This window comes from Dryas octopetala, chromosome 9 (assembly GCF_963921425.1).
Source record: "Dryas octopetala chromosome 9, drDryOcto1.1, whole genome shotgun sequence".
NCBI lineage: Eukaryota > Viridiplantae > Streptophyta > Magnoliopsida > Rosales > Rosaceae > Dryas > Dryas octopetala.
Genome location: NC_141374.1, coordinates 10445415 through 10588464, shown reverse-complemented (window position 1 = coordinate 10588464; position 143050 = coordinate 10445415). Strand labels below are relative to the sequence as shown.

Genomic DNA, 143050 nt, shown 5'->3' with positions numbered 1-143050 from the left:
TGACTTATTTATCATTGTAACTTTTTAAGTGGATTTGTTTATCATTAAAGATCGTAAAATAAACTTTAGGATAATTTACTTAAATAAAAATAAAAATTAAAGTTTTAATCAAAAAAATAAGAATAGCCTAATTTAAAGAGATTCACCTATCACTAAATCTATAATTAACTATTCATTCGCGTAAGTGTACATGGAAAGTTGAGGACCCAATTTTTATAGTTTGTCTCGGACCTCCAAAATCCCATGACCGGCCTTGATGCAACCAACTTTTTTCTTTGTTTTTTTTTAAAAGAGAACTGAGAAAATTTATTCAAATCAAGAAAACTCAAACAATAATGTCAAAATTCGTAAAATCTATCAATCACTCAAAGTCCAAATTTGAGTACATGAAACACTGTCATTATTTAACATAAAGATTTTGGGAGTGTAGTAAAACTGGATGAATAATTTATAGTGGAGTACAACTATACTCACCAAATTTGTTCACTAGATTTTTTTTTTCTTCCATTGAAAAAAAAAGAGGCTTATTTATTTTTTCAATTTAATAGGGGTAAAGAGGTGTAAAACGGATCATTATTTCTCTTTAATGTTGCTTTAAGACTGAGTTGTGAACTGGATCCAATGGCTTACATTACATTCTGCATTTAATCCGTTAATTAAGTCTCGAGAAAAATTGTAAGTATTTATGTGCAACTGGGCATTAGCTATATGCCTCTGCCAACAACCCCTTTCTGCCGTAAGTTTCAAAGCTCGAGAAACCTACCCCTATCATTAAACTGATATAATTATATAATAAGGTGTATGTCCAAGTATATAATAAAAGTGATACAAAAGAAATTGAGATCTTTATTTGAATTTTTTAATAACAGAGATTGGTCACATTATACTAGCCAAACCTAAGTTCCTAACATCAGAAAGTGTCATTAGTTCCCTTATTTCTTTCGGACTGTTAAGGGCTAGCTAATCAGCACCATCTTTTTCAGAAAACAGATGTTGAAGTGGCAACCAGCAAAGCTACAATCCCAACACTAGTTGAGGCCGATTCACTTTTAGTGAGAGAGAGAGAGAGAGAGAGAGAGAGAGAGAGAGAAAAATAGAGGAAAAAGAGACATAGGGAAAGAAGAATAGAGAGGGAAAAAGGTGTGGGTTCTTCATATATATATATATATATAAACCGGCTGAAATGAGAAACTTAATATAAGGGATAAGTGATGAAAAACAAATTTAATTGTTGGATTTAACATGATTGTAAAATCACTAATTTTTTGAAGTAAATTCAACCTTAAATGTGTCGTCCTTCAGTTATCTCTCATATTAAGTTCCTCATATAAGTCGGCTTGTATATACCCCTTATGTTAAGAAACACTTCAAATAATTTTATTTAAGGGATCTACGATCATAACTGTAACGACTCGATTCAAATTTCTTTGAAAATTTAAAAATTTTTATATAATTTTGTTCATTTAAGAAATTTTATAAGGAAATAAAATTTGAAAGACCTTGGAAGAATTTTTACTAAATTACTTTAGAAAATGTTTTGAGAATTTATTTAGTGTTTTCACTAAAATTGATTTAATGTTGTTCAAAGCTTACCTGTTAAAGGTGTTATGTTTTTAAATTGTGAGACCCTGTATTTTTTCTCAAAGATTTATTTAAATATTTTGATAATTTAATTTGATCATTTTGGAAAATTATTTGGAAAATAAAGAGGTTGTGATTTAATTTTAATTTTTTAATTTCTTTGACCCAAAAGTTGACTTTTAAAGTTAGTAGACTTTTGATTTTGACTTTAGGCACGTTGAATAGGTCTCGAGTTCGTAGATAAGTAGCATGCGTCGATCCAAGATACGGTTTGAGAGATACGAGCTCTTAAAGTGAGGGCAATTTTGTAAATTTACAGAAAAAGGTTTTAAAAACCAAAAATCAGTCTCTCTCTATGATTATTTATTTTTCTCTTTCTTCCCCCCGACTACACTCTCTCTCTCTTGAATCTTCATCCCCGCGCACACGCCCCCTCCCAGCCATCATCGTCTGCCAGCCACCGATGATCTCAACCTCCGGCGAGCACCCCGACGCCGACCACCCTCCCCCCGAGTTCACTCATTCACACACTCTCTTTCTCTCTTTTTCTCCAACACTCTCTCCTCTCTATTCCCCTTTGTGCGCGCAACACCACCACCGGAGGACAGCCTCCGGCCACTGTCCCAGCGGCACGAGGCCACCAGCGTGACCACTATGGGTCGGCCATCCTCCCTCGAGCTCCCCTCCACCGACCGGTGCCCCTTCGAGCAGAAAACAGTCGGAGAAAACTCCCCCAGCTGCCGGCTTCTCTTGTCGATTCCGGCCACCTTCAAGCTCCGATCAAGAAATTGGTAGTAACGGTGGTGGAGGTCGAACAAATCACGTCGAGGAATTTACGTCCATTCCTTCATTCGGACCCTGTAGGCGCCATTTATATTTTGAAAAATTTCTTTCACTTTAATGTAGAATTCTTTGTAACAAAAGTAATGGCTTTGATAACTATACTTAAATTATAAGTTATTTTATATTTGTTGGGTCTGAGACCCCTTCTTGGTTGTGGTAAAGGCGGTTGTTGGTTTTAGAAGTGTCTTACATGTTTATAAATTTTGGGTTAGTCCATTTTCAGGGGAGGTTCTGCCAAATTTTCGGTAGGATTTTCCTTGATTTTGGATTCCCACGGGATCTCTCCGAGAATCATGGTGGAATCCGGGGGCGATCCTGTCAATAATCGTTTATTTTTATATCTTTATTCAAAGGTCATTTATATAAAAAATTAGACAAATCGAAAAATATTTCTAATTTTGTTTGAATAATTAGGATAAAAAATATTTTCAATAAACACTTAAAATTGTGACATTTAATCATACTGTTAAATGATTTTCGATTGATCTAATTTTTTGTATAAATAATCCTTTAATGAAGGTTGTGTTGGAAATATAGCATGAGAATGATCATAATATCATACATTATAGAACGCAGCGGAAAGTAACAATTAAAATTTTTCTTATCAAACTCATAACATAAGATACGATCACATGCAAATATGAAATTCAAAACATGTACAATAATAAAGTCATACATTCTTTTGTTCATCAATGGAGCTATGCTTATCAACGCGTGCGCCCCTCACCGACATAATTATGGCTAGCTTCAAACGCGGACCCATAAGTTGTCGGCGTTGACAGGTTGGATAGGTGGAGGGTATTAGTTGGCTGGATAAAAAGGAAGGCTTCAGACGTAGGACCCACAAGTTGGGATCCTCACTACGACTCCATATCCGATGTTGAAGATAGAGTCATTTGCAAATGAGAAAAGACTTACCTGCAACGCAGGTATGCCACTTGCTATCCCTTTCTCCCTCTCTCTCTCTCTCTATCTCTTTCATTCTCTTTTTCTCACTCTCTTTCTCTTTTTTTGTCTCTCTAATTGGAATAACACATGTCCCTATAACAAGGACATGTAAGTTATTCTCTTTGCAAATACATAAAGGTAGGCCCTCTCGATCAACCATGCAAATAATGCAAAGTTTAAAAACAATTTCAGAATTAGGAAGATAGTAATTGCATATCCATTTGTCTAGGACACCCTGATTGACCCACAACTCATAAAAACAACTAACTGATTGATGTGGATGATTTCCATCAACAAATCTCACCGTTAAAATGTCATTGTTGTTGTTGTTAGACCAATGTTGTTTCATTTATATTGTTGTCATTTAGCTTTATGTGTCATGTTATTGTACTTTCCATGACTTATATTTTGTGAAATTTACCCTTTTTATATATTTCAAAACATTGCAAAATACAAAACAAGTGAAAACAAAATTAATAAAATGGAGACTTAGAGTTTAGTCCATTTTATAAGTCTTTCTTAGACTAAGACCGGTAGTGATTTATGGTTTTTAATTAAGTCATTTTATTTTTCTTTTTTATCGGCTTTATGTTAGGTTTTAACTCCGAGATTTTGGGCGAAGCCTCTACAAAGCCTAAAACCTAACATGCAGCCTCTACAAAGCTCACTCTACACCCTAGGAGGGGAAATACCCTTCAAATTGGGGAATGACTTTATTATGAATTAAAAGGACTTTATTATAAATTAAAAGGATTTTCTTATAAATTTTAAAACACCTCCGGTCTCCATCTAAAAACTATTTTTCTAAAGGACCTAAGTCTAATTAGCTCTTAATAAAATGAGGGGAAGTAAAGAGTTCTTTAATTTATGTATTAAAATAAAACTATTGAAGTATTTAATATTAATCTCCTTTTAAAGATCTAATTTAAATATTTATAATGGTTTACATTTTCACGAATAAGAGGATTTATTAAACATCAACGTTTAATATGATAGTACATTATACTGCAGAATTGAACACATACATTATACTATTTGGTAGTACTTTTTTAATACAACTCAAAAGTTAAAGGTACAAGTTTTGAATACAACTCAAAAGTAGTACTTTTTGGTAAGAACTCAAAAGTAGTACTTGGATTACACTTTATACTATTTTAATATTAAAGTTGCACTTTAATCGCAACTCCCATTTGAGTTGCTCTTTTTTTTTGGGTCAGACACTCAGACGCCAATATAATAATAACCTTGCTCATATAAGGTAACTTAAGTAAGTACGTAATAATTGCCCAAAAAAAAAAAAACAGTAAGTACGTAATAACTAATAAGTTTGGATTTCTTTTTTCTTTTCTTGTTTTTGTCAGAAACACAAGGGAAGTGTGTTACTTATTGGTGTGGTGTAACCGTGTAACCGTATAACGTATACGTAAGCTGTGTACTCGTGTCTTCTTTCCTGCATGCCATGTCTAACATCTTGACGTCTCCCATGTTGCAGCAGACCAAACCGAGAATAAAGGAGTTCTGTTTTGAATGAGTCTGTGTTTGTTTCAAGTAGTTCAATAAGGACCGAGTCTTAAGGTCAAGTAGTGGTTGTTTAGTTGTCCTGTTTTTAAGCATTTTATTTAGACATTACGTGCTCTGTAAAAGGCTATATAAGCCATCAATGGTTCTGCAATAATTAATCAGAGTTTCCAAAATCCAAATTATCTGAGTTCCAAATTACAAATTGGTATCAGAGCTCGAGTTTTGGATATTGTGAGAAAAGAAGCCGCAGCTTCAAACACGAGAGTAAGGAGAGATGGGAGATGATGATAAGATGAAGCTACCTCAATTCGATGGGCATTGGGATCACTGGAGTGAAGTCATGGAGAATTTCTTCCGAGCCAGAGGACTGTGGAGAATGATCGAGACCGGTTTCGAGGAACCACCGGTCACAACGGTGTTGACACAAGAGCAGAGGCAGCAACTTGACGATGCCAAAACCAACGATCACAAGGTCAAACACTATCTCTATCAATCAATCAATAGAGAGACGTTTGAGCAGATTTTGGACCGGAGATCATCTAAAATCATATGGGAGTCGATGAAGAGGAAGTTTGGAGGAAACGATCGAGTAAAGAAATCGTTGCTGCAGAAACTCAGAAGAGATTTCGAAGTACTAGAGATGAAAGAATCTGAAAACATTGAAGATTATTTCAAACGAGTGCTAGCCATCACAAATCAGATGAGAAGCAATGGAGAAGTGATGACTGACACGAAGGTGGTGGAGAAAATTCTCAGAACTTTGACAGAAAGGTTCATGTATGTGGTGGTGTCGATAGAGGAATCAAAAGACATTGAGAGTATTTCTCTGGATGAACTACAAAGCTCATTGTCTGTTCATGAACAGAAATTCAAGAAACCAGAAAGGGTAGACGAACAAGTTCTGAAAGTAACAACCGGAAGAGGATCGGGAACCAGAGGGAGAGGTTCTAATGGAAGAGGAAGAGGACGTGGTCGGGGCAGGACATCGTTCGACAAAAGCACAGTAGAATGCTACAAGTGCCATCAACTTGGTCACTTTCAAAACGAATGCCCAAAGTGGGAAGAAGAAGCGAATTATGCCGATTTCGATGAAAAAGAAGAGATGCTGTTGATGGCTTACATCGAAGACGAAGAGGATGAAGAGACTGCAGAACTGTTGATGATGACATACTCGGATAACCAAGAAATCATGAGAAGGAAAGCTTGGTTTCTCGATTCAGGTTGCTCAAATCACATGAGCGGAGATCGCAACTTGTTCTCAACGATGGATTCGAGTTTCAAACATTCTGTCAAGCTGGGAAATAACAAAAAAATGGAAGTCATTGGAAAAGGGAACGTGAAGCTGATCCTAAATGATGCACCATACGTGATCAGTGATGTCTACTACGTACCGGAACTCAGAAACAATCTCTTGAGTCTCGGACAACTCCAAGAGAAGAAGCTGTCAATTCTGATACAAAAAGGAACCTGCAAAATTTACCATGACGAGAAGGGTTTACTAGCAGAGAGTAAGATGAGCACAAATCGAATGTTCATACTATTTGATGAAACCAGAAAAGAAGCAAGACCACAACAGCAGTGCCTGCAGACAATTTCAGAAAACATGACAAGGTTGTGGCATGAACGGTATGGACATCTCAGTCACAGCGGCATGAGAGCATTGCAGAGCAAAGGCATGGTTCGTGGTCTTCCCAAATTCGACACACAACAGTTCACATGTTCAGATTGTCTAGTGGGAAAGCAAGCGAGGAAACCCATTCCCAAGAAAAGCAAGTGGAGAGCTAAAGAGACTCTAGAGTTGATACACTCTGATATCTGTGGTCCGATCAGTCCCACATCCACCAGTGGAAAGAGGTACATTCTGTGTTTTATAGACGATTATAGCAGGAAAGCTTGGGTGTATTTGCTGAAGGAGAAGTCAGAAGCTTTCAGCAACTTCAAGATATTTAAAACGATGGTGGAAATTGAATCGGGAAAGAGCATCAAAGGGCTGAGAACCGATCGAGGAGGAGAGTTTACCTCTCATGAGTTCTTGAATTACTGCAAAGAACATGGGATACGGAGACAACTGACCACTGCTTACACACCGCAGCAAAACGGCGTTGCAGAGAGAAAGAATCGTACAGTTATGAACATGGTCAGGTCCATGCTTTCAGCAAGGAAGATGCCAAAGATTTTCTGGCCAGAAGCAGTAATCTGGACATTCTATATTCTTAATAGATGTCCCACACTTGCTGTAAAAGACATCACACCGCAAGAGGCATGGAATGGAATCAAACCAACTGTAGAACACTTTCGAGTGTGGGGAAGTCTCGCACACGCTCACATCTCCGACGAGAAACGAGGGAAGCTCGACGACAAAAGTGCAGCATGTGTATTCCTTGGTTTTTCAGAGAAATCCAAAGGGTACAAACTGTACAACCCAAAGACGAAGAAGTTACTGATAAGCAGAGATGTGGTGTTCGAGGAAACAAAAGGATGGAACTGGGAAGAAGATCAAAATCATCACACAGATTCTGTTTTGAGTTGGAACGATGATGATGGAACATGGGAGGAAAGTGACGATGAGCATGATACCGGAGAAGATTCACGTGATGAATCAGAGGAATCGGTTGAAGTCGAAGAAGAAGCTCCAAACGAGCAAATCGTAGAAGTCAGAGAGGGACAAAGAACAAGAAGTGTACCACAATATCTCAGTGACTATGTCACCGGAGATGATATTGATGAAGAAGACGAATTAAACATGGTGGAAATCAATTCCTTTGATCCAGCAACTTTCGAAGAAGCAGAAAAAGTTTCGAAGTGGAGAGAAGCCATGAACAAGGAGATAGAATCCATTGAGAAGAATCAAACATGGAAACTCACAGACTTGCCAATTGGAGCAAAGTGCATCGGAGTGAAATGGATCTATAAGACAAAGTTCAACGAGCAAGGAGATATAAACAAATATAAGGCGAGATTGGTGGCGAAAGGATACTCTCAAGAACATGGAATCGATTACACAGAGGTGTATGCTCCTGTCGCTCGAATGGATACCATTAGAACCATCATCGCTACAGCAGCTCGAGAAGGTTGGGACATCTATCAGCTAGATGTAAAATCTGCTTTTCTTCATGGAGTTCTTGAAGAAGATGTATACATTCAGCAACCTAAAGGGTACGTGGCAGAAGGATATGAAGACAAAGTCTACAAACTCCACAAGGCTTTGTATGGTTTAAAACAAGCTCCAAGGGCCTGGTACAGTCGAATCGAAGATTATTTCATCAGGGAGGGTTTTATGAAATCTCCAAACGAAGAAACCTTGTTTCTTAAAAGCAACAAACAAGGCAAGTTTCTGTTTGTTAGTGTTTATGTGGATGACCTGATTTACACAGGAAATGATGTCTCAATGATGAAAGAATTCAAGTTATCGATGCAAAGGGAGTTCGACATGACCGATCTCGGGAAAATGAGGTATTTTCTGGGAATTGAAGTGTTGCAGACACCGGAGGGAATTCACATATCCCAATCGAAGTATGCCTTAGAAGTTCTGAAGCGATTCGAGATGGAAAATTGCAACTCAGTGCGCAATCCGATGGTCCCTGGGTGCAAACTCGATTTGGATGAAAAGGGAGAGCTAGTCGATGAAACTTTCTACAAGAAGATAATTGGAAGTCTCATGTATATCACCAACACTCGACCTGATCTACAGTTTTCTGTAAGTCTTCTAAGCCGCTACATGTCAAAGCCAACGAAATTACATTCACAAGCAGCTAAGAGAGTCCTAAGGTATCTTAAGGGGACTATGGATTATGGTATTTGGTATAAGAGAGGAGGAATCGGAGGGTTGACTGTTTACACTGACAGTGACTTTGCGGGAGATATCGATAGCCGGAAGAGTACCACAGGTTATGCTTTTCTCTTAGATGATGCAGCTGTTGCTTGGTGTTCCAAGAAACAACCAATCGTTACTCTTTCTACAACCGAAGCGGAGTATGTCGCTGCATCTGTCTGTGCTTGTCAAGCTGTTTGGTTTAAAAGGATCTTGGAAGAGCTGAAGTATGACGTGAGTGGTAGTATTGTCATTCTATGTGACAACACTTCAACAATTAAGCTCTCTAAAAATCCGGTTTTTCATGGGAGGTGCAAGCATATTGGTGTTCGTTTCTATTTCCTTCGAGATTTGGTCAAAGATGGAGTGATTTGTCTTGAACATTGTGAATCAAAGGAACAAGTAGCCGACATTCTTACCAAACCGTTGAAGCTAGAAGTGTTCGAAGATCTGAGGAGCAAGCTTGGAGTTTGTTCTGCTGGAGATAAGCTAAGCTTGTTGCTCCAAGCTTAGTTTAAGGAGGGTTTGTTGCAGCAGACCAAACCGAGAATAAAGGAGTTCTGTTTTGAATGAGTCTGTGTTTGTTTCAAGTAGTTCAATAAGGACCGAGTCTTAAGGTCAAGTAGTGGTTGTTTAGTTGTCCTGTTTTTAAGCATTTTATTTAGACATTACGTGCTCTGTAAAAGGCTATATAAGCCATCAATGGTTCTGCAATAATTAATCAGAGTTTCCAAAATCCAAATTATCTGAGTTCCAAATTACATCCCATGTTTACACAAACATTAACATCTACACTAGATCTCCTAGGTTAGGTCCTACTTAATCTCCAACTTTATAATACATTTTAGGTCATTAATTGTGCAATATAAAATTTATTTGTGCCAAAAAAAATAGAAACAAAAAATGTAAAACTCGGCCTCGTGGGAAAAGAAACAAAAGTTTTGAACAGTCTTTGATGAAAATAAAATTCCAAATAAGAATATAAGATGCATAGTGAAATGAATATTCATGAAAAATAATCCAACAAATAGTTTGTGCTAAAGAAACAACAATCATCGATCAATTTAGCTTTGGATTTGTTTTTTTTTTCTCCTTTTTTTCTCATTTTCTAGTCAAATCGAACGTTTACAAAATTTGGGCATGCAAAGGCTAGACAGAAAAGCTTTATCAGTTATTGGTGAGAAAGCTCATCTCCTCGGTCAATTAAAGAGGGCTAACCGCCTACCTGAGACCTCAGGATTCCTTCCATGTCTTGACTCACTGCATGACTGCCACGTGGATAACCTTTTTATATTCCCCATTTTCCGTTTCAACTTTTTCTGAAGGGTCATAAACTCATAAGTCATAAGACTCATAACTCATTATAGAACCTTTGTCACTTTTCCCACTCCACCTAATCCTGTATAAATATAAATATAAATTTAAATATAAATTTTATATTTTCAATATAATGTTTGCTCTTTGTCATCATAAAAAATATAAATATAAATATCCTCAAAATATTTTTATGAACATTTATTTCAGTTTTTTTATAATTTAAATTTAATGTTTACAATATTGTCCTCTGAGTCTGAGTATCTGATCGACAAATTTGTTTTAATTTATGAATTTTTAGATTCTCTATTATAAAAAAGAAAAGATAAAAAAGTATCTAAAAAGTTATAGACTTGTAGTAAAGTAAAGGAATATAGATTCTCTGTTTTGGTCCACATATAAAATTCACAGAGATTACAGCTGGTATTAGCAAAAAGAGCGTGTGCGAGTAGCAATATCGACGTGAATGTGGGTCCCACATAGGAAAAAAAAATGTGAATGTGGGTCCCTTCCGTTTCAGAGCTAAACTCCCTGGGCCCACTTCGCGTTTAGCCAATCACTGCTAAATCAATGTGTTCACTGTTCAGGAACCCGACATACTTTGACGTCTTTGCCCTTTGACTGTTTTTTAAACCCCGTGTGGCTTACTGACCAAATCAATGATGGTAAAATATTGCAAATAACAAGACTAGATACTCACTCACCAAGTCAATGACGTATTTGCCCTTTCTTCTCTTCTTGTGTAGCAAATAACAATAATACAGAAAATAGCATAATGATAATATATTATTATTTTATATAGATATAATTATTATTACAAAAATCATATTAAAAATCTAGAACATAGGGTGTTTAGAGCAATGCTAATTATGCAGAATTGCAAAGAAGGCATAAAAGAATAAATTGGCAGTTCCGGGAGGTGGTTGTTGACATCGATCATTGTGACGAGCAAACAACTATCATGGCTTACCGCAATACTCTGTTGAGGAACTCTAAGCTCTATGAGTTTGTGGTAAAAAGCGCTCTAGACAATTTTGAGGAGCTAATTCAGAAGACAGAAAAATACACCAGCTTGGAAGAATAAAAGAAGAGCACGTACATATTATTAACTATTCTCTTATATAGTTCAATTTATTCAATACTTCAATTCTAATAAAAAATTAATATGGTCTAATATTATGTGGCAGGTTTCACTTGTTTTGTACTACAGACGATGTGTGTATATGCATTTCCTAAATAGTTAGGTTCTATTTATGTTTTATTATAAGAGATCGGATTAGAAAATATAGTACAAATAATTTCTATATTTAACTATAAACGAAAATTCAATTGTTTAATAAGATTTGATATATTAGCAACAAGGATAAAACTTTGATGTATTCATGGTGCCACATAAAATATCAGTTAGGATTGCAGTTTTAGTTTTAGATGGTAACCCTTCTTGCATAATAATTGTGGTAAGTGAGTTGTTGTTGCCTTTTCGTCTCTAATTAGGACAACACTTTTGCCAAAATTAAATACTCTATAATTGTCAACTCCAGCTAATAGCTGAAAAATAACCTATAATACTATACTAGCTTGAAAATAAAAGTGTTTTTAAATTTCCTCAAATGGTCCAACCTAACAAGGAATGAAATTTAGTTAATGAACCCTAATTCCAGATAAGCATATCTGTCCATTTGTGCAAGTGGTACTAGTGTTGCTATACCTGCCTTGCTCACAAACTGTTTATTATTAAAATATATTGTTTTTAAGTTTTTAGATATTTTCATTTTAATTTGATAAATTGGACATATATTTGTAGATTATAGTTTTATCAAAATTAAAATTCAGTTTTTAACATCAATAAAATAAAATTGAGTTAGCTTAAAGCTAATCCGTTAGTAACTTATTATGGGCCAAGCCATCTAATTATTGTTATTTTTTCTAGACATGTGAATCATGTGATGTATTTTTTATAATTTAAAACTGAATCGGTGACTTTTTAAAAATCCATGTTTATAATATTATATGTGACAATTATTACTTGATTTTCATGTATTTTTATTTGTTTTATGCATATATAAATATAAATGTAAACGGATAAAAAATATTTTCATTCATAGCTATGCTGTCGAGATGTGAAAACTTTTGGATACAAGAAAGATGAATTTGTGTGTGTCTAACACAATAAAAACATGAATATGGATCCCATAGATTTGTCCGTAATGCTTGACACAATGCGATATGCACGTGCAATATAATCTTCAACATGAAAATAAATGACTCTGAAATATATCAACTCTGCACGCAACACATATATAATAAATATTTGACAAATAAGAATATGTTTATCATACGTTACACAATATACTTAACTTTGCATGGTAGAATAAGAATACAGATGAATAACTGTAGAATCATAATATAAATGAATAACGAATCATAACTTGCAAAATTGATTTTTAAGTTGTCGAAACATTTTTAAACAAGGCATTACTTTAACAACTTAAAAGAAAAAGTAATCCATCCCACATGGAAAAAATTATATATGTAGCTCTCCTACTTGTTTTAACATTTATATAATTTTTGTATCATAAATTTAAGAATTACTTTGTATGTTTTAAAATATAATTATTAACCCTAAATTTAATTTTCTGCTTCCTACTCCTACAACTACAAGGAATGACCTTAACAAGTTGTCTTTTTAGGTAATTTCACATGTCCTCTTTTGTCAGCTAGCTTGTACTTTGCTTATAAAAATATAAAGTGGCATGGTCAGTGTGGTAATTTAGAGGGAAACGCTAGGCTTGTTTATCTGACACAAACCAAAGACTCAAAGAGAGAGACCTCTTTCTCGGCCCCGGTCTCCTTCAAGTCCTTCTTGTTCTTGAACTCGGCGTTTGTCTTTTGGTTGGAAGCAGCAAACCGGCGGCGTTGCTCAAAAGTAAGCTTTCTTTCTCTCTTTCACACATAAAACTGCGTCGCTTTATCGGCTTTGTTTCGGTCCTCACTGTATTTGACATAGCCTCCCTTGGCGCCTTTTGAGTTGCAGAGCAAACCATTCATTGGGTCCAGTGTTGGGTACCCTCTGTTTCACTCTGAGCTGCCTCTGCTGAAAAGGCACATTCTTTTCAAGAAAAAGTGAGTGAAATCTTATAGCTTTTTAGAGCTTTGATAATGGTTTATGGGATTGCTGCTCCATGTTTGTTTGTGGATGATCATGTTCTTTTTCACGGTTCTTTCGGGCTAGTTTGTTTGTTTGATATGTTTTATTGATTTGGTGAGATGGGTTTGGTTTTTGTTTTTTCTTTTGGTTATTTTGGTGCCCCAGTGTGCATTTCTACATAATGGTTTATGGGCTTAATGTGTTTTGTGATGTGCATGGGAAATTTACCTTTGGTGTTCTGCATGTTGTGTTTGATCATGGGGGAGGGTTAAAAGAATGGACCTTTGCACAATGTGGGTAGAAATCTTATGTTTTTTGTAAGCTTCCTTGATGGTAATGCTGAATTTTTTGGGTGTCTAAGACAAACGGTGTTTGCTAGTATTTTTTATGTAATTTTGTTTAATTTAAGAACATGTCAGCTGGTGAAAGCAAGGTATTCTGTTTCTGCTATTGTTTATAGGTCAATGAGTATTGGGAAATAATGGTGGTTTGTGGTTAATTTTCTGATCAATTTGTTTTTCTTTTTTTTCTTTTTTTTCCTTTGGGGGATGTTTGGTCAGGTTGTTGGGTTACAATGATTGTTGCCATGCTACAGATTCATGGTTTTGTAACTAAATTTTATCCAAAAATTAAAATCTTGAATGTATATGTTATGTGTCTTTTGATAGACGAACGGCAGTTTGTTTATTAATCAATAAAGGAGGTGTTTTTTGTCGGTTCATTGGTGGTTGCGGTTGTTGACGATTTGTATTGCTACTGACAATCCAAGTTTGCAACTAATTTCCACGTGCATTTCATTGTTTTGAGTGCCTACAATGTGTAGTACTAGATTTGGACATGGCTAGGAGTTAAATTGTCCAGCTACATTGTTTAGTTAGCATCTATGCATTAATATAAGTGAAGAACATGTTAAATGTGCACAGCCCATGAGCCATGAATTCATAGAGCATAGTGATTTTTATTCTGTTATTGACATCAATTTTCTTTAAAAGAATATCTACACATGGCAGCTGTTAGTTATTTTTCTTGTTTGTGTTTTTTCAGCGCATTATGTGGGATTCATTCAATTTCAACCCTGACATGGATGCTTCATTCAATTTAATGTGTCTGTGCAACTTTTTTATGATTGGAATGTGTCCATACAATGCATACTAAGTTATTTATTGATGCTGGCTTGTTACATGTTTTAAGCAGTGGTATAACTTTCCCATGTATAGGTTTCTTACAAGATATTGCCATATTGGATCAGTGCCATCACCAGTTTTCCTAGAACTAGAACTGTATCTTCTCCATTTTTTGCTATATCTTTATATGTCCTAGGTGCAAACAAGTAACTTCGCAAAGCTTGTCTCAATTTTTCACCAAAAAGAAAAGCTTGTCTTAAATTTTGAAATTTTTGTGCTAAGTGATGGCCGCTAAAGCATGTTATGGGCATCAGCTTTGATTTCTCGAAAAGCTCATCTTTTAGTTCTTTATATATGCATACACACACAATTAAAGATGTATATAAATGTATATTACTTTTTCCCTGTTGACCTTAGTTCATCACATAGGATTCTGCTCATTCAATGAACATAGGTCATGCACTCTCTTCAAAATTTGTTAGGTGACTTGGGTGCTATGCATTTTTCCCGCTAAGCCTTTTATTTTCTTATGAACTTTTATGGTTATCTACTCTTCATTGTTTAACACTCTTGGATATCTATGTAGGTTGCTTGATTTGTTTTTGTGAGTATCAAGGTTATCAACCCCCATGGACAATGAATTGTATGAAGAAGAACAAGTGCCATCTGGCCTCCTAACTGGCATACATCTAAGTTTTTTAACTGAGAAAGATATGGTAAGCAGTTTTCCCAAACTTGAGTGCTACTTTAGATATATTTTCTTTTGTTTTGTGTGAAAAGGAAAAATATATAGGAAGGAGATTGATACTAGTTTTATTCTCTTCTCTTTGTTTCCGCTTCTTGTTTGTTTGTCGAGTGTTGTCTCAGCTGATTGGATTTTTCATCTATAAAATGCAAGAGTGAAGTGGCTGTGTTGCTCATTGGCAGCTTTTGTTGTAAATATTAAACTAAATAATGCGAATAGATGTTTGATAAATGCCAGCAAGTGGGGTCAATTGGTTAAGCTTTTGCAAACCATTCCTACAGGGTGGGATAAGATAATTAAAAATGGGACGATGATGGGTTTGAGAATCAGATTTGACTGATTTTATATGACCTTTTTCTTTTTAATTCATACATATTGTTTTAAGATCAAATATGCTCCTTTTTTTTTTTTTTTTTTTTTTGAGGTTTGTATAGTTGTTATGTTCTTTTATAATCTCGGCAATTTGTATTTATACTCTTCTTATTTGATGCCTTCCACCTCTCACTTTCATTTTATGTTGTCCTTTGTTATTCACATTCTTACTGCAAGAATTCTGCTTCTGGAAATATGCATGTGTGTTTTGGACTTTAGCCTGATTGTCATGGGACAATATAATATGACGTTTGCAGTTTGCTACAAGTGTGAGATTTTTTTTTTTTTTTTTTTTTTTTTAATTTATACACCTTTGACTGTTTTACATTTTTTTGGTTCATAAAATATATACTTGGTTTTAAGATTAAATATGTTTGTTTGTTTTGTTAGAACTTAGAGGTTGGTGTAGCTGTTACTCTCATGGTTTCTTAAGTAATTTTTTTTTCTTTCTTTTTACACGAATCATATTCTCCACATATATGTTACTTAGGAACAAGTCTTTCTGAATTATGTTCTTTGTCATCTCATTATGTTGTATTGATACTCTTATATGATGCCATCCACTTTCACTTTTATATTGTTCAGTGTTATTTTTATTTATAGGTGTTCTTAATGTAAGAAATCTGCTAATGGAAATAATACAATATTGATGTGAGCGCACATGCACATGAGTATGTTTTAACTTTTCAGCATGTGACAATATAGTATGTATGGTCAGTATAAGTGAGAAGGGGTTATTAGCTTCATAATTTAAATTAGCACGACGCATTTGCTATACCTGATAAGAATTTCTTAATACTGTAATTCTGTAACAGAAGAAGATGTCCGTGTTATCAATTGATGCAGCCACTCAGGTTACTGATCCTCAGCTGGGACTTCCAAATCCATCTGATGAGTGCTCTACTTGTGGTGCCAAAGAAATTAAATTATGTGAAGGTGTGGATGGGTCTTTAACATAGTTCCTGATGAGGTTATCTTTGCCATGATTACGGAATTGATTATAATGAATTGTTATTTAATTTTTAGGTCATTTTGGAGATATCAAGTTTCCATGCACGATACTCCATCCATATTATCTATCGGAAGTTGTCCAAATTTTAAACAAGATTTGCCCAGGATGTAAATCTATCAGGCAGAGGCTAATAATTAAGGTCAGCTACCACACTCCTCATGTTGATCCTCGAGATCTTTGTATAAATGTGACCTTTAATTTAGCACCATAGAATATATATTCAATATATTTCCCTTTATGGTTAAAGGGTTAAGGGTGATTTGTTTGGTTAATTTTCAAAATCGTTGTGGAATTTGTTGAAATTAATCAAGGTTAAAGGAGATTTCTTGATATTAATGTTAGGTATTGTAGCATGATATGCTTGAAAACCATTCAAAGTGACACAGGGTCATGCTTACAGTCTCATAAATGTTGATACATACTTCTGTTTGTTATGTTGTAATATGAAGTTATATAACTTTATGCTAAATGTGGGAGTACTAGTTACCTGCTTGTTGTTGATAGTGTTATTTAATTAGTTATTTATTATCTTTATTATGCTTTTACCAGGGTGCTGGTCGTAATAAGCGAAAGGGTTGCGATTACTGCGTGAGTTTGTTTGTCCCTTTCAGTTTATTTTCTTTCTTTTTGCACCATTATAGTTTCAAAATCTTGATATTTTCATTAATAGGGAACTTCATACCCAAGAATGAAGTTCAGAGTTTCTTCCAAAGATCTCTTTAAGAGAAGTGCAATAATTGTTGAAGTAAGTGGAAGTGGAACATTACCCAAGGGCTATTGGGATTTCATTCCTGAAGATGCACAAGTACAACAGGACGAAAATTGTATAAAACAAAACAAAAGAGTCCTATCTCATGCCCAGGTAGCTTGGCCTTCTTATATATGCATGTATTAATTGCATGACGTTTTTTTTGTTGTTGCTAATTGCATGACTTTTTAAATTAATATTAATGTGCATCTTTGTATGTTGTTTTAACGAGACAAATCCTTTAAAATTAAACTTGGTTTCTTTTCCTTTGCCAAAAAAAAAAAATACTTGGTTTCTTTTTCATCAATTCATCAATTCATCAAACTAAGAAATCACTCAGATACATGTATATGTACGAACATGTACTTATGCACACCTACATGGATGCTATGGTTGCATGCATGTATGTCTACATCTTTGTTTTTGTTGAGTACATGTTAAAGCATTTAGGTATATAATTGATTAGGGTATAGAGTTAGCAAGTGTTTAAACTTGTTTTTCTTTTTTCTCAGGTTATCTTTCTTAAGTTCTTATTCCTCCAAAGAAACAAAAAAAACCAAGTTCTTTTAGTACCCATTTTTACGAAGTGGTGGTTAAGTACTGATTTTCTCCTTATTGCATATGGAATGCTGGCTAATAATCAGATTGGGAAATCTACATCTTAATTAACTGGTGTAACAGAATTGTTACCATATGAACCACTGAAGTAAAATACCAATCCATCTCTAGATAATTACCTCCAGAATTTATTGTTGGTTCTCTGTTTCCTATTTGTAATGGCAACACTGTTGTTAGTGGTTATTCAATAGTGTATTAAAGTCTTGTTTTCTTATTTTTAATTCTATCAATATGGTCAAGGGTTCATCATTTATATACAGCCACTACAATGGTATATAATTATTCATTTAAGGCTTAAAAGAAAAATTGTGAATCAATTTTCGATTTTACCACATATAAAGAAATCCTGGGAAAAATGATTTTTTTTTCTTTTATTTTATAATGTCAAACTGTTAGTTTTTTTTCTTATCAGTGTAGCTTCAAACCTTCAACAATGCATTTTGATGGTAACAAAGCTTCTATAGTAATTAGTTAAAAGATGCGTGTAATCCAAATTTAGTTTCGCAGTTTTTTGCCTTTTCTCTTCCTTCACTTTCAAACCGTGCTTGTTCAGATTTCTATCTTTTATATACATGATGCGCTCTTTCTGGCTTTCAGGTTCATTATTTGTTGAATGGTGTTGATCCAGATTTCATACAAAAGGTTATAGGGACAAATTCACCTTTTATGAACAGTTTCTTGGTAACTCCAAATTTTCATCGTGTGACAGAATTTGTGCATGCATTTTCTAATGGACAGAAATTAATGTGGGTAAGTCTCTCTCATTGCTATACTTGTCTTGGTAGATATTTGGTTGATAAATTACCTAATAATGCATGGCTTCTGTTTTTCCTTTTCTCTAATGTCTACTTGTATGAATGTTTGTAGGATGAACGAACTAGGGCTTACAAAAAACTTGTTGACTTCAAAGGTGTAGCTAATGAGTTGGGTTCTCGTGTTTTGGACTGCCTGAAACTGTCCAAGGCAAGCTACTCATTTATGTTTTTTGTGTTTGTGTAGATCTTCTAGACATGACAATTTATGCCCATGTTCATATTTCTAACATGCAGCTCAACAAAGAAAATTCAAGCAAAGATTTGATTTCTGGTCAGCATAATAAGATTAAAGATTCTCCTTCTAAAACATCTGGTTTGAGATGGATCAAGGATGTTGTTCTTGGGAAGCGAAGTGACCACTGTTTCCGGATGGTCGTTGTCGGTGATCCCAATATCAAACTTAATGAAATTGGCATTCCTTGCGAGATTGCGGAGAGATTGCAAATTTCTGAGCATCGGAATCAATGGAACTTTAAAAAGTTAGATGCCTATTGCAATCTACGCCTTATGGAGAAAGGAGTGTTACATGTTCACAGAAAAGGGAGCGTGGTTCCGATTTATCGAACCAAGAAATTGGAGATGGGAGACGGTATTTACAGGCCTCTGAGTGATGGAGATATTATCTTGATCAATAGGCCTCCATCAATACATCAACATTCCATTGTAGCTCTATCTGCCAAGATACTTCCAGTAGAATCGGTTGTATCAATAAACCCATTGTGTTGCTCACCTTTTCGTGGTGATTTTGATGGGGATTGCCTTCATGGCTTTGTTCCTCAATCAGTTAATGCAAGAGTTGAGCTTAGAGAGCTTGTTGCTTTAGATAAGCAATTAATTAATGGGCAGAGTGGTGGCAATCTGCTTTCACTTAGTCAAGATAGTTTAATTGCTGCCCATTTGATCATGGAGGATGGTATTCTTCTGAATCTTTTTCAAATGCAACAGTTGGAGGTGTTTTGTGGGCATGCACTGCCATCACCAGCAATTATTAAAGCTCCTTCACTCAATAGCCATGCTTGGACTGGAAAGCAATTATTCAGCATGCTCTTACCTTCAGGTTTTGATTATTCTTTTGCTTCTAATGGCGTATATATTAGTAATGGGGAGTTGATATCTTCTTCTGATGGTTCTTCTTGGCTGCGAGATGCTAGTGGAAATCTTTTCCAAAGTCTTGTTAAACATTGTAACGGTCAGGTACTTGACTTCTTGAATGCTGCTCAAGAAGTTCTTTGTGAGTGGTTGTCAATGAGGGGCTTGAGTGTTTCTCTCTCAGACTTGTACCTTGCTTCTGACTCATGCTCAAGGAAAAACTTGATGGAGGAGATCTTTTGTTCGCTACAAGAAGCAGAGAAGACGTGCATGTTTAGACAATTGATGGTAGATTCTTGTCAGAAATTTCTGATGGGATGTTCTGAAGAAAATCAAAGTCCTGTGACTTTTGATGCAGAACAATTTTGTTATGAGAAGCAGAAATCTGTTGTACTTAGTCAGGCTGCTGTAGATGCTTTCAAGCATGTTTTCCGGGATATTCAAAGTTTAGCATACAAATATGCTGTTAAGGACAACTCTTTGCTGGCGATGTTTAAGGCTGGAAGCAAGGGTAATTTGCTGAAATTAGTTCAGCAGAGCATGTGTCTTGGTTTGCTGCATTCACTGGTTCCATTATCTTTCAGAATTCCCAACCAGCTCTCATGTGCTGCATGGAATAATCAAAAGGCATGCGGGTTAATTCAGGAGGTTGAGGGAACTTCTGAATGTGTTGAGTCCTACATCCCATGTGCTGTAGTTGAAAGTTCTTTCTTGACAGGCTTAAATCCATTAGAATGTTTTGTTCATTCAGTAACAAGTCGAGATAGTTCTTTTAGTAACAATGCTGAGCTTCCTGGGACTTTGACGCGAAAGATTATGTTTTTCATGCGTGATTTGTACACTGGTTATGATGGAACAGTCAGAAATGCATATGGGAACCAGCTTGTTCAGTTCTCCTATAATATTGATAAGGACATATCTACGGCAGATAGCACCACTTACAACAAATATGACAAGAGTAGTACTGCTTGTGATGCGATGGCTGGCCAGCCTGTCGGCTCATTGTCTGCTTGTGCCATCTCTGAAGCTGCATACAGTGCTTTAGATCAGCCAATTAGCTTACTTGAAACATCTCCACTTCTAAATCTGAAGGTGCTCTCTCTCTCTCTCTCTCTCTCTCTCTCTCTCTCTCTCTCTCTTGCAACAGTTTGTTTATCAATTGCTTTCTTGTTGTCCCGAGGAATTACCCAAGGTAGCCAAAACATGGCATTCATATACAATTACATATATTTATAAATTATTTTCAGAACATATGACAATCATGTTAAAAAAAAAGCCACATAATCAACATTATTCCCTGTACTGCCGTTCTGGAAATGCCTGTCTGACTCTTGTGAGCTGATTTAATTGTACAGAACATCTTGGAATGCGGTTCAAGGAAAAATAGTGCCAAGAAAACTGTCTCACTATTTTTATCTGAGAAGCTTGGCAGACGGAGATTTGGTTTTGAGTATGGAGCCTTAGAAGTGAAGAATCATTTGGAGAGGCTGATGCTTTCAGACGTTGTTTCTGCTGTCATGATAATGTTAGTTACCACTCATTTTCTTATCTGCTTTTCTCTTCTCTCTCTCTCTCTCTCTGTGTTTTTTTGGTAGTTACATTATAGTATCTTTTCTTAATTTTTTTAATTGCTGTGTTATGTGGGTATCAGCTTCTCCTCGCAAACTGGTAGTCGTAGTCCTTGGGTTTCCCACTTTCATATATGCAAGGTAGTACAAGCTGTAATGTGTAACTTCTTTCAGTTTATAAAAGCCCCATTCTCTGGTATAAATTTGTTTCCATTCAGGAAATTATAAAGAGAAGAAGGCTGAAGGTGAAATCTATTATTGATTCCCTTAATGCAAGGTGCGAATCTGCCAGGCTGGAATTGAAAATTAGGCCAGAATTGAAAAATATGCTTTGCAATTTGAAGATTACAAGCAAGTAAGCTGTTGATTTTCTTGGTCTTTTACTTACTGTTACAACTGGGTTCAGTTACAATTTTTGTATGGATTCCTTTTTTGTTACTGTTTGGATTTTAGATACTAGGATGCACATGTTTTTTTTTTTGGTAAATATGATGCACATGTTTCCTTAAGATAAATAAGTCCTCATTTAATGGTTGTGTAACTTTTGTACTAATCAATAATCTTCAGATGATGCAAGTCCCTGACAATCCTCTTACTAGACTGGAACCACTAAATTGAAATATGGATGCTTCTGAATTTCAAATTCGTCATTTTCATAACTTAAAATGGTATACATATATGGGTAACTCTTTTTTTTTGTTTTTTCTACTTTAACAACTGTAAATTCATCTGTATTTAAAAGACTTTAGGAAAAGGTGCAATTTGTCAAATACAAGGAAGGAACCCTGTTGAGTATTTGAAAGGTTTTAGTTTTATTTTAATATCGTAAAGCAAAGAAATGTGATACAAGCTCATCCCATTGCATTATTATGTTTTCTTTTATTATTCTTTATGTATATTTATAAATTTTAATTTAAAAACTTGTTTGTGTCAAGTACTGTATAATTGAATGCTATCTTGCTGTTTTACATGTGAAGTGTATGATGTTAAGTGACCTGAACATATGCTGACACTGTTTAGCAGTACTGGAATCTAGAAGGCATTCTTTAGCAATGTGCCCAAATAAAGGCCTTAAAATTTAAAGAAAACTATAATAGAGGTTTAGGATCCTCTCCCCTTGTAAGTCAAATTGAGAGGGTCTACTCTTTGATCACGGCTGTGTAGTCATGATCAGATGGCTTACCATGATGCATGCAAAATATGGAACATCAATTCATGGTGTCCAGGAAGGTGTCCCATCACAATTTATTGGCCATAAGCAACAGGCCCTCTCCATTTGGCTTCATATTAGGTAGGGACCCAGTACTTCTCAAGATACCTAATCTTAGGCAAGATCTTCAATTGTACCAGCCACACCTATTCGCAAAAATCCAAGTGCTATGTTTATGTCTTAAAACTTAATCCATCTCATGGAGCTTTACTGCCCCTTTTTAACTTGGCTCATAAATAGCAGGGGTTGTTCTGCTGAGGAAGATAATAATAGATTTTGCATCACTGTCACTATGGCTCGGGACCCTAAAAATTCTTCTGAACAGCTGGATCAAGCTCGAGACTTGGTGATACCTTTCCTTCTTCGAACAGTTGTCAAAGGTTGGTTGTGCACCAAGGATGCTTTCCATCCTGCTTTACTTTTTGTATTTTCAGGCTTGATGGCTCGTAATGTTGTTATTTTTCTCTGAATGCATCATTTGTAGTCCCAAAATGACAGGAAATGCCTTTGCCTCTGGAATACTATCAGGGGCAGAAAAACAAATCTCAAATCCTTTCTAAAGTTTGGGGCTTTTCTGGACACATGCGTCACTGCTTAAAGCTTGCCTTATATCTGAAACACTCACCTCATCTTTTGAACAGATTAAGCTAACTCCTACTTTAGTTTGTCCATTTGACTTGTCAAAAGTTTTGGCTCTTGACAAAAATAGAAATATATGATTGCATTTATCAAGTCATGAAATATTTTGTTTAGGCACAAAATAAATAAGCACTCATATACTCACTTCTGGAATTCAAATTTTCTAATGAGCAGTTTCTCTGGAATATTTTGTGTAGGCATAAAATAAATAAGTTTTCTGAGTCGTGTATCAAATTGGGGTAGGCCTTTTAAAGCTTATGAAACTCCCATTGGGTTAACTTTTTTAGGCACGACATGATAACACAATTTGAACCCAACACCAAATTAGCAGGTTATGGTTGGATTACTTGACATGAACTTGAAATGACACAGCTTGTAAACATGAAAATAAAAATAAAAGCTTTTCTTTAGCAATTTTGGAGTTTTTACATATCTATATCACAACTGTAATATTTTTTTTTGGTATAATCTAAAGCCTCTCTCTCTCTCTCTCTCTCTCTCTCTCTCTATATATATATATATATATTGTTGAACCTTGTAGAAATTGGTGAGGACAATCTAGAATTTCTAATTTATTATGTACCGACATGCCTCTATGTGGTTGTGCTTACCCTATTTGTTTTTTCCTTAGGATTCCAAGAGGTGCAAAAGGTGGATATTTTGTGGAATGATCGACCAAAAGTATCCAAAGTCGCTCATGGTTCTTCTGGTGAACTCTACTTAAGGGTTTCTATGTCAGGAAACACTGGCAGGGCCAAACTTTGGAATTTGCTAATGAATGACTGTCTCCAGATTATGGACATGATTGATTGGTCACGAAGTCATCCAGATAATGTCCATGATTTATGCACAGCCAATGGAATAGATGCTGGGTGGAAATATTTCCTCAATGTTTGTTCCCTCTGCTTTTTTTTTTTTTTCCCTTTAAAAAGTTTTCTGGGATTTGTTTCATATATTAACTACTTTCATGCATTTCCAAGTGCAGAATTTGGAGTCTGCGGCTATTGATATTGGAAAAAATATACTTCCTGAACATTTGCTTCTTGTAGCAAATTGTCTATCATCCACAGGCGAGTTTGTTGGTTTGAATGCAAAGGGCCTCACACAACAAAAAGAACATGCAAATGTATCATCACCCTTTATGCAAGCAAGCTTCTCTGTAAGTTACCATACTTACTTTTTTTATTGTTTATTTATTTACTATGTATGTTTGTGTTAAAGAAGATTACTTATGGCCATATAATTAATCATTCTGGAATGTGGTGCAGACTCCTGGTCCTTGCTTTATCAAAGCAGCTAAGGCTGGAGTTGTGGATGATCTTCAAGGGAGTGTAGAGGCACTGTCATGGGGAAATACTCCTTCGTTTGGGACTGGTGGACAGTTTGAGCTTTTATTTTCTTGGAAGGTAGATTTTCAACTGATCTTGCTATTTAGATGGGTATAACTAATTCACTAAACAACAAAATATATATTCCTGGTTTGGGTTTAAGAAAAGCAGGATAACATGATAATAACTTTGAGGCATTTATTCCACTGTACAAATAACATCTTGATTTGTGTCTTCCTTAAATCTCAAATCTTGGATTTAAATGATGAGGATGTTAATCTTTGAATTTGTTGACTATAATTCCAATCAGAATCCGTAATCCATACAATTTTATGCTTTTGTAGTGACTCATTTTCAAGTCTTTAGTGTTATGACTTATAAATTACACATTGGTTTTTTGAACTGAATTTATCCAGACCTCCAGAAGTTTAAATGCGGATGAAAATAGGGATTTAAGAAATTTAGTTTGATTTGACCAAAAAAAAAAAAAACAGTTTAGTTTGATCCCTTAATTTTATATCTCCCTGTTGATGTTATGGATCTGCTCTCAAATTTAGCATTTTTTGGACAAATCTAGCAACTTACTATCAAATTTAGCACTTTGTCCTCATATTGCTATGTCAAAATTTTTGTATATTTGGATTATTATCACATTCTTCATATGGATTGTCTTTATAGTTCTCATCCCCTTTCTTTATTATCAGGCGCCCGAGATTTCTGAGCCACTATCTGTTTATGACATGCTGGGCAGCGATATCAGTTCCAATAATCAGAATGTAGTTGAAACATCTAATGCTTGGGACCATTCTTCGGACAAATCTGGTGCTCAATCTCTGTTAAATGCAGAATCCATTGGGCTTAAGAAGTTAGAAAGGCTTTCAAAATCCAAAAGAAAGTTTTTGAGTTACAACGATATTGTTCTGTTGTCTCAAGCATTGAGCTATATATTGCACAATAAGTAAGTTAACCTCAGCATTTCCCTCTCCATTTTCTATGTTGTTTTACATGATACCAGTTGGCATCCTTTGTATAGGTTATATCTTGAGATGTTGCATGATTGTGATGTTGCAATTTGTAGTTTTTATTATCATCATCCACCCCTTTGTTTTGTTAACTCAGAAAAAATACTGTGTTTGCCTTTTTGTATCACACACCACACACATTTGAGCAAGGTACTTGTACATCATATTTATTTATTTTCATACTTTATCTTTTAGTAGCCTACCTTTATTCATACTGATTGTTGACTTTATTGATTAATATCCTATATGGAAAATGCATGTATTGTTTAAAATTGGTAATGAGACATTGAGCACTCCATTATCAAAGACATTTGGAAATGCTGATAGTCTGTCTTGCACACACAACGGTTCTCCATCTTGCAATTTTTAGGAGCCTATCTGATATCAACACTGAACTATATGCTTTGTAGTGCTGCAATAAACGTTAACCTTTACCCTTTGGTAGTTTCTGCAAGACTTTCTTTCTTTCCTTCATTTTAGAAGTTTTCCATCTCTTAAAAGTATTTTAAGAAAACAGAAAAAGAAAAAATGTGGAGTTTCTCACATATATGTTACTTATGTGAATTTAGGTATCCCATCAATGAAATGCTAAATGAAGCGGACAAGAAAGCCTTGGAGGGGGTCTTAAATTTTCATCCTCAAAGAGATCTTAAAATTGGATCTGGAGTTCAAGACATTAAGGTACATTATATTGAAAGAAAGAAAAGTATACTTGATTTGGTATAAACCTTATGTTTGAATTTTGTAGACACTTTTTAAAAATGTGCAAAGTACTTGGTGAAAGAATACTTTTAACTACTTTGAGTATTCAACTTTATCTAGATGTACATTTGTGCTTAATCTCTCAATTAATCCTTTGAAACTCCCACTCACCTCTTCTCTCATAACCTTAATCCTTGGCTTACACACATAAGCTCTCTCTCTCTCTCTCTCTCTCTCTCTCTCTCTCTCTCTCTCTCTCTCTCACACACACACACACACACACGCACACACACATTATCCTTGGCTATAGAAATCAATGCATCTTAAGTGCTAATCAATAAAGACATAAAAGAAGGCAATTTTGGAAGAAACTACTTACCAAATACATGGCCATTGTTATCATTCTTTCCGGGCTATATTGTTCCATGATGCTTTTCTTCCTTATCTTTTGTAGGTTGGTAATCACCCCAAGTACAATGAACGATGTTTCATAGTCGTACGGAAAGATGGGAGTGAAGAAGACTTCTCGTACCACAAATGTATACAAGGTGTGCTTGAGATTGTAGCTCCTGAAAGGGCAAGATGGTACCGGCCATGATGGTTGGATTCTGGTCCCAAGTAGGCGGTTTATTGGTCCAAGAATGTACATTGGCTGTAGATTGGGGGAATAGTTTTGTTGAAGGTTAGGTTGGTGGGCAGCTGACTGATGAAGTTAGTATACATGAATTTTGTTCCTCTAACAATACAATGGTAGTGGTGGCACATCTCAAAGTGACAGTGTTCAGAGTTCTCATACCTTATCAAAGCTGTACAACCTGTGAGGAAGCAGAATACTTAGCGCTTGAAGAGGGCTTGGCAAAGAGTAAGCCATTTTGTTTTGTTTTTAATAAGTGTCCTTTATTTTTTTTGTAGTTTCTCATACATAGGTTACTCTCTTTCCAATGCTTCCTTTTGCTACTTCTACTGGAACTTTGTTTGCCTTCTATTAAAACAGGCAGGCAAGATCTAGTGGAAGTAGCAAAGGGAAGCTTGCAAAGGTTAACCCTCATTTCATGATGTATTGAAAAGAACTAAAACCAATTGTGACAATTGAATCATCTGTAATTCTGTTTTTGAGTTTTCATCATAAATCAATATGGTGATTTTGGTAGATTCTACTGAGCTTTTCTTGCTTTTCATGTCCCATGCAAATGATGTACAAACACATTCCAACAGTTGCTAGGCTCCATGTTGATCCGTAATTGCTTTATATGCATAAATTTGCATAACCATACAAGAGAATCCATTCACATGCATATCGAATCTGAACCACTGAATGCCTTTCTGATCAAAAGAAGACTTATTAAAAGACCAAGAGGTCGACTAAGACACCAAGGTTCCTTTTAAAGACTTTTTTCTGTGTATCCTTTTATGGACATTTTTTTTTTGTGTATCCTTTTTTTAAAGACTTTTGACCATTCTTTTTAAAGCTTTAAAACAATGATGTTAGAATCACCAAATTTACTTGTTACATGATGTGTGTCAGTCTTGTTGTTAAAAATAAATGAGGTTCGAAATAAACTCAAATTTGAATAAGTAAAAAGATCATTTGGTCTCACGAAACTGTTGTGTACCAATACTCTTAAAAATATTACTAAAATTGCGAGTTAGGGAGATGTAGAAATGTTTTAGCATTACAGTCCATTGGAACAGTAGCAGAATGATGAAAAGAATCTATTGCACAATGATTGTTTTACTTTATACCGAGTTTAATTGCAATTCAATTATTGAGAGAACTGGTAACAAAACTCGAGACTTCAAATGTAAAGATAGATATTTTAACCACTAAAGTAATAAGCTCACACAAATTTACTTTTTCTAATTAATTTCATTATAATAAGTCTTGTTAGTCGGTATAGGATATCCTCTACTTATTTTTTATATGTTACGTTTATAAAGGTGTTTAATTTTAAACTCTTTTAGCCATCCCAAAACTTATTATAAACTAAATTACTTTAGGTTTAAAGTTAAACATTTTGAGTTTATAATTTAATATTTCATGTTTATATTGAGAGGATAATTACATGAATGTTAAACGATATAATTTTGAATGTAGGCCCAATAGAAGCTCGAGAAATATTCGTGGAGAATTCGAACGCGTATAGTTTATCAACGGCTACCAAAACAATGGTGGGTTCCTCATCATATACAAGAGATTAAAAAAACATTCTAACAATAATGCGATGACAATAATATTTTGAGGTTAATTGACCCAAAAAAAAATATGTATTTTGAGGTTGACAAGGTGATTGAAAATAATGTTTTGTAACAGGTAAATCAGTGTTGCTAGTCAACAGAAGAACCATTATAACTCGCACCAGTCACGAGTCCTAATTCCAGCAAGTCATACTCATTCTTCACGTGCGATAATACTAAACTTGACCCCAAAAAAAATAAGTCTAATTTTAGTCACCAAATACTGCAACAGCATTGCTAATATTTTACTTGTTCGGAGTAAAAGAAATTCAAATTGGACCAAATATGAATAAATAAATCACACATTATTTAGAATCTAAAATGATGGCTTTAATTGCTTTGTTGTATTAGTACTAGAGTCATTTTAAAACTTATCATAAACAAAGGTCTCACACACACACACACTTACATAAGTTGGGCGTAGCGCATTCAGTACATATAAGAATCTTTCTTAAAACAAAAAATTAGTGGTCCATCCTCCAATTAATGCTAATTAATGTGCAATTATATATATGCTAAGAATAATGGTTAGCTTTTGACTCATGCAGTCATTCTACCTCAGATCTAAAGACAACAAATAAAACAACTTTCATGTGGGTCATAATTAGATCATGTTTGATGCAGGTAAAGGCTTAGCAGCCCATCCTTTATATTTTTTATTATTTATATTAGATTTTTTGTAAAACAACGACATGGCTGCTACTATTTTTCAAGTAGTGGCAGCTTGTTTATTATTATCGAACTAAACTATAGCTAGCATGAAGTCACATATTTTATATATATTGTATTTTTTTGATGTGCAGCAAATCTTGATTATCTTGTGGTGATCTGAAAGTTATATATCTATAACAATGTCTATTAATTAAGCACTTGGTATATATGCATCATCAATATATCTGTCACCACCAAATATTACTGTGATAATCCCTCGCCAACAACCTTCTTCTTGTCACGTACAAAAACTCAGTGGTACAAGGCAAGAGTTAGTGTTTGACCCTATTTATAGTTAAAAGTGTTACAAATCTATTACTATTTTACTTGTATATCTAGTATTTATAATAGACAATTATAATTAAAAATTAAGCAAAAATTAACATATAAAAAATAAATAGATGATCCAGATCCAAAAGAAATATCTTATTTATAATATTCATGGCTAGACATATAAATATAATATAGATACCATGCTGAATTGTATATGCCTACCTCTCCCTTTCCATCTCTACCTTTCTCTATCGATCTCCATGCTGAATTGCATGTACCCTACCAAAATGTATATACATAGTTAGGCACAAGAGCCTACGTCTAGAAAGGTCGGCATTTCACAGCAAAATATATCTTTCTTTGGATAAAATGATTAAATTGGAGTCATGCATAGTCTCATATTGCATGCCTAACTTAGCACATATATGCAATCTATTGGTAGATAAAGAAGTAAACTAGGCACCCTAATGTTAAGGTCTTTTTAGTAAAATTGCAAATTTTTTTTAGTAACGTTGGTGGCTAAATATTGACATGAGTAAAATGTGTGCGGACTTGTGAAAATGTGTAGCGGTCCATTAAGAGTCCAGTGTGGGCAGTTGTCCACTCTCACAATTTTATTTACACATATTTTTTTATTATCTCAACTTGTTTTTTAATACTTTATTTAAATGTAATCGAGAGCAAGATACTTGATAAAGAATTAATTACTCTAAGATACATGACAAACATTTTATTTAACTTCTACTATACCTATTGTTCAAATTTAACAATAAGGTCACATTTGTAAGTTATGATATTAAAAAAATATGTTATTAAAAAAATATGTTGTTTTTTTTTTTTTCTCTCTCTCTCTCTCTCTCTCTCTCTCTCTCTCTCGCGATCCACACTGCTCCACACCGAAGCTTCTTACTCCGGCCTTCCCCCAACGAATGGCGACCACCGGTGTGCTCCCTACACCGGCGCCGACTCAACCCACCCTCCTTGCTGCCGGCTGGCCGCCACCTGCAGCAAATCGATGCAAGAAAGGGGAGTAATGCCACCGACTTCCTCTTTCTTTCTCTCTCTCTCTGTGCATGATCGAAGCCTTCTAATGGATCTGCTCCGAGCTTGATCGAAGCCTTCTAGATCTGCTCTGACCACTTCGACTTCTCCTCGATTGGGCATGATCACAGCTTGTGGTACGTAGACTCCTACTTTGATTTCTTATCAGTAGAAGGTTCCTGTTTTTTTTTTTTAAGTTCAATTTCTGAAACTGCAATTTCTGGAACATTACAAGTGAACTAAAACTGCAGTTTATTGGAGTTGCAGTTACTAACTGCAGTTTCTGAAACTGCAAAATGAGCTGAAACTGCAGTTTATTTGAGTTGCAACTGCAGTTTCAGAAATTGCAAATGAATTGAAACTGCAGTTTCAGAAACTGCAAATGAACTGAAACTGCAGTTTATTTGAGTTGCAAGCTTGCAGTTGCAGTGTAAGTGAAACTGCAGTTTCTGAAACTGCAAGTGAACTGAAACTGCAGTTTATTGGAGCTGCAGTTACTAACTGCAAGTGAAACTGCAGTTTCTGAAACTGCAAAGCGAACTGAAACTGTAGTTTTTTTGGAGTTGCAGGCTTGCAGTTGCAGAACGATGCTTGTGAGTGAAGATGAACAATTGGCGATTTGGTAAAGTTGAAGAAAGAGATCGATTTGGCAAAAAAAAAATATATCAGTTTTGGGCTGTTTGTGTAGTTGGTTTGTTTATGATGCATTTCTTTTGGAAGGTGTCCGCATATTGTATTTTGGGGGGCTGGTAGATAGTGTCCGCAAGTTAATAAAAATAGATTGAGTGGTTTTGGTTAATATTTTGCTTTGTCAGTACCTTATAATTAATGGACTCCTTGATAAAATGTTCCAAAGAAATTAAAGTAAGGGCAGTTGAAAATGTTCGACTATTTTAGAGTTTTTTTCTCTCAAGAAAAAAAAATTTTAATAAAAGTTTTATGGTAAAAATTTCTGAGTCCGGCACTATTCTGACACTACATGTTTGATAAACAAATAGTAGTTGATGTATTTATATACATTTATACATTCAGCCAAAACACTCTCCAAGTGAGACCTTTGCACAAAAATTAAGATCACCTCTGTCTTGTTTGTTAAAGAACAAAAACTTCAAAGTCTGAAAGCGTTCGTTGATAATTATCAGAAACCCTCATAATGACAATACTTTTGAGAGTCCTTTTTTTTTAGAGGGAATACTTTTGACTTTTTGAGAGTCTTAAAGAGCAACCTTCTAGATTTTAAGGATGTACATCATGTACCAACTTATATAAAGATCTGAAAATATAATAGTAGGAAACTAGGAACAATAACTCTAGGAACAGTGTGCCATACTGCTACAGTGCTAGTCATTATTTAAAAATCATATGGCTGTAATAGTGGAAAGTTAAGATGTGGATTCAAAGTAGAGTTATTATAATTTTTATATAATTTGTGTGAAGAAATTTAGGCATTTATTTCAAAATTATTTGACAATATAATAAGCAATTTAAGACCTTTATAAGTTATTATGCAATGTTATAATTTTTTAATGTGAGACAATATTTCACATTCTTATATATTCCCGCACATGTAAATCATGTGACATCATTTTAAGACAAACACGTGGATAACTCATACTTATATTGGGTGACGTGAAGTACGTGTGACCACATAACCTAACATAGTAACATACGTGAATGAAACTGATCTGATACCGTGAATGGATTTAGACATTGAGAAAGGGAGAGTGATGAAAAAATAGACATTAGGTGTTTGGCAATTACAGGGGATGTTTTTCTTGTAGTTGACATAAACCGAGGGATATTCTTTCGATTGAAGATGGGGATATCTGCCATTCTGCCCCTGCAGGCCTTTCGCTGTCTTGTAAATCCCTTTGCTTTGCAAGGGTCTCCATGACAGCATTGTAAGATGGGTGTTTGATTTATTTATTTTTTTAATTACGAAATTTTTAAGTATGTCTTTTTAAGAAAAAATTTTAGGAAATGACAAAATTGTAGTAGAAATTAATTTAAGAAGTGGGCGGGAAAATAGGAAAGACGGATGAGAATAGTAACACTATTAAAATATTGGGTGACAATTTGGATACTAATTTTGCACATTTGTTCTCTCTCTTTATTTTTATACTTTTAATAATTGAATCAATGAAAGCATACAAAAAAAAAAAAATGAATGAGTGCAAATGAACAAAATTGAAATGTGAAAATCGCTATTCAAAAATATTTAAAAAACTACATACTATTATAGTTTCATTTTTTTGTGCACGTATATTTAAGAAACTATATACATGGTAAGATCTTGTAATTTTAGTGTTAAACTTAAGATTAAAAAGTGTTTACCCGTACACTCCAAGCCATGTGTTTGTTTTAATATTTAGGGATCGCTACATGTACGGTTGTGACGTTGTAGATTTCCATATTTCCACAAGGAAATTCCAAATTTTTTAATTTTCATGTGTCAAGTATTTTACTTGTGTAATTTGAACAAAAAAATTTCTTTACTAGTGAGTAGTGAATATCATTAATATCTTTTTTATTTATTAATATATTGCATGCCATATATTGGAGAGCACGTGGTGAAGTGGATGAGTAGGCGGTAGGCCTATTAACTATTAAGGCAGGAGGCGTTGTCGTTTTGCCATAGTGGTTCGACTTTCACGTGATTCTTTTGCTACTTGCGCTTCCACTGTACACTACCACTACTACACATCATGACCTCACCCCCATGATGTGTGACTTAAGCGTGTAGGAAATAATTGGTGGGGATGTGTGCAAAAGAATGGATTTGGCTCTAAATAATAAATTATAAATTCAATATACTTATATTGTATTGATAATTATACATAATATAATGTGAATTCTTAGTTTCGACCAAGGAATAAAATTTCGAGTTTCGAGGAAATTTCGATGGAAATTTCGATGGAAATTTCGACGGAAATTTCGAAGATTTTTAAATTTCGACAGAAATTAGATAGAAATGACGGAAATTACTATCAAAATACAGAAATTTTGAATGAAACTTTACCATATGTTTATTTAACATATTATCTACTTAATTGATAAAAAACATTGAAGAAATCAAATTATATAGTAGGTTTCATGTAATATAAGGTGAATATAATGCGCGCTGGAGCAAATAATGTTAAATAAAATTAGTATAATGAATAAGCAAAATTAGTATATTTTTAATTTATACTGTATAATTTAATTATACACTAAAATCTAAACCCTAATACTCTATATATTCTATATACCCTAATACTCTATAATCTATACATTAAATCCTATATACTCTATATTTTTTAGGATCTTAGGTTTTAAGCCTTTTAGGATACTTTTAATTATTTTTTTATATAGAAATGTATTAAAGTTTAAGATTTAAAATAACTAAAAGAAATCTCAAACCTTTTTTTCTTCTTTCCAATTGCCCAAAGGCCCCAAACCCCCCCCCCCTTTTTTTTATTTTTTATTTTTTATTTCCTTACCTTTTTTTCCCCGTGCCTCTCTCTTTAGTCTTTTTTTTAATTTTTTTCTTTCCTTCCTTTTTTCCCGTGTCTCTTACTTAGCCAAGCTTTGTCTTCACTAAGTGTAACAACCCAAATTTTGGCTTATGGTAATTTTGTTACTCAAATTTTTCAAATTTGTTTTAACGTTTGTTTAAAGGAATTAGAAATTTCTTTAAATTTATTTTAACTAACTTAGACCTTTGGTTGTGGTTCTAGAGCTTAGTGGTGTGGAAATGAATTTTAGAAAATGAAAATTCAAGAATTTGACGATTATTATTTTTTTCAAAATTAAATTATAAGAGTAGGATTTTTCATAATTTTTTTGAAAGCAATTTGACTATTTTGAGGTTATAGGAAATTAGTACTCATCAATACGAGTTCATAGAATTTTTCGGTGAATTATTTGGAGTCTCGAGCTATTTTTGGTGAATTTTTGAAGTTGGAGAAAATGGAAAATATGAAAATTTCGATAAATTTCGATAAATTTCGATAAATTTCGATGAATTTCGGTAAATTTCGGTAAATTTCGATAAATTTCGGTGAAATTTCGATAAATTTCGGCGAAATTTTCTCGAAAAATTATTAAACATGTGTTTCGATTTCGACACCCTAAAGAAACGAAATTTTCGGCGAAATTTCGCCGAAAATTTAGAAATTTAATTTCTTGGTTTCGACATTGTTAAAAGAACAGTGCTAAAAATTTTAAATTTGTATCCTAAATTTAAAATTTAAATAATATATTAATATTTTATTAATTTGTATATGATTTACTTTAAAAATTATTTCTTTCACAACAACTAAAATATTAACATTTGTAAGCACACACCATTTAGAATCCAAATATAAAATATAAATTTAGGATCCATCAAATGTAGTGATAAGGGTTGGAGTTTTTACGATTTATAAAATATAATAACTCCAACCTTTATCTCAACAATTAAATTATTAAAAGAATGTATTTTATTACATCTTAAATTATTATAGTCATCCGCCGTAAAAAAATATTAATATAGTCATTCTAACAAAAAAATTATCGTAATTACTTAATTAATTTGTTAATATATTAACTAATTTGATATAATAGTATTTCGACAATATTAAAGGAGTCTCAAATTAAAATTTCTGTATCCAGATAGAAATAAAAATAAATTATCGATATATTAAATAAATAAATACCTGGAATCAGTGTCCTGGTACATAGGTGATAGCTCAATTCAAATGAAGCATTATAATTTATATCTCTGTTGATTGGAAAAAATATAGTATAAAAATATGATTAGTAATAATGATTCCTAAGTAGATTTGGGCCACACATTTAATTACTTCACGTCAAAAAAGAACAATGAGTATCCAGAATCCAGATTCAAGAAAAAAGGAAAAAAGTACAATGAGTACATCCAAATTCAACCCTGTCCAGTCACTTATTCTTTTCATTTTCCACAATTGCCCAACTCAATTCTCAAAATTCCAGCTCCGTCCCAAAGCTTTAATAAAAGATCCGATTTTTTTGTGAACCAACACGACTCCTCTTGTGCCGATCCAACTCCAAGTATATCTCTCTCTCCTCCACAGCTTTTCGTTCCGAGCTTTCTCCATCTTCTACTTTGGCTTTCCTTATTCGTATCTCTGCGATTTCGAAGCATTCGAAACCATTTTCGTTGCTCTGTAAATCCACGTTTTCGCTTTTCCTTGTCAAGAACATGCGGTGCTAGCCTTCTCGCTTTCTTCTGTTTGAGGTGGTGTTCGTTGATGGTCATCTAAGTTTCCTCTGCAAGCGGCGATCGAAATTTACTTCGATAATTCGGATTTTTGGTAATATATGTTATATGAATGCGTGTATATATATGTAGGTGTGTGTATACGTATATATATATATATATATCTTTTTTTATTCTTGGACTCGTGCTTTGTTTGGTTGCTGCTGAGAATCTGGAAGAAAATAGGACTGGAATGAGATTCAGAGTCCTGTGTTATAGGTCTCCCAGTTGAGTAGCTTTTCTTTAGTTTTCGTCGGAGCCTGGAAGCTGAGATTGTATGAGTTGAGCTCGAATTTTTTATTCGTTTTCGTTTTCGTTTCCGAGTTTTTCTAGGCAGCCAAACAGAGCATTATCTAATTACTTAATTAATTATCTATTTACTTATTTATCCTGATAAGATGAGCTTAGTTGGTGATATCTGTATAAGCTGACCTTGGGATACTACAACTCGGCTCTAGGCTTGTTTGTGTTGACTTGGTCAAAGTGGGTGGTTTATGAGACTATGGTGATTTTGAGGATGGTACAATCTAGGCCAAAGTCAATGAAAATTTCTTAAAGATCCCAAGTGAGTTAGGTATATTATATCTAGGCGGCTTATATATACACCTTATCAAAGGGATAAGCTGACTGATTACTCTAATATGTGGTTGAAAAAGGGGACAGATAATTGAAAAAATATAAAAAGAATGAGAAGAGCACTATGACAAATCTATACTTCATGGAACATACCTTTTCTTGACTTATATATTGACCTGAGCTGAGTTTAGTTGCTTTAATGCATTCAGAATATATGTGACAATGACACTATGATGAAAAAAAAAAAAAATCGGTTATTTTGTTTTGAAATGATGTACATAAGCTATTGTTTTATCACTTGGGTTGGAGTCAGAAGAATTAATTTAGAATCCTCATCAACATTGCTCAGGCTCGGAGAAGAACTGCTGGTTTTATAGGCAACTTTTCTGGTGGACAGCGAATAACTATAATTGTCAGCATTTTTATGTTCCTTGTTTCCTTTACAATGGAACAACTTGTGTTATTATTGGATACAAAGAAATTTTATTCTTTCTCCTTTCTGTGTTGCTTGGCTTTTCACTTCATTTTCTTCTTTTGCTAATGTGAACTTCTTTTAATTTGTAGTGAGAAATGGTTGCCTTTGGGAAAAAGTTGAAGGAAAGACAAATTCAAGAATGGGAGGGGTATGTTTGATCTATTCTCACTTATTCAAGTATGATTCACCTAATATTAGAGGCATTGTGACAGACATCTTGAACCTTTCCTCTTGTAGAAGGGTAAAAGAATAGAAGGGCTTAAATGATGGAATTCTTTGATGACAAACATGTTGTGTGTTAACCCTGAATCTTAATGGAAATGCCTTTGGTGTTGTCAAATAAATGTTGACATATCATATGGTATTTGCTAATGGATTTTCTTGTCATTAGAACAATAGACTATCTAGTCTTATAACCAATGGTGTACAAAATATATAATTTTTTTGGGGTAATCTATGTGAGCATTTAAATTCTTTTTTGTTGACATACAAACATGAAAACACAATGTGTGTCACTGATATAATTAAATTACTCAGAGAGCACTGGGATATTTTTTTGGATGGTATCACATATTACCCAACTCAATGCCCAGAGCTTATAGTTAGTGTGTATGTGTGTAATCTGTGCATGTTAGTAAAGAAAGAGAAGGGAAAGGGTCCATATTAACATGCTCATGTATAGTTGATATGCCTATCATGTCGATGTCATCGTACAATATTTCCTTAGTTCTCTATTTAAATTTCCATTGTGTGCTCATACTTTATTTTCTTCCAGGTATTACATCAACTATAAACTTATGAAGAAAAAAGTAAAATACTATACTCACCAAATTAAAGTTGGAGCACAGGACAAGCAGCATGTCCTAAAGGATTTTTCAAGAATGCTGGATAATCAGGTATGAACCATGTACATGCTTGTTCATGAATTATATAAGAGAATTTTAGATGATAAATTATGTATCTTGGTATATACACTTGATTGTTCTGCCTACACATTTATTTCTTTTGTCATCTGCCATATGGTGTTTAAATCAAGTATGAAATTGAGTGTGAATTGAATTTCTATAAGATGTCAAATATTTAAATATTATTCATTTGTGGGAGGTTTTCATGGGAGTTTGAATAATTCATTTATTAATAACGGGTCTGGTTTTCTTTTCCTTTATCCCCTTTTGTATCCTCTTTGTAGAAGGTATGGGAAAAGCTAGTGATATCCTCATGGGGGAGTATCATAATTGAATTGGGGTAAAGTTGCTCTGGTCTGCGTGCATATATATTTCGACCTGTGTCTGCACATAAGCACTCACACCCGCATATCTGTGTTTTTTTCTTTTTGGATAAGTAGTATCTGTCTCTGTGTGCATCCGTATCCTTTTTTTTTTTTTTTTGGGGGTGCTATATTATTTATATATGTGTGTGTGTCGCCAGGAAGTTCATTGCATAATATGGTTTTTCACTTTTTTCAGTTTTTATTCTGGAAAAGCTGAGTTATGCTGTTATTCATGAAAGACAGAAAACAAATGTGCTTTCCTCACTTGTTTGTTATTACAATATCAGATAGAGAAGATTGTCCTTTTCCTGTTGGAACAACAAGGGCTACTTGCAAGCAGGATAGCCAAGCTTGGAGAACAGCATGATGCTCTTCAGCAGCAACCTGAAATATCCCAAATATCTGAACTACGAGAAGCTTATAGAGAAGTGGGGCGCGATCTTTTGAAGCTTCTCTTTTTTGTTGAAGTGAATGCTATTGGTCTGCGAAAGATACTGAAGAAGTTTGATAAACGCTTTGGCTATAGATTCACTGACTATTACGTCAAAACTCGTGCTAATCATCCATACTCACAGCTGCAGCAAGTGTTTAAGCATGTGGTAATATGTTTATTCAGAGGCCTTTTTCTCCCCTTTGTCCTTTTAAGCATTTCAAAACTTGAATAGGCTTCTAGATGCAGTTTTTCCATTTCCACTTTTTGTATGTTATCAGGCGCAGTTCTAAAATATTGGGGCATGAAAGAATGTATAAAGTAGCTCTAAAAACTTATTGTCATACGCTTAGAAACTGCAAACTTATGGTATCAGTGTAAATGATCTCTCCCAACTAATAATCTTGCAGGGGGTAGGGGCTGTTGTGGGAGCTGTATCTCGAAATCTTCATGAACTTCAAGACCGACAGGGAAGCTACTTATCAATATATGATCAACCTGCTCTTCCCCTCCAGGTTTCATTAAGAATTGATGCCTTAAGCTTTTTTGTTTCTTTCTTAATGTTTTCTTGGATGAACTGTGATGTTATTGTTTGAGTGGGAAGCAGTCAAAATTTTGGTAATATATAGAAATATTTATTAGGGTTCACGTGCAGGATTCTGTCATTGATTCAATAAAAGCAGCGGTAGACAGGTTAACCTACTCAACAAACTTCCTTAACTTTTTGGGACAACATGCACTCATTTTGCAAGAAGATCAGCTACCTTCTCCTGCTGAGGAACAAGTTGTTGATCAGAAATACCATTTTATGTCACTTCTCTTAAACTTAGCGAACACATTTCTTTATATGGTCAATACATATATCATAGTCCCTACAGCAGATGACTACTCCATGAGCCTTGGAGCTGCAGCAACAGTTTGTGGTGTTGTGATTGGAGCAATGGCTGTTGCACAGGTGTTTTCTTCAGTGTATTTTAGTGCCTGGTCAAATAAATCTTACTTCAAGCCTCTTGTATTTAGCAGCATTGTTCTTTTTGTGGGAAATGTCTTGTATGCTCTGGCTTATGATCTTCATTCAATATGGGTACTTTTGATTGGTCGTCTTTTCTGTGGGTACGTAATTCTTTTACTTTTTCCTCTGATTCTTCTTTCAGATTTGGCAATATATATCATCAAAAGTGGCGGGTTAGGAAATTTTGAGTCTTCTCAGCTTTGATTGAAATCTGAACTTAAAACTCCTCTGCTTATTTTCTACTCTAGAAATTGACACTAGCTGCCTCACTGACAATTGTCACGAACCATGGTCTAAACTATTTTAGCACCATCTTATAATTTCTTCTAGCTCTGCTCTTTTGACACATAAGTTTTAATGCTTTAATGGTCTCTGCTCTGGCTTTTTGGGCACTTGTGGGAAAATTGATGTATTCCATCTTTGGATTCAAAATCAAAGTAGACTTTTCAGGAAACATTTGCAAAGTCTAAAAATCTGTTATATGTTACAAGAGCTTGGGGAACAACATTAACTAATGAGATGTCTGGTGGGATAGCTTTCACCTTTTCAACACTTTGCACAGAGTTGGATTACTAAACAAACTACAGCTGATTTCTTCTTGTTATCTTACACACTTTTTAATGTATAGCTGTATAAGAGACCTGAAGCTCATTTCTATCATAGGAAGGTTAAATATGAGAGATCATTATGTTATGATTTCAGGACCGAGATTAAAGTTTGAGCTAGGAATAGTGTAATGCAATAAGATTTTGAAGCTTGTTCCTTAGTGCCTCATCAGATAAATTGACAAATTTCTGCTTTCTATATTTCAGATTGGGTTCTGCTAGAGCTGTTAACAGGCGTTATATTAGTGATTGTGTACCACTAAGAATCCGCATGCAGGCATCAGCGGGTTTCGTTAGCGCTAGTGCCCTTGGAATGGCTTGTGGTCCTGCTCTTGCTGGCTTACTTCAAACTAATTTCAAAATTTACAAGCTTACATGCAATCAGGACACTTTGCCTGGCTGGGTTATGGCTGCAGCTTGGCTTATATACTTAGTATGGTTGTGCATCTCATTCAAAGAACCTTCTCGTGAAGATGAAGAGAATCATACTCAAAAGGAATCGAATGTTGGTATGTTGACTCATGTCAGTAGTTGAATGATCTCTTGAACATTGCTGTTGTTTGTCTTTTCCATAAATCTTAGGCTTCTAATGAGGCATTAGATTGAATTTAATTTGACCGTAATAACTCTTATTTATTGTTGTGAACATTGTTTAGTTGTATTGAGAATTTAAATTACATCCTTAAACACACCATCAATTGTCATTCTTAGTGCCCATTTCTTTTTTACTCTCGTCTAATTAAGATCAAACTACTCTTTTGACAATAAGAATTCTAATGAATGAGGCTTTTTTTTTTTTTTTTTTTTGGAAAAACATTTTATAAAATGAAGATATAGGTGCTTTTGACTGTTGAGAGAAGCTTTGGAGTTTCGAAGTCATCATATTACAATTACAAACTACTCTTTGGGTTAATCTCATGGATTTACATTACAATTGTCAACATGCTTGGCGTGTTCAGAACAAGAAAAAAAAAATACTTGACATGTTAGTTAAGCTTGGTGTTGAGATAGTCCTTGGCATTTACTTTGGAAATTGTGATGTTAACATACATAATTCTGAAACATTATTGTGCTGTTAATATACAAAATGAGCACTTCTTTAAATCCATTATTGTAGCTGAAACAATTGGTAATTGGTATTGGACTTTAGACCTCATTCAAAAAGTGCGTCCTTTGAACTCAAGTTAGTTGATTTCGTATCCAGATTAATGGTGGTTCAATGAGACTTTGAATAGTAATTTTATTGGGACATAAGTTTTAAGTTTTAACTGTTAAGTGATGCACAAATTTTGGAATTTGTAACAACATGAGGGTCTAGTCCCCAATGGTTCTGAATTATGCTGTATAGGTGTAGTGTTGACTGTTGTGCCATTTCCTGCTGCATCTCCCCAACGATATAGTTGCCCTGGGAGGGAGCTAATAATTATCAAAAGCTAATCTTGTAATTGACAGGAACAGCAGAAAACGATGCACTCGAGAAAGGTCTTAAACAACCATTGCTCATTAGTTCTGAAGACAAGAAAGAAGATGATGAAGATGGTGAGCAAGATGAAAGTGAAGAAGCTCCTGAGGACTCTCGCCGACCAGCCACTTCGATTCGATCAGCATATCGACTACTTACACCCTCTGTGAAGGTATCACACTGATTTTGAATTTCATATGAGCTTCACAAATCAATTGTTTCATTAAAAGTATGTGCCTTTGATGTCAGTGTTAACTGAAAATGTTTAAAGGTCTGCAAATGTGAAAAAGACAGGTATTTTATTTATTTATTTGTTTTCTTAAGAATTGACAATGGGAAAGATGAGGGAAAAATACTTAATTACTGAAACATATCTATCCCTTTGGATCACAGTGTGTAAATAAATGTACTAGCTCCGTGACAAATGTTTTTCAGTGAACCCATTTCTCCACCAATAATTGGACAAAGTAGTATTGTTATATGCTCCATAATGGTTACCTATACAATGCTGAATGTTATAACACTTGCTCTGTGGCAAGAAACAAAGAATCTTTATACCTTGACTATGTAATGTCGTATTTATCAACTTTATGCCCTGTGATTTTCTGATTGTTACCCTGTATTTTGTTATTTTGATACAGTGGACTTTAATGCTAAATCTTTGAAATTCTTTATCTCCACATCTGTCTTCATCTCATTAGCAAATTATCTACCAGTAATTTCCATTTGGGACTTTAACTCTCTCCACTTCTATATGATTCATCAGGTTCAATTGTTGATATATTTCATGCTCAAGTATGCAATGGAGATTTTACTTTCAGAATCTAGTGTCGTTACCACCTACTATTTCGGCTGGTCTACTAGCAAAGTGGCAATTTTTCTTGCATGTCTTGGGCTTACCGTTCTTCCTGTAAATATTTTAGTTGGGAGCTACATTAGCAACATGTTTGAAGACAGGTAATTTTTTAACAGGAAGGATACTTTCAATCTTTCTTCACGTATGATGATTATTTATATTTGCTAGTTGAAAGTTCCATAAAATATTCGTCCTGCTCACTGATGGATTTGTTTTTGTTGACCTGATTGCAGGCAAATTTTATTAGCATCTGAACTACTGGTTTTCATAGGCATAGTTCTGAGCTTCCATATAGTAACTACATACTCTGTGATACAATATGTCACCTCAGGACTTATCATGTTTGTTTCTGCCGAAGTACTTGAAGGTGAGATTTTTTTATTCAAATCAATTACTTTTGGTTTATAACTGTGAAGACAAGACTCAACAATGAAATCGTTTTAATTTTTTATTTTAAAATTCATTCTATCTATTCTCTTTACCTTTAAAAAAAAAAAAAAAAAAAAAACAGAAACAAAAATATTACCAAACGAGCTTTTGGTAATTGAAGTATATATCAACATATTATCAAGGAAACACATATATGATTCTTTCTGTTCTCATTTTGGAGAAATATTGCCGAATAATATCACCGATTTAGTAACCACAAAATTCAGCTGTTGTCTTATTATCAGGCAATATCATTAGGCACCTGTTAAGGAGATTAATCCTGGTCTCTTTTTCTATCTGAGATTTATACGAAGTATGATTTCCCTGGGAAGTCAGGAACCATTCTTTCTGACAAGTGATTACTACCTTAGAAACGTGTAAAAGTAGTGTCAAATGTACAAATTTCATCAATTCAATCTTTTTGTCGAAAATGGTTTATGCAGCATATCAGGGAGTCCTGTATTATTATAAACTGGACACCATATGACCATAGAATTATAATTAGATAATGGTAACAAGTATTTCTTTGTCATACATTATTACCATAGTTTTGATGAATTAACATGAAGCTAAAATTTTCTAGTTATAAAGGAATAGTGACCTTTGGAAAAGCTTCACAGTTTTGTTTATTTATTTTTTTAATTGGACATTTGTCTTTTTAGTCTTTACTGAAGCTACACATGGAATAAATCTAATAGGAAATGGAACTGTATCTCACCACATAGTAAAGATCACTACAGTGTCCCTGATATATCTTCTGCATCGTACCTAACAGTATGGTGCGGCTTTCATATAATGTGCTATAGGTTAAAATAGTTGTTTGCTTGAATTGCATCCAAATGTCTTGTAGAGCTACTAGAACTCTTGTATGAATTGATTAGTAAGATGATTTGATTAGTATGAATTGCATCCAAATGTCTTTAAACTATCATTTGTGCAGGTGTCAACTTGTCACTTCTCTCTAGGGTCATGTCATCGAGGCTTTCCCGTGGAACTTACAATGGTGGATTACTTTCAACGGAAGCTGGGACACTCGCTCGAGTAGTTGCAGATAGCACCATAACCCTTGCTGGATACTTGGGGGAGAGTAGGCTCTTGAACATCACCTTACTTCCTTCCCTCTTCATTTGCATGACTTCCATTATTGCCACCTGCTATACCTACAACTCTCTCTATTGATTTTTTTTTTTCCATTTGTATTATTTTAGTCGCTATATTAGTGATATATATTGTTAGAAAACTAGGCCATTGTTTGTCATCCCCAATCTGATTTATATAAAAAGTCTCATCAAACCCAACCATTCTTAGTAATGATTTTAATTTTTGGGTAACAAGGAAAATTCCTATGACCCACTCTCTTATCGATACAAAGTTTCAAGTGCAAATTATAGATGCGTGCAATTACTTATGAAATGCTTACATAATACATATATGATGCTCTCATTGCTGACCAGAAAAAGATTGAAAGGGAAATGCTTAATAATGAAAGAAAAGGGTTACAAATGAAAACAGGCTTGGGAAACATCCCTTGTATGCGAGAATAAAACTCCAGTTTATTCACGATTAGTTTGGTTCATTTAACAGCACTAGTAACTCCCTTTTTTTAAATAGTAAATTGCTAATTAGTTCAGTAAGGCCCACAGAGATGATGTGTCAAAAATGTATAAAGAATTCCCATAAAAAAAAATGGATAAAGAAAGTAGTTGCCGTTTTATTGCCGTACTCATCTTTAAAATGAAAATAACTCCGTTCTTTTCACATAAAGAGTAGGAAAAAGGATCGAGTTGTACAATATTTCTCCATCTAAATATGGACTCTCTTTCTTCTTTTTTGTCGCTCATCTGTAGTGACTAGTGAACAGTACACTGCTAATGAATCACCAAAATAGCAGGGTTAGAGATTTCAAATTTGTATCTTAAATTTAAATTTCAAATAATGTGTTAGTATTTTTTTGATTCATACATAACCCACATTAAGAATTATTTATTTCATAATAAGTAAAACATTGAAATCAAATTTGAAATCCATAACATATCGAACTAGATAACTAAAAGTAACCTTAAAACAAGGTGGTTCCATTTGAACCCATATGAATTTTTGTACTTCAGCATAAATTATTGTACTAATGTGGTGTGGTGTGCTAACATTTAATGAGACATTGAAACTCAACTACCTGTGTGTAAAAGTAGTTCAGCTTCTTTAAAAGTCTCACGGCCGGCAGCTAAGCCCATTAATCCCTTAACGTTTTTAGACCCTCCAGCATTTTAAGTCATTCCATTATGTAATATTCTGGGTCTATTAATGGAAACAAAAGAGGTTGGCCAGTAAAAGTGTAAAACTGACCTTTCCCCAACAATTTCTTATAACCAAATTTTATTGGTAATGAGTTATTTATTTAGTGGTATTTTTCTCTATTTTATTGGAATAGATCCCAAATTTGAAGTTTGAACTCCTTTTCAGATAAGAAAAAAATATTGAGGATTTAAAAAAATTACTTTAACTTATCATTTGGAAACATATCATTGATAAACGTAGCATTTGGTGAGTATATCAGTGCTGTACGTTTTCTATTTATTACATGATCAAAAAAGTCGGTAATTAATGATCCTTCTCTATTAATCCACCCACCCAAATAGGCCCCAGAAGTGAGGCCATTGGCAGTTATTTGGTGAAATAAACAAAACCCAACTGCCCGGCCCGTTCGCCCTTCGCCCTGCTCTGTCTCTCTCTCTCTCTCTCTCTCTCTCTCTCTCTCTCCCCAAAAACACTGCATACATCTAGCTAGCAAACACATTTGCTGAAACCAAGAAGCACATATATAAACAAACCAAAATTTAGCCAAATAACATGCTCAGTGCGTAGTGCATATATACCACGTTATAACATAGTTCACATTATTTTTGGGGTCTGTAAGTTATTGCTAGGCGAGCTAAACGGTAGCTTATGCATCACATCTTGTGCATTTCTTGAATCCTTTGGTACGTATTTTTCTCTACACATAATTAGCTTCCTGATCGAGCTTGCTTCAGTACTCAAATTTTGTTATATATAAGGAAGAATATGCAGTAAAGGTTAATTTGTAGAGAGCAAGAAGCACATACCATAAATATATATCATTGGAGGAGCTAGCTCTCTTTCTGGAGGAGTTGTTTGAAAGTGGGATATATATATATTTATAGATAATGGGTATTGGGTGCTGGAGATCATTGTTTGGTGCTGCTCTCGCTGCAATTCTCTTCCTTCATGGCTTTTCTGAGGCTGACAAAGGTACGTATAACTTTAATTAATTTCTTTCTTATACGTTATATATTTATATATATAGTGTCTTTTTATGAATTTGCATGAAATGAGAGCAGTGATGTGATCTCGTAGCTTGAAGACTGTGATACTGCATCATACCAAAATAGCACTATTCCATCCATCACTAAATTTTGTTCTCCAAATTTAGTGAGTGTATTTCTGTATATTTTTCCAGGTCTGTGAAATTAGGCATTTCATACATATATTTGTTCAAATTAATCTGTGCAATATTTATAGCAAGTTAGATAGTGGCTGACATTAATACACACATAAATAAAACATGTGAATGACAAGATCAAACAGTGATCATCGTAATGTATAGGGTCCACCTATGTTGAGCAAAAACAAGGGCAAGAACCTAAAAAAGTTGCCTGCATTAATTGCTTAATTATAGAGTACCTATGGCCTATGGGGCGAGAGAGATAGAGCCAGTTTTTTCTTCTTGACTTGTCAAACTTTTACTTGCTAAATATTGCACATGGCATAATAATTTCTTATTTATTACAAATAAATGAGATTCAAAATTGGTCCAGATATAAACAAATAAATATGGTCACGTTAGTTGAGTTTTTAATTATCAAATTAAATGCGTGCCCTAATCATTAGAATAGTTGTAGTACTAGATCTTAATTAATTAACACTCAATATTAATTATTAGATAATATGCATACCCCAATATACATATCTTGATTATTATTAACACTCAATCTTTTGCTCTGTTTAATTACATGCAGCTCCAAACTTCAGGTTCATGCATAATGCAACCGCAGCTCCAGCCATATCATACTACGACTACATTATAGTAGGCGGTGGCACCGCGGGCTGCCCCTTAGCCGCCACTCTTTCCCAAAACTACAGCGTTTTGCTACTTGAACGTGGCGGATCACCCTATGGCAATCCCAACATTACAAACTTGTCAGCCTTCGGCGCTGCCCTCTCCGACCTCTCCCCCACCTCCCCCTCCCAGCGCTTCATCTCTGAGGATGGCGTTATTAACTCCCGGGCCCGTGTTTTAGGCGGCGGGACCTGTCTAAATGCCGGTTTTTATACACGTGCCGCTAGTGACTACGTGAGGTACATATACATGCATAATATCCATGTAAATTCGAAATATATAAGTTTAATTTATAGTATACAAAGGTATGCAAATGTAAATAGGATTTGGATCCTCTACTAATCCTTATCAGATATATATTTGCTTGTCTTCACATAAATGGTTGTACATATATAACAGTTAATAATCATTTAATAAAGAAAAAAACCATAATAATCATTTGGATTTGTGACATAAAACTCATATTTAAAGTCAAGTAATACATGCTGATAATTCTAATAAAAGTCTTAATTTCAATAATTTGGAATTATAATTATCTTATACTCTAATACAAATTTAAAATTTTTAAATAAACTACATGCTTGTGCAACCATCGATCGATGGTTGGTCATTTTAAATTTCTTTTATACTTTGGAAAAAAGGAAAGAATACTGGACGATGAAATTGTTGAGTAATTGCGTACAATAGCTCTAATGCACTTATTATAAGACACAAATTGTGACAATTTTCCCAATTTTAATTAACATTGACATGATAGCACATGTATATTCAACATATATGATGTTACGTATGTTTAAGAATTCTGATTTTGCTATTAGGGAAGCCGGATGGGACAGTCGATTAGTGAACGAATCATACCAATGGGTAGAGCGGCGCGTGGCATTTCAGCCACCAATTCAGGGGTGGCAGTCGGCTGTACGCGACGGTTTGCTGGAAATAGGGGTGGTCCCAAACAACGGGTTCACTTATGATCATATCTACGGTACTAAAGTTGGAGGGACCATATTTGATGTTGAGGGACATAGACATACTGCTGCGGATTTATTAGAATACGCTAATCCCAATGGACTTACCGTGCTCTTGCACGCCTCCGTGCATCAGATTTTGTTCAGAATAAAAGGTTCATGATTTTTTTTTTTTTTTTAATAGAGAAAGTAGGAGAGTTGAACTCTTTTTTATATTTTATTTTTCAACATTTAAACAGGGAAATTAAGGCCACTGGCCCACGGGGTGGTATTTAGAGACGCATTTGGGACCAGTCACAGAGCTTACCTAAAGAATGGGTCCAAGAGCGAGGTCATTATATCAGCTGGTGCAGTTGGAAGCCCACAGCTTTTAATGTTGAGTGGGGTGGGCCCAGCAGATCATCTCAAGGCCCACAACATCACTGTGGTGTTGGACCAGCCCATGGTTGGCCAAGGCATGTCGGACAACCCCATGAATTCCATTTTCGTCCCCTCGCCAATTCCCGTGGAGGTGTCGCTCATCCAAGTCGTCGGCATCACCCACTTCGGAAGCTACATCGAAGCCGCCAGTGGTGAAAACTTTGCTGGTGGTTCTTCTGCTCCGAGGGACTATGGCATGTTCTCTCCCAAGGTATGTATAGATTCAATTGGGCCATGCCAAGCCCATGTTCTCATATGCATGAATTTAGAATGTTGCTAAGTATACCCAAATATTTGATCACTAAACCCAACACTTGAAAATTTGTAAGGAAATTCCAACTTTTCCCTTTAAATATAGAGAAAAAAAGAAAATAAGTCAGAGATGGGGTCAACCTCCCTCTCGAATCAGACTGTATCTTTTTTATTTTGTAAATTTGTCATGTGTTTAGGTGCAGTGATAAATTGTTGGTGTACATAGCAGCTGTCTAAATGTATCCATTCAGCTTGCTTATAATAGTTGCATATTATTTTGGTTCATATATATTTGCAGATTGGTCAGCTCTCCACAGTGCCACCAAAGCAAAGGACCCCAGAAGCCCTAGCCAAAGCTGTGGAATTCATGAACAGTCTTGATGAGCCAGCCTTCAGAGGAGGATTCATTCTTGAGAAAGTCCAAGGCCCAATATCCACAGGCCACTTGGAGCTCCGAACCCGCAACCCGAATGACAACCCATCAGTGACCTTCAACTATTTCAAAGACCCCCAAGACCTACAAAGATGTGTCCAAGGCATGGAAACCATTGAGAGAATAATTGAGTCCAAGGCCTTCTCCAAATTCAGATATGAGGACCTTTCAATACCAACACTGCTCAACATGACTGCAGGTGCCCCAGTGAACTTGCTGCCCAGACACTCCAATTCCTCAATGTCTTTGGAGCAGTTCTGCAAGGACACTGTCATGACCATTTGGCACTACCATGGAGGTTGCCAAGTTGGGAGGGTTGTGGATGCTGATTACAAGGTTCTTGGTGTTGATGCCCTAAGAGTCATCGATGGCTCCACTTTTATTTACTCCCCTGGCACTAATCCTCAAGCCACTGTGATGATGCTTGGAAGGTAATTAATTAACTTTGAATACTGCTTAATCATTTATAATTAAAAGTTAATGTTCTCTTGTTAGATAATCCGATTGATAAGAAATTTCTGTCATACAATTACTATATGACATACAATCATTTTCGGACCCTTAGATGACAATGAGTTCACTTTCTACTTAAATATGATTGTACACTATACACCCACTATACCAAAGACAAACTCTAATGACAATTTAATTAAGATACCTATATATATATGTTATTACATTGTGAATCTGAGCTACACATTTAAACAAGAATAAACATAAATATTTAATGTTGTCATACCATAGACTCTTTGACAAAATAATATTTTCATATAATTAGAGTACTCGTTTTTACTTTTTTATATCATGGATTTTATGTTGATGCAAGGTGTGTTCTGATTTGCCATGGTGCAGGTACATGGGAGAAAAAATAGTGAGTGAGAGACTTGTCAGCGATGAATCAAAGTAAAATATCATTGTTTGACCCCGGAGATAAGGTCTCTCTCTCTCTATATATATATATATATATATATATGTTTATGTGTAACTATAAAACAAGAGGGACTCCCAAACATAGTAGAAATATATATATGTATGTGTACAATTCGGTCGATCGATTATCTTAAGAAATATGGTGAAAAATCCTGCAGAGAAAAATGAAGGTGATGGTGGCTTCATTGTTGTGGAAGTTTACATTTAAATCTTGGGTTTTAGGTGAAATGTCGGCTCAAATGAAAACCATTAAAAAAAAATAACTCTCTTTAATTGTATGCACGTACAAGAGGGATAGTTTTCATATTAAATTATTTCACTATAAATTTTATGAGTTTAATTTCATTCACACGTTCGTGATGTTATATTATAATTGAAATAGAATAATAATAATTACAATAAAATTCTTACCGTGAATAAAAAAAATGAGTATCTATCACTTTAGCTAGAAGCCTTATAAAGTGTGGCAATTAATTAAAGAAAAAAGATAGCATAAGACGTTACGCATAAAAGTCCATGTCAATTATCGGATAACATAAGTTAATTACTAGGAATTATTCTCTTGGACTAACACCCAATTTCGATTTATGAGTTTCTCTTTTCAAACAAAAAAAATTGAGAAAGAAAATGAAAATATAAGAAGAGAATATGACATGGAATATACCTCTCTGAGGAGTGAGGACCAGGTTTTGGTGCCGCTTGGCCTTACACCTACTGACGCAAAAAAGAAAACAAAGGCATCTCCATCTTCTTTCTTGGCCCTTTTCCCTCCTTCATTCCTCTCCTCATTCATCTCCAAACATGAAATAATGGAGAGAAAGAGAAGAATCTAAAAAACATTTGTAAGCCTTTTAATTTGGATAGCAATATTGCATGGGAATGTGTAGAAAGTAGGCAGTGGAGGATATCCATGGCATATGCTATTTTTGTACCTCTTATTCCATAGCCAGAGCCTGCTATAAAAAGCATTTGGGGCCTTGCCTCCATCGTCAGAAAATGAAAACCAAATGACAACAATGAGCGAACCAGTTGTAGGGCTTCTCTCCTTTGGCAGGCAATGGTGGTCAATCGATCATGGATAATTTGTGCTCTAAATTCTAATTGATTATGACCCGCCAAAGGAGAGTTGCCCTCCGACTGCTTCTGCTTAATGTCATCTCGATCTGACTGTCCAGATGTACAAAAGGTATGATCAGGAAACAGAGAATGTACAGTACTGTACTATATATGTGATTGAACTATGTTTTCTTTACTGTTTATCAAAATTCTTTGCCATTTATCTGTGTTCCTATTGTAAGTGCATGCATGTGATGTGAGTTATCTAAGTTGTCACAATTGATTTATTATATGCGCGCTTCATCAAAAGGGGTAGCAGATAAATTGGGTGAACAACCTAATTTAAACAAATTGTGTGAGATCGATCACAAGGAGAAAATTAATGACATTGTCAAAGAATAATCTGGAATGCCAACTTTGAAACTTCTTAAACATAACATGTAATTAGTTTAAATTATTTACACATAAGTTTGTCCACTGGCTCCTCTTGTAAAATTGTAATGGTTTCTGCTATTTGCCAGTGAAGAAGATCAGTTAGGAATTCTGAACATAAAGAGGCTTGATGTGGGTATTCCATGTAGCCCGGCCCCAATAATATTATAGCATCCCATATCTTACATCCACCACAAGAGTTCAATTTCATCAAAGAAGAGTTTTGATATTCATACATCTAAATAGTTAGAGGGGTAATCATGTAAGAGTGCAACATAAAATTACGTACAACGATTAATGATTGTGTATGAGTGCCATATAAGTTGGAAAAGAATGAAATTTAGAGCAAAACACGTCTTCCTGAATATGACATATGGGCTTCAGAAATTCTAATTTATGTATTCCGCTAATGGAATTCAGATCCGCTTTTTCTCTATTGTTTAGGGATGGGTCGGTTTTTCCTAAAAACCAATCGAAACCGACGTCACCGAATCGAAAAAAAGACCATCTGACGATTGTTTGAAGAGTTGGTGTTGGTGCACCTATCAAACTGAAGGTGGCGGTTTGGAAATCACAAACCGTCAGTTTACCGATACCGAACCGACGGTTTCTTCTTCTTCTTCTCCTCCTCCTCTTTTCTAGTCTCTCTTCTTCTTCTTCTCTAGTTTCTCTTCTTCCTCTTCTTTGGTTTCTCCTCGTGAGCATCCCACAACCACCAAGAACCACCACCATCCCGAAGGTGGACGGTGAGCTTGGGCTTGGCAGCGGAGAAGCTCTAGGGAGTGGGTGCGACGGTGGCACATGTGAGGTGAGCTGCATGTGGTGGTGGGTTGTAGGCGAAGCTTTGGGGCTAAGTGGTCGGACCGGCGCCATGCAGAGGCTGGAGTTGGAGTTGCAACAGGTGACTAGGCGTTGGAGTTGGAGTTGAAGCAGGTGACTGGCGTTGGAGTTGGAGTTGCAGAGCGAGAAAGTGAAGTCCCAGCCACCGAAATCGACCTTGTCGACAGCGGTGGCGGTTCCGAAGCTAGCCATACCACCAATGGACGGTTTGTGAGTTTTGGTTCGGTTATCGAACCGAACCGAGCCCTACTACTGTTTATGATTAACTTTTAATTAGTCTTGTATTTATTACCTAAGGTATGAAGCAAAAAATGAGATTGATTGATAGCACTTTTTGGGTGTGAATGGTATAAACCCTTCGATTTATGTTACACAAACGAAGTTAAACAAACAAAAACAAGATAAACAGAAAATCCAAATCTCCACTAATAATATGTACACTATGATGAAATTGATGTCAAAGATCAAATTATATATATGTATTCCAATATTTAATGAGACAGCATACAAGTTATGTAAATAATACTATTAATGATTAACATAGAAAGAAACTCCCTCTCATTCCATGCATAATTAACATAGAAAGAAACTATTAATGATGCACAAGCCATAGTATTTCGACTTCGGGTGGTGGGAGAAGTTTTGGCTCCTGATGGGCATCTCTTGGATAATGTTAAGGAAGTTTTGCAGTTGTTTTCTTCGGTTAAATGTTGTTGTATTCCACGTTCTTATGATAGCGTTGCTCATGTTTTGGCTCGATTTGCTTTGTAGCTAGCAATGTTTGTACCTGAAATGTTGAGGTGCCTCCTTGGCTAATTTCTCATCTTCTAGCAGATGATGTAACTCATGATCCCAATGGATCATCAATGACAGCTTTGCTTCTCAAAAAAAAAAAAAAAAAAGTCACTTTACCAAACATATAATATAACATTTTCGCGCACATGGTTCTCTTAAGAAACTTTTGCGTGCCAGGCTATAATTTTAGCGTTTTGATAATGCATGACTAGCTAGCCATTCAATTCAAGTGTCTCTTATACTTTTGGTACATTGTACCTCATAGTTGATGGATCAAAATGATGCTTCTACTTGCAAATGGTGTTTAAACATTATTTCTGTTGGGCACTTGGGCATATACCAAGGATTGGTGAGGCCCAATAAACTCAACACGTGTAAACTTTTATCACAAAAAATCAGAATGGTATTTGTACGTAGTAAATTGATCACCTAATTTATATATTGTAGATTGTTGTATCTCCTTTAGATATGAGATTAATTATCCACACTCATAACTCCTAATTTCTTAGTTGATGTTGTCCAGTTGATCACGTACTATTAGTTGATATTTCTTAGTTTCACTCTTTAGTCTTTGCAGTCTATATTTTTGGTAGGTAGGTTTCTCAAACCGTCCCAAGCCCCTCTGGTAGGTGTACAAAGAATTGCCAATCCCACAAAAATGTAACACTGTTTTGCATTACATGCAGTTTTAACAATTTGGGTCCAAATCTTATTATGCAGGAGCTGATGATATCTAGCTAAGCTAGCAGCATCCATTGGACTTAGAGACAGGTCACATCAGCAGATTACATGAGCAGTAGATAAAGTACTCTTGCATATAAAATTTGTTTCAGATATAGACGTTTTCAATCTTATTAGGCAGTTTAATAAGTAATTAATAACGCACTGCCCTCAACTCCACGCAATCCAACAATGCCTCTGAAACCTTTCACATCCCCATCAATCGCTTTTAATCTGTTTACAATAATATAGAGTAGTTTGTTTAATTTCCATTGTTCTTTCTATCAAAGTTTGATCTGAAAATCTAGTGACCCATGACATCATAAGAGTGAATAGTCTTTAATTTGTTCTTAAGCAAATACACACTATAATATTTCATCCATACGTTCTATATTATCCTTTTATTTTGTGAGAAATTCTTACATATAAATATATAATGGACATTTCCGACATCTCTCTCATCATGCAAGCATCATGTAATGAATGTATATAAGAAAAGTGTTGTATACACTTATTAGTATGCAAGAGTTTTTCTGAACAATTCAGCCTAGTCTCAAAGGATAAAATTCAGCCAAAGTTTTTCCTATTTCAATAGCCTTATGGGGGATTACCAAAAGTTTAGCATACCCTAAAAGTTATCTGATTTTTTCTTTCAGAAATTTCAGAGAAGATTCTCAAATTGACCCAAAAATTTAATTTGCAAAGACTTTGAAAAGAGAGTCGTCACAATCGTCCACTAATGGAACAGATTGACAATTTGACATGTTGGCGGGTCCATAAGGCTGCCTGCACTAGAAAATGACTTGCGCAATTGTATGGCACAATATGGAAAATATCACACTAGTTAAGAAGGTACAGCTACTTGTGTTGGTTATAAGAAAAATTGATAACCTATTATTTGGTCACACAGAACAATTCAAAATTCAAAGCAGGTTTTGGCCTGCAACAGTTTCAGCCACTACTGAAAACCCCCATCTTACCCTTTTCTGTTTGTTGCTTTCCATTTCAGAATCTTAGGACAAAAGTTTCAAGGATGACAAGAAAGCTCATTATCTCTTAGGGAACAACCACAGCCACTTCATTCTTTGTTGGGAGAGACCTCAAATTTTAGGCTCATCATGGAAAACAAAAAGGGCTTCAGAATTGGAGATTCAACACAACACCAACTCAAACCAATTATTTGAAATGGTATTGACAATTGAGTGATTGTGATTAATGAATCAGCTCCCACTATTAATGCAACTGAATAGGTGATCAACATGGAAGACAAGGCCAGAAAAGTGAGAAGCATATGAATGACAGAGTCAATTCAATACATTGACTTGTTCATGGAATGCCCTTTAAGACACTACCTGTCCCCGGCCCCTCAATGATATTCAGCAAGACTTTTTTACATTTATGCACTGAGAATACCCAATAAAAGAAAAAAAAAATTGGAGAACCAGAAGCAAATAATTTCAAGTGTAGGGAAGAAAAAAAAGAGAAATGCAATCACCTTGCATTAGAGAAGCCTCAGAAGCCTGCTTACATGGTTGTTGTGCAGCACCTTTTCTTCATAATCAAGGGTCCTATGCTTCAACTCCAAAGTCTACAAACAAAGTCACCATATGCAGGTATGACTTCACTCTTGCAACAGCTTCCTCTCTCTACCCAAACACCCAATTCACCAATCATGAGTCCCTCCCTTCATTGCATGAATCATATTCCTATTTCAAGAAAGCATACCCCCAATACTCACAAACTGATCAGGCAGACAACATCAGAGCCCAAGAATATCACCATCTCACCCTCTCCAATCATGTATGTCTTGATTACATTGGACATGGCCTCTTCTCTTATTCTCAGCAACAGAAGCATTATCAAACACCTTCAGTTGCTTCAACATCATCTTCTCCTCCTCCTCCATTATTGCATTCCCCTGAACTATCCTTTTTCGATATTTCATACAAGTCCATAAACTTGCATACCCATGTACTGTATGGGGGACAAGAATCAGAATTGGAGATCAAAATGAGGAAAAGAATCATGGGTTATATGAACATATCAGAAGGTGATTACACCATGGTATTCACTGCCAATCAGTCATCAGCTTTCAAACTTGTAGCAGACTCTTATCCCTTTCGGAACAATCCGAGTCTTCTGACTGTTTATGACTACAAGAGTGAGGCAGTGGATGTGATGACAGAGATCTCTAAGAAAAGGGGAGGACGAGTCATGTCCGCCGAATTCTCTTGGCCTAATATGAGAATTCAGTCAAGAAAATTAAGAAGAAGGATAGTTAGTAAGAGGAAGACGAGGAAGAAGAAGGGGCTGTTTGTTTTCCCGCTTCAGTCAAGAATGACCGGAGCTCGGTATTCATATCTGTGGATGAGCATAGCACAAGAAAATGGGTGGCATGTGTTGCTTGATGCATGTTCATTGGGACCTAAGGACATGGACACTTTAGGCCTCTCTCTGTTTAAGCCTGACTTTCTCATTTGCTCTTTCTTCAAAGTTTTTGGGGAGAACCCATCTGGGTTTGGTTGCTTGTTTGTCAAGAAATCCATTGCTTCAGTATTAAAGGATTCAACCAATGCTACAAGCTTAGGAATTGTGAGCCTTGTCCCAGCATCAAGACCATCTCAGTTCCCAGAAGAGCCAACTGCTATGGGCCTTGAAATTGATCAAAAACAATCTAAGTTTGGGTTACAAGAGCACATTGGAGAAGTATCCATAAAGAAAAAGACACAAACATTTTCAGAAATTCTTGAACTAGAGAAACACTCTGAGTCTAGCCAATCCAAACTCCAACATTCAATCTCCAAGCTCCAGAACTCGGAGATCGAATGTAGGGGTTTGGATCATGCAGATTCATTAGGCCTAGTAGTGATTAGCAGGAGAGCCAGGTACTTGATCAACTGGTTAGTGAATGCATTGATGAGTCTTCAACATCCACACTCAGAAAATGGGCATCAATTGGTCAAAATCTATGGTCCAAAGATCAAATTTGACAGAGGACCAAACCTGGCATTCAATGTGTTTGACTGGAAAGGAGAAAAGATTGATCCAGCAATTGTGCAGAAGCTAGCTGATAGAAACAACATTTCACTGAGCTATGGTGTTTTGCACCACATTTGGTTCTCAGACAAGAAAGAGGAAGAGAGGGAAACAAAGTTGGAGACATGTATAAGTGAAGTGGAAGCAAGTGTTGTCTTGAACAACAAGAAAAAAGATGAATGCCATTCTGGGGTTTCTGTGGTCACAGCTGCGTTGGGGTTCCTGACTAACTTTGAAGACATTTACAGGGTTTGGGCATTTGTTTCAAGGTTCTTGGATGCAGACTTTGTGGAGAAGGAGAGGTGGAGATACATGGCACTCAATCAAAGGACTGTTGAGGTTTGAAGTAGATTTAAATTCTTTCATTCGTTCATATTATGAGGAACAATAATAACATGTATTATCAATAGAATTGAAGTGCATCCAATTATACACAAGCAAAATACACAAAATTGTAGAGGATTTAGATCGCTTCACATGTTATACTATCATAATGTTAATCTGAACTACTGATTAAGTGAATTTTTATTTGACAAGGGAGTTGACTATATAGAATTTCAACATTGTCTAACAAGAGAACGTACATAACCATAATTATATTCCACGTAATTGACACTATTAATGATCTTTATGTAAACTCCTATGAATTGAAATATTATTTTTGGGAAGTTTTTTTGACAATATATATCGATCGTACTTTCATGCTCTAATGTTCTAATGATTAAGAGTATTTACCTACTCATCGCTGCATATTAGATAAGTCTCTTGCCCTTTAATTCTCTTTCACAGTTAGCCTAACAGGGAGGCTACAATAATTGCATTGGGCCAGAGTTATTGGAGGGACCTCACAAAAGCTACATATATTGATATATAGTAGTACATGTAGGATCAAATGCCAACTCAAGAAGGATTTACTTGGACCCACAGATAATATAAAGTTCATACCCATATACTGTGCAGCCAAGCATAGATAAGGTGTATCAGGCTCATCATAATGATGACAATCTTTCGGATTAAATCATTAAATCTGTTAACTTTTGATCCAATAACTATTACTCTAGTGATATTTTTCTCCGTAATGTTATAGAGGTCCTAAATTTAGATTCCTCATCCTCAATTAAAAAAACAATAAAAGAGAAAGAGTCAAAAAACACTCAACCCAATTCATAATCCAAATATTCATGCAAAGCAAAACCCAAATTCAAATTGGAATATAATGCTCAAGCATCATATGATGAAGTTGGAGAAACAAGAAGAGACTAGGAGCATGAAGCCAGACACGGTTGAAATGGATCGGGAGATATATGTACTTGGATTGAATTTATAAAAAACTACTGGGCCTAGGCTCTTGATGACTGCACAGTTGGACCCAAAGGCCCAAATTCAGGAAGGGCTATGTCTTTTCACTAGAAAATTGATCTTCTCCACAGAAAGACCTGAGAAACATTCTTTTTCGAGTTGAGTGGCCTTAGCTCAGCCCAAAAGAATATTTTCTTTTTGATCATGATGGAGTGGAATTCGACTCTCAAATCTCCTCCAACTAAGGGAGAAAAATATCTTTAAATAAATAATTAATAGTTAGTCTAAATATTTATTATGCAAGGCCTTTCTCTCAATACACAAACTCATGTGTGGCGTTATAAGTCCAACACATAGACAACTTATATTGAGTTACGTGAAGATTTGGCCCATTATGTGTATTGCCTCTTCAAATATGATGAAAACAAAATTATAGTATCCAACGAACTCAAAAGCAATTAAGAGTAGATAAACTATTATGCAAGGTCTTATATTCGAGATTTATCTGTCAACAAATCTTTCTATTTCCAATTCTTAGAAAAAATTTCTAATCTATAAGTTTGTGGCTACTCTTCACTTGGACTTTTAAGTTTAATCATGATGAACTCTTGTTAACTTCCCTCCACACCTAATCTCAGGAAAGGGCCATTTAAAAAAGAAAAAATTATAGATTGAGTCTAGTTATTTTATACCTAGTTCAATTTTGGTCCACAATCTTTTTTAAGTTCTGTTTTGGTCCACTAATTGTTTCACTTGTTCAATAAAAGGTCCAGATTTATTTTCTCAAATTTGGTCTACCTTTTATCCTATCAAATCTCACCCAAATTCAGTAAACATATACTTGTTATAAGATTAAAGATAATTGACCCCAAAGTAGAGTACCCGAAACTGCCAATTTTTAAAACTTCACCTAATCTCAATTCTCTTAGATTATAATACTCAAAATTTGTTTTTATGACTAAGAAATGATGAAATATAACTTATACTTCAAACGCCGACTCTTTCTTTATTTGCCACTACCTTCTCATCTCTTTTCATATCTAGTCATCTGCAACACATCTCTCTTAAACCTAAATGTTCATTTGAGATTCAAACAATGGAAAACTAAAGAATAATTTAATCTAAGATTTCTCTTTCCATTTAGACTTTTGATGAATTAATGAAGATTAAAATCTCTTAAGAGTTTTTTCTTCATCTAATTAACCCATGTTGAAGTGGGTGTGCTAACATTAAAAACTGAAAAATCATAACCTGATAAAGAACCCAGTTTTATAGGTTAAAGTTTTTTTCCCCAATCTTTTTCAACATCTCTTGCAGTGCTTCAGCCACCTCCTCAAGTTCTTAGCTTTTTTTTTTTTTTTTTTAATATTTCTTTTGGGTTACAACTCTCTATTTCCATCAATAACATTTCATTAAATTAATTTAGGCTTGTACTGATGAGTGACAGTCCCGCACCATTCATTGTCCATCATATTCCTCCCTTTCTTGCTTGACAAATCATATATTGAAAGACTAAATGTTAGAATTTATAAAATAGAGAGAGGTCAAAGGACTTTGCATAAGATTAAAGGAGAGAGAACTGAAGAGGAGAGAGTCAAGAGAGAAAGAGTGAGTTAACTATGGCAGCCATGGTTCTATACAGGGGACGGAATCATGGGGAAAAAAGGAAGTCTCATAGCCATTTTTTTTTTTTTCAAGTTATACAAGTTAAATGAGAGACAAATGCCTAATTTCATTGTGAATCATAGGATTTTATAATGGACACATAAAACTTTATAATTAAAAATTTAGCTAGGTTAGGAGGCTGTAGTTTATAGTGTATGGCTGGCTTTGACTTTAATGTTATTATTTGCTTGATTTGAATAGTTGGAATAGGTTTAGCACTTTAGCCGTTTAGGAATCATATACAGGGTTAGGTGGGAATAAACAAAAAGAAAAAACATATAATAATGTTCATAAAATTAATTACTGTTAATTTAATTTATATAACTTTCACAGCTATCTATTTACCCAAAAACAAACTTTCATAGATAGTCGTTTCCATGTCCAACAACACTAAAATATCTGTAATCTGGATTATTGATTAGATAAGTTTTTATTAAATGTATAGTTGGGAGCAATAGTTTATTGGCACGTATAACATGTTATATGATGCATAATGTTCTCTAACAGAGCAATAATGTAATATAAACATATATGTTGTCCAATAAGAAATTCAGATCACACATTCAAATAAGAATCAACATAATCAATAATTTAAATTTATAGTCTTAACTATATAAACACCTTTTATTACAAATTGTTACAATCATATAATATACATACATTATTTCTTTAAATCTTTAAATAAAGTCTTAAAATGTAATTTTTGTTCCTTTAACTGTTTACTCATAAATAAACATTTCTTTTGGTGGAGATAAATAAACAATTTGGATACACAGTGAATACATATCTCCATTGTCAAAGATTATTGAAGCACTCCAACAAATATCATTTTGATAAAGTCGGCTGGATTACTCACTGAGTCGGTAGCTTAGCCTCCATTGTTTACCCTTCAAGGTTCAAGCATGATATCACACTGATGAAGTCAAAGTATCTCAAACGTGCAAGTTTTCAAATTTTATTCTTTAAGCCTGACACAAAAATACACTGGGATTCTTTATTTATTCCCAAGCATCAAAGAATTGAAGAAAACTAAGTAATAAGTTGCCTTCATTTATGCCCACTTGATCATATTGCAAATTACTCAATACATAAATAAATTTGATGTTAGAAATCAATTTCATGCACATAAATACAACAGTCTATGCCCTCTCCCAAAAAAAGAAGAAGGAAAATACAGCAGTCTATTGGGTTTCATTTTTTATTTTTATGGAAAGTCTATGTTGGTGCTTAACTAAATCTTAAAGATTACACTCTTGGGGTCTATTCTAAAATGTGACCAATCCTGTAATTCGATTTAACTGTCCATTTTTCAAGACTGCAAATTACTTTTATAAAAAACTATCAGTCAAACTTGATTGTTGAAAGTAACACATAATCTACAATAAATAAGTTTGGTAATACACTACTAATACTAATAATGAGACTTATTAAAATAAAAACCCTACACATATTGCCCCTTCCAAATGACTAAATTGAAAACAATATGAGTACAATTTAAGAAACTGAATGAGATCCCCAATATAGATAATTATTTCTTAATATCATTTAATAAAAAAGGATTAATAAATATAGTGGGTCCGGAATACGTGGCATCAACTTCGTAAAGGCCGCACTTTTGTTCCCACATCATTTTCTAAATTTTGAATGTGTTATCTCTTAATTATCCATCATATTTTGTATATCATATTAATCGAAGGCTCATCTTGAATGGCATAGTAGTGTACACTAATGCTTGCAAGTTTGGACTTGCTGCTCTCGTGCTTTACCAACCAAGTCACCGAGTCAGGCCCGCCTTGAGTTTTCGTCAAAGTCGTCGCTCATTTTTAATGCTTGAGAAAATAAATTAATTAGAAGTGGCAGGTGTATGTGTGTATTTGAAACACTCAGCAGCTTCAATCTGACTTACGTTGTTTTTCTCCTCACCCACCAACTTTGATAGAAACGTCATTTTTGGTTCCTAGGGAAAGATGTCGATTTTTGTTATCATTTGATCAACATTGGCATGCTACTTATATGAACATGATGATGAGAGTGAAGTATATCCTCCACTTATTTAAATACAATATATATTCATCAAATTAAATTTATATATATATGGGTTTTCAATTATCTAAATATGGTTGAAAAAGAGCATATTGGTGCTAGTGCGTCCAAATTGATTAATGCAAAATTTGTAGGACCCAAGTACCCAACTAAATTGTTATATATGTGGAAAAAATTAATAATAAAGAAGCCTACATGTTATAAATGTTGATATCATGTAAGTTAAAAAGATCATGATCATAAAGTTTGTAAGAAAAGGGTTTATAAATGATTGGTGATTTATATTACCTTTCTAGTTTCTATAATATATATATATATATATACATGCTCCTTCTATTGAGGTATATCTCAATTTATTTATGTTGAGGTATATCCTGTTATGGCCCACATGAATCGTTTTGTGTCGATCCGAACTGTTTAATTTTTACATCTCCATAGATAGATCATCTTTATAAAAAATTAGCCAAATCGGAAATCATTTGCCTATCTAACTTTGATCAAATAAATGGACGAACCAAATATTTTCGATGAAACCGTCCATTTGTTTTATCAAAGTTAGCTAGGCAAATAATTTCCGATTTGGCTAATTTTTTTGTAAGAATGATCTATCTATGGAGATGTAAAAATTGAACGGTTCGGATCGATACAAAATGACTCGTGTGGGCCCCAACAAGGTCATACCTCAACAGAATGAGCCTATATATATATATAAGTTGAAGAGTTTTACTAAATACAACCGTTTATGCAAACATAAATGATTGTAAACTGTTAATTGGTATGAGATTCAATAAAAAATTTACGTTAATTGTAAAAAAATAATGATGTGCATAATCGGTGTAAACATAGTCGATTATAGTAAAAAAAAAAATGAGACAATGCATACAATGTAGCAAGCTTTTTGAGTTAGCAAACAAATAAGTATGTGTTTCATGTACCATGGTACGTAGTATAGATATATGGGGTCTCGTAAAAGCATTTTACATGGATTGTATTCAGTCCACCATTCATGACCATATGTTGGTGGTGATAGCTTTTTCTGATTTTCAAGCAACCCAATGGTAGTTATAGACTTATAGTTATAGTTCTTTTCTTCTATTTTTTTTTTTCCCTTTGGAATCTCTTTTTTTTTTTTTTGGAATCTTATTAGCTGCAACTCATTACTGGTTGAATATAAAGCCTCCACCTAAAGAAAGGGAGAGAAGAAATAAAAAGAAGTGGTTGTTCCACATTGACAATTTGAGCAAATGATGGTATGAACTTTCCAAGCAGTGTTACAAATTAAGTATTTTTAATGTCCAAAAAGTCTACATATGTCCCTTTATCATTTATAAAGGTCGTTATGATTTTAATTTTTTTCAATCAAGTCTCTCTAATTAGCTGTTGTTAGCAATAAAGTCATTATCTAAGAGCAACTCTAACCATTTTTCTATATTTCCTTCAAATTTGGGTAAATTTGAGAAAAAAAAGTTTAAATTTGGGGAACGGCTCTCTAATACTAAAGTTGAAATTTCCCCAAAATCCAAACCATATAAAATTTAACTGTCGGAAGTTTTGGGAGAGTTTATGAAAACTTTTAGAGAAATCTCAAATTTGAAAAAATTTTAGAGAAGGGTTAGAGCTATATTTATGCCTATTTTCTTCAAATTTAAATTTGGAGAGATGTTTAGGAAATTGCTGGAGATACTCCAAGGAATCACATGACTCTTACATACAACATCAATTTATTTTTATAAGAATCCTAATTGAAAAATAAAAGAGGTGAAAATGAAACATACTTGTATTAGTAGACTCCACTTCGATTAGAGATATACACATATTATACCCAAAATATGGTATTACAAAGATCATCTTACCATTAATCACATGCAAGATTCTGTCTAACTAATTGAAGAGTTCTTTAGCCAGAAATTTAATTGCTAATTACAATGTCCTAATTGAAAAGATCAAAACTGTAGAGGCCAAATTGAGAAATACCATAACTACAAGGATTATAGTCATTTTCCCAAAATATGGTTATATTAGTGTAAATTTCGTAACTGCTGCAGCACTGCACTACACATGTTACATGTACAGCACAAAGAGTAAAACGACATCCACTTTGCGCACCCACGTCACCACGTGGCCTGATACCCCAGTCTCCAACTAAATTATTCAGCTCATAATTTGACTCCTCCAACTTGAACTACTTTTTTTGGTCAATCTTATTTATTTATTTATTTACTTTTACTTTAACTCCTTCAACTGCATCTTTATTTTTAGGTGAGTACCGCGAAATAAATAGATACCTCAGTCTGTCACATATGCGGTATGCCCATCTCTATTCATTAATTTTCTCCAATTTTTCACATATTTAACTTGAGTTTCATAGAAAATAAATAAATTTAAGGACGAATAGGTCCACTCTGAGTTAAATATATTCCCAGTCTTCTAAGAAATTTTCATCTGTTGATTATTTACTTTTTCTTTTTTCCTCCAAAAATCATTGCTATTTTCCTTTGTGTTTTCCCTTTCAGAGTAGCTCAAATTGATTTGAACAGACTTCAGAGATCTCAAGCATTTAACTTGATTTTAGAATATTTTATTGCCAGGATAAGGATTTGATGAGACACAAATTGGATACAAATAAAAGTGCCTCTATTATTTAAAAAAAAAAAAAAAACCCTGTCATTTCTCTCACATATATGTATATTAGTTCAGAAAATCATATATAATCGTCACATATTATAATTTTCTATTTATTACAATTTTATATCCAACTTATGATTTAATATAAATTTTGTACGTCGAATGTATTTGTTGCAGACAAATGACCCAAATTGCAAAGTCTGTTTACTTGTTGATTCTCTATTCTTGTTATAGTGGCAAAAAACAAAAAATGAAAAGGGCACGTTGAAATTGGCAAAGCCCTCCCTCTTAGACTATTATAATTTATACATCGATTAAGATTTATGATGGACTTCAGAAGCAGTCAAATTTGGTTGTCTAACCAAACATATTGTTTATTGCACCAAGGCGCAGTAGGCCCTACCTCAGATATTAACATGTCAACAATCAATAATAAAACAAATCAACCGAAAAAACTTTAATAATTAGCTACCTACATACACGGCCTGAAAATACAATAATACTCCAAAAATTTTGAAAATTTCTCTATTTTTCTGTAATATTAGAAATAATTGAACTCTATATTTATCATATAAGGAGAGAGAACTTGCATCAGTATCTCAATTTTAATTAATTTTTTAGTAGGGCAGTCGTGACACGTGTTTTGTACGATTTTATCACATACTTACATGTGTTCTAATTTTAAATTAAGTTATAATTTTTAAAATAAACAGTACATATAACGGTGATCATACCATATACGTGGTCAAACAGTCCTACTTAAGAATTTCTATCATGTAACTCACTACCCCATCTTTCATCACCACGGGTATTGATATTGAATACAATATTTTTTGTATTTTCTCTTAGTACAATATCACCTAAAATATATATATATATTTTTATTTTTAATATGATATTTAATACTTTAATTATCGAGAGTTAAATTATGCATTGATGCATGTTGGGGAATCATAATTCATAAAACATAATCGGACGGTGTTGGGAATCCACAAGGGGGTAGTTGGGACTTGGGAGTGTGTCTCTGTCACCAGATCTCCTAGTCACAAGTGGCATGTCTGGCTGGCTGTTAGGTTATATTATTAAATCTCAGCCTATTTTCATGGCCAAAAAAATCTCAGCCTATTTTCTTTTTATTTTTTGTTTTTGTAAGATACATATGAGGCTATGAGCCAATGAAATATATACACATATGAAGGGTAAAACTGTCACCATGAATCCACCAGAGACCAAAATATCCATTATTTCTTAGTTTTTGAATTCCAAAACATGTTATACTCTTTTGTTTGTTTTGTTGACACAACAATAACAATATATTTACCTTTTAGAAATTAGTAAAGTTTAAAGTAAGGTTAAATAACAAGTTCGCCTATGCTACAATGGTTGTATGGTAGAAAATCATATATGATGAGAGAAAATCTATATTCTCATAATGAAAGGAAAATTTCTCAAGAGATTTAAGGATTAAAAATGTGATTATATATCTTCGTGATTGTATGACAAAGTTTTCCTCCAGTAACAACTATTCCTTGGGCTTCTTTCTTTTTTATGCAAACAAAATGATTTACCATATTCTTTGAGTGCTGCTATTTGCACACCCTGTTTTTTCTTTTTGCACACCCTTTTGTAAAAAAAAAATCAAAACTAAAAAAAAAAGACACACTTACCCCTCACCCAACACACCCTAACTCAATTTTTTCTCTTTTGCACACCTCATCAACAAACAAAAAAAAACACACACACCCCCTTCATCTCCCTCACCCGACCACACCCACCGGCCACCCACGCAGCACCCACCTCCTCCCTCCCCTCCACGAAGCCCAGCCCCGTCGCACCCTCCCTCCAGCCCCGACCCAGCCCACCACCTTCCCCTCCACCTTCCCTTTTCTCTCTCTGCCACTGGCTGCTACAATCTCCTCTGCTCAGGCTTTATTCAAATCAACAGTGAAATAGCAATGGGTGCAAGCATCTCTCCTGTGTTATTGGGAAAAATGAAGCTGATACACTGCTAAGGGTTATTGGCCTTCTTTCCTATTCTCGTACTTGGCGGACAGTGCTTCGATGATTGAGTGGGGAGGTGAGGTTGTAAATTCAGAGCCTGATGGGCAGCACACCTCAACCCAAATGGGGTGGGAGGGGATGTGATGGGGCCGGGGCTGGGTGGAGGGGAGGGAGGAAGTCGGGCTGGGTGGAGGGGAAGGAGGTGGTCGGGCTGGGCTTGGTGGAGGGGAGGGAGGAGGTGGGTGCTGCGTGGGTGGCCGGTGGGTGTGGTCGGGTGAGGGAGATGAAGGGGGTGTGTGTGTTTTTTTTTGTTTGTTGATGAGGTGTGCAAAAGAGAAAAAATTGAGTTAGGGTGTGTTGGGTGAGGGGTAAGTGTGTCTTTTTTTTTTAGTTTTGATTTTTTTTGTATAAAAGGGTGTGCAAAAAGAAAAAACAGGGTGTGCAAATAGCAGCACTCTATTCTTTTGGGGTTAAACTCCTTTATCATAATTAAGAGTGATGTTTTGATTCAAGTAATAAGAGCACCGCTGCAGGTTTTGGGGAGCCCAATCCATTTAATTTGATTTGGAGAAATTTTTAAGAAAATCTCAAATTTAGAGAAATTTTAAAAAATGATTGGAGTTGTGTTTTATGTCATTTTTCTTCAAATTTTAATTTAGAAATAAATTTAAGGAAGGACAGTAAATGCTCTAACTAGTTGGCCAAACAAAACTTGTCAAAAAATGTTATATTAAATATCAACATTATTTCTCAATATTTCTTAGGCATTTCGAGTAACCATAATAATATTATGGTATTTTTATTTACAGTATTCTTTATTGATATCAATATTATGTATTCTCATACCTTGATTATGCTACACATTAACATAGGACAAATGATACAAAGAACTTTATGAATTAAGCGACACACACAACCTAGAAAAAAAGTGATTGCTTGATAAACACTCCACTTATCCATTCAATTTTTCTTTTGGTAAGTAATACTTCTCCATTCATTGCCAATTTTGCAACACTAGCATGCTTTAAATGCTTTAATGAGTAGCTTTAAAGTTTAAACACACATTGACAAAAAAAAAAGGTTTACACACACAAAAACAAAGCTATGCCACCTGCTGATCTTATATGTGCTTTTAATTAGCCTCCATTAGGCTGAGGCCAGGTCATGACAACTATTAAGCAATAGCTTGGGACCCTTGTGTCTCCATCTTGTATTAACAAATTTTTAATTTAGTCAACTGGTAAAATTTGTTAGGGAAGTTGCCTAACTTATTGTTTCCTAAAAGTCTTTTTATCACAAATTTTTTTTTTAATTTGAAAAAAATATCAATTTGGTTCTTAAAATGCATTTTCATTCAATATGATCCTCCATATTTACCACTGCACATTAATGTTGCTATTCTGTTCAATTCCATTTGAATTACCGTTAAAAATGGTCAAGCAGCATGAAACCTTTTTTTAAGGGTAAAAATGTCTTAACACACCCTCTCATTAAGACTTGGGTTGGGGATCATTTTTTTCTTTTATTTTTTTAATTATTTTATTTTTAATCTTTTTTAAGTGTAAACTTGGAATTAAAGAATTTTTAGAGTCTTTTAGGATGGTTATGGGACGTGTGAAGACCATTTTGGCCCTCAGAAAAGGTCATGTGCACTGAACATGACAAATTTTGACGCAAATTCAGATGAAATACAACAAAAGGACAACATTTATGTGCGGCAGTAAAGATGGAGGACCACATTGAGTGAAAATGCACTTTAAGGACCAAATTGATATTTTGGTCAAGGTTGAGGGACAATTTATGATAAAAAAACCTTCCTAAAATTATATACTTAGCTATATTAAGGTGATAGGGTTTATAACTTCAATGACAGCGTACCTCCTCCATTTTCAATGTAAGAGTCTGATTCTCACCCATTCTTTAAAGGGTTAATTATAATTTATTTTCCTAAATTATTGGGGAATGCATTTGTTCTCTAAAATAATTTTGTTTAACAGTTAATTAATATCCTATATTATGTTCCGTCAAATAGAAGATTCCTAATTTGTTAAAAAAATTGTATTCTCTATCAGTTTTGCACACGTGGTGTTCGAAGAGAGTGCCATGTGTGCTCATTTGATATTTTTTTTACAAAAAAGAATTATGTGTTTGACAAAACATAATATGAGGGTAAAATGTCTAAAAATTTAATTTGGAAGACAAAGTTCCAATCTCGGTGGACAAATTATAATTAACCTTTTTTGAATAATAAAAATGGAGACTTTCATTTAGGTCCTTTAGTTTTATAATATACAGACTAAAGTTTTATGACTTTTAAAATTTTAACTAAAGTCTAATAATATTATAACTATTCTATGTTACATAATATTTGTGCATTAGTTTATATTTTTTTCACACATAACAGGCACCGAGTGTTCAGCGGCTATTTTCGAGTGTTCGGTAATGCATTTTTACTTATTTCTCAAGCCCTAGTTTGTTGGCTTTATATTAGGTTTTTAACTCTGAGATTTTGGTCTCCGTCCAAAATCTCAGAGTTAAAACCTAATATGCAGGTTCCACAAACCTTATTCTATACCCTAAGAAGATATGAGGTGAACTCATATCATATACCCTAAAAAAAAAACATTTATTTGACAAGACAATAATCAAAGAGTTTTATTTAGAAAAAATAAAAACTTTATTTAAAACAAAAATGATAAAAAAATGATAAATTTTTTTTTTCAAATAATAAATATTAAAAGAACTAAACTCTAATTTTTCCTAATAAGAAGTCAATTCTCGCTGTTTTACGAAGTTACAGGTAAAACCGTAAAAACAGAAAGAAGAAACGCATGCGGTGAAAAATGATACGAACACCCTGTGAGTTTAGCAAAAATCCAAAATAAGCAGAGCAGTAAAAAAACAGAAAAAGCCAATTGGGATGCCGTTTGCCATCGTGACATGAAGGCAGGGGGGGTAAATTTGGGGAAAGTTAGCGGTCAAAGATAGAAGGCGCCCTCCATCCCATCATATTTGCACGAAGCTCACGAAGTCTGCATTTTCGCACTGTGAAAGAGGCTTGCCTTCTCTCTCTATATATACCCAGCGAGGCCTCCCAAATGTGAGCACCTCCACACCTCTCTCTAGCTCGTTGCGAATTTCGTGGACTCTGTGTGAGTGAGAATCCCATTCCCCTCTCTCTCTCTCTCTCTGACCTCTGCGAAGAAGAGCAGGAGCTGTACGAACAGAGAGAGCGGAAAGCTTTTCTGGTGCTGCTATTTGGATCGCTCTGTTAGATTGTTTGCTGAGGGATCGATCGTTCAAGTCAGAAAAAGAAGCAGAGCGAAAATGGCCAAAAACGTCGGAATTCTCGCCGTCGACATCTACTTCCCTCCTACCTGTATTCAGCAGGTGACGATCTCTCACTCACTCTCTCTGTTTGTTTGTTTGTTTTTTTTTTTTTTTTTTCCATTTTTTTTTTTTTTGGGTTCGCTCACATCACATCCTTGTGTGTCTGCGTGGTTGGAGTTTCTTTTCCGTTGCTGCGAGAAGTAGAAACGATGCTTGATTTTTTGGATTCGTTGTTCGCTTGCTTATTTTTGTTAAATCAGAAAAAAAAAAAAGGAGAAAAGAGCTCAGCTAATTAATTAGTTGATTTTTTTTAAAAAAATTATGAACTACTTGAAAATATGAGAATCCTGTTAGCGTCAACTCCAAAGTGTTCTTGACGTTTTTCCTGTAATGTGTGAATTAGTATTATTATTGTTAGTAGCCATTTTGATCTGGAATTAGATGAAAAAAAAATAAAAAAAATTATTAATTTAACTTTATATTAACTTTTTTAAAAATTTCTTGTGCATTTTTACTTCGTTTGTTGTTCAGAATTTTAACTTCGCACGTAGTGTGACTATAATTTTATAAAAAAAAAAAAAAAAGTGAGATAAATTTTTTATTTTTTAAATTTCCAGAAATAATTTTAATATTTTATGTTTTTACAATTGCAATAACATACACACAAAAAAGGAGTATTGGTGGTGTTAAAAGCTAATGTTGCTCAGAGCTACAATTCCCTGCAGTGTTGAATTGATATGTTTACCATGAAGTCTTGTCAGCCAAATCACTTGGATATGCATCAACTAATGAACTTTTTCATTGTTTATGCAACAGGAAGCCTTGGAGGCTCATGATGGTGCCAGTAAAGGGAAATACACCATTGGACTTGGACAGGATTGCATGGCATTTTGTTCAGAGGTGGAAGATGTCATCTCTATGAGGTACTAGTTCTACATTCATTCCTTGATATTTTTATAACTTAACACATTGTATTACTTCCCTCATTGCGATTGCATTTAGTATTAATTAGTTTTAAGAGCACAAGGACACCAAAAGTGTCTGACTTAAACACTGGAAAACTGATGATTCAGAATGAAAACCTGCATAGAAAATGGGACCTTCTAATCCAGTTTGGACATGATAACCGTAATTGTTGGGAAAAAGATCTTGTAAAGGAGAAAATATTAAATAAATTTTCAGATGCCATAGTATGGTCTCATTTTCTTCCAGCACATTTCTATTCTGTTGTGTATATTAGTCCTAAAATGAGTTATGGTTTTTCTGAATCACTTTAGAAACTGTGCATTATCGTCACCTTCTACATTTAATTGTATATTTATTAATTCCAGCATCTCGTTGAGAGCTAATCATTAACCTACTCTTTTTGGATTTTCAGTTTGACAGTGGTTACCACCCTTCTTGAGAAATATGGGATTGATCCAAAACAAATTGGTCGGCTGGAAGTAGGCAGCGAGACTGTGATAGACAAAAGCAAATCGATTAAGACCTTCCTGATGCAAATTTTTGAGGTATTGCCTCAGTGATTTTAGATACATTTTGTCTTGATTCTGTTTTTTGGTTGATGGGGTATGATCAGTCAAAGTGAAATATGTTATAGGATTAGAATGTCAGATGAGGTACAAATGAGAAACATTATTTAAACAGAAAATGTTGGCTCAAAATAATGTCTACCCTTTGGTTATATAGAAACTTTGATCTACTTGTAAAAGCCAAAAATTGGGTTTATCAAGTGGTGAAAGACATAATTGACTAAATGAACTAGCTTGGGTTATTTTGGCTCTTGGGTTCAAATCACAACTCTTGCTTATTTTCACTGTGTTTGGAAGTTCATTGAGCTTTTCCTTTTTAGTTTTACCTGTATGCTCTGCCATTAATTTCCTTTTAATAAGATTTGTTCGGTATGCTTTTTTATGCCCTATCTTATGCTAAGTCCATCAAAACATTTTAACACTGATTCTCTCTGATGTTAATGCAGAAGCATGGAAATACTGACATTGAAGGTGTTGACTCAACTAATGCTTGCTATGGAGGAACTGCAGCTTTATTCAACTGTGTCAATTGGGTAGAGAGTAGCTCGTGGGATGGACGCTATGGGCTTGTCGTGTGCACTGACAGTGCGGTAATGACCATACACATTTCCCTGGGCTGATGTCTTTTTTCTTTTCCTGTCCATGATATTAGATATTAAATACACATTTCCCTGGGCTAATGTCTTCCTAGGCAACAATGTTTGGATGTGAAAATTATTTTTTATTTTGTTTGTTTTTTCTTTTGGGGGTGGGGCAGGGGAAAGGGGCATTTATTGGGGTGTAATTCACCACATAATATTATGTCACTTGACAGCATAAAATTACAAGGTCATGGCAGCAAATACTTATGAACTCTGAGATGCATTTATATTTTTTCATTTTGTTTGTTGTATCCAGTGCTGTATGTGCATACACATCAAGATACTGATTCACTCAATGTTAGAGCTAGACAGCTTTTTATTTCAGTATTTTTAATCTCTTTATCTCCTCTGTCAGGTCTACGCAGAAGGACCAGCACGGCCAACTGGTGGAGCAGCTGCTATTGCCTTGCTAATTGGACCTGATGCTCCTCTTGCTTTTGAAAGCAAAATTAGGGGGAGTCATATGTCTCATGTCTATGATTTTTACAAGCCCGACCTTGCTAGTGAATATCCGGTAATTCTTCCCACTGTTTCTGATATGTACATGTTTCAGACAAAAGGAGTCATATCTACTATTTAATGATCAAATTGTCAGTTTTGGAGATTCTATAATTTAACGGCTATCTTTGTAGGTGGTTGATGGGAAACTTTCTCAAACATGTTATCTGATGGCTCTTGATTCTTGCTATAAGCAAATGTGTAAAAAGTGAGTTCCTATAAAAAAACCGAAATCATTCTACTTTGTTCTTGTTTTATTTTTGCTATAGTTGTGCCTCTGTAAATGCCTAATTGGTTTTTTTTTTTTTCTGCCCACTATAGGTATGAGAAAATCGAAGGCAAACAATTCTCTCTCTCTGATGCTGAGTACTTTGTATTTCATTCTCCATACAACAAGGTATATTCTTAGCACTTATGATCTTGCAACCGATCACTCTTTCTGTTTTTCAATCGAAATATTAAAATGTTTTTTTCCTTTTAAAATAATTTTTATTTGGAATTATTGCAGCTCGTACAAAAAAGCTTTGCTCGTTTGGTGTTCCAGGACTTCACAAGGAATGCCAGGTTCTTGTCTTTCCTTCATCCCTCTAAGAATCATAATGGCTACTTGTGGATATTTATTCTTAATATACATGTACTTTGGTGATTTATTATATTTGCTTCCATATGCAGTTCCATTGATGAGGCTGCTAAAGAAAAGCTGGCACCTTTTTCGAGCCTATCTGGTGACGAGAGCTACCAAAGCCGGGATCTTGAAAAGGTATAGTTAAAACCCTCGAATGATGGGGGTGTTGATGTTAATTCTAATTTATCCCAGTTGGTCTAAATTATTTAATTGCTAACTTAGTTTTAACTTAATATATTTAACTACAGGTATCTCAGCAAGTTGCAAAGCCCCTATATGATGCTATGGTGCAACCAACAACTTTGGTCCCAAAGCAAGTTGGAAACATGTACACTGCATCTCTTTATGCAGCATTTGCATCCCTCCTTCATAACAAAAACAGCGCATTGGTAAATGCCCTAAATTTATAATGTAAAAGGCTTGCCTTCACTTGAAAATTTGAAATGTTTGTTCTAATAAATTGTCTTTGATAACAGGATGGCAAGCGTGTGATACTGTTCTCTTATGGAAGTGGCTCAACTGCCACTATGTTCTCATTGCAAATCCGTGCTGGTCAACATCCATTTAGCTTGGAAAACATTGCAGCCGTGATGAATGTTGGAGAGAAGTTGAAAGCAAGACACGAGGTACTTGTTTTTTTTCTTCATTTTCCCATAAAGCATAATTTCATGGAATATCAGTCAGCTATGAAAATTAGAACCTTATGCTATTGCTACTGGATGGGAAGTCTGGAGAATCCATAATTGTTTGATATAAAGGTGCTCTGTTGTGGAATTTATTTATTGTACATGTTTCTTTAATGCAGTTCCCTCCAGAGAAGTTTATTGAAGTGATGAAGATCATGGAGCACAGGTATGGAGGCAAAGACTTTGTGACGAACAAGGACATTAGCCTTCTACTTCCAGGCACGTACTATCTCACCGAAGTCGACTCTAAGTATCGTAGATTCTATGCTCAGAAGGATGGGGACTGTACCGCTGCCGCCCCCGGCAAGAATGGTGTGGTTGCCAATGGTCACTAAATGGTGAACATAACCAAGTCTGTAATGCCATGAAGTTGGCATTTATGTTCTTAGATGTCAGTTGTAATTTGTAAGGAGAAAGAATATCCTTGGCTTCCATAAGTTTGTATGTTAAAGCAAATAGTTTGTTTGGCAGCAAGTGTTGTCAGTTTAATTTTTTTTTTTCTCTTTAATAAATTGTTACAACAATAGTTCACCTTGTTAAAACCTAAAAAGGCTTGTGATACTGAGCCTCCCATGATGATGATGATATTGTACCAGAGTCGAAGTCCTTGACATGGAACCCATGCTTGAGACCTCGTTGTACTTGTACTGTAAAGCTCTCTTTTCATGAACTAATTGATGAATCTTGAAAAAAGGGAATGGGTTGACTGTCTGATGAAAAATGTATTATTATGCTTATGATCGATGCCATTATGGTATTTGGGTTCATGGTATCTGGTAACTGGTTGGCTTGGTGCCTTGTTGATGTAATGGTAAAGACTTTTATATTCAAAAAGAGCAATGTAAGAGTTCGATTAAGCTCTCTTAATTTAAGTGGTGAGGGTGGGTAGGGCATCCAAGTGGTGTGGGGGGGTGGGTTGGGTACTGGTTAGAATTAGAGTAAGTCTAGGATTTGATATCCTTTACTGTGACAAAAATTAAAGTCAAAATTTGATTATCATTTATTTTTTTGGTACATACTAAGTGGGAGAGACCAAAACTAGCCAAGAATTTGCAACAGAGTTCTTAACAAAGTCGAACTCTTAGCAAAGATGTGGAGCGAAACTATTCTATTTCTGGAAAGCTATGCATGAGTAAAATGGACGGGCTGAGAAAGAAGAGAAAAGAAAAGTTTGGCGCGAGATGAAAAGACAAATATGACCCTGATTAGACCAGTCAAAGCCTGCCATTGTAGTCAAAATATCAGTGTGATATTAAAACATATAAAATAGAGTTTGATGTCAAATGGGACGATAGAACCCAATTTTGAGGTGGGTGAGTCAGCCACGAATATCCTGTAGAATCTGGATAATGATACTTACATTAATTGATTTGGGCACAAAATCAGATTTTTGATTTTGGGGCACTCGTTATGAAGTTTGGGATGTATTTAGGGCATGCACAATGGTGGGGTGTGTTGAGGGCATGAAGGAATTTCCGAATTTGCATACTAAAGACTTGAAAACAATGTCAAACTACCTACTGCTAAAACGCTGGGGGACAAAAAATTTGGTTGCTGCTTATGAGTTGGGAGAGAGCTCATAAACTTGACTCTAGCCGACAAGTCAACAAAATTCACTTGTAAAAACAGATACAATATATAATCAAAGTCCCTCTTTTGGCTTCACCCATTGGACCATTCGAGCTTGTCAAAACTTAAGTCTTTAACATATTTTGTAACCCAAATAAGAATGTTGAATGGAATAAGAATTTGCCCAAGCTCCATCCCACCATTTTAGGTTTGAGTAATGCCACAGAAATTACATTTTCTGATAACATTATATAGTATACATTAACACCATTCAACAGAGTTTGGACGCTATCACAAAGAGCTCGAGCACCACTAAGAGATTATATTTTTAAACTCTAAGAAAATGATTAAATATTTTCAAAAAGTCTAAATTTTTTCTAATTTTTCAAATTTGCCTTGCTATATATTAATTATTATGTTCAATACGCACATAGACCACCAAATGATATGAAATTGATACGATTAGGAAATGCCTTCTTTTTTAAGGTTTTCAAACGGGGCATGTCGTGTCCATAATGCCCCATTTAATAATCATGTCGTGCTTGTATTGACTCAAATAGTTATATATGTTTCGTACTATTCTATTAGGAATTACGATCCGTTTCGTACTTGTATTGTGTCATATTCGTTTTAATCATACTATGTTTGTCGTATCATGCCAACCTAACATGTTTGATGCCTCTAATTTTTAGCATCGGTAGAGATTCTTCTATCATTCTATGATATTTGGTTGATATCAATACTAGGATAATTAACTCTCAGAAATTGTGTTTACACACATACAAAAAGTGTTACAAATTCACAACTCTTTTTACCTAGTTAGGTCTTCTACAATGCAGTCTAAATTTGATCTCCAAACCCATTTTTTGGGTATAAAATGGGTATAGTCCAGCCACAATGGGTCATAATGTGATTCCCATAATTTTTTGAGACTCAAAAGCTGTCCTTAGTTTTTGGTATAAACTATACCCAAAACCAAATTAAATGGATGATCCACCAACAAATAAAAGCTATTAAATGGCTGACCCACCAATAAATAAATGAGTTAAATATTAATATCCTCATATTTGGGCCTCAATACCATTGTCTTGGTAATTCCCAAAATCTATATTTTTACACTTTTTGATACTTAAAATTAATTTGAATATTGGGTATTTAGGGATCACCATCCTAGAAAGCCTTAGGCACCCAATATCATAAATATCCATCACACTAAAATGATTAGTTATTAAACATTGGTTAGGCTAAAAAAGAAAATTTTGAAAAGGTAATAAAGACTTTATAGCTTTGTGTTGGATGGACCACAGTAGTAGATAGGTTATGCCTCTGCCATGCCAATTGCCAAGTGCCAACCAATCCCCAATGAAACAATCCATTTACACACCCACAAAACAAAACGCAGAAAAAGCATTTTTCCAGACCTTTCTGACGGACTCCACTCTCCACCCTCTCAGCCCCTCCTCCTCAGTGGTCCACCGATTGGGACACATGATAAATAAAACTCAGGCCCACCGGCCCACTCAAGTGGGGCCCTTACACGTGGCACACTCCACCACCCCAGGATCCCAAACCCCCACCTTCCGATCTTTAGACCAGTGGGGTCCACCCAAATTTTCCTCCAATTTCTTTTAATTAATTCTCTCCTTTTCCGTTATATTACTATTTTACAGTTCCATACTTGAATGTCCTATGGCTGTAGAGACACAGAGAAGAGAAAGAAAGAGAGACCTTCACTTCATTTCATTCCATTTCTCCAAAAACCAAAACCGAACTTCACACAAAAAGGTTAAACCCCCAATAATTTTCCCGCAGATTCTCTCGAGAAACAAACGGTCCGTAGCCTCTGAAAACCCAAAAGCTATCTGGGTCTCTTGCATACTTTCCATTTCTCCCTCCTATTTTGGTGCCAAAAATGACGTCGTATTTAGAGGATCACAACGACGACGACGGAGGAGGCACCTCCGATCTTAGCACCAGCACCGGAGACCCCCAAGACAACAACAACACAAGCGACAGAAATGGGAGGCCACCCAATTTGGACGAGACGGCGGCGTTTCAGGCTTTGCCGCTGAAGGTGGAGCCCATTGACTCTGACCCACCGCCAGACGACGCGGACAAGCGGACCCACTACCAACCGCCGCCGCATGTTCAGCCAATCGGAATGGTCCCCGTGGCGGCGATGCAGATGCAGATGCAAATGCAAATGCCCATGCCCGTCTCCACCGCCGCCACCAGACGCTCCTCCACCAAAGACCGCCACACCAAGGTGGAAGGCCGCGGCCGCAGGATCCGAATACCCGCCACGTGCGCCGCCCGGATCTTCCAGCTGACCCGGGAACTGGGCCACAAGTCCGACGGTGAAACCGTCCGGTGGCTCCTAGAACATGCCGAGCCAGCCATCATCGAGGCCACCGGCACCGGGACCGTCCCGGCCATCGCCGTCTCTGTCGGTGGGACCCTCAAGATCCCCACCACGTCCAGCAACAACCCCGCCGAAGACTCGTCACCATCCTCCACAACAAAGAAGCGGAAACGACCGTCGAACAGCGAGTTCGTGGACGTAAGCGACGCCGTTTCGCAGTCTTCCGGTTTAGCTCCGGTGGGGCCCGCCACGCCGGCCGCCGTCCCTCAGGGTCTGGTCCCACTCTGGGCGGTGGGAAACGCCGGCATGATGGTCCCGGCCAATGCGTTCTGGATGATTCCGCCGACCGCAGCCGCGACGGGTCAGGTCGGGTCCGGTGCGGGCCCGTCGGGTCAGCAGCCGCAGATATGGGCGCTGTCGCCGACGGTGACGCCGGTGTTCAACATGGCGAACATGGCGGCGGCGAGGCCTATATCGTCGTTCGTGGCGAATAGCGGCTGTGGCGTGGAGGTTCGGGGGCCGTCGCCGGCGCTATCGAACTCGGCGGTGAGCACGAGCACGGTGGGGGCGAAGGCGGCAAAGAGGTCGTCGACGACGATGGCGCCGAGCGTGAGCTCGAGTAGTGCTAGCGGTAACAACAACAACAACAGGAACAGTGGTAGCTGTAGTGGTGGCGCGAAGCCTCAGATGCTTAGGGATTTTTCTTTGGAGATTTACGATAAGCAGGAGTTGCAGTTCATGAGCCGTCCCGCAGGGAATCATCAAACGCAGTGAACAAGAAGATGAAGAAAGAGCGAAAGAGATGGAGTGTGAGTGGTTTAATAGTGTTCATGCTAAAACCGCTGCAAATAATAAAAAATAAAAAACAATATTATTGGGGTTTTTATCGTTTGCTTGTGTTAATTGTTTGATTCTGATTTCAATCTCAGCTCAAATTCAGTTCACCATTTAACGACATCTAGTAGTTTTAATTTTTTAAGTTTGAAGAAAAAAAATCAAATAACTAAAATTTGAAACATTCAAATGGCGTTTGTAAGCAGTGGCAGAACAGCAGGGTTTGGGAGCTGAGAGCTCAGTTAACTTTTGACCTTTTTTTTTGTGAGTATTATGGATATGGATTATGGACCGTACACACACGTTTAGGAACGATCACACGTGTTGCATGGACGGAGAAGTAGGCGGAGTTCGTTGAGGTGGTGGGGCTGGTGTGGGTGCGCTAGTAGTGTGGTCCCACCTGTAAATGGTGGGTCAACTAGGCCCAAATCGGACATTATCCGAACCCCACTCTCGTTTCAAGGGACGGGTCCAGTACTTTCTTCGTCAACGTCTTTCTGTTTCGAAAGTGCGTGACACGCTCCTAGTGCGCGTGTGTAATAGGAGGATGTGTTGCCCCGTGGAGTGTGGGCCTCCGTTGGAGCTGTCAATGAGTGTGGGGTGATGAGGTCGCGTGCACGGGGGATGGTGTTGGGCCCGTCGCTTGGGACTTGATATGTCATGGGCCCACATTTGCAGTCTCCAAGTTGGTTTGGTTGATCAGATCGAGATGGAAGCACAAGAGATTGGGCTCCACCCCTTTCCTTCATCAACCACACTCATGTGGGCCCCTGTCGACTGTGGCCGGCTGCCATGTCTGCTTGCTGGTCCATCCAAATTTTCTATTTATTTTGGTGCCCTTATACTTGTATTAGGGCTGATAATCAAGTCGTATTGTGTTCAAGATCCAATCCAATTCACACAAATCAACTCATTTAATCTAATCCAATCTGTTCAAACGAACCGTTCCATTCTAATCTAATTTCATTGGGTTCGAAGATTTTGGCTTACTGGATTTGATGTATAAATTAACAAACCATTGGATTGGTTGAAATGATTGGATTGAATTAGCTTATTGCAATGAAATACAATTCATCCAATCCAATATTGTTTGGTTTCATACTTCTTTGGTCTGGTAGACATTTAAAACTATTAACATAACAAGTCATTTTAATTTTTGACAAAATTTTGTTTGATATAGACTATAGTACATCTCAAAACACTTCACGTATAATTCTATTGAAATTTGTCATTATATTTGATTTCATGATAAATTTTGTAAGTTTTTCCCTTCATCAAAAAGCTGATTATCCAATCCAATTCAATCTAATGTTGAATGGATTTTAACTTCATACTGAATGGATTGAAAGCAATATAATCCAATTTATATTAAATCGAATGCACATTTATTAAAACTTAACGGACGAACCCCTCTAATTTTGATCATGGTAATTCGAAGTTACTCTTAATCCAAAACTTTTTTATTAATTATGTCATGCATGTTCGGGCATGATACACATATCTCGTTGACTATAAATTCAAGATTAGAATAGTAAAATGAAGAGATAAAGAATAATTCTAAATTCATATAATACTGTATCAAAAAGAGAAAAAAAAAAGAAAAGAAAAAAAGAAGGGGTTTTTCATACAAAACTAGTTAAATAGTTTATCGTGTAAAAAACATTGTATAATTTAAATACTCACCTACTTACATGTTCATCTCCAAAAACATTGAATGTGAACTAGAATTTAAAGTTTTAAAGAATTTTTTTTTTCAATTACATATCTTCATTTCCAAATAAAGAAAATGAAATAATAGTCTACAATCATCAAGGTGTTAAATTGCCGAAATTTTCAATTTTATGGGGTGTCGAAATCGAAACTCATATTTGCTAACTTTTCGGAATAATTTCGTTGAAATTATCGAAATTTCGAAAAAAATTTCGGCCGGTGACTGGGTGAGATTGAGGGAGCAAGAGAGGTTGGTTTTGGGTTTTGGAAGGCTTGGTTTTTGAAGAGTAGGCTGGGTTTTGGGAGAAAAAGATGGTTCTGGCAGCAAGCTAGGAGATTGAGAGGGCGTCGGCAGGGGGCGATAGGGGGGAGATGAGGAAGAAAGAGGTGAGGCTGGATTAGTGATGAAGATGCACAGAGAGAGAGAGAGACAGAGAGAGAGAAAGAGAGAGAGAGAGAGAGAGAGAGAGAGAGAGAGAGAAACTGAGGATGAAAAGGAAGAGAATAAAAAAGAACTGGAGAGTGCTGTGGAAACTAACAGGGGAAAAGAAAGGAAAGCAGAGGAAAAAGCCAAAAAGGAAGAAAAGAAAGGAAGACAAAAAGAAAAGAAAAGAAAAAAAGAAAAGAAAAGAAAAAAGGAAAAAAAAAAAAAGAGAAAAAAGTTAAAAGTAAGGAAAAAAAAGGGAAAAAAAAAAGGTTTAGAGTTGATTGGGATTTGAGGCTTTTGGGCAATTGTAAAAAAAAAAAAATGGTTTGGCGTTTCATTTGGCCGTTTTTGAGTTTCGTTTAGTTATTTTTAAACCATAAACCAGCAAACTCTAATATATTTATATATAAAAAATAATTAAAAATACTCTAAAGGGTCTAAACCCTAATTTCATATATCAGATCCTAAATAATATAGAGTATCGATTATAAAATATATATGGTTTAGTGTATAGATTATAAAGTATAAATAATATACTAATTTTATTTATTTATTATACTAATTTTATTTAACAGTATTTGTCATTCATCTTAGATCACATGAAACCTACTATATAATTTGGTTTCTTCAATATTTTTTATCAATTTAGTAAATAATATGTTAAATAAACATATGGTTCAAAATTTCCGTATTTTGATAGCAATTTTTATCGTTTCTGTCTATTTTTTATCGAAATTTAAAAATCTTTAAAAATTTTCATCGAAATTTCCTCAAAACCTGAAATTTTATTCCTTGACAATAATCCAAAGCAGTTAAATTTGTTTTTATTTAATTATTGTGTATCTTCTTGAGAGTACGTTGTCATATTTGTACTCAATTGATCATGAAATTAGGGGTGGGCATTGGTCAGGTGGGTCGGGTTGGGATTCAATCAGCCAGGTGCACCGAGAAGGTCGATTTGCGGTGCTGTCGGTCCGTAACCGCCCAATTTCTTTTTTGTCAGCTCAGTTTCGATTTCAGTCATGTTGCGGGTACAATAGATTGGTTTTAGTTTAAGGTCGACGAGTGGATGTTGAGATCATAGAAAGGAAATGAGAGTTAGAGAGAGGAGGGCCGAGTCGCCGATTTGCGAGAAAGAGAGATGTACGCCCGATCTAAAAGAGGAAGTCACGATAAGAGAGAAGGATAGAGAGAGAAGAAGGCCGAAGAGAGGATTGAAGAGGGAGAGAGGAGGTAGCGCAATGGTGGGCTGTGATCGACACCTCGACAATGGGCTATAATCGTCGCCTTGACGGTGGCCTGTGATTGACACCTCGACAATGGGCTATAATCGTCGCCTTGACGGTGGCCTACCCACCAGTGAAATGGAGTCGGAGTCTCGAAGAAGATAACTCTATGATTGTGAGGAGAAAACTGGAGAGGGGGAGGCGACTGTGAGTGAAAATTAGAAATTAGGTTATAATATAAATATAAACTCAATCAGGGGGGCCGAGTTATTATTGGCGGTAGAAAGCCCAAATCGAAACCTACCTATTAAATGTCAGGCTCAACTGAGATAATGGGCCGATTTCTTTTCTGTGACGTGGGCCCGAGCCACCCTAGTCAGTTTTGTGGGCCGGTCGATTTTGTGCCCAGGCCTATGAAAGACTATCTTTAAATACATAGTGAATCATCTTAAAAAACAAAAAATATTAGAGTGAGTTAGTGACTCAGTGAGAAATTTGCACTTGCCCCTTCCACTTGCAAGTTAAATACATCATGGAAACTTCGTAAACTAATATACGTTTTTTGTTACATTAGAGAGTATCCAATTTGGATTTATCCTAATCGTAACTTGTTACTCCACTTACCCTCACTACTTAGACTAACCCCAAAATTCGTAAAATTTAGTCTATTTTAATAAGGCACTTATATAAACTGGACAATCTCTTCAACGGACTCAACCAGCTTGACTTTAATTTCAACATTCTAGACTATTTTTCTTTTATAATTCTATAAAGTCAAACTGTCTTGATAAAAAAGAAAGTCAAAATTGTCATTTGTCATTTGTCATTTTTTTTTTTTTTGTCAAAATTGTCATTTGTCAATTTGAAACATAAATCAAATTATCAAAATGTACCATAGACTTCTCATGAAAATAAGTTACTTTAGAGAATTTCTCAATATCTCAATATATTAAGGCATACTGTTACGTACTGTTCGGAGTAACCCTAGGTACCAATAATACTTTCCCTCTTCAATGGTGGAAGGGATCCCCTTCCCACATAAGAAAAAAAATATATAACAAAGGCAAACTAATTTAAAGTTGAAATTTATTAATTTTCACTCTTTCAAAGGAGCAGTTCTTCTCTAGAGAGAACGCCCGCAATTTTATTTTTTTTCACATATTTCTAGTGTCGAGCGCTCGATAGGGCCATTTTCTTCTTCTCTTAAGCGCTCCGCTAAAAATTTCAAAATTAAAACCTAACATACAATTTTCACAAATCTCATTTTACACTATAGGACTGTATGGGATGGACGTAAAGCTATTAATTGTGAGCTGGGCCGGATGACTAGGGTTATAAACTATTTAACTTTCATAATTCAAAAAATAAATAAAAAAGAAACAAAAGCAAAAGGAAGACACTCTCATCTTCTTTTTCTTCATTGTTATTGTCATGGTGGGACATGAATAAAGGATGATAAGGAATATTCTTGTATTCTAAAACCTACTATTACGTACGTCATTAACCTTCTTAGAATGAATGAAGGTCAGCTCACAAAATGTAAAAATTATTATGTGTAATTGTAATGCATATTGACATTATGTTACAAATCAATTTAAATTGTAATATGTGCATAATTATTAATATGTAAAATTATAAATTATAAATAATAATCTTAAACATAATAATTTTTTTCAGAATATGAACAATACAAGAGTACAAAACTTATTATGTGTACTATCCACTGATTGCAGGCGATGGACGGTCAATATATGTATTAACCAACTATCAAGCATCAAGAAAACATTCTTACAAATTAGAGACGAAATGAAAACTATGACGTGATAATAACAAGGAAAACATGAGAGAGAGAGAGAGAGAGAGAGAGAGAGAGAGAGAGAGAGAGAGAGAGAGAGAGCACCAAAACCTCTTTCCATTCTGGGGTAGGCATTTAGTTTTCATATTTTATTATCAAGTGACAACAATATATTGTAATAGTATAGTGTGGTATTTTGATATGTCATTTGATGGCAATAATAATTGATGTAATTAATAAGGATATGTCTCTCACATTTCCTATAATTTGATCAATTTAATGGTTAGAAAATATGGTTCAATTTTGTTGATTTTGCACATTTTCTTTTAAATAAAGTAATATATAAAATTAATTTTATTAATTTATAATCACATTGTTAATCATATTTTTTACATATATGAAATTCACGCGTAACTCAATATATTATATATATTAGTGAGTCTTTCTTTTTTAAGAAATGTAGTTAACAAATTAAATAATGTGGTATAGGTAGTATTACTTTTAACAATGTTGTTGTATGACAGAAATAAATAAATAAGGTCTATCGAATTGGCTTTTATTTTATTTTATTTTTTTATTTTCAACCAATTGGTTCCCTCTCAAAGAGTGTTTTTAACCGTTATTTGGCGGCAATTACAAACCAGAAGCAAACAAGGACCGGCCTAAGCCAGTTGATCTGTACAAGGCAATTTGCAGTCTGCGGACATACCATTCTTCCAATTTTGTGCTTATATAAATTCCCAATTGGCTCTAATTATATCAAACATATCAACTTGTACACTTAAACTGAGTTGGTACCAATGGCCAAGGCAAGCCTGCATTTTCTTCCACATGCATTAGTGCTTGCAGCATTTGTGCTAGCTTGCCATGGCCAAGAGAGGAAGGTATAACAAAGTCTTTTTTTATGTGCAAAGTGGAACTGTGTATTAAGTTATTAATCAATTTACTGATGAAATTATTCCATTTGTGTATAGGTTCATATTGTATACATGGGAGAGAGGCCTCAGGGAGGATTTTCTGTTCAATCCACACACCATTCAATGCTAGAAAGTGTACTTGGAAGGTTAATGTTGCTATTTAAGACTAGTAGAATAGCTAGTATTATTGAACGTTTTTATGACCATTGGCACACTGTGGAATGAGAAAAATTATAGTATACGACAAGTGTATACAAGACCCCTCTCACAACATCTCCTCATGTATTGGTTACATGAAACAATTATTGTGAGAGTGGTATTATATGCACCTGTTGTATGTAAGAATTTGTCGTTGAATGTGTGGACAATGGCTAGAAAAAGAAAAATGCTCTATATCATAGCTAGAGGCACTTGTCATACATTCTGAAATATCACAAGCATTTTTTATTCCCCAATTGCAGCACTTCATCAGCCAAAGAGTCACTGATCTATAGTTATGGGAAGAGCTTTAATGGATTTGCAGCAAAACTATCAGATGAAGAAGTTGCAAAGTTGTCAGGTGAGATTGACAAACCAAGTGGCTACCAAAGGAATACAAATGTGTTGCAAAGTTGAAAGTTCTCAAACATTTATTTACTTATTCTAAATACACTTCAAAGCTAAAAGTAAGAAAATATGGGTTGCAGAAATGGAAGGTATAGTTTCAGTGTTTCCAAACCACAAGCTAAAGCTTCACACAACAAGGTCATGGGACTTCATGGGTTTCAGCAAAGGCAAACTTGGAGGATCTGTGGAAGGAGAAGTTGTTATTGGGCTTCTAGACACAGGTAACACTAGAAAACCAAAAAAGAGAAATTAAGAAACTCACTATTATCTCCTTTTGGAAAATTTCAAAAGGTTCTAAATGTCTTTGGCTTCATAGGAGTCTGACCAGAATCTGATAGCTTCAATGATGATGGCTTTGGCTCTCCACCTGCCAAATGGAAGGGTAAATGCCAAGGTGCCAACTTCACCTGCAACAAGTGAGCTCTCTTTCTCCCCAGAAGATTTATTTTTTATTTATTTTAGTGCATGGAACTGCTATAACTTTCTATTGCAAAGTAGGAAACTACAAAACTATAAACATAATGCACTGTTGTGTGCATTTTTGGGTCACCTTACACTAATGGAACATTGACATCACAGCAAACTCATTGGAGCCCGCTACTACAACAGTGAAGGCGACTATGACAGCAGTGACTTCCACTCCCCAAGAGACTCCGAGGGACATGGAACACACACTGCTTCGACTGCTGCAGGCCGGGAGGTGCCAGCAAGTTACTTTGGGCTAGCTTCTGGAACTGCAAGAGGTGGAGTCCCCAATGCTAGGATTGCTGTGTACAAAGTTTGCTGGTATGGTGAATGTTCCACTGCAGATATCCTTGCAGCATTTGATGATGCAATAGCAGATGGAGTTGATATTATATCCACATCACTTGGCTCTGACTATCCATATGAATACAAAGAAGACCCCATTGCTATTGGGTCTTTCCATGCCATAAAATATGGTATATTGACCTCAAGTTCTGCTGGAAACTCTGGACCTTTTCCAGCAACAGTTGCTAACTATGCACCTTGGATTCTGACCGTCGCTGCCAGCACCATTGACAGAAGATTTGTTGCTAAAGCAGTTCTTGGAAATGGAGAAGTTTACTCTGTGAGTTTTAAACTACATTACATTACTGTATGTCCAGCTGTATGATTCATTACAAGTAATCTTACTAATTCCATATAATTTTTGTTTGAAATTTGTAATGAATTGAAGGGACTTTCCATTAACAGTTTTGACTTTAATGGGAAGTCATATCCCTTAATTTGGGGAGGAGATGCTGCAAACGTCTCTGCAGGTTTTAACTCGGAGATTGCACGCAATTGTCTAACAAATACATTGAATTCATACAAAGTCACGGGAAAGATAGTTTTCTGTGAAACCTTGTGGGATGGTTCTGGCGTTCTAGTAGCTGATGGTGTTGGCACAATCATGGCTGATTCGACCGTCACTGATATGGCATTCAATTTCCCATTATCAGCAACAGTGGTCTCCGGCAAAGATGGGCAGAGAATTTTGAACTACATCAGATCGACAGAGTAAGTATATCTCTTATATAATTCTCAATAAACATAGTCACAGATAGCATAAGTCTTTTTTCTGCATCATTTTAATGAATGAAAACTAACCTGTTTCAGGAATCCAATTGCAACAATTCTGGTTGGTGAGACGGAGAGGGACATCATGGCACCATACATTGCATCATTTTCTTCTAGAGGACCAAACCCCATAACCCCAGATATTCTCAAGGTGACAAAAATCTGAATGTCATGAACCTCAACATCATTTTCCTTTTAATATGTTTTTCAAGACTTCATATATGCTGACAACGACATTGTGGATAAATAATGTACAGCCCGATCTTACTGCCCCTGGTGTTGATATACTTGCTGCTTGGTCTCCTGTGGGAGCACCTTCCAGTGACTTTGACGACAGGAGTGTCGAATATAACATTATCTCCGGGACATCCATGTCCTGCCCTCATGTTAGTGGCGCTGCTGCCTATGTGAAGGCGCGCTGCCCATCCAAACTGGTCTGCTGCTGCAATCAAATCTGCCCTCATGACCACAGGTATGCAAAATTCAATCCAGATGAATGATAGTAACTGATAATGCATCTCATCCCTCTATTAATTACCATTTTCCCACATGAATAGCTCATGTCATGGACCCAAAGAAGCTGTGGCAGTCTTCTGATTTGGCTTGAACACATACTTGATGAGAGACTCCTTGATGGACAAGAGTTCGGGGAATTCCTTATTCAATTTCGAGGCATCTAGCTCGTTGTTGCTCCTGGGAGCAACAATCACCTTTGCCTGCTCCTCAAGAGTAAAGTTCTTCCAAGTGAAGTTGGAGTCAATGTATTCCTTGTACATCTCCAAGATCTCATTGTGGCTGACCACTCCAGGGTTTGTGAAGTTCCATATTCCGGTGAGATTTCTCTTTGCCATCTCGATGGAAATGGGGAGGAGCTCATCCAAGATCGTCATGGAGTTTGGAATGTCAACCACTTTGTCATATCGAGCAATCTTGGTGATGAAGTTACGCGGGTTGGATAAATCCGACGAGATGGGCATTCTAACACGCAAGGTGCAAACATTCTCATAGTTCTTGAGCAGATCTTCCACCTTTCAAGTACCCAACATTAGTAACTGACATCTTTCATGCATTCTTGCAAGATCAACATCATATTACACATGGGTAATGAAATCAACATCCCCATCTTCACATTATACAAATTAACAGAGTAGTGCTATGTCTACTGCAATGTTTACTATTCATACCCAGAAACTTGAACGCACTCTAAAGCTATCAACTTTGACTTAAAACCAACAGAACATATAGCACTTTTAAGCGAAAAAAGCATTTCTAAGCCAAAATTTCACACAGCTACAGATCCAATAACAACATTTGTAGATCCAACAAATCACTTATACCCAGATGAGATCTTACCCAATTAGTAAAATTTTCAAAATGTAAGCTCTAATGCTGAGTGACTCAAAATTTGAGAGCAACTCGCCGATGTCAATCTAAGTATGTATTTATAGTTAATTGAATTTCCGCCTTAAGTAAATGTGAGAATCATGAAGTTCTAGATTTTGGATTTATGGATTGAGTTTAATGATTTACGCAATATAAAATTTACAGCTAATAGATGTGAATTATGTTTGTCCCATTTCTTAGTTTCCCTCTTCTTGGATCTCCTGTGCTTATTATGTAAGAACTGAAACATAAATTATGTAGCATACACAAATCAAAAGATACAAGTATAACTCGACATCAATATGATTCTACCGATAAGCATATAACCGTAATATATAATTAACTACTAACCTGATGAAGACATACTGCTAGCAAATTAAATACCTCAAGTCAAGATGCTCAAGTCTTCTAGCCATCACAGCAATGAATTAACCTCTCACACAATGGGGCAGAGCTTATTGATTCTCAGTGTTAGCTGTACGTGTGACTAGGGACCTGTGCTTATATAGAGTACTCATAGATTCCTAGTTCCTCCCATCAAGGACTCCAGAATCCAATCCTAATAGGATTCTATAAAGACTTTGTTGGATCATTGCCTTGTTTATAACATAAAGCCTTTAGGTAACTAAGTCTTTCTATTCCAACTCAGATAAGTAATTTATTTAAGATGGACTTGCTGATTTATGTCTTATTAATAAACCTATTACTTGTATCTTAAGTATTAGTGTAATATTGACTCCGAGTAGAACAAGACATTAGTCCATTTAATTCTTACAATTATTACGCCAACAAAAACAGGAGGCCAAAGCATTCTCTGGTAATAAGAAAGGGACATGGAGCGAACTACGCTGAAAAGATCAAGTACAATGTGGATATATGAGGTTGCGGAAATAATGTTACTAGACGGCTGCTTCATATTGGATCTTTTCTCAGGTATGAACAACACTTAGATACCAAGGTAGAACATCAATCTAATGCACTATTCAATAATGCTTGGATTCTCCCAGCACTTGGGCATGACTTGGCTTTGCTTGAAAACCAAATTCCCTTCTTTGTTCTCAAAAAATTGTACGATACTATCATGCCGTGTAAGCCAGCAAAACTGGGTCAATAGCCTTGCTCTTAAGTTGTTTCAAATGAAGCAAAAGCGAACAAAAGAAGAGCCTGAGTGTAAGCATCTTCTTGATCTCTTGCACAGAGTCTACGTACCTTTCAGCTCTTGAGTCTAAACTAAAAAATCACATCTCAATTCCGGTTTCTACTGTAAATCGAACTTCTTCACCCCCTACTAAACATGATCCATTACGCAAAAAATTATGGGGGTTCAAGTATGGCGCTTAACCTCTTCTAGAGGCCGGTATCAAATTTGAAAAGGGGCTGGCTGATGACCATTTGGGCATAACTTTCGAAAATGGAGTAATCCGAATTCCACCATTAATCATTAACGAACAACTTTTTCTCTGTTCCGAAACTTGATTGCTTTCGAGCAATGCAGCCTCAACAGCCAACATATATCACATGACATCCTATGTCATCCTCATGAAGACCAAATGGAGGACGTGGAGAAATACCTTAATTAACACCAGGCATTGGAAGAAACACAAGGCATCTTGGGGGGTGCATGTGGTTTCAGAAGTAGATAAAAGGTGTTCATCACAAGTATTTCGATCCGTACTCCATGGAGTATCATATCATTCATTGCTGCGGTACGTTGCACTTTTCTTTCTCACTTCCTTACAGACTTACTTTACCATTTTGATGACCATTTTGCCGATCGATCGACTCCTCCCTTTTCCCCTCTCCCATGGCAATTTGGCCATCACATGCATGACCACAGAAATAAAGTCACTAAATGGGGTTTGCCACGAATAGTCAATAGCCCTTGAAATAAAACAAATCTACACATGCATGGAAGGGCAATTGAGTAAAAAGACACTATTTTATATTTATGCTTACGTATGCGTAATAATGTATTTATCTTATGTATTTCTTAATTATCCAGTGTATTAAATAATTAGTAGAATTCCTAATTCATGTAAATTTAGGAGATTGGGCAGGATGTTCAGCCCAAGTCATTCTTGAAACCTATAAATAAAGAAATTATGTGAAAAAAAATTCAGTGCACCTTCAATTTATGAATATTATTGAAATCAAAATATCTGAGCTACAACGACCATTAATGCTATTTGCTAGCTATAGACAAGTAATCTTGCTGATAATATGATAATTAACAAGATATACCCAAAAAGAGGCATTTTGGGCGTCATTGAATTTGTACTTGCTATAATAATATTCCAAGGAACTGAACAAGTGATCAAGTTCACTCTTGGCGATTTGAGTCCATGTTTAATAGTTTTTTCGCTTCAGTGAGTATACTCAATCCTTCTTTCAAAAGATACACTCCGATCCTCTACCAGCCGGCCGGTGGGATGGCTGGGTGGAGGAAAGGAAGAGGGGTGGTGGTGTCAAAATGTGTTTTTGTGTGTCCTTGAGAGGGAATAGGGTAGGACTAGAGTCTTTAGAGACGTGTGACCTAAAAGGATGGGTCATGACAAGATTGTGTTGAACTTAACTTTTAACTAAGTTGTCGTATTGTCGGACACTAAGAATACTAGTTACCAAATGATTTCTTTGTGACGTGACAAGAAGGAGATGAATTTGAGACAGATGAGGATGCATAGGCTGTGTAAGAAAATACGTGAAGAGCATTAGATTTCAAGTAGGGGAATTTATCCTACATTCATGACTATAGACTTTGTGTGTGTGTGTGTGTGATTTTAAATTATTATAACATGCTATGATTATTATGTTTGTATGATTGGTTTGAGAGTTGAGGTAACATTGTACGTGACATTCAGTTCAAGCCTCTAAACCTTCTAGAAGAATTGATCAGTATATTATGAAGAGCTTAGCCAAGCCAATACGTGGCTACGTGTGCTTATGCGAAGCAGAGACCAATAATTGATCAGGTGGCAGTAATATGGTATCTCAATTGCGAATTCTTATTTCTGTTTATCATGATACTCTTGCTGTGGATGTTATTTTTTTTAATAGAAGGCCATAGTTGTACCTAACGTGTATCGATCATTAAGTATAAATGATTTGTTATGAGATTGCATGATTATAATTATGTACATGTACAGTTGAGTCATAAATATTTTGTAAGGATTTCAAAGAAAAAGTTTTGAAGAACTTGTTTTGGATGATTTAAGAATCCGACGAAAAAAAAATTTCACTATGATTTATACTGAAAATGGTTTTGTGGTTTTCAAATCTAGCAGGGTCCACTCAGAGGGGAAACTATGATCATATGTGATGCTCACCCCTACATTTGTTTTGTTCCTTATTTATTAGATGTTTTTATAGGTATGAAGCACGAAAGAGACGAACTTGGACGAGGATCAAGCAGTGCAGCATCTTGAGACTTGTCAACTTCCTGGATTTATTTGGTGATGTCATTTAATTGTTTTCTCGTATCGAGTATGTTTTAAATGATTTTTCCTCCACTGTTTGGAGATTGTTTGAGCTATCTACTTTGATATTACGCGTTGTGTGGTTCTGAAACCTTTATTTAAAGTTTACTATGTCTTTTGAATTTTATTTAACTCTTTAAAGTCGAGATGAAATACCGTAATCTTGGGGGTTAGTTTTATAAAAAGTTTTTACTTCGCATGTTTCCGCTATTTATTTATTATCTCTGATCCAATCTGTACTAAACCCAAAATGTTTAACCCGCCTTGAATATCTTGGGGAATTAATACTTGATTTAGTGACATTAATCTCTTGGAGCATTCAAGGTAAGTGCCTCTGTTCCATACCTAGAGTTCGGGGTGCGACATAAGTTGAATGGTTAGATGCACAAACTAAATATTTTTTTTTAATTTTATCCACCTGAACTTTGAGCTTAATTTCATTTTACCACCTAAAAAAAAAAAATTTTGTTAATTTACCACATAAAATAAAAATTTGTTACAATGTACCACATATTGGCTTATTTTGTCAAAACTTTTGTTAAAAATAAAGGTGTTTTGGTCTTTTTCAATAGGAACTTGAAAAGACTAGAACACTCTTATTTTTAGCAAAAATTTAGTCAAAATTAGCAAAATGTGGTACATTACAATAAATTTTGAATTCAAGTGGTAAATTGACACAAATCTTTTTAGGTAATAAAGTGAGATTGAATTCAAAATTTATGTGAATAAAGCGTAATAAAACCCAAACTAAATTAAAGATAAGGTGCATGGAAGATAGACCACACACGTACGTGATTTTTTTTCTTCCGCAAGCTAGTGATAATATAATAGTTATAGCTAGGTGGGTACGTACCACTCATTGTGACTGTGTGAATGGACCCTAAAGTCTAAACAATTGTTTCGTGGGACAGACCTAAGCCAGTTGATCTGTACAAGGGAACTTGCAGTCTGTGGACATACCAATCTTCCAATTTTGTGCTTATATAAATTCCAATTGGCTCTTATATCAAACATATCAACTTTTACACTTAAACTGAGTTGGTACCAATGGCCAAGGCAAGCCTGCCTTTTCTTCCATATGCATTAGTGCTTGCAGCATTTGTGCTAGCTTGCCATGGCCAAGAGAGGAAGGTATAACAAAGTCTTTTTTTATGTGCAAAGTGGAACTGTGTATTAAGTTATTAATCAATTTACTGATGAAATTATTCCATTTGTGTATAGGTTCGTATTGTATACATGGGAGAGAGGCCTCAGGGAAGATTTTCTGTTCAATCCACACACCATTCAATGCTAGAAAGTGTACTTGGAAGGTTACTATTGCTATTTAAGACTAGTGGAATAGCTAGTATTATTGAATGTTTTTATGACCATCCGCACACTGTAGAATGAGAAAAATTATAGTATACGACAAGTGTATACAAGACCCCTCTCACAACATCTCCTCATGTATTAATTACATGAAACAATTATTGTGAGAGTGGTATTATATGCACCTGTTGTATGTGAGAATTTCTCGTCGAATGTGTGGTCATAATGGCTAGAAAAAAAAAAATGCTTTGTATCATAGCTAGAGGCACTTGTCATACATTCTGAAATATCTCAAGCATTTTTTTATTAACCAATTGCAACAGTTCATCAGCCAAAGAGTCACTGATCTATAGTTATGGGAAGAGCTTTAATGGATTTGCAGCAAAACTATCAGATGAAGAAGTTGCAAAGTTGTCAGGTGAGATTGCCAAACCAAGTGGCTACCAAAGGAATACAAATGTGTTGAAAAGTCGAAAGTTCTCAAACATTTATTTACTTATTCTAAATACACTTCAAAGCTAAAAGTAAGAAAATATATATGGGTTGCAGAAATGGAAGGTATAGTTTCAGTGTTTCCAAACCACAAGCTCAAGCTTCACACAACAAGGTCATGGGACTTCATGGGCTTCAGAAAAGGCAAACTTGGAGGATCTGTGGAAGGAGAAGTTGTTATTGGGCTTCTAGACACAGGTAACACTAAAAAACCAAAAAAGAAAAAGAAACTCACTATTATCTCCTTTTGGAAAATTTCAAAAGGTTCTAAATGTCTTTGGCTTCATAGGAGTCTGGCCAGAATCTGATAGCTTCAATGATGATGGCTTTGGCTCTCCACCTGCCAAATGGAAGGGTAAATGCCAAGGTGCCAACTTCACCTGCAACAAGTGAGCTCTCTTTCTCCCCAAAAGATTTATTTTAGTGCATGGAACTGCTATAACTTTCTATTGCAAAGTAGGAAACTACAAAACTATAAACATAATGCACTGTTGTGTGCATTTTTGGGTCACCTTACACTAATGGAACATTGACATCACAGCAAACTCATTGGAGCCCGCTACTACAACAGTGAAGGCGACTATGACAGCAGTGACTTCCACTCCCCAAGAGACTCCGAGGGACATGGAACACACACTGCTTCGACTGCTGCAGGCCGGGAGGTGCCAGCAAGTTACTTTGGGCTAGCTTCTGGAACTGCAAGAGGTGGAGTCCCCAATGCTAGGATTGCTGTGTACAAAGTTTGCTGGTATGGTGAATGTTCCACTGCAGATATCCTTGCAGCATTTGATGATGCAATAGCAGATGGAGTTGATATTATATCCACATCACTTGGCTCTGACTATCCATATGAATACAAAGAAGACCCCATTGCTATTGGGTCTTTCCATGCCATAAAATATGGTATATTGACCTCAAGTTCTGCTGGAAACTCTGGACCTTTTCCAGCAACAGTTGCTAACTATGCACCTTGGATTCTGACCGTCGCTGCCAGCACCATTGACAGAAGATTTGTTGCTAAAGCAGTTCTTGGAAATGGAGAAGTTTACTCTGTGAGTTTTAAACTACATTACATTACTGTATGTCCAGCTGTATGATTCATTACAAGTAATCTTACTAATTCCATATAATTTTTGTTTGAAATTTGTAATGAATTGAAGGGACTTTCCATTAACAGTTTTGACTTTAATGGGAAGTCATATCCCTTAATTTGGGGAGGAGATGCTGCAAACGTCTCTGCAGGTTTTAACTCGGAGATTGCACGCAATTGTCTAACAAATACATTGAATTCATACAAAGTCACGGGAAAGATAGTTTTCTGTGAAACCTTGTGGGATGGTTCTGGCGTTCTAGTAGCTGATGGTGTTGGCACAATCATGGCTGATTCGACCGTCACTGATATGGCATTCAATTTCCCATTATCAGCAACAGTGGTCTCCGGCAAAGATGGGCAGAGAATTTTGAACTACATCAGATCGACAGAGTAAGTATATCTCTTATATAATTCTCAATAAACATAGTCACAGATAGCATAAGTCTTTTTTCTGCATCATTTTAATGAATGAAAACTAACCTGTTTCAGGAATCCAATTGCAACAATTCTGGTTGGTGAGACGGAGAGGGACATCATGGCACCATACATTGCATCATTTTCTTCTAGAGGACCAAACCCCATAACCCCAGATATTCTCAAGGTGACAAAAATCTGAATGTCATGAACCTCAACATCATTTTCCTTTTAATATGTTTTTCAAGACTTCATATATGCTGACAACGACATTGTGGATAAATAATGTACAGCCCGATCTTACTGCCCCTGGTGTTGATATACTTGCTGCTTGGTCTCCTGTGGGAGCACCTTCCAGTGACTTTGACGACAGGAGTGTCGAATATAACATTATCTCCGGGACATCCATGTCCTGCCCTCATGTTAGTGGCGCTGCTGCCTATGTGAAGGCGCGCTGCCCATCCAAACTGGTCTGCTGCTGCAATCAAATCTGCCCTCATGACCACAGGTATGCAAAATTCAATCCAGATGAATGATAGTAACTGATAATGCATCTCATCCCTCTATTAATTACCATTTTCCCACATGAATAGCTCATGTCATGGACCCAAAGAAGCTGTGGCAGTCTTCTGATTTGGCTTGAACACATACTTGATGAGAGACTCCTTGATGGACAAGAGTTCGGGGAATTCCTTGTTCAATTTCGAGGCATCTTTCTCGTTGTTGCTCCTGGGAGCAACGATCACCTTTGCCTGCTCCTCAAGAATAAACTCAATAAAGTTCTTCCAAGTGAAGTTGGAGTCGATGTGTTCCTAGCTTGTACATCTCCAACATCTCATTGTGAAGTTCCATATTACTGTAGGGTTAAATTACCAATTTTTCATTAGAGTGTTTTCAGAAAATTAAAATATTTTAGACTCTTTGAAAATTTATAAGATAATTTTAGGTTTGCACCGTTGGTCTTCTAAACAATAACACTACCTTTTTTATGAACACTTGTTACCCAAAAGACCTCTCGGTCTTAGAGGAAAATAAAATAAATTCTAAAAAAATTCTAGAATTTTCGTAAAATCTCTAAAGAATTATCTAAACCAGGTTTTTGGTAATTTCCAAAATATTTTTGAGAATTCATCCGAGATTTTACGGAAATTTTAGAATTTTTATAAAAGGAGATTTATTTTAATTTTTAGAAATAAATTTGGACTTCTCAAATTTTCTGAAAACTCTCAGAGGGAAAATTAGTAATTTGACCTCATAGTAAATTAGAACTAGTCAAGATAAGTCCGTAAGAATTTTCCTTGTATTTTTCTGAGTCCGGAGATATTTTTAATTAATTTTCTAAATTTGAAAAAATAAGAAATGGGCAAAGTGATATACGAGAATTTGTTACAGGAGTAAGGAGGTAAAGTGAGAGTTGAAGTTACTTTCAGAGGGAAAACTAGTAAATAAGCTTTAAAACTATTAACATATCAAGTCATTTTAATATTTTGACAGAATTTTGTTTGGTATAGATTATAGTACATCTCAAAACATTTCACGTATAATTCCATTGAAATTTGTCATTATATTTGAAGTTTCAATATTTTCCCTTCATCAAAAAGCTGATTATCCAATCCAATCTGTTGAATGGATTTTAACTTCATACCGAGTGGATTGAAAGCAATATAATCCAATATATATTAGATCGAATGCACATTTGTTAAAACTTAACGGACGAACACCTCTAATTTTGATCATGTTAATTCCAAGTTACTCTTAATCCAAAACTTTTTTATTAATTATGTCATGCATGTTCGGGCATGATACACATATCTCGTTGACTATAAATTCAAGATTAGAATAGTAAAATGACGATATAAAGACTAATTCTAAATTCATATAATACTGTATCAAAAAGAGAAAAAAAAAAGTTTTTCATACAAAACTAGTTAAATAGTTTGTCGTGTCAAAATCATTGTATAATTTAAATACTCACCTACTTATATGTTCATCTCCTGGAAAAAACATTGTGTGTGAATTAGAGGTTACAGTTTTGAAGAATTTTTTTTTTCAATTACTTATCTTCATTCCCAAATAAAGAAAATGAAATAATAGTCTATAATAATCCAAAGCAGTTAAATTTGTTTTTTTCTTTAATTATTTTGTATCTTCTTAAGAGTGCGTTGTCATATTTGTACTCAATTGATGATGAAATAGTAGGGGTGGGCATCGGTCAGGGTGGGTCGGGCTGGGATTCAACCCACCAGCTGCACCGAGGGGGTTGATTTGGGGTGTTGCCGACCCGTAACTGCCTAGTTTCTTTTCGGTCGGCTCAGTTTCGATTTCAGTCATATTGCAGGTACAGTGGATTGCTTTCAGTTTAAGGTCGGCGAGTGGATGTTGAGATCAGAGAAAGGAAAGAAGAGTCGGAGAGACGAAAGCTGAGTCGCCGATCTGCGAGAAAAAGAGATGTACGCGCGATCTGGCCATAGATTAAAAATTACAGTTAAATATCCAACATTACCATGATATAATTGGGTTGTACAGCGTATAAGTCTTGAGAAGCCTTCCTTTACAAGCCAATTTTAAGGATGAGTTAGGCCATAGAGGCTTTAACGTGGTATTAGAGTTTATGGTGAGTATTCTTGTCCATTTTAGACTGGTATCGGATTCATTACTCCGCTAACTTTCATTACTAAAGTGCATGGATAAGAGTTTAGGCAGGCCCATTTAGGCGCGAACGCACAGATAAGAGTTTAGGCAAACTCATTTAGGTGCGAATGTCGCACGTTCACACCCAATGACTAGCGCCAACGTTCGCACCCGATGACGAGCGCTCGGCGCTAGTTTGTCGGCGTTTATATTATAATTTAGCTTCGAGATTATGTTGATACCTACCAAATTACCTAAGACATATTAGGTTGATTTCATTAAGGGCAAGACTCGTAAATGAATTTTAATTTTGTTAATGTAATGATGATCATTAATACAATAACTGTTGTAAACATGATAAATTATGTAGCATTCCACACATAAATTTAGAGTTAATATGTAATGTTTACATATTTTGCAGTGTCATATCCAATATATAATAAGATAACTTTTGTAAACCTTGGAGATTCAATTCTTTGTAATTTATCTCTTGTTTTTTTATCTATGTCAACTCTCATTTTAAAACACGTTATCAACTTAAACAATTATATTTCATTTTGCTACTTTTAACTGTTGCTTTGATCGACTACTTTTGTTTTTATTTAGTTATTGGCCACCCGATCCGATCATCAAAGCATGTCTTTTGCCTTTATAGCTAATAGCGCTATTGTTCAAAGCATGTCGTTTTCTTCGTTGACCTTATTATCTTTTGCCTATCTACACTATTGTTAAGTGTGTTTTATAGATTTATCGCACGTATATATGGCATGATACAGAGCACTCTATTCAGTTGTATGATTGGATTTTTTCATGCCTTGTGAACTGGTATGGCATCGTGTTTTCATGCCTTTTGAATTTATTTATGTTAACATTAAATTTCATCTTAGATTTCTTTATTTTGTTTTTTGGCCGGCCAGGTTTGATTTCTTGGTTATTCATGAACATAAATAGTTGTTTGTTCTGGTCATTGCTATATTTTATCGTAGCTCTTGATTAACGTAATTTTATATTCGTTTTTTTTATTGTCGATTTCGGTAATTTTGGTATTGGATACTTTCAGTTCATTTTCGATTTACTTCAGTATATCTTCGGTTCATTTTCGATTTATTTCGGTACATCTTCGGTTTATTTTCAGTTTAATTATAATAATACTAATTATTATATACCAATGTAAATTAAAATTTAATCAAATATGATGCATAAAATATAATATTTGAAGAATATATATTTGCACGAGTAGTATTCCTAGTTTAGTATAGTACTAGTATTAATTGCAATAATATTAATATTAGTAATAATATATACTAGTATAATTAGTTTAATAATATGTATTAGTACATATCCTATTAATTTAGTATGTATATATACCAATAAATACGAGTAGATATATATATAAGTGCTCTAAAACTAACTAGTTAGCAAGTTAATACGAAGCTAACCATACTTTTAGGACCACCACATAACTAATCTCATAATCCGAACCGTCAATTATTTAGGTTATACTTCAAAGATCATCATTACAAAAAATCAACTAAATCAGAAATTATTTAGTCATTTAATTGAGATCAAATAAATAAACGATCAGTGTTTTCGATAAAAGCATATAAATAGTTGTTGTTATAATCAAATAACCGAATTTGGAGATTTTTTACAGGGATGATCTTTGAAGTAGAGCCTAAAAAATAGACGGTTCAGATTTTGAGATTACATTGTGCGGTAGGCCCAACATGATGGTTAGCTTTGTATTAACTTACTAACTAGTTAGTTTTAGAGTATTCTTGTATATATATATATATATATATATATATATATATATATATATGGACAAAGATCCCCTACCCATTTTCTCTACCATGCTTGGTACAAGGCTAAAATCTTAGCCATTGAAGAGAGAGTAGAAAGAGAAAAAGAAGGGAGAGAAAGATGAGTTCAATGGCTAAGATTTTAGCCTTGTACCAAGCATGGTAGGAAAATGGGTAGGGGATCCTTTGTCCTATATATATATACATTACTTACCTAAAGATCATATTCTTATTTTCCTAAAATAATAACATTTACTTTATTAGAGAATAACTCTATATCTTAACTAACACTTTTGATAATATTAATAACATTATACAATTATATTTTTTTATAGTTGTTTAAGATATTAGTAGTTTAATATTTATTGTACCGTTAACATAATAGTATTATATAAGCATATATAACTAAATTTTGGTAATTGTTTTAGTTTTTTTGGGTATATATTTCAATTTTTTCGGTAATAATCGATTCGGTTCTTTCAGTAATCGGTCGGTTTACCAACTTTTTTCGATTTTTACCAAAACCAAACCAACTTTTTTCGGATTTTTTCAGTTTCAGATTTTCGATTTTCGAATTGTGAAAATCGGTATACCAAACCAAAAAAATTCGGTCAGTAGTCGGTTGGTTCGGTAAAAACCAAACCAAAGGGCAGCCCTAGTTTTCTTCAATTATAATTGAAGTATAAGTTATATTTCATCATTTTTTGGTCATAGGAACCAATTTGGAGTATTAGAATCTAAGAGAATTGAGATTGTGTGAAGTTTGAAAAATTGGCAGTTTCAGATACTTTACTTTGGGGTCAATTATCTTGAGTATTAGAACTTCAATTTGAATGATCTTTATATGGTTGTAAATAAAAAATGCATAACTTTAAAACAAGTATATGATTAAATAATGTGGTACACGTAGAATTATTTTTAACAATGTTGTTGCATGTATGACAAAAATAAATAAATAAATAAATAAGGTCTATCCAATTGGCTTTTATTTTTTATTTTTTCAACCAATTGGTTCCCTCTGAAAGAGTATGTTTTTAACCGTTATTTGGCGACAATTACAAAACCAGAAGCAAACAAGGACGGGCCTAAACCCGTTGATTTGTACAAAGGAAATTTGCAGTCTGTACAAGGACGGGCCACATGTGGACATACCAATCTTCCAATTTTGTGCTTATATAAATTCCCAATTGGCTCTAATTATATCAAACATATCAACTTGTACACTTAAACTGAGTTGGTACCAATGGCCAAGGCAAGCCTGCATTTTCTTCCACATGCATTAGTGCTTGCAGCATTTGTGCTAGCTTGCCATGGCCAAGAGAGGAAGGTATAACAAAGTCTTTTTTTATGTGCAAAGTGGAACTGTGTATTAAGTTATTAATCAATTTACTGATGAAATTATTCCATTTGTGTATAGGTTCATATTGTATACATGGGAGAGAGGCCTCAGGGAGGATTTTCTGTTCAATCCACACACCATTCAATGCTAGAAAGTGTACTTGGAAGGTTAATGTTGCAATTTAAGACTAGTAGAATAGCTAGTATTATTGAACGTTTTTATGACCATTGGCACACTGTGGAATGAGAAAAATTATAGTATATGACAAGTGTATACAAGACCCCTCTCACAACATCTCCTCATATATTGGTTACATGAAACAATTATTGTGAGAGTGGTATTATATGCACCTGTTGTATGTAAGAATTTGTCGTTAAAGGTGTGGACAATGGCTATAAAAAGAAAAATGCTCTGTATCATAGCTAGAGGCACTTGTCATACATTCTGAAATATCACAAGCATTTTTTATTCCCCAATTGCAGCACTTCATCAGCCAAAGAGTCACTGATCTATAGTTATGGGAAGAGCTTTAATGGATTTGCAGCAAAACTATCAGATGAAGAAGTTGCAAAGTTGTCAGGTGAGATTGACAAACCAAGTGGCTACCAAAGGAATACAAATGTGTTGCAAAGCTGAAAGTTCTCAAACATGTATTTACTTATTCTAAATACACTTCAAAGCTAAAAGTAAGAAAATATGGGTTGCAGAAATGGAAGGTATAGTTTCAGTGTTTCCAAACCACAAGCTAAAGCTTCACACAACAAGGTCATGGGACTTCATGGGTTTCAGCAAAGGCAAACTTGGAGGATCTGTGGAAGGAGAAGTTGTTATTGGGCTTCTAGACTCAGGTAACACTAAAAAAACCAAAAAATAGAAAGAAACTCACTATTATCTCCTTTTGGAAAATTTCAAAAGCTTCTAAATGTCTTTGGCTTCATAGGAGTCTGGCCAGAATCTGATAGCTTCAATGATGATGGCTTTGGCTCTCCACCTGCCAAATGGAAGGGTAAATGCCAAGGTGCCAACTTCACCTGCAACAAGTGAGCTCTCTTTCTCCCCAGAAGATTTATTTTTTATTTATTTTAGTGCATGGAACTGCTATAACTTTCTATTGCAAAGTAAGAAACTACAAAACTATAAACATAATGCACTGTTGTGTGCATTTTTGGGTCACCTTACACTAATGGAACATTGACATCACAGCAAACTCATTGGAGCCCGCTACTACAACAGTGAAGGCTTCTATGACAGCAGTGACTTCCACTCCCCAAGAGACTCCGAGGGACATGGAACACACACTGCTTCGACTGCTGCAGGCCGGGAGGTGCCAGCAAGTTACTTTGGGCTAGCTTCTGGAACTGCAAGAGGTGGAGTCCCCAATGCTAGGATTGCTGTGTACAAAGTTTGCTGGTATAGTGGATGTTCCTCTGCAGATATCCTTGCAGCATTTGATGATGCAATAGCAGATGGAGTTGATATTATATCCATATCACTTGGCTCTGGCTATCCATTCGAATACATAGAAGACCCCATTGCTATTGGGTCTTTCCATGCCATAAAATATGGTATATTGACCTCAAGTTCTGCTGGAAACTCTGGACCTTTTCCAGCAACAGTTGCTAACTATGCACCTTGGATTCTGACCGTTGCTGCCAGCACCATTGACAGAAGATTTGTTGCAAAAGCAGTTCTTGGAAATGGAGAAGTTTACTCTGTGAGTTTGAAACTACATTACATTACTGTATGTCCAGCTGTATGATTCATTACAAGTAATCTTACTAATACCAAATAACTTTTGTTTGAATTTGTAATGAATTGAAGGGATTTTCCATTAATAGTTTTGACTTTAATGGGAAGTCATATCCCTTAATTTGGGGAGGAGATGCTGCAAACGTCTCTGCAGGTGTTAACTCGGAGTTTGCACGCTATTGTCTAACAAATACATTGAATTCATACAAAGTCACGGGAAAGATAGTTTTCTGTGAAACCTTGCTGGATGGTTCTGGCGTTCTAGCAGCTGATGGTGTTGGCACAATCATGGCTGATTCCACCTTCACTGATATGGCATACAATTTCCCATTATCAGCAACAGTGGTCACCGTCGAAGATGGGCAGAGAATTTTGAACTACATCAGATCGACAGAGTAAGTATATCTCTTATATAATTCTCAATAGACATAGTCACAGATAGCATAAGTCTTTTTTCTGCATCATTTTAATGAATGAAAACTAACCTGTTTCAGGAATCCAATTGCAACAATTCTGGTTGGTGAGACGGAGAGGGACATCATGGCACCATACATTGCATCATTTTCTTCTAGAGGACCAAACCCCATAACCCCAGATATTCTCAAGGTGACAAAAATCTGAATGTCATGAACCTCAACATCATTTTCCTTTTAATATGTTGTTCAACACTTGATATATGCTGACAATGACATTGTGGATAACTAATGTACAGCCCGATCTTACTGCCCCTGGTGTTGATATACTTGCTGCTTGGTCTCCTGTGGGAGCACCTTCCATTGACTTTGACGACGCCAGGAGTGTCGAATATAACATTATCTCCGGGACATCCATGTCCTGCCCTCATGTTAGTGGTGCTGCTGCCTATGTCAAGGCTGCCCATCCAAACTGGTCTGCTGCTGCAATCAAATCTGCCCTCATGACCACAGGTATGCAAATTCAATCCAGATGAATGATAGTAACTGATAATTCATCTCATCCCTCTATTAATTACCATTTTCCCACATGAATAGCTCATGTCATGGACCCAAAGAAGCACCAAGACCTCGAATTTGCTTATGGGTCTGGACACATCAACCCTCTGCAAGCAGTGGACCCTGGGCTTGTCTTTGATGCATCTGAAGCAGACTACATAAAATTCCTCTGCAAACAGGGTTACGATACCAAAACGTTAAAGCTTATCACTGGTGACAACAGCAGCAGCTGTGGCAGCACTGGGCAAGGAAGAGCTTGGGATCTCAATTATCCTTCATTCTCCCTTGCAGTGGAAGATGGCCAGCATATCAATGCTGTGTTTACCAGAACAGTCACCAATGTAGGCTCGCCGAACTCAACCTATTCTATTCGTGCGTACACACCCTACTCCAGCGTTTCTATAACACCATCTGCCCTGTCTTTCTCTGCGGTTGGTGAGAAGAAATCCTTCACCGTGAAGATAAGTGGTCCGCCAATTTCACAGCAGCCAATCATGTCTGGTTCAATCCTATTGACCGATGGGGTATATAAGGTGAGAAGTCCATTTGTTATCTACACAATCCTCCCTGGTGCTGCTTATCCCTCCTTCACCATACCTGAGAAAAAACCAAGCTTCAAAGGTTCTTCCTTGTATCACAGAAATGGGATCCTCAGACACAACTAATTCCTAACTCCATTCAAGAATCTAGTTGGTTGAAATATAATTGCAATAACTCGGTCAAGTGCATTTGAATGGCAATTCACTCACTCTGTACCGTCTCTAAATGAGTTCTCTTTGTAACCTATATCTGAACTTAAGACAGGGCTTGTAATTCTACATTGCCTCTGCAAGTTGAAATAACACACAAAAGAATTTTGTGGGTTCTCTACTCTATCACTTCTCTTTCATGACATTGGAGGAACAAGCAAGGACACTAGTCATTATATCGCAAATTAAAACGAAAAAAGAAATAAGAAAAAAAAAGGGTTCTGCAGTCGATAACTTTTATTCCTTGAAAAATGAATTGGATCATACATTCACACCAATTAACAGAATCCAAGGGCCAAAATATTGCATATAAAATTTAAAGCACTACATGCCATTCGTACATCACCAATAACTTACAAAAATTCAACTTGGATAAATCACTTGCATCTAGTTTATTAACTGATACAAGTTATTTCAAATACAACATTCAAATACAAACAAGGCCGACGTGCATGCCACCTAGGAGAAGGAGCTGTATAGTGGAGAGATCACATTAACCCACATGAACTGAATTCAATTAATAACATGGAAACCAAAAATTTAAACCTAATAAGTTTTAAGCTGTGGCAGTCTTCTGATTTGGCTTGAACACATACTTGATGAGAGACTCCTTGATGGACAAGAGTTCAGGGAATTCCTTGTTCAATTTCGAGGCATCTAGCTCGTTGTTGCTCCTGGGAGCAACAATCACCTTTGCCTGCTCCTCAAGAGTAAAGTTCTTCCAAGTGAAGTTGGAGTCAATGTATTCCTTGTACATCTCCAAGATCTCATTGTGGCTGACCACTCCAGGGTTTGTGAAGTTCCATATTCCGGTGAGATTTCTCTTTGCCATCTCAATGGAAATGGGGAGGAGCTCATCCAAGATCGTCATGGAGTTTGGAATGTCAACCACTTTGTCATATCGAGCAATCTTGGTGATGAAGTTACGCGGGTTGGATAAATCCGACGAGATGGGCATTCTAACACGCAAGGTGCAAACATTCTCATAGTTCTTGAGCAGATCTTCCACCTTTCAAGTACCCAACATTAGCAACTGACATCTTTCATGCATTCTTGCAAGATCAACATCATATTACACATGGGTAATGAAATCAACATCCCCATCTTCACATTATACAAATTAACAGAGTAGTGCTATGTCTACTGCAAAGTTTACTATTCATACCCAGAAACTTGAACGCACTCATTTTTTTTTTGGCCATTGAAACTTGAACGCACTCTAAAGCTATCAACTTTGACTTAAAACCAACAGAACATATGGCATTTTTAAGCGAAAAAAGCATTTCTAAGCCAAAATTTCACTCAGCTACAGATCCAATAACAACATTTGTAGATCCAACAAATCACTTATACCCAGATGAGATCTTTCCCAATTAATAAAATTTTGAAAATGTAAGCTCTAATGCTGAGAGACTCACCATGGCCTTGGTCTTGGAATAGAAAGATCCGATAAAGTTGGGCGTGTCCTCCTCCTTGAAGCCCACACCCGAGCCGAGCGGGTGAGCCGAGTCGTACTCGAAAATGCAGCCGGTGGCGAAGTTGATGAGGACCAAACCGCGGTCCCTGCAGACGTCAGCGAGCGTGAGGGTGCCGACGACGTTGGCCCGGATGGTCTCGACCTTGTGGGACTCGCACCAGTCGACGTTGGGGCGGCCGGTGACGCCGGCGGCGTTGAAGACGTGGGTGGGGTTGACGGCGGCGAGGTCAGCCTGGAGCGAGCTGCGGTTCTCGAGGCGACCCGAGCCGTACTCGAAGTCGATGACTTGGGCCTGGCAAAGCTTGCCCAGAAGGCCGCCTATCCAGCCGGTCTTGCCGTAGATCAGGAACTTGAGCTTGTTGTCGGCTCCGGCGCCCATCGAGATTTGGATCTAATTCTGGGTTGGTTTGGTGTGAATGTGTGATTGGAAATGTGAGAAATCAAGTGAGGGATGGAATTGCTATAAATACATTCCAACTCACATCAATACATGGCCTCAGTGCCCGACTACTGCGCTGTTTCGGACACTCATCTATTGCCACTCTTTTATTTTACCATGTTGGAGACCTCACACCCCCCTACCATGGACCTCACCCCATCTTTTTTTACAAATTGTTTTTTATTTTCTCCATTTATTTTAATTTTGTATTTCAACCATCCCAATTCCCAACTATCTATTTTGTCTTATAATACACTTAATAGTTGGATTTAACATAACTCTTAAATTATTTCTCAATTCAAGTCCTTATATGAGCAGTAATGATATTATCCCAATATTTGCCAAACAAAATTTGATAAATTAAATTTTGACCCAAACAACACTTTATAATACTTCCCTATAGTGGAGGGTGGACATACATTTTCACATTAAAACATCATGCCTCTTGGAACTGGGAGATTGCGTGCAAGTTTGTAGACAGGCTTGATCTCTACATATTCTAATTAATTAGTCTATTTTCCCTTTTTCTTTGCTTTCTTTCACTTTTTTTTTTTAAATTTTGTGTTTGGCTATACTTTCACTTTTTTTTTTTTATTCTTATCCCTCAAATAGTGCATCAGTCCCAGATCCAAGAAAAATTTCTCCAGATCCAAACCATTTCAATGCATTGATTTATAATAAATTAAAATGTATCCCGTTTTGTCATCTGGGTAGAATTCAAATACTAAATTCAAAGTTTTTAAGATAAGTTTATATATTTAATAGAAAACCAAATCACAACTCGTCCAGTTCATGTAGAAACAATTGACATAAAATTTTATTCTTAGTCAAATTGAATGAAGTACTTGGCAGATACTGTTTCTATTTATTTGTGATTGATTGATAATTACTCCATGGGATTGTTTCTCCTCTACTAGTGCAGCAGTCAGCTCACAAAAAAAAAAAAAAAAAAAAAAAGGTCAGTGCAGGTTGATTCTTGATGCACCTGCACAACACTATAAATAATACCGTTTATGATGGTTTACTTGGATACGAATCTAATGTCCAAGAGAATGGGTGGTTTGAGGCTTCAAGTGTGAATCGCGTGACAGCGAAAGGGAAGTTTGTAGGACCCCCTTTTCTGGTGGCCACAATTTAATGTTTAAATAATATACTTTTTTTTTTTTTTTTTTTTTTTTTAAAAAAGACCCTCATACTGCTCTTTAACTTTTGTTTCTCAATCACTATCTTTAAATGAAAACCTCAAATTCCTCTATAGTTAAGTCATCAATCCCACGCTTGTATGACCGATAATTATATGGTGGGACTTACATGCATGTTGTAAGAGAACGACCTGATACAAAAATCTTCCTTGGTCCAACACTTGCTAAAAGTAATTTTAGTAGTTGGTGCTAGTGATGGAGAAATGGAAAATGAAGGGAGTAACTGCCTTAATGGAGCATTCAAAAAATGAAAAATATTTAAGCAGCTCACATATTCACAGAGCACAAAATTTATTTCAACAATCTATAAAGCAACCATGTTCTATATACTGGATGTGTGACGGACAATAAGCTCAAATCCTGCCTTTTGGTGTGTAAGAAAAAATGAACAAGTTGGTCTATAATTGGATCAAGACGTTATATATTTGTATGACCAAGCATTGAGGCAGAAGCATACTTTTCACTTGGACCTGAAACTGTACTGAAAGCCATTGTGACATGGGCGTTGTCAATTGAATCAGATGGTGAGATTTTCTTGGATGGCTGTAAATGTCCCTAGAATGTTGCCACCGACATCTGGAAATGTTTCACAGCCAGGAAGAGAGTTCACCTTGCCTGTTTGATCAACTTCAACTGGGTATTTTAGGAGGTGACCCTTCATTTCTGTAATCTCATCAGCCTCATATTGCCTCCAGTTCTGCTCACTCAAAGACATCACCCGTTGCACACATTCAAGACTCTGTGGTTCCTTGAAACATTCTTCAAAACATCCAATATGCTCTGCCCACAGTGACATTCTATATCCATATATCTGCATTCACAGTATCACACACACACACACACACACACATAGCAAGTTATTACATATTTTTTGTCTTGTACCCTATCATTTCCTTATATATGAATGATGACCTCCTGCGAATTATAATAGAATTGAAATTGCATTTACATAATTGATGAGAATTCAAAATTCAATAATGATACCCAAAGTTCTAATTTTGAGGATGGTACTACTAAATGCATTACAACATTACATCAAAGTTTATGGATGCATTAGACTTTTACTTTTCTGGGGGAATATCGATTGATACCTTGAAACAGACCAAAAAAACTAAGCACCAAATATATTTTAGTTAAAGAAACAAGTTGTTCATCAGAGACTTTTCAAGCATTGGTAAAAGAGAAAGCATTCTTGCAGCTAAATGCCCAGGCAACCTCTAGCAATATAACTACAAAAAGTTTTGACTTGTAAGGCTTACCTTTCCATGTGGACTTGAGAGTTTTCTTGCCCACGTACGATGAGGCTGATATGCCCCCATTGCTATTTCAGTATCTCGGGTACCTTCCATGGATCTCTGGTTGATATTTGCAGATCCCAATATAACATATTCATCGTCCACTATCATTCCTTTAGAATGGACATAAATCATAAAGCGTTGGTTCTTCCAAGTGAGTGCCTGAGTTGCCAAAAATTAGCAGAAACAATTTAAGTACATTGGAAAAAACATAGCTTCTGGGAAAGACAAAGCTAAAAAACTACTTAAGAGAAATATAAGGGGAGTCACTTGAGGAGTGTTTGCTTCTTTTTTGTTTGCTTCAGTTGAACTTTTTGCTGCAGAAATGTCTTCACCACTTGGTGTCTCACGATTCCCGAGGCAAAAGAAATTCAAATAGTCTTGTGGAGCATACTTATTGTCAAGCCCGACCTCCTTTAAAGCCTTGTAAATCATTTCATACATCATTTGCATTGTCTTATGCTGCAGTTATTAAGAAAAAATTAACACCAGGTGAAAAATTTGCAGCAACAAACTCAAATTTATTATTGTGTTAAATGGCAGTTTCATATCAATAATAATCAATATAAATTGCCTTGAAATCAAATTAAATGCTTTTAGATAAGTTGAAATAAAACTTAGATCCAAAACAAGAGGTTCATCAGTATAGCATCTTCCAAAATGATGTTTGTACTCAAGGAGAATTATAACAGCCAAAAACCTTTGTATGACATGACCTCTAATGAGTCTTAAGCCAACAACAATTGCCTACGACCTATAAGTACATTTTTTAATGGAAACTAGATTACCTGCCAAAAGAGAATTCGTTGAGTAGGCATGCTTGTAGGAACACCTTCTGGCCACATGGGGATGACAATATATACGGAAAACCTCTCATTTGCTTTGATTTTATTAACGATTTTGAGAGCAATTTCCATTGGTATTAAATTGTTTGCACCTGCAGATAAAGGCCTTATCGCTGAAATCTATATGACGATAAATCAATTGGAAAGAATATAAATTTAGGATTTAACAAATTCCATTTGTATCCCATCTGCTTTATCATCAAAGATTGTGTTATTTATTTCTTGTTCAATATTAAAGAGAACCTAAGACATCTTTTGTTTGGGAAAATTACAACTAGCCCCATATATAATTTAAGCTTTTGGATGCCAAAAGGTCCTGTGAGGCACAGATTCATCAAATTACAAGTATATGAATTAATTTGCCTTGAAATAAAGGTGAGTAATGCACATTAAATTAAAGTGCCCATTAATCTAAGAACATGGACATGTTTATTGAACCATCTATACTTCTCCTATCAAAAAAATGAACCATCTATATTTCATTTCTTAGTTGCCAGCTTCAAAGGTTAGAGTTCTCACCTAAATCATTGTGTGAATTCCAATTATATGACGACCCAAGAAAGTACTGATTCTCTATGTAAATGAAATGTTGAGCCGCACGGATTGCCTTAACATATGCTGCATGTATACTCATGTCTATAAGCACATTCTTCCCACAAACCAGGTTCTGTTACAGCATAAAGAATTATGGTGAACCATCAGTAAAATCCAATAAATCATGTGAGATACCTTATTATAGTGCAAAGAAGTTAAAAGCCAAAGTTTCTCTCACCATGCTTGTAGCATCTTTTGGGTTCTCAGGAAATCCTTTCACAGAATTGGAGTCAATTGAACGGAAAACCTTCAATGTTGGGGAAATGGTTAAAAATTTACCATGTATATAAAACTCATTACAAAAATAAATGCAGCCGATAGCTGATTGACATCAAATGTACCTGAACATTCCAAGCTTCTAGATCATCCTCACTCAAGCAAGGAATCTCTGATATCCCAATAATTTCAGGAATTCTCTCAATCTTGAGTAATGCATCATCATGCAAAGTTTTCAGTTTCTGAAGCCCCCGCGGTTTTGAAGCCTTCAACCAACGCTCCTCAAAATTGGTGAGGATGTCATATGCTGCTGGACCATCAACTTTACTGTGCAAATCATGCCATGGTTGCCTTGGACAACCAAAAGTGCGCTCCTGTTTCTGTCACAAACCAAACAGGTTAAAGGGTGAACAAAGAAAAAAAAAATACACCATTATACTTATTATTTTTGGTATCAATTCATCAAGGTGACCCCCATATTTTCATGAGAACTCTGCTACTCAGCTAGTGAGTAAACCAATAACAAACATGAATTAGATGCTTCATATGGGATCACAAAAGTACGAGCTGCCCATAAAAGGGCTTATAACCTATAAATATCCCATTTTGTATTTATCATCTAGTGATGGAAGTAGTAATCACCGAGCAGCTCATACAATGTATTAAATGTTATATTTGGCATTAAACATGGAAACTGCTTAGGTGGCTGTGAGGTTTGCCAGTAATAACATCTTTTTGTTCGCTATTTATTTTAGTAATTTAGTGATAGAACTATACATGAGCCTTTTCAAATTAGATTTCCTAAACAAGCAGAATACACTTCCAGATCAAGAACAGAAAAATTACAACCAACAGCAAAGTAGAAAATTAATAAAATGGTTACCGAGAAAGTAGGGTTACGACAGTCATCCTTGTACACTGTTTGTAAAGTCCTATAGATAGGATGATCTGGAGTATCATAGCGTCCCATGCATAAATCCAGACCTCCGACAAATGCAATGATCTTTCTTTTAGAATGACCCGCATCAGCATCCACAAGCACTGTTTTCTGATGATGGGTATAGATTGTTCCAGCTTCCTTTAAACAAAGACAAAATCTAGAGATTCAAAGAAAGCACTAATGCAGCAAATTATACATGTAAATACATAAAAAGAAAAAAGTGACAGGCAATTCTACACCTGATGAGTTTCTTCTGATAAGTATCTGAACAGCATGCGAAAATATAAGTCAAAAATAAGTTCCAGTAGTTTTAGCGAGGTACTCAGAAATCTTGGACTTGTGAATAATAAAAATTCTTTGCAGAGGTTGGCTAGAAAACAAATAACATAGTGGCATACATGGTCATTCACGGACAGACCATTTGACATACATTAAAGTTAGTCGGCCATACGAAATGTCAATTCTTGATTCATAATATCCTTTCAACATGTCAACATATCTAAAAAAGGAAACACTGATTCCTAGTCCTCCAAAAGATTGCAAGGAGTAATTTTCATTTGAATCAAGACCATGTAGATTTTCCTATTCTCATTTGGTCCCACTTAAAATTCCTAATGTTGGATTTCACATCAGTTGGAGTGGGACAATTTTATTTGATTTACGTATCCTAAGAAATTTTTTTTAATCCATATATCCTAACAACATCCAGACTTTCTATATTTCATTTCATTCTCTTCTTTTATTCCAATACCAAGTTCATTTATAAGTAAAATAAATTTTCAGAACCACATAAGGACAATGCTCCTTTCTCAATTTGCAGCATAAATGTGGTGATTATGTCTATCCAACCTGCTTTTTAACCCAGCTACCCTTTCCAGCAGATCGAGGGCAAAGTAGCACTTGGACTGAAGAATGCTTGAAGAAACGCCGAGTATCCTCGTCAGAGGTATGCATTAACCCCTCCTATAATCAATGAACATCTGGTGTGAGTGGATAAATATTGAATGAAAGATTTGGGCAGGTTAGAAATATTGAACTGAAAAATGAATTAGACATGTCCTATGAACAAATAGATACTGAAATGGATAATTATGAACAAAAAAGTTTCTTCTCAAGTATTCATTCAAGTTATACTAAGAGTCAGCCAAATGAAGCACATAGCCTGTGTGTCCTGTACAAGCAATGTGTACGTACACCTCACTTTGAGGCTTTGAGTTACTTAAAATTTTAACCTTTTTGACAATTACCTCAATGCTTCATAAAGAATGGAACCTACTTTAAGGTATAACGTTACTCAAAAATCAATTGAACACCATAGTATTTACTTCTTCTTATAACAGAGAATTCTGAACTCAAACTATTAAAATGAGGTGAAAGATAACACTTGTTTATCTAAGATTATAAAAGCAAATTTTTATCTATTTTTAAATTGAACATGCATTTTATGATGTTTGGTCAACTTTACGCCTTGAAGCGAAATTAAGTAGAACCAAGCATAGTGGCCAAAAAATAAATATAGAACCAAGCATAACACTCAATAAAATGTCAAGTCAATTTCAGCACCATAGAGGAGAAAAGGTTGCATTATTTCTCTGCTCATTTGCAGCTAAATAAAGGAGAGCTTTCCCACAGCTGTAAGTAGCAATCAATATACTTGGCCCCTAAGACAGGAATATATCAGATTTTGCAAAGGCATTTTTAAGAGCTTAAACATTTAACCAATGATACTTGCACAATAAAAAAATAAGGCTCAAGAAGCATAAGTATATAAGAGAAAAGTAAAAAAGGTTGATATTTGAACCAAACCTATGCAACAGTGCAGAATAGCAGCATACTAATATATTTCTAATCTCCATAAGCCTTACCGTTTTAATTCCCATAATATTCCTTGAAGTTGGATCATCCCAAACAAGAAGCAGCACTCTCACACCTTCCTGTGACTTGGTCTTAAGAAGATCCCCTAACATGGAATCTTTTGCATCTTTATTGTCCCGAATCAACCGAACTTTGTGGTACACTGACCAACCCGCAATGTATATCAAACGACGGGCCTGACTTATTGCATCAAACATGTCTTGCCAACAATTCGCATGCGCATACTGGATACCATCGTCAAGCTCGAAATTGGGAAGGCAACCATCAGGAACATGGGCATCTTGATACAGAGTAACTTTACCACCTCTCCTAAGAGGGAAGTAAGTACCAGGTACCCCTTGGTGATGGAGATCTGAGCCTACTCCATTATTATAAAAGGTCAATTTTTCAATAGGGATATACTGAATAGATAAAGTCAAAACAGCTCCAGGCTTACAGATTTTCCCACTGGAATCGAGGATTGGAAAGGTTCCCTCAACTTTCATGTCAGAGTATAATCGTTCAACTGGGATTGCTACAACACCTATGAGCTGGGACCCCACAACATCACTATCTTTCACAACAAAATACACTTCTGAAGCATTATGTGCAACAGGAACATCAAAATGTTGCTCCCAAACAGGGTTCTCACTATTACTAATCACAAAAGTCCTGCCAACTACAGCACCTGATACTGATATGGTCACATATGGATCACTGGTTATTTGATGAGAAATGTGCCCTTCAGTTTTGCTGCTGGATTTCCCAGGCCTTCTTGAAAACATGTCCCCTAGAGCCCTATGAAACCTATCCATGTTAGGAAGATTTTTGGCCTCCTTGACCAATATAACTAAGTTCCCATGTAAAAGAAAAATCTTCAGAGATCCAGCTGTCTGAAATGGAACAACTTGTTGACCCTGCGGATGGCCTGAGCCTCCAAATGACAACGTTTCAGTAAAAGCAGGATAAGCCATATAAGAATGCTTCTCACCTCTTCAAAACTTTGAATCTAATGAAATGGCCTTCTGTTTCAAACTGTGTAATTAAGAAGTAAACTATGTTGAGTGTCTAGCTGTCAGCATATTATTGGCTCTTTGTTGATAAATCAGTAAAATGATGAATCAATATTTTTATGACACGTGTATACTTTGTTAGAGTCTGGTTTGTCTAGTTAGTTAGCAAAACTGATTCTGGTTGTATAAGAGCTGCGTGTTCAGTTCATTTTCTGTATTCTTTCTCATTAATCAAAATTCATTTTCTCTTGGTTTCTCTGCATCTCAATGCTGTTCTTGCTTTCTTCTTCATTGGTGATCAAACTATAGAACTGATATCAAACAACTCCACCAAACTATATGGTTACCCAAGAGCCAACAACAGGTTTCAAAATCACAATAATGGCAGATACCCAATTCACATAAACCCCGAAATTTATTGTTGCTCCACACAAAAGAAAGACTTGGCACTAAAATGAATCTGGGTTAGCTTTATTGAAGGTGGGTATGGATTGAATGGGTAAAAAAAATACTAGCCAAATGGGTACACTGTTCTTTGAAACTTAGGAGTACCAGAAGGAGCAGGAGGGGAAAAATCAAAAGGTGGGGTTTAAGCATAGGCAATAGAATATGATGGGTTTGCTTTGAATGGGTAAACGAAGGTAGGCTTGAAACTAAAAAAAAAAATGCCGAAGAAAAAGAATAATAGAGTAGTAGCAGTAGTTGAATTGACAAAAGAAAATAGAAGAAGAAGAACTGGAAGCAGCAGCATTTTCCATTATTAAATGCAAAATAAGTGGACCCAATGAATATTCAACGCGAATTTCCAAAATAAAAAACGTTGATACAGCGTGAAATGGAATTGAAAATCAATGAGTGAGAGAGAGATATTTGGTCGGATACTCGGATTGAATTGATTTGGTTATATTTTGGGTTGCCTGGAAAGTTTGGTTTGTTCCCTCTTTTCTCTGGCTTTCTTCTTCGTCGATGCAAAATCAACGCTTCAACTAACGTAGGCGGCTCAGCCCAAGCAACTTGGAAGGCAAAGAATTAGAGGGAGAGGGCGTTGACTCTTTTGGCGCGTGTGTAACAGTTTTACATGGAAATGAATCAGTAATTATCTGCTCTATGTACCCAAGTCATTAACTTTATTATTGGGCCTAATCTGGGCCCATAATCGCCCATCTTCATTTATTTGCGAGATTAATGTCATTTTGTTCATACTATTATACATATATCAGTTTACTTTTTATATTTTTAATTTAAAAAATTAACGACTTTGACTTTTTTATTTTTGCCAATTAATGTTAGAGATAATTAGACTTAAATTCTATAGAAAAACAGTTTTTAGATAGAGACTGGGAGTGTTTTAAAATTTATAAGAAAATCTTTTTAAAACATAATAATTTATAAAAAAATCATTTTAGTTCATAATAAAGTCATTCCTTGATTTTGAAGGGTATTTCCCCTCCTAAGGTGTAAAGTAGGTTTTATAGAGGCTGCATGTTAGGTTTTAATTTCGAAATTGTGGGCGGAGCCCAAAACATTGGAGTTAAAACCTAACATAAAGCCGTCAAATAAGAAAAATAAAAGGACTTAATTAAAAACCCTAAATTACTACCGATCTTAGTCTAAGAAAGATTCATAAAATAGACTAAACTCTAAGTCTCCCTTAAAGTTATTTCGTCAATTTACATATTTTCATCTAAATTTATGTTTGCATAGCACCGTACCATGTGCCAATCACATAGGGTCCTTTTTTAAAGCAAATGGGTCCCTTCCATTTAGATCTTACCTTTTTTCCCTCTTTCATTTCCCACTAAATTTGGGTTAATAATCCCTCTATAAACAGAGCTTTGGATGAAAAATGTGTAAATTGACGAAATAACCTCAATTGAAAAAACTGAAAAAGTCAAAATCCTTATTTTTCCAAATTAGAAGTCTAGAAAGCAAACTAATATAAGTGTAATAGTCTGGGGAGTAAAATGACATTACTCCCTTTATTAGCATTTAATGCCTTCAATTATATGCCCTAATTTTGTGTAATTACTTATATTAAGGCATTAGGCTAGGCTTCAATATTATAGATTGATTATTAATTGTGTAATTTAAGTTTCAATTGTATAGTACTCATAGATATAGCTTTCTGGATTAGATACACGTTATTTTTAAGTTTTAACTGGGTTATTTCACCACTCAACACTATCTACAATATGGCACAAATAATTTTACACAAGTTTTTTTTGTAGCACTAGAACTCCTCATTTTGTCATTTTAAATGTCATGTTCAATCCCTAAAAATTAATTGCAGTGCTTTGTGTCACAGTCCACATTTAGAGTTGGGCTTCTGTGTCATTAATATGAAAGATGAGATGTCAAATGGCAAGAGTGTGATATTCGTTTGGCAAAGAGTGGTTAGGTTGCGCGCGTAGAAGGGTAATTCGGTAATTTGGCAGTTAGGGGTCTTCCGGTTGGAATTTGGAAAATCTAAAATTACCAGTGAACTCAGGAGGTCGAAACGAGTCCAACGCAACGGACAGATTGTCATTCGGAGTTCGGATGAATTTATTATGAGCCATTATGACTCCTCATGCAAAGTGATGTTTCCTCCTAGTTTGTGAAAAAAAGCTTAAAATGCTCTTATAATGTGGGGTATCAGACATGACTTTCTTACTCGGGTGGCATGCTTGCGAGCTAACTTGCATGTTCAACTTGAATCAACTTGAGGATAGGACTATGGGTGTGAGTTAGCCTTTATTGCCATGACAGTTAAGATGTGGGAACAAAGTGAGATCCGACATAGAGAATGGAATGCCAGCGTCATGAGAACCTATCGATGGGGCGAGTGTCTTGGCTAAGAACCTTGGCACAAGGAAGCAATCGTATAGTCGGTACGAGCAAGACTCGGGACCAGCAGTTCTTGTTGGCAAACCTCGAGATGGTAAGATCTAAATCTTGAAGGAAGCATACAAGAAGGGAAAGGATGGCATTGATAGGAATCTTTGCGCCGCACGGTCATATTCCGCTACATGAAAAATCAGACGGTGACACTTTGCATACCCCTATTGCAAGTTATAAGAGCTTGTTGTAGTGTGGTATGCTTAATTTCTCAGTTGCTTCAAACAAGATGATACATCATAAAGCTTCAGTATCATAATTGGCGATGGCCTTCGAGCAGAATGTGAGGTGTTGTGCCAAGGTTTTAGTTTTGAAGCATAGTAGAGGTAGGCATGGGTTTTAGGATAGGACAAGTCTTTGACTAACACATTTGTTGATGACCAAATTAAATTGGACTAACGAGAAAGTAAACTAACGTGTTTCTAACTTTTTATATAACTTATTCTTCGGAGTAATGTTATTTGTATACACTTATCTGACCACATTAGTTAACAACCTTATGTAATAGCTGGTGTGGTCATACCATATAATTAATGCCATTAATTAATTCAATTGAACTAATATGGCAACCCAAATTCGATGCATGGTGTTGGGCTCCATGCTGTAAATAATTCAAATTAAAGATTCTCATAGTTGTGAATATATTCCAAAAAATGTTGCTTCACTGTAAATTTCAGAAAGTAATGTGGCAACAATTTACAGAAATAGGTCACCAGTCTATTTGTAAGTATTAATGGAAGCAACTCAAAAGTAAATGAATATATTACATAAAGAGATACAGATCAGTGTCATTACCCCCATTGAAACATGAGTTTAATTACAACACCTCACAAGTAAGCTATTAGTTGGCCATTTTGTTGCTTTCTGTAACTGAGTTTCAAAAGTACATCTAATATCATCATCCCTTCAAAGCTTTGTGTTGGCTAGATTAGCTATTTACTCCCCCCAAAGTCACATAACAGTAATATTATATCAGAGACACAAAAAGTAAGCTCTTCATTAACTGTGTCTCTCAAATCACCAAACAATTAAGATTGATGGGTTGGTTGTCTATCTTTTTCGCTTGGACTTTAAAGAGGTCACTGACTGAGAGTTGCTGTGCCAGTTTCGCTTCCTTTGATTAATGAACCAATTGTTTATCTGCTTCAGCTGCAACCCTGTCTCCTCCACAAGCTTTGCCTTGTCATCTTCCTGTATATATTATCATATGCAACTTTCAATCTTACTGAAATCATAAATATATATATATATATATCATATCATGCATTGTAGAAGCAGTAATTCAGAGTGAACAATTGCAATGAACTTATTTTTTAATGGTGAAGTTGTTTGGTAGCTTACAGTTGGGTATGGCCACTTTGAGTGTTGCTGCCACCAATTCTTCAACACTGTAGTTGTGTCCCCAGGTAATTTGCCTGCCCTTCTTTTTCTTAAAATTTCCTCCCTCACATCTTCAATTCTTGACTTAAAACCCTGCGCGCGATGACCCTTATTTGTCAGACACTACGTACGAAAATGTTATGTTGCCACACTATAAATCACAACTGTTGATTAAGTTGAATTATGTATGAACGTGCAGTCCTGATTCAGTCTAATACCATATATAATATGTCAGATATTTTGCAGTGATTTATCTTTTATGCATTTACCTGCTTGAGCTCAATCTTCAATTCTTGGCGGACTCTTTCCATTAGCGATCTTTCAGATTCAGTTGGGAGCAAGGGACCAAATCCCATCATGTCATGGCTATCAGAGCCAGCTTGATCCATAGAGAAATCCATCTGCATGTCATCCTCATCATCTGACATTGTTGCACCTGTACCTTCACCCAAACTTACTCCTAAAAACACATGAAACCGAGAAAATTAATCCCAGTCTTTTAGCTTCCATTAAGAATAAACATCTCAATTCTCAATAAACGTACGTAATATAACATGTGCATATATTGTTCTAACATGATTTGACATAAAATCCTCTCCTTATATTTTTTGTGTTGATTGATATTGTGGTTATATCATATTTAATATAAGGAAATGGGCTTGGCCCATAAAGGAATTCTAAACAAAAGTTGGGCTCAAGTGGTATCAGTCCAGGGCTTAGAGCGAGATCTATAATTAATCACCACATATTTTCTGATAAATATGTAAACAAAAAAAATCTTCAATAAACTAACAGAGCATGACGATGAACAAAGTCTTTAGCTAGAAGATAATGTGTACGTACGTGACCAAATGTATCAGGAGTACAGGATATATATAGATATAGATATAGATATAGATATATATATATATGTATATTCCAATAGTCTGCATGCATGGCATGATTTGAGCTAGCAAGGACAATCACTGTTTAGGGTTCACGTAATTTTCTTTTTTTCATTCAAGTTATATATACTGTAAATTAATAATGATCTACAATTACTATTGAAGGTTTGGAAATATGAAAATATCGATAAAACATTGATATCAAGAGAATTTAAATTGAAAAATATGAAAGTCTAGTATGAAATGTAGAAGCATAAACTATCAAAGAAATAGTGAGGATATTATCAAATGTTCGAGACTGTTACTTTCGTTTCAGATCTATTTATTTGGGTTCTTTCTGTCGATAAAAACAGAAGTACTGTTACCAAACTTTTATGTATTCTTTCTAAAGTCAATATATCATGGTTCTGTGATTCTTATAGACAGCTCCATATCACAAAACCGTCTATTTTATAATACTAGCAAAAATAGCATGCACCATGCAAAGGTTCATATCAATATTCTGAAGTTATGATATTTTAAAGTTGTTAGAGAAAAAAATCATTAACTTGTTAATTTGTAATTTCTGTTGTTTCTTTTTAATTTGTTGTGTAATACGTGTCTTTATACTTTTTTAAAGAACCAAGATTCAAATTTTTCTGAAATAAATGTACTTGCAAACTTGATAGTTCATTTCACTACGAATTTGTCATTTTATTTTGCTTCTATGCACACAGTCACACAACAACACAATCCAACAAACAGGTTACCGGTCCAAAATGTTCAGGAATACACACCATGAGTTCTGATACCATGTTAAATCCCCATGAGCCTGCTAATTCACCCTTAAAACCACCTTGTAATGGGTGGAATTGGCCAAGGATTAGGAGAGAATTGCCCAAGGCGCGCTATACACTGTACAATCTAACTATATCCTAACGACATATGATATTTAACAGAAAGTACTAGTCAAAATATGATACGCTTAATTGCCACTTGGTAACTAAGGGTTATGGACAAGTCTTTAGACCATGCTAAGCTTTGTATTTTTATTGTAGCATGGAAAAAAAGTACTTGTCAATTTGATATGCCACCAATGACTATTTAGCATCCTGACATTAATTTTCACCTAATTGGAGTAGCTATTTATGGATTCGAAGTTTAAATCTCATTGACAAAATTTTACTACTTCTATGGTGGTTATTTATTTTTGGAAAGACCATTTCTGATATTATAATGCAATATGCTAACTAATTAAGAAGGGGGAGATATTGCCTTCTGTTTTGTAAACAAAAATGCAATATTTGAATAAAGAAATTGATATGCCAATGCAAACTATTGTATATATAACTTCCAAGATATATGAACCCTATGGGCAATGCTTTAGAGGCAATGTGTAAACAGGTTTAAAGCTGGCTATAAAACAACCAATTAACCAAGAAAACAAGCAATTTATCTAACTTGTATTCTACTTTCCTGCTCAGCTTCCTAAACCCGACAACCAATTGATGAGAATAAAAATATATACTGAGATATTTTCAAAGCATTTATTAATTCATTGAAGTTTCATTGATTCCTATTTAATTTATTCTTTTGGTAATTAATATAGGGAAGAATTAAGAACCATGTACCTGTATCAGCTAGCCAGTACCAATCTGACCACCATAAATCCAACCTTCCATATAATCATTATTAATTAATGATATGATTGATTGATTGATTGGTTACATGCCCTTAATTATCCTCCACCACCTAAATGACCAAACTCCCAAGATATGGATAAGCCAAGCCAACAAACAAAGTTCATGCATTCCATTCACAAAGCTAAAAAGAAAATAAAATAAAATAATGATTACAATGAATCATCAAAATTAAAGTATTCTAGGTAGAAACCCAAAATATATTCTGCTAGCTGCAGCCTTATCATTAGTTGGTCATTGGTTTATGGTGTACCCTCCAATTCCCTTTCTTCACTGAACTAATCTACACCAACCCCTACCCAACTAATATTATTAATCTTTTGTGATTATTTTTGTAGACCCTACACCCACTTCATGCAAGGACACTCAAAACTCCCCAGAACCCCAAAATAGTAGACTTTTCTTATCTTTTATGCCTACCAAACGCATTAAACGTCAAAACGTACCAACCCAGATATATATAAATATAACAGAATTAACAATTTCATATATCCCAATACCAGTTGATGATGATGATATACTATACATAAATTAAGAGAAAAATATATAATAGTAGTAATTAAGAATGAGAATATACATAGACATACCAGTGAGAGCCTGCAAGGTGCTTTCAATTTCACGGCAGCCCATGACAGCTTCAACGGCATGGACTCTGACATGTTGTTGAAGTTGTTCTTTGAAAGAGCACAGGACTATGAAATATTGTGCCTGTAAATAATTACAAACCCCATAAAGCTAGATACAGCTAAGAAGTAACAAGTACAATTTAACGAATCAAACCGAAAAACGTACATATAAAATATAATGTTTCCTCTATGAATTTGAAGCACACATTCAGTTAAAAGTAAAAAGTAACTTAATCAATAATTTAGATTCATGGTAGTATGTGTTAAGAGTACTGGCTGGAAAGCAAGAGAAGATTTGATTTGGTACCAAGAAGTTATCGAGGTCTTGGCGGTCATGGGATGAGACGTTGTGGGCATGTTGTTGCGAGGCGTAGGAGCGAAGCAGGTGGTGCGACTGCGAGAGCTGAGCTTCGATGAGAGGCAGCTGGTCGATGGGCGTGGCGACGCGGAGGCAAGACACATGAGCCGATAGAAGTTGTTCGTAGAGAGGGTGTGTGGCTATCTCCGCTTTCAGTTGCCGGAGATGCTGGTGGTCGCCACCGGACCCAGAAACTTCACCGCCCATCATTCCCAAGCCACTGCTTTCTTGCATTTGATGATGATCAAGTTGCTAATTTTGGGCAACTGGGTTTTGGAGAGCAAGTGGAGGAGGATTATAAAGTGGGGAAATTTGGTCAGGACCACTGAGAAAGAAAGAGTACTCAAAGAGACAAACACGCTTTGTATGTATGTATGTATGTGAGAGAGAGAGAGAGAGAGAGAGAGAGGGTTGACAGTTTTATCTCGTTAATGGTGTAAGAAAGATGCCATGGGTTGCCGTATATTGGGATCTGAGACACGAAACTTTCTGCACCACCTCTGAGGAAAAACAAAGATTTTACATACGCATACAGCAGAGGTAAAGAGAGATAGATAAAGAAAATTTAAAGCCAAGCAAGAAACAGATGTGAGAGAGAAAGAGTGGCTGTGTGTGTGAGGTTTTCAAGAATTTTTTTTTTGAGAAATGAGTTGAGAGAGAGAGAGAGATCAAATATATTAGGGGGCAGTAGAGAATCATTACCATGAAAGGGGGTTGGAAGCGAGCTCATAAAAAGAAACAAGAGATAAAGCTGCTTGCTTCCTTCTGTGGTCTGACAATTAATTTCATTGCTTTTTTCTTCTTTCTAATTTGATTTTCCTCTGATTTTTGTTTTCTTATGGGGGGGATTATAATTCAACTTTCGCTTAAGCACAGAAAAGGGTTTATTTATTATTATTAATCTTGGTTTATCAGAAATGAATTTTGATTAGGTATGCCGTATGCAATAATTCTTGGGTTATCACTTATCAGCAGAAAAAATTGTTTCTTTTTGCCTTTAAAATAAGACTTTAACTATCCATTTGATAAGGTACTGATTTGGACACTGCACAGTATATCATAAATGGAGCACTCCTTTCAATACAATTTTTGTTGACTGCTAACAGCCTAACACCACAGTCTACAACTCTACACTGTACACATAGTTTCTAGGGGTGGACATTTGAAACCGACATATCAAAATCGAATTCGTACTATTTCGTACCATATCGATTACATACCGTACCGATTCAAAATCGGTATGATATCAATATGAAATTTTCAATATCGTAATATTCAATACTGTACTAAATTATATTTAATTTAATTATTTAATATTTTTTTAATTGTGTGTCGTCATATTAGTGGCTATTTGGGCAAGTTTATAGACTATAGTAGACTTGCCCACAACGAATTCTCAATCTCTTATTCTAGTATTCCTCATTCCCCAACAATATTTGGGTAAAAAAAGTTAACTAACCTAGTATGTAAGAATATTAGGTTAGAGTTAGACAATTACTAATAAAGAATTGACAATTAATATGTAAGAATAAAAGTGCAAGAGATTGACAGTATGTCTTTTTTATTGTTAAATGTTATTTTTTGACCAAAAAAAAAAAGTTTAAAATGTTAGCACATACCGAAACCATACCGAATTCATAGAACACTGGTATGGTATGATATTAGTTTTAAAAATATCTATACCGTACCGAATAAAAATTTCGGTATGATATGGGGCTTATACAGTCTCATACCGTACCGTGCCCACCCTTACACATACATAGCTTTCTAGCTTTTTGTGGTCATTGTATAAAGTTGTACAATAATTATTATACCAATTTTTACATAATACAATATAAGGGGTGGTATACATACAGTTGGAAGCCGAACCGATCCACGAGAACCGACAGAGGTCGAAGGCTACAAAACAGGACCGTCGCCGAATCAAAGGCAGTCGGTCACCGACTTCTCAGTGTCGACAGGCGGTGCGGTTTGATCGCTTCAGGTATTTTGGTGGTTCAAGGGGGTGGCATGCACACCGCTTCTGACACCGATCTTGTTGGTACGGTTCAGTTGGCGATTCGAGAATCCCACCCCTATACATAATGAATATGTTTTACATGTTGTATACAATAAAGGATAGGTAAGTTCATCTCTACCGACTTATTATATGCATTCATATGAGACTTCATTCAAATCTGCCTTTTCTTTTATCCCGTTTATTCTACATTGTAATCTCATGATCGAATTCGTACATTTCCTAATTCACCCTTAAAAAAATTATTTATGTAAAAAATTAACCAAATGGAAAATCGTTTAATCATTGAACTATTATTAAATAAATAGACAATAAATTTAATTGTTACTAAAATTATCTATTTATTTAATAACTGTTAAATGACTAAACGATCTATGATTTGATTATTATTTTTGCATGGATGATCTATGAAGGATCATCTAAAAAATAAACGATTTCAATCATAAGACTAAATTGCGGAATAGACATGAGAAGATAAAGGCACAAAGGACAAAGTACCGAGCATTCCTAGAAATCAAATATGAAACTTATATGTGTTGAAAATATTGTCTAATCATGAGAAAAATGATTGTAAATTTTTTTCTATGGCCTCTCGAGACTAGCTTGAGATCCTAGAGTCTCGAGGCGGTTGCCTCATTTGCCTATCCTCTTAATCGTTCTTGGCCTCGGCCTCTCTCTTCTTTCTTCTCTTCCTACAACTCTTCGAGATTGTTTGATGTTATGTATGCATAAGTATATAGATGCAATGCAACATGTGCTATATTTACCAATTATATTACTTACATTTTTCATGAACATATGATTCACATATATAAGACTCACTTTAAAAAATAGGCACCGCACTTTTGTTGTGACATAGTCAAGTTTTCAAATTAGACAAGTTAAGAGTTGTAGAATGGTACGTTTAGGGCTATAAATATGTTTTGAAAACGTTGTTTCTTTTAATAAATTTGAGCTAGACTATAGCAAAATTAATCTTGTGATTGGCAAGGTTGGCATTGAAATTTTGAAGGCGTGAGGTGAACTATAAAAATGGGGTCATCGACTCTTTATGTGCATTGCTTGAACCTAATCAAGTATATAAATACCTCACAATTTAGGACCTGAGGTAGTTGCCTACTTAATTCACCTATCTCAGGGCCATCCTGGTGTTTAGCTCCTGTGTAATCCTTGTGAAAAATGTGGTTAGTAATATAAAACGTAATATGTGGTATAAATTCATGAATTATATTGTTTGGTACGGACGAAATAATGATCCAACCACAAGGTCATAGGGTGCTCCATTAATCAAAGGGATAATATTGGCAGCACCTTATGGTAGTTTGCTTACCAAACCCTTGTAATTTGTATATACAATGTTGTGTTATTTAAGAAAGTCGGCTGAGGGTTGGGCTGTCACTATTGGCCGTCTCCTTGGCTGGTGTATTATGCTTTTCAAATACCAATTTGATTTTTTTTTAATATTATTTTGTTAGAATGGTCAAATATTTTGATTACTGTTAGGAATTTAGGATAAAGAGAATTGAATAAAATATAAAGGCACCCGTTTGTTGGGAAACAAAATGACCCACCACCGACTATTTAATACTGGTGGCACACAATACTGGTGGACCGTCTGATGAATTGCCAACCGTTAGATGTGGCATATATAGTTTTGAAAGGTATGCCCTCATTTAGAACATGTCTACGTTTAGTGGCCAAAAAAAAAAAAAGAACATGTCTACGTTTGTGTTTTTTTTTTTGTCATTATTATTCTTCAACGGTGGTTGGGAATGTCTAAATTTTTCTTATAAGTTTCTTAAGTTATATTATATCTTAAAAAAAAAAAGAATTAATACCAATTTGGCCCCCATACTATTCCACTTGTATCAGTTTAATCCTCAGACTTCTAATTTGAAAAATTCAGACCCTGTTTGGTATTTTATTCAAATTTTTTTTTTTTCAAAAACAAAAAAACAAGTTTTAGTCAAGAAAATGTGTTTGGTAGACTATTTTCAAAAACAGTTTTTAGAAACAAATTCAAAAACATGTCTTTTTAAAAAAATGATAAAACATCATTTTTTTTTTACTTGCTTCTTTCTTAGCTGTCATCATTTTTTAAATTTAAAAATTATTTTCAAATTTCATACCAAACAATTTTAAAAATTGATTTTGAAAACTCACATTAAAAAAAAAAATTTTATTTTTGAAAAAAAAAATTTGCGTAGGATACCAAACGAGCCCTTAGTCCTCAGACTTTTTCAATTTTACCAATTGAGGTTGTTAATTCAATTTACACACTTTTCGTCCAAACCTCTGTTTGCATAGAATCATGTATCAATTACGTATCCTCATTTTTTAAGGCAAGATGGTCACTCTAAACTATACCATAACTCTACATTCGTTTCAGTCCTAAACATATTCATTTGATTTCAATCTAAATTGATTGAATAATTTCGATTGACAAAATTGAAAAAGTCTGGAGACTAAATTTTCAAAATTAGAAATTTGAGGACCAAACTCCCCAAACTGGCATTAAGACCTAGGTTTATGTATGTATGTTTAAGAAGCATTTAGGATACATATACAGGAATATGTTTGATCGATGTGCGGTGGTGATCGGGCCATTATGATGAACAACATGGTCCTACACATGATAAACAGTTGTTATTTCTTTTATTATGGAAGAAAAACAATATTAGATAAACATTTGCACAACAACACCTAAAGCAGTAGTAGGCATGGGCGTCAGTCGGCCTAGGCAGGTTGAGGCCCAACTCGTTAGCCTAGCCGAGTGGTTGGGTTGGAAAACTACCAACCCAAATCTTTCCAAGTGTAAACAGGGCAGCTCTCGATTTGGCGAGTTGCAGCGAGTAGATCGGTTTAAGGCCGATGACGACGATGATGAATACATATGGTGGCAGCGACACCGAAATATGTGGATTTCTAAATCAGAATTGAAGAAGAGAAGAAGAAGAAGAAGGTTGAAGTTGTGAGTGGGTGGTTCAGTCGTTTGGCAGTGGTGGTGGTAGGAAGTAGTAGAAGTAGTAGAAGTAGTAGAAGTAGTAGCAGTGGGTTCACCATCACAGCTGTAACTTTGTCGTCTTCCTTTCTTTTTTTGACCAATAGTCGTCTTCCTTTCTTATCTCTACACTATTGGGATTAGAGTGGTCCTCGTGATCCACCTTCTTATGAGATTATTAAAAGAAGATTAATAAACAAATACAACTTTTTATCAAAATAAATAAATAAATTAGTAGATCGAGTGACACAGAGAGAGAGAGAGATAGAGAGAGTTATAAAGTGTGGTCCCGGCAGGCAAGAGAGAGAGTTGATAGGGTGTTGTCCCAATCTATGGGGTCCCCACACCATGCTGACCTGTCCTTTTCTTTTCCATCCTTTCTTAATCCTCTTTTCTCTGATGATCTCTCAGTTTTTGTTGTCATGATGATGACTCATCACTCAGGATTCGTCCAAAAACCTGCCACCAAAGTCAATCAACTGGCTAATCATCCTCAATTAACCAGACAAATTATATGGATAATATATAATCAAATTGTTGTGGCATCTAATTGAAGGGGAATTTGGGTTAATGCAATTATGCAAAACAATCATAGATTATAAAACCTCTCAAAAAACCATTAACCAGTTGGACAATTTTTGTGACAGAAAAGTATAATTGCAACTTTTTAGATTATAAAAACTAAACACGTATTTTATACAACGCCTTTATGACATATAATTATGATATAAGAGATTTAGAGTTTATTTTATTTTATAAATTTTTTTTAGATAAAATTTAATAATAATTTAAAATTTTTAATTAAATTTTTTATTTTTATTTTTTGACAACTTTAACTTCAAGACTTTCACCGATCAATATTTGATCTAGTAAATGACATACTCTCGATCAAATGAACTATAGGTCAAGTCCGAAGCAACAAACAGGGGCTTACTAAGAGCCAAGGTGTTTAGAACCGCTGCCCATTGGTTGGTTGTTGTGGTGGATGTGGATCCTACAACGAACAAATTGGCTTTTGATTGTTGTTTGGGGCCCTCTCTGTACCTTCAGAAAAATTGGAACACCTCGCACAATTTTGTTGTGGCCTAGTGGGTAGAGAACGCCTTTCGCACGTTTCTGCCAACCAAGTTATAAAACAACAACTACAGTATATTTCTTTCTTGGCCCGTGGTATTCTCAGCACCCTAAATAATTGAGTTGATTATTTTATTTTTTAAATTTTAATTTTATCCTTAAAATAAATAAATTTAATTTTATTCATCGGATTATTCAACACTTGTTTGTTAAAATGTTTGTATTCAACCAAATATTGTCATTATATTCGGCCCTAAATTGTTGAACTCTTTTGTATATTTTAATGGCATGTTGCCGAATGAATCTAGGTGATTTCATAATTTTTTACAAGAAAATGTAAAATAAGAAAAATTTATCTAAAAGATAGTAGGATGGCCAATGCAGCAATGAAGGGTGATGGGAATAGTCTCCACCTTCTTTCTTTTTGGTTGGGTAACAAACTAAAATATATTTTGCTTTCAAATGCACGCTTCCATGCCATAATCTGAGCCACAGGCCCACAACACAAGGGAAAATTTAATAGAAACATATCATGCGCTTACATATTCTAAAATCTCTAAACCATTGGAGTGCTTAATATAATCATATCCATCCATCGATTTTCATCACCGCCGCATCCGATGGCATTCCCGTGGATGCTAATGCCAAAGGCAACCATGACCACTGTCATCTAAAACATGAAAGAACGAAAGAAAGAAAGAAAAAAAGGACGGATGAAATTAGGTCTAAGATACTATAAGCTATGGAAAGCTGAGTTGTCCTTTTGGGCCTTGGGCCCCAAAACTTACCAAAACAAAAAGTTGAGTTGGGTAAAACAACAGAAAGAGTAGTCGGATGGGATAAGTAGTTTGGGGTGACAACTCAACAAGAAAAGAATAAAATAAAATAGATAACCCACATCTTCAAGAGTTTGAACCCAAACTGCTTACGCCAACTTATTATTCATTCATTCTGTTCTACCCATTCATAAGCAGCCATGATGAAAAAGCATGGAGAAGAGTTTCCAAATAAGGCCACACAGCCTCGGTGAACAACACTAAGATCGATAGGAAAACGTGCTCTACATCAGCTCAGAATGTCGGTGGACTTGACTAGAGGCTAGAGCCCATCACTGTAATCTGGTACTTGTCTGAATCTTTCCATGTGTTAAGAGCTGGGGCCTCATTCATCTTCCTACAACCTCCAAAAATCATTCCGGTTAGAGAAATTGCTGGGCTTGGGGAGACGGCCGAAGCAAGATTGTCTGTTTATATACTTGGGACTCTATTTACAGTCAAAAACTTTCATCTAACAATCACATATAACGCTGAACTGGGTTGGTTAATGTCAAGAAATAAATTGGGGCCAGGATACAAACACCATTTACAACACAAACTTATAATCTGCTTGCTGCCGGAATTCACATCACGATACACTTTTCCTTGGATTTTGCTTCGGGTTTTGAAGATGAGGATGCTGACGGATTTCTGCCACTGTTTCTTGTCACCTGCGAAAGTGGCAGGTCAGTCAACCTGGAACATGTATGATGGGGTATGCCTATATAAAATTATTATTTGACTACTCAATAGAAAGAGTGTCATAATGTGCTGTGCATAACTATTATTTTCACCACTTTTCACTGAAAAAACTTCTGAAATGGCGCAAATTAAAGAAATGTTTCAAAAATGGACTGTCAACCAAGTTAGTGTTTTGAAATGAACACGTACCATAATTCACACCAATGATCTCAGATACAATTAACAAGGGTAGCAGTGAATTGAGGTAACTCTGGACTAGACAAAGTTGAAAAACATTCTTTTACAGGGGTTCTGGCCACTCTAAATTGTGCAGAGTTCAGAAAGAAACAACAGTAAACATTGCAGTCCAAGGACAACCCTTAGGACAGTTAAGAGTTACTGCCGCCGTTTACCGGGGCTTCCATTCAAAGCTCATAACACTTCTCCTTCCGACAGGGATTAACAATGACATTTAACCTTGTCTGAATCTAATTGGTTTCAAAGTTATGGGGTCACATTCCAATTACACTAGAAAACTCAATTAGAAAATCAGAGTATAGAAATCCCTTATCAAATGAGAAATACCCATGTTCTCTTTTCCTTGTGTTCCTTCTTCCTTTTATTCAGTCATAATTGAGTCATGAAAACCTATTCGAATCCCAATTAACTGATATCACAGCAACTGCTAAAAGATAGCAGTTGATAGTTTGATACACTCAAACATATAAAATAAAAGGAAAATAACTGAGAAGTAACACTGGTTAAACAAGAAATTCTACCTGGGGACCTGTGACCATCCTTGAATTGCCACTAATAGATGGTTGCTGCGAATTTTGACGTTGTGGTTGTTGATCAAATTCCTGCTGTTGCAGAGCAATTGCCAATTGCAGATCAGAACTGCCACAGCATAAAATTTTACAATTTTAGTACATTTGAATGAAAAAAGGACTACACAAATCGTTGAAACAAATTTGTGTATAAGAGTGTTCAGACATAACATTAGGTATTTTAATAAGATAAATAATATGTTATAAACTCTTGAATGAAAAACTAAACAGTTAAAATGACAACGGTTTAGAGTATGCAAACAAAATAATATGTTTCAAGTATTAACAACTGGATTTTCATCCAACTTCTTATTAATAATATATATATTATTAATAAGAGTTAAACAGCACACAGTAATCCAGCATTCATGTAGTGGCGATATCACTTAAACTACATTTCACATCTGGTCTTAAACTACAGAATGTAAATCAACATCTGATTCGCAACTACAAGCAAATTAAAAGAATTACTTTATATCGAAGCCTTCTTGTGCCGCACTATCGATGCTGGCAAGATAGTCCTGAAGCATGGGATTTCATATTAGAATCTTGGAAGCAATTGTGAACTGGCATAAATATTTTAGGAATGAAAGTAATCCATACCGCAGTACTGCTGACAGCATTGTGTTCATCCCAATTGTCATTTGCATGACTTTCTATCTTAAATTCTTTGAAGTTGCCTGTCATGAACAATGTATCCCCATTGACCTGAAAATCATAGGGAATCGTGATTAGGATGCTAAACTACCAGAAAAAGGGAAAAACAGACGCCATAGCAACATGAAAATAAGTAAATATAAATATGAGTTCCAACTTTAAACTTTGAACATCTTGGCACCCTACTATTTTGGAAACATCTCTCTTCATTTGAAACCAATATATTTTTAGAGCAGAAAATGGTGGAATACAACAAATCTGTAAATCAATGGCCGCATGTCTTTTTCTGACCTTTTTGTAAAAAAAAAAAAATATAGCTCTTATTGAATTCCTTTTCGTTTTTGGAAAAATCAACAAATATAATGTTTTTTAATGAAAACTCTTAGTATCCTCATATTGTTGAGCAATAATGCATGTTGATTACTAGGGGGTGGGCATGGATCAGGTTAGAGGCTTAGAGCCCAATCCATCACCAAGGCAATAAATAAACAAAGACAACCCAACCTAATTACTAGTTTTACCTCATTTAACTTTTCCCACACCAAATCAGGCTGATTTATGTATCCTTGATCAGTAGCCAACAGATAAAGTTCACCATTGAACTGCAAATGAAAAGAGATATGGTAAATATTTTCCATAGAAGTCCAAGGACTATAGAGAACATTTAAAAAGCATTAGGAAAGACAAAGATGTGTTTGATTAACTTTTTCACCAGAAATAAGTGTTCTTGGCGGTTCAATAGGGAAAAAAAACAAACATCAATCATAAAACATCCAGATCCTACTGACCTTAAACATAGTGCTGAAGTGATTATTACGAAAGAATACACAGAGCTCACGTTCTTTAAGGCCATCTTGTAAGCAGAAAAGTCTGCAAAAACAATAACAATAATTTTATGGAGAACATAAATCTGCAAAGAATATAGGACTTAAAATTCAAACAGTAAACCAACATACCCGTAGAAAGTCAACTGATTAGCATTGTTCTTCATAAAAGTCCTGACCAGTTCCCCTAAACGCAATTGGCAATTGGAATTGAAGACATTTTATATGAGAATATTAAAAGCATTAACCGAATGCATGAGAAGTAACAAATTTACAAATGAACTAAAACAAGGTCAACACATCATCATTTTTCAACTCTGATATGGTATAGTACTCACCTTGTTGTGGAGTAATTTCATCCTTGGGCCTTGCATCTACGGTGCTTTTGTCAGCTTGTTTTGCAAGCACCACCTCACCTTCATATACAGGCTCTCTGTCTTCAAAAACTGTAGTCCCTGAATCCAAAATTCGTTCCTCTCCTTCATAGATGGGCTCACGGCCTTCAACACTTGACGTCAAACCTTCCGATGCATCAATTTGCTGCACTCTGCCACTAGATGAATCCGAACCCACATTTGGAGCAGATATGCAAGATACCTCTATCATATTGCTCCCATTTTGCTTATCTGGACTTCCATGAGCATCAGTTGTAAGCTTGACCTGATTCTCAAAATTTTCATTCCCTCGTGAAACATCTGTATGGTTGTCATTGACAGATTCAGTATGTCTCCCAGGAGAATAGGAAATTGTGCTTTCAATCTGAACTGATTCATTCATAGTGCTTTTTGCAACCAGATTGTTGGAAAGATGTTCTTCTGATTTCACATGAGTTGGCTGATCAATATTTTCTACCTTATTAGTATCCAGAAATGATGAACATGCTTCTTGCACTGGAGTAGTTTTGAAAGACATCAGATCACTACTCTCATTTCCAAGGGAATTGCAATCTTCTGAAACAGACAGTTCTGACTGATGAAAATTATTGTATTCAGAAACATTCTTCTCTGATTTATCTACAGAAGCTGCAGGCATAACCTTCTCAGGGTTTGTACTTTCATCTGAACTAACTGACAAAGGGGCTCCATCAATACTGGTTGCCAGAGGATCACTCACTGAAGTTGGCCCTTCGGCCTCAGACATTCTTAAAGCCCTTAACAACTCTTCTTCTTCTTCAAGGTCTCCTTTTCTTACCTTTGGTTCATCAGAAGCTGAACGTGGGGACTCATCAAAAGATCTAGTTTTAGAAAGGCATGGTGAAGGCACACCCAGGGTTGCAGTTGTTGCAGCAACAAAATCAACACAATCTTCTTCAGGAGTCTTCTTACATTCACTCTCCATATTTCTTGTTTCCAGTGCAACAAGCTCCCCCATAAGTGTATTATAGGACTTTGATCCAATTGCATTAGTAGTATCATGATCCTGGTAAACAAGCACTAGCGAATTGATTATCAAACCAAAGGCCATGAAGCACATACCAGATGGCATATTCTTCAACATAAATCAGGACAACATTGTAATGAAAGAAATAATACACTGTTAACAAAAATGCATTTGTCCAACATCAAAATAACTTGATTATAAAGAATACAGATTCAAATTATGTATGTGCACACACACCCCTTAAACCATGAGTTCCAATCCCACCACAACCCCTTTGGTAGCCACCCACATGAATTTTATCCTGATAATTGCCTGCTACACATGAGATAGGAGGAGTACAAGTGCAGAAGCATCAGTCAAATTGGCAAGACCACCAGACACCTTAGAAATACATACACATGTATACATATGCATACAAATGTACACACACATGTAGAAGAACACCAAAGGCAGTTGCACAAAACAGACAATCATGTCATGCACAAGCAATTTCCATGCATGAACCCTCTTGTTCTTACATAGCACGCAAGATCCAATTTGTTATTTCTACAAATTTAATATATATGTGTGTTCTTTCTTAGGCCAAAAAAGTGTTGTGGCCCATCCTCTGGTGAGGCACTTGATAGCCCAATTTAGTCGTTTTATGAAGGCCCATGATATCTTTATATTGTGGAGGTCCATGATGTCATCCAGTTTATAGGCACATGATGCCTAAATTGTTGAAGTGGCGAGGCATGTGATACCCACTTGGTAGTTTTGTGAAGACAAGTGATGTCTATGACCTTTAGTGTTGTAGAGGCATATGATGACATCCAGTTTGCAGGCATGACACAATCATCCAAGGCAGCACAAGTGAAATCCAATTTAATTTTTTTTGTATTTTATTTAATAATTTTAGTTTCTTTTACGTTTCGAAGTTCTTAATTATACTTCCGAGTTATGTAACAAGTTGGGCATGATTATATTCTATCCTCCAGTTTGAGGGGGGAGTTGTGCAGAATGGAAGTATATTATAATTCGGATCTAAGAATATTTTCTTCCCTGGTTTGTTTAGGGGTGTAATGTCAATTCTTACGTTAAGTGATTTGGTTGTGAATGGTATCCTATTGTGATTAGAGTTTTACTCCATTTAAACCCTTTTAGGGTTATGATTAATGCATGTAATTCTCTCCCCATTTTCTCAATAACTATATTAAGCGAGGCCAACAAGCATATACAGCAAGGATAACAAGTAGCAAACCTACTACAACATGCTCAAATGCATCAAGGCCCAGCAAACATCAGAAGTTTTGCATTAAGAAAATCTAGTGTTTGAGTAACTCTACTTTACTTGTAACAAGATAAAACTAAAAATAAAATCTACTTTACTCATGCTAAGTAGGGCTTGAGAACTAAAGGAACAAACCTGGGGATCAACTATCCAACCATGATATAGTGGAATGTCTAACAGGTCAAATATAGCACATTCTGGGGTAAACTCAAAATCGCTTATCCTGCAACCATGAGGTTAATTTCAATTCAAATTAACAAAGTAGATTGTCGCAATAAACTACAGGTAGGAAACTAAATAAGAACAACCTTCTGAATTTTATATTGACATCTATCCCGGTTGCAAGTCTAGGGAGTAGATCAATAGCATCAGAAATGTTCTGCTGTTGATTTTCTACATACCCTGCATCTTTATTCTACAAGACAACAAGAATATTGTTAACTTCAATTTAAAAACAAGAAAGTGAGAAAACCAAAAGTGGTTGTGAAAGCATATTATTATTTATTACATCAATATTACTGTTAGAATCAATTAATCGTTCAGCAACGAGCGAAAGTAATTTCTCCTGTGAGACTTCTGTTGTGTCTGGACTCAAATTCAAGTTGTTCCTCAGCGAAAGAACATTACCTGTAAGAAACCAAAGTAGGCATGAGTCTTGTTCCCTACAATAAAACAATAATCTTTGTATGCATCCCTCTTTCCCTATGTGCACATAACAGGATTATTCATGTCAATTTGACTTACATAAGAAAACATAACATAAAAGATTGCATGATTTATATTCCTACATAAGTTTATCATCCATAAACTTGAAACTGAAATTAGGCCTGACCCCATCATGGAAGGAACTGTTTTAGCCAAGTCAAATTCATTTTCTTAAAAACCAAATAGCACAGAACCTAAGATTCATAAAGTTTTTCGTTTATTCTCCGTAGATTTCCCAGAAACCAAAAGGCTAATTAGGAATGACAATTTAAGAAAACGATAATAACAATTGAAGAGTGATTAGAGAAACAAGAACAAACTAATGGCATGCTTTTTCCTTCTTTCCTTGATAACCAAATAGAATAGACTCTCAATCCAAAAATAAAATCAAGTGATAATCAGACTATGTTATATGCTATCATTTCCCAATTGTCAAGCTCCAAAGAACTGTAAAAATCAAAAAGCATAATTACAATGATTCTTTTTGAATTTAGCAAGAAAAACTAGAAATATATTTCTCAATCACAACTAGTAACTAACCCTGACACAACAGTATGGTTTCACCCTAAGTAACAAAAACAGCATCCCTACAAATGAAAAACTCCATTTCTAAACGTCAAATACATTAAGAAAATTAGCAGTCATTGTGTTGTGTGTCAGTGTCTATGTGTGTGTGTATCAGTGAGAGAGACAGAGGCAAAACTCTTAACAGCAATACACATTTGATTAAAGCTCAAGACAGGGTGTGCTATGTTTCTTTGGCTTCTTTTAGTATTTTTTCATTAACAAAATTGACGATCAGAAAACCCTAGAAATGCAAACTGGAAACAAATAACAGAACCTTTCAATTTCGAATAGATGGAAAACAGGATTAAGCAATATTAGCAGCGATCAAATATCGATCTTGGAAGCAGAATTAGGTAAAGAAATGAAAAAGAAAAAAAAGAATTCATAGTGTGAAGTGATCAAGTCGGTATTTTCTTCAATGTTTGGTTGTTGCCGATTAAAACGGATGAAAAAGAAGAGAATTAACGAATCTCAATTTTGGACTCCATTAGACACACACCTACAACTCCTGCTCCATTAGACAATCAAGATTCCAATCCCTTAAATCATTTCCTCAATTTTCTCGGCCACCAAACAATCCGAAGCCCAAGAAAAAATAGAAACCGAAACCCTAAGAGAGAGAGAGAGAGATAGGAATTACAGATTGCGAGGAGAGGGCAGGGGCCATTGTCGTTCTGGAGGACGATAGGCGCGGTGCGACCCAAGAATTGAATGAGCTTGGTCTTGTGCACGCACTCTTTCACTGTCTGTTGCTGTTGCTGTTGTTGCGGTTCCGGTTCCGGTTGCTGCTGGTCTGGTCTCGGTTCCTCCGACGACCACGATGCCATGGCTGTAATTGTAATTTGATCACCACCACCACCACCACCACCTTCTCAGTTTTTCTTTTGCTTTCTGTTCGTTTATACAGAGAGAGAAAGAGAGAGGGTGTGAAAGCATTTACTTATTTTTGTTTGACGAAAATGTCAGCGTAAAGAATTAAGTTTTGGTTTAATTTTTATATTTAATGAAAATGGATTTCCATTATTGCCATATTGGCAAATTGTTTTGGATAATTCATTATTGAAAAATTAAGTAGATTGTCTGATAATATTAGCAACAACAACATGGCAGTACTTATATCAAAAAAAATTAATATTATATATTTCATAATTTGTGTTAGTTGATTATGTCAAATTTGCTAACTTCGCATTAACATAAGGTACCAGCATATCTTTCAAACACTTTTGATATGGAGAAATTAGTGTGTGTAATCATTATCAATCCACATACAATAATTTTCTCATGATATGTATGAGTTTGAACCTGTCATTCATCCTCAATTTTTTTTTTTAAATACCTTTCGGGAAGAAATTAACAAAAAAAGAAAGTGGCATATCTGGCATGTCCACACATCCATACTGGTAAGTTTTGTTGTATCGTGCAATAAAGGTAAATTTTTGGGTAATAAAAACGAGTAAATGACAAAGATAAATGATATAATGTAGTTGAAAATTTTTGGGTTTGATGCAGTAAAATTGAAGACTATGCGATATGTATATGACATTGAGTGAAACTAGTTGGCATATGACAGGTTGGTATGTTTATTATTTAATATGGGAAGTGTACCTTTGCCAAGAAGTAAACGTGGTTAATTCTCAACTTGTAGCTAGACTTTGTACCTCTTTGCTGGCAAACATGACAGGTGTATGTGCTGGCAATCAACAATGTCAAAGGCTAGCTCAAAAGTTGACATGGGCATGGATAAAATTAGGGCTGGGTCGGGTTGACCGAAAAATCGAGGTCGAGCCCGAAATCGGCCCAACCGATACCGAAAAAAATCGTACCGAAATAAAATCGTACCGAAAGTTCGGTTTGACTACCGAACTGGGAGGTTCGGACTCGGTCCCGGTTCCCATATCCTTAAACCGTCGGTAAACCGAACCGAACCGAATATATTTAACAAATCATTTACATAATTTATTTTTATACATTTCTTATACATTTCTAATAAATAATTTATAATTTTATATAATACATTTCTATAATTTATATAAAACATATATAAATTTATAAACCCCTATAATTTTAATTTATATGTTTTTTAATATATATAAACTAATTAAAAATACCCTAAATCATAATATTAATATATTATACTAAATTAGTGAATGGAGTCAAGGCCCAAAACATGGCCCAAAATGTGGCCCAAAACATGGCCCAACATGTGTTTGGTCTAGGCCCATAACCGAGCCGAGCCGACCGGATTCTTCGGTTGACCGAACATCGGTTTACCGGCTTTTCGGTCTCGGTCTCGGTTGCCGTGGAGGCTTACCGGAGGGGTTCGGTTCGGTCTTCGATTTAGGGGTTTCGGTTCGGTTACCGATCCGAACCCACCCCTAGATAAAATGTACCAAGCCTACCTTGCCTAACTCGGGTTTTGCTCATGATTTATATATTCAAGTATTCTCTTGCCATATTGTAAATCAATCGTTGCTTACTGTCTTGACTTTTGTCTAAATATGTGATTTAAATCATAATTAAACTTGTGATGTTATAAAATTATCTGATAAGATAACATTTTTCCATGTATTTATATATATATGGTATATCTTTTTCAAATTGACGCAGCGTAACAAGCAATTAAAAGAGAGTAGGGAAAATCAGCTTTAACCCTAAGAAAGAATCTGGAATCCACCAGAGAAATGAGAGAAATCTCAAGGTTTTCTGATTGAAAATAATAATAATGAATGTTACAAACAACCAAAAAGGTTGTTTAAATACGTTCAGAACCCTAGACGTTCGAAATTCAAAACGGAAATAAAAATGAAAATAAAGTGCAATTTAGGAAACTTATTCAAAAACACTAAATTGCTTATTTGAAGCCCTAAACAAAGGAATTTGGCCAAAATAGGTATATCATGGGCCCATTTCTGACACTGGGCCAGGCTGAAACTTGTTCATTTTCTTGGCCTTCTGGCGTTCGAGTTGTTGCATGAACCGTTCTGCCATTTGTTCTACATCACAAATTAACATAAAAGTACGTACATTGTAAAAAAAACACCAAGAAATAGATGGCGATTGGGGTGGGCACGATTTGGTTAATCGAACCGATATGGTCAAATCGATAACTAAATTGGTAGGTTCGGAATGGTAGGTAGTTTTACTAACCATAAGGCCCAAATCTGTTAAGGTTCTAATCATTTCAAAAGGCCCAAATTTCAAAAGGTTTTGAGGCCTCAATTTTTTGAATAATGGATTTTGGCATAATTTAGTTATGATCTAAACAAAGGCCCAAGGCTTTTAACACACACAAACCAACCTAATAACTTAGACCAAGTATTAAAAACCATAGTATTTTACTTATATTACCAAGTTTGGTTTAGTTATTTTAACTAAAACAGTGAGAAAAAACAATCAAAATTCAGTCTTTAAAATTAGTTCAAGTGGTGAGAGAAAATGATTTAATAATTTAGGAGTATTATAAATTAAGAGTTCAATTTCGTCCAATTAACCAAAAATTTTAGATATAACTTAAACCCCAACCAACTACCATTACAATTATTACCTACCTCTCGTATGAGATATTGTGGGCCTCACTCTAGGCCCATGCTGACTGTTTAGAACAATTTTAGGACCATTGAGCCAATATAGGTACTCAGCTAAGATGAAGTCTGAAGCTCAATGTGTCTGAAAAATGTATTGTCCAATGAGTTTTGGTAGAAAAATAGTCTATTCTAATTAACTTGGCCCATGGTCAATTACTTGTTAGGCCTGAAGCCTTTTAATTAAAATACTTTTTACCCTAACTGTCACCTCCAAACGCTCTCTTCTCTTTCCTCACTCCTATCTCTCTCAACCAAATATTTCCAAGGGTGCAGGTGGTGGCTCATGTGTTCCTCACAAGCCCACCACTCTTACCCCAGCCTCTTCCTTCTCCTTTTCTTCTTCGTTTATAGGATACTCTATTTTCTTTTTGTGAGAGCTTTTTCATCTCTTCATGTGAGAGTTTTTTCATCTCAATAAATGAGAGCTTTTCCGATCACTCTAGTTTGGTATATCTGTGGTGTTGTGCACTATCTGCGCATTGCGCAGCGACAGATCCTGTTTTAGCGACGCTTAGTTGCTCTGGCTCCGGTTCTTGTCACACAATGTAGGGAGGTCACTATGCTCGCCAGTACCGGTCCTATCGGTTACTACTGTCTGATCCGCCACCTTGGGCTATTGTCAGACTCGATTTAGAGATGTTGGTTGAATTGTGGACTCAAACACGACTAGTTCGCTAATTTCTATGGTGCTTCGCTGGCTTCGTTTGGCGACTGTAGTGTCTGCTCGATGCTGACATTACAAGATCAGAGTCTTATTCTGTTGTAAGCGTTTAGCTTTTTGGCCCTATTGTTGTAGGACTTCTTGCCATAACCTTGTATGCTCTCTGCATTTTTTGCTGTTTTAATGCAATGTTATTATTTTCTTAAAAAAAAAAAAAACTCTTGAATTAAAGTTCACGATATTTCAAATTTTCAAGACAATATAAAAATTTATCAGAGTTTTAGAACTCGAAATCATTCTAACATAGACATCAAAAACTTTTCACCAAAACACCAAAAAGATTAGGGCTAATTTCAGCAGTGATCCCTCGACTATTTCACGAGTGACACTTTGGTCCTTTAACTATTTTTTTAATTTCTAAGGTCCCCAAACTTTTCCACAAGTGACACTTTGGGCCATTTCGTCAAAACCGTTAAATATTCCGTTAATATATAAGGGTTTTTTTTTTTTCAAGAAGTGGTCCCTTAACTATTCTACAAGTGACACTTTAGTCCTTCAATTATTTTTTTTTAATATCTAAGGTCCTTAACTTTTCCATTTGTCTCATTTTAATTCAATCTCATCACTTTTGTTAGTATTCTATTTAAATTGCTAACATGGCAATTATGGGTCCCACAAATAAATACTTACATGGATAAAAACATAATAAAAAATATTAAAAAACAATAAAATAACACAACCACCCTACCTCCCTCCCACCAACCACCCACCCAATCCGCCACCGGCGGACCTTCCCTCTTTATCCTCCTCTCTCTCTCTCTCTCTCTCTCTCTCTCTCTCTCTCTCTCTCTCTCTCTCTCTCTCTCTCTCTCTCTCTCTCTCTCTCCCTACCCTTTCCCATATATCGTTCTAAGTTTCATAAGTTGGTTTTTATTTTTAGTTTTTAGAATTTGAATTGTTGGGGAAAAGAGGGGTGTGTGTGGTAGGGTAGGGTGGGGGTGATCTATTTTTTTTTTTTTTTGTTCCTTTGTTATATCATTGAATTATAATATTACTTTTTAAAGTTTTAAATTTTTTATTATGCTTTTAGCAGTCATTTATGGACCCACAACTGCAATGTCAACAATTTAAACGAAATACTAATAAAAATGGCAGGAATGACTAAAGTGAGACAAATGGAAAAGTGTGAGGACCCTAGAAATTAAAAAATTTAATTGAATGACCAAAGTGTTACTTGTATAATAGTTAAGGGACCATTACTAAAAACAAATTTATATATTGACGGATTATTTAACGGTTTTGACGGAATTGACTAAAGTGTCACTTATGGAAAAGTTTGAGGACCCAAGAAATTAAAAAAATAGTTGAAGGACCAAAGTGTCACTTGAAGAATAAGTAAAGGACCACTGCTGCAATAAATCCAAAAGATTATAATAAAAATGAGAAAAACAACTCAATTATACACACAATTAAAAAAAATAGTCTCTTGATATTTAATGTAGGAACACATAACACAAAAAAACTAGTAATAAAAAAAGTTGTCATAAAAGTCTTATAATTATCTAATTAAACTCAAAATATTCAACTTTATTAGAACATTTCCAACCTTTTTCTAAACCATTCCCCAAATTTAAATTCGAGAATCCTTTTCAACCCCGTGCTCTGTTCTATCTCCTCCACATTGAGAGTTGGTGGCACGATCCCACCCGAAATGGGTGCTCCCCTGAGCTAGGTCTCTTATATGAGGCTTTTGCCTCTTCCCCCTTTTTGTTTCTCCTTGCTCCTCAACTATTATTTCAATTTTACTCCAAAACCTGAACAAAGCCTTAACCATAGAATTTCTATGTTCTTTATTCGACTTCCCCTTGTTCTCCTTCTCCTATGCCTCCTCATTTCCCCCATGCTCTATATTCTCTTTATCTCTACCTTCCCCTGCTTTGTTACTCCTCCCCCTTTTTTGATTCAGCATCATGATTAGGCCTTTGCAGTGGCTTCTCCTAAATGCATGTTGTCGCATATCAATTGGAAGGTGTATAGAATCGTTTTGACTCGGGTGCGAGCACCACTTCTTTCCACAATCTATTTTAGGTTTTTCTTAGTTTCTCTTATTTTGGGTTTGTCTTGCTCACAGTTGTTCTTCGAGTGGTGGTTGTAGTTTCTCAACTATGTTTTTGTGTTCGATTATGGGGATGCTATCTTTTCTTTTGTGGGGATTATTGGTTTTGGAGTTTTTTGGGGATTGTCATTTTGGATCCTTCTACCTGAGTTGGGTTGCTGCCTTTGTGCTCATCAGTGGCGGCGTAGGTTTCGCGGCGGTGGCTGATGCTCATTTGTCTAGGATTAGGGTATTTTCCTTTTGTTATTTTGAGTCATGCGTACTATTGGGCCTTCTATTGAGTCATACATTTTGTCTATAGATGGGCCTAGTGGAAGAGGATGGTAAAACTGGATTATGTAGTTTTTTTTACTAATCTTAAGAAAGTACCATTTACTTTATTAAGAGCTCGTTTGGGAGTGTTTCTATACGAAGCACTTTTACTCAGTAGCGCTTTCACTAGAAGCACTTTTGTTAGAAAAACATAAATTTTTTTGAAAAAAAATCTAACTGGTTCTTGTAAATGTACTTGGAAACGCTTCTTGAGGAAGCACCTACTAGGTGCTTCACCACGAAACGCTTCCAAGTGCTTTTATAACTAAAAAACGCTTTTAATTTTTTTTTTCTCAAATGCAAGCAAAAACGTTTTTAAATAGTTAAAAGCGTTGTTAAGTCTTCTAAAAGCACTGACAAACATGCCATAATTTTCACTGTAAATTTACTTTGATCTAATGAAGTTTCAATTTTGACAAAAAAACCAAAAAGCAAAAATTAAATTCGAGAGAAAATGGCATAAAACACAGCTCTAACTATTCCCTAAAATTTTAGGACAATATTTTCTCAAATTTGAGATTTTCCTAAAATTTTCTCCAATTCAAGTTAAATGGATGAAACTTCTCAAACTCTCCCCAAACCTTCAATACTCATATTTTAGACTAGAAATCCAAACACAAAAAATATTTAAAGAAAATTTCAACTTTAGCATTTGAGAGCCCTTCCACAAATCTAATTTTTTTTTTCTAACTTATCTTCA

The 143050-nt window shown here is 35.4% G+C and overlaps 10 protein-coding genes and 3 pseudogenes across 16 annotated transcripts; 9 read left to right on the top strand and 4 right to left on the bottom strand.

Annotated features, from left to right (window-relative positions):
* The first annotated feature begins 12853 nt into the window (after nucleotides 1-12853).
* Nucleotides 12854-27344, top strand: NRPD1A (nuclear RNA polymerase D1A). Its single transcript, XM_086256638.1, has 20 exons — nucleotides 12854-12944; nucleotides 13053-13141; nucleotides 14877-15006; nucleotides 16223-16343; nucleotides 16434-16558; nucleotides 16969-17007; nucleotides 17090-17281; nucleotides 18383-18535; nucleotides 18653-18748; nucleotides 18835-20781; nucleotides 21045-21214; nucleotides 21341-21398; nucleotides 21476-21612; nucleotides 22708-22847; nucleotides 23738-23997; nucleotides 24092-24265; nucleotides 24375-24512; nucleotides 25139-25392; nucleotides 26026-26137; nucleotides 26613-27344. Exons 3-20 carry the CDS (start codon nucleotides 14920-14922, stop codon nucleotides 26754-26756), a joined length of 4347 nt encoding a protein of 1448 aa, XP_086112764.1. The 5' UTR covers nucleotides 12854-12944; nucleotides 13053-13141; nucleotides 14877-14919; the 3' UTR covers nucleotides 26757-27344.
* Nucleotides 27345-35436: 8092 nt separating this feature from the next.
* On the top strand, nucleotides 35437-44086 carry LOC147273945 (SPX domain-containing membrane protein At4g22990-like). Of its 3 annotated transcripts, none has more exons than XM_086255884.1 (11): nucleotides 35437-35730; nucleotides 36816-36874; nucleotides 37502-37622; nucleotides 38284-38595; nucleotides 38837-38941; nucleotides 39082-39539; nucleotides 40251-40552; nucleotides 41505-41677; nucleotides 42272-42462; nucleotides 42595-42728; nucleotides 43731-44086. In XM_086255884.1, exons 2-11 carry the CDS (start codon nucleotides 36822-36824, stop codon nucleotides 43967-43969), a joined length of 2088 nt encoding a protein of 695 aa, XP_086112010.1. In that variant the 5' UTR covers nucleotides 35437-35730; nucleotides 36816-36821; the 3' UTR covers nucleotides 43970-44086. The 3 variants fall into 3 exon arrangements, with proteins under 3 accessions (XP_086112010.1, XP_086112009.1, XP_086112008.1); XM_086255883.1 differs by having other exon boundaries at nucleotides 41502-41677; XM_086255882.1 differs by having other exon boundaries at nucleotides 41496-41677.
* A 1417-nt stretch (nucleotides 44087-45503) lies between these two features.
* On the top strand, nucleotides 45504-50218 carry LOC147273944 (Glucose-methanol-choline (GMC) oxidoreductase family protein). The gene is made up of 6 exons (XM_086255885.1): nucleotides 45504-46057; nucleotides 46825-47164; nucleotides 47744-48045; nucleotides 48130-48521; nucleotides 48861-49426; nucleotides 49848-50218. The coding sequence occupies exons 1-6, from the start codon at nucleotides 45973-45975 to the stop codon at nucleotides 49900-49902; spliced, it is 1740 nt and encodes a 579-aa protein (XP_086112011.1). The 5' UTR covers nucleotides 45504-45972; the 3' UTR covers nucleotides 49903-50218.
* A 4614-nt stretch (nucleotides 50219-54832) lies between these two features.
* On the top strand, nucleotides 54833-57340 carry LOC147273943 (molybdenum cofactor sulfurase-like). The gene has a single exon (XM_086257211.1). It carries the CDS (start codon nucleotides 55254-55256, stop codon nucleotides 57147-57149), a length of 1896 nt encoding a protein of 631 aa, XP_086113337.1. The 5' UTR covers nucleotides 54833-55253; the 3' UTR covers nucleotides 57150-57340.
* Nucleotides 57341-69470: 12130 nt separating this feature from the next.
* On the top strand, nucleotides 69471-74310 carry HMGS (hydroxymethylglutaryl-CoA synthase / HMG-CoA synthase / 3-hydroxy-3-methylglutaryl coenzyme A synthase). Its single transcript, XM_086256356.1, has 12 exons — nucleotides 69471-69827; nucleotides 70584-70690; nucleotides 71146-71278; nucleotides 71746-71889; nucleotides 72296-72454; nucleotides 72573-72646; nucleotides 72760-72835; nucleotides 72947-73002; nucleotides 73111-73198; nucleotides 73312-73452; nucleotides 73540-73689; nucleotides 73869-74310. Exons 1-12 carry the CDS (start codon nucleotides 69765-69767, stop codon nucleotides 74082-74084), a joined length of 1407 nt encoding a protein of 468 aa, XP_086112482.1. The 5' UTR covers nucleotides 69471-69764; the 3' UTR covers nucleotides 74085-74310.
* A 2496-nt stretch (nucleotides 74311-76806) lies between these two features.
* Nucleotides 76807-78630, top strand: LOC147273941 (transcription factor TCP9 pseudogene; annotated as a pseudogene).
* A 5802-nt stretch (nucleotides 78631-84432) lies between these two features.
* On the top strand, nucleotides 84433-87383 carry LOC147273940 (subtilisin-like protease SBT4.12; annotated as a pseudogene). Its single transcript, XR_015119703.1, has 10 exons — nucleotides 84433-84556; nucleotides 84647-84735; nucleotides 85051-85148; nucleotides 85276-85416; nucleotides 85512-85611; nucleotides 85775-86285; nucleotides 86394-86716; nucleotides 86816-86927; nucleotides 87034-87248; nucleotides 87334-87383. The product of XR_015119703.1 is annotated as a subtilisin-like protease SBT4.12 (transcript).
* Nucleotides 87384-92561: 5178 nt separating this feature from the next.
* LOC147273939 (subtilisin-like protease SBT4.12) lies at nucleotides 92562-96519 on the top strand (annotated as a pseudogene). The gene is made up of 10 exons (XR_015124208.1): nucleotides 92562-92763; nucleotides 92854-92942; nucleotides 93264-93358; nucleotides 93490-93630; nucleotides 93722-93821; nucleotides 93974-94484; nucleotides 94593-94915; nucleotides 95015-95126; nucleotides 95233-95447; nucleotides 95533-96519. The product of XR_015124208.1 is annotated as a subtilisin-like protease SBT4.12 (transcript).
* A 4056-nt stretch (nucleotides 96520-100575) lies between these two features.
* Nucleotides 100576-104159, top strand: LOC147273938 (subtilisin-like protease SBT4.3). The gene is made up of 10 exons (XM_086256185.1): nucleotides 100576-100699; nucleotides 100790-100878; nucleotides 101194-101291; nucleotides 101419-101559; nucleotides 101652-101751; nucleotides 101915-102425; nucleotides 102533-102855; nucleotides 102955-103066; nucleotides 103173-103386; nucleotides 103471-104159. The coding sequence occupies exons 1-10, from the start codon at nucleotides 100616-100618 to the stop codon at nucleotides 104094-104096; spliced, it is 2298 nt and encodes a 765-aa protein (XP_086112311.1). The 5' UTR covers nucleotides 100576-100615; the 3' UTR covers nucleotides 104097-104159.
* A 299-nt stretch (nucleotides 104160-104458) lies between these two features.
* NRS/ER (nucleotide-rhamnose synthase/epimerase-reductase) lies at nucleotides 104459-106162 on the bottom strand. The gene is made up of 2 exons (XM_086228577.1): nucleotides 105599-106162; nucleotides 104459-105189 (listed from the first exon to the last, which is right to left on the bottom strand). The coding sequence occupies exons 1-2, from the start codon at nucleotides 106034-106036 to the stop codon at nucleotides 104737-104739; spliced, it is 891 nt and encodes a 296-aa protein (XP_086084703.1). The 5' UTR covers nucleotides 106037-106162; the 3' UTR covers nucleotides 104459-104736.
* A 1370-nt stretch (nucleotides 106163-107532) lies between these two features.
* LOC147273936 (phospholipase D beta 1-like) lies at nucleotides 107533-115059 on the bottom strand. Of its 2 annotated transcripts, none has more exons than XM_086256132.1 (11): nucleotides 114363-115059; nucleotides 113054-114101; nucleotides 112038-112151; nucleotides 111132-111326; nucleotides 110374-110622; nucleotides 110211-110279; nucleotides 109958-110105; nucleotides 109382-109530; nucleotides 108864-109055; nucleotides 108558-108755; nucleotides 107533-108109 (listed from the first exon to the last, which is right to left on the bottom strand). In XM_086256132.1, exons 2-11 carry the CDS (start codon nucleotides 114014-114016, stop codon nucleotides 107816-107818), a joined length of 2571 nt encoding a protein of 856 aa, XP_086112258.1. In that variant the 5' UTR covers nucleotides 114017-114101; nucleotides 114363-115059; the 3' UTR covers nucleotides 107533-107815. The 2 variants fall into 2 exon arrangements, with proteins under 2 accessions (XP_086112258.1, XP_086112257.1); XM_086256131.1 differs by having other exon boundaries at nucleotides 110374-110628; nucleotides 114363-115058.
* A 2609-nt stretch (nucleotides 115060-117668) lies between these two features.
* KNAT7 (homeobox knotted-like protein) lies at nucleotides 117669-122710 on the bottom strand. 2 transcript variants are annotated; one of them, XM_086255892.1, is made up of 6 exons: nucleotides 122562-122710; nucleotides 121809-122359; nucleotides 121463-121583; nucleotides 118582-118772; nucleotides 118274-118405; nucleotides 117669-118123 (listed from the first exon to the last, which is right to left on the bottom strand). In XM_086255892.1, exons 2-6 carry the CDS (start codon nucleotides 122091-122093, stop codon nucleotides 117983-117985), a joined length of 870 nt encoding a protein of 289 aa, XP_086112018.1. In that variant the 5' UTR covers nucleotides 122094-122359; nucleotides 122562-122710; the 3' UTR covers nucleotides 117669-117982. The 2 variants fall into 2 exon arrangements, with proteins under 2 accessions (XP_086112018.1, XP_086112019.1); XM_086255893.1 differs by lacking the exon at nucleotides 122562-122710 and having other exon boundaries at nucleotides 121809-122545.
* A 6105-nt stretch (nucleotides 122711-128815) lies between these two features.
* LOC147273934 (FAM63A-like protein (DUF544)) lies at nucleotides 128816-136619 on the bottom strand. Its single transcript, XM_086255891.1, has 12 exons — nucleotides 136318-136619; nucleotides 134914-135032; nucleotides 134714-134820; nucleotides 134541-134628; nucleotides 132094-133174; nucleotides 131888-131942; nucleotides 131720-131801; nucleotides 131453-131533; nucleotides 130878-130982; nucleotides 130746-130795; nucleotides 130227-130344; nucleotides 128816-129437 (listed from the first exon to the last, which is right to left on the bottom strand). The coding sequence occupies exons 1-12, from the start codon at nucleotides 136502-136504 to the stop codon at nucleotides 129351-129353; spliced, it is 2160 nt and encodes a 719-aa protein (XP_086112017.1). The 5' UTR covers nucleotides 136505-136619; the 3' UTR covers nucleotides 128816-129350.
* Between the last annotated feature and the right edge of the window lie 6431 nt (nucleotides 136620-143050).

Excerpts from the sequence above, each read along its gene's own strand:
- NRPD1A (XM_086256638.1), top strand. The coding sequence starts at position 14,920 with ATGGACAATGAATTGTATGAAGAAGAACAAGTGCCATCTGGCCTCCTA. Across the intron at positions 20,782-21,044 it reads CTCCACTTCTAAATCTGAAG|AACATCTTGGAATGCGGTTC; the intron begins GTGCTCTCTCTC and ends TTAATTGTACAG. Across the intron at positions 22,848-23,737 it reads TCTTCGAACAGTTGTCAAAG|GATTCCAAGAGGTGCAAAAG; the intron begins GTTGGTTGTGCA and ends TTTTTTCCTTAG.
- LOC147273945 (XM_086255882.1), top strand. The coding sequence starts at position 36,822 with ATGGTTGCCTTTGGGAAAAAGTTGAAGGAAAGACAAATTCAAGAATGG. Across the intron at positions 36,875-37,501 it reads CAAATTCAAGAATGGGAGGG|GTATTACATCAACTATAAAC; the intron begins GTATGTTTGATC and ends ATTTTCTTCCAG. Across the intron at positions 42,463-42,594 it reads AGCAACATGTTTGAAGACAG|GCAAATTTTATTAGCATCTG; the intron begins GTAATTTTTTAA and ends ACCTGATTGCAG.
- LOC147273944 (XM_086255885.1), top strand. The coding sequence starts at position 45,973 with ATGGGTATTGGGTGCTGGAGATCATTGTTTGGTGCTGCTCTCGCTGCA. Across the intron at positions 46,058-46,824 it reads CTTTTCTGAGGCTGACAAAG|CTCCAAACTTCAGGTTCATG; the intron begins GTACGTATAACT and ends AATTACATGCAG. Across the intron at positions 49,427-49,847 it reads ACTGTGATGATGCTTGGAAG|GTACATGGGAGAAAAAATAG; the intron begins GTAATTAATTAA and ends GCCATGGTGCAG.
- LOC147273943 (XM_086257211.1), top strand. The coding sequence starts at position 55,254 with ATGCAATCACCTTGCATTAGAGAAGCCTCAGAAGCCTGCTTACATGGT.
- HMGS (XM_086256356.1), top strand. The coding sequence starts at position 69,765 with ATGGCCAAAAACGTCGGAATTCTCGCCGTCGACATCTACTTCCCTCCT. Across the intron at positions 69,828-70,583 it reads CTCCTACCTGTATTCAGCAG|GAAGCCTTGGAGGCTCATGA; the intron begins GTGACGATCTCT and ends TTTATGCAACAG. Across the intron at positions 71,890-72,295 it reads TCGTGTGCACTGACAGTGCG|GTCTACGCAGAAGGACCAGC; the intron begins GTAATGACCATA and ends CTCCTCTGTCAG.
- LOC147273938 (XM_086256185.1), top strand. The coding sequence starts at position 100,616 with ATGGCCAAGGCAAGCCTGCATTTTCTTCCACATGCATTAGTGCTTGCA. Across the intron at positions 101,292-101,418 it reads AGAAGTTGCAAAGTTGTCAG|AAATGGAAGGTATAGTTTCA; the intron begins GTGAGATTGACA and ends TATGGGTTGCAG. Across the intron at positions 101,560-101,651 it reads TATTGGGCTTCTAGACTCAG|GAGTCTGGCCAGAATCTGAT; the intron begins GTAACACTAAAA and ends TTGGCTTCATAG.
- NRS/ER (XM_086228577.1), bottom strand. The coding sequence starts at position 106,036 with ATGGGCGCCGGAGCCGACAACAAGCTCAAGTTCCTGATCTACGGCAAG. Across the intron at positions 105,190-105,598 it reads ATTCCAAGACCAAGGCCATG|GTGGAAGATCTGCTCAAGAA; the intron begins GTGAGTCTCTCA and ends GGTACTTGAAAG.
- LOC147273936 (XM_086256131.1), bottom strand. The coding sequence starts at position 114,016 with ATGGCTTATCCTGCTTTTACTGAAACGTTGTCATTTGGAGGCTCAGGC. Across the intron at positions 112,152-113,053 it reads ATATTATGGGAATTAAAACG|GAGGGGTTAATGCATACCTC; the intron begins GTAAGGCTTATG and ends CATTGATTATAG. Across the intron at positions 110,629-111,131 it reads GTCGTAACCCTACTTTCTCG|AAACAGGAGCGCACTTTTGG; the intron begins GTAACCATTTTA and ends GGTTTGTGACAG.
- KNAT7 (XM_086255892.1), bottom strand. The coding sequence starts at position 122,093 with ATGCAAGAAAGCAGTGGCTTGGGAATGATGGGCGGTGAAGTTTCTGGG. Across the intron at positions 121,584-121,808 it reads AAGACCTCGATAACTTCTTG|GCACAATATTTCATAGTCCT; the intron begins GTACCAAATCAA and ends AATTATTTACAG. Across the intron at positions 118,406-118,581 it reads TGAAGATTGAGCTCAAGCAG|GGTTTTAAGTCAAGAATTGA; the intron begins GTAAATGCATAA and ends CATCGCGCGCAG.
- LOC147273934 (XM_086255891.1), bottom strand. The coding sequence starts at position 136,504 with ATGGCATCGTGGTCGTCGGAGGAACCGAGACCAGACCAGCAGCAACCG. Across the intron at positions 133,175-134,540 it reads GTTGGATAGTTGATCCCCAG|GATCATGATACTACTAATGC; the intron begins GTTTGTTCCTTT and ends CTTGTTTACCAG. Across the intron at positions 130,345-130,745 it reads CAAGAAGGCTTCGATATAAA|TTCTGATCTGCAATTGGCAA; the intron begins GTAATTCTTTTA and ends ATGCTGTGGCAG.